The 104,092-nt window shown below is 46.9% G+C and overlaps 1 protein-coding gene and 1 pseudogene across 1 annotated transcript; one reads left to right on the top strand and one right to left on the bottom strand.

The window, feature by feature from the left end:
* Positions 1-9,521: 9,521 nt before the first annotated feature.
* On the top strand, positions 9,522-73,750 carry LONP1 (lon peptidase 1, mitochondrial). The gene is made up of 18 exons (XM_069977882.1): positions 9,522-10,026; positions 22,317-22,405; positions 23,226-23,345; positions 30,964-31,180; positions 31,758-31,819; positions 31,910-32,039; positions 32,959-33,042; positions 39,357-39,577; positions 53,999-54,137; positions 56,153-56,331; positions 57,702-57,789; positions 63,063-63,185; positions 65,061-65,177; positions 65,297-65,437; positions 66,393-66,558; positions 69,568-69,776; positions 70,818-70,982; positions 73,267-73,750. The coding sequence occupies exons 1-18, from the start codon at positions 9,571-9,573 to the stop codon at positions 73,411-73,413; spliced, it is 2,853 nt and encodes a 950-aa protein (XP_069833983.1). The 5' UTR covers positions 9,522-9,570; the 3' UTR covers positions 73,414-73,750.
* Positions 73,751-87,229: 13,479 nt separating this feature from the next.
* LOC138797987 (U2 spliceosomal RNA) lies at positions 87,230-87,374 on the bottom strand (annotated as a pseudogene).
* Positions 87,375-104,092: the final 16,718 nt, after the last annotated feature.

Genomic DNA, 104,092 nt, shown 5'->3' with positions numbered 1-104,092 from the left:
TTCATTTTCTTCAGCCTTTCATCCACAATCCAATGGACAAACGGAGAGGGTGAATCAGTCACTGGAGCAATTCTTAAGATGTTTTGTTGCAGGTTCACAGGAGAAATGGAGAGAATACTTACCATTGGCTGAATTTGCCCTAAACAATAATGAAAGTCAGTCTCTTAAAATGTCGCCGTTCTTTTGTAATTTTGGGTTTAATCCTCGTTGTTCTTCTGTACATGCGTCCGAATCCATTAATCCATCCGCCGAAAGAATCTACAGAAAACTGTGCACAGTTTGGGCCCAGGCTCTGCAGAACCTGGTTAAAGCCCAAGAAAATTGTAAAAAACAATCTAATAAAAGACGCATATCTGGCCCTGAGTACAGGGTAGGTGACAAGGTGTGGCTCTCTACTAGAAATTTGAAATTAAAGACACCATCTGGTAAACTGTCTCCTAAATACATTGGTCCTTATCCTATAGTAGAGATCATAAATCCAGTATCATTTAAGGTGCTGTTGCCTAGGAGTCTAAGAATTCACGATGTTTTTCATAAGTCTCTGTTGAAAAAATATGTTAATCCTGTGTTACCGTCTGCTCCTCCCGCTCCGTTGGTTATTCAGGGTGAACTAGAATATGAGGTAGAGAGAATTCTGGATTCTCGTCGGGTTCAGAATTCTTTGCAATATTTAGTTCACTGGAAGGGATTTGGGCCAGAGGAGCGCACTTGGGTAGCTAGTAGGGATATGCATGCGTCACGTCTAGTTAGACAATTTCATCTGCATAATCCATCTAAGCCTGGTCCCTTAGGTAGAGGTCCGGAGGCCCATCCTGAAGGGGGGGGTAATGTCAGTAACTTACCTGACCGCGCTCCAGCGTCGTCTGGCCCGGCTGGAGCGCAGCGCCGCCCTCCTCGGCAGGGCCGGGTGACGTCACGGAGACCCGACGGCGTCCCTAGTAACCATGGGAGCCGCGGGTCTCGCATCAGTGAGCGCCGCCCGGCCGAGCAGCTGAGTGCTGTTGGACTCAGGCTGAGTGACGGATCTCTCTGCCACTCAGCCTGCAGTGCACCAGCTGCTATGTGTCTGGATTCAGGAGGCCGGACCAATCAGCCTTTGGTCCGGACTCCTGATCCAGTATAAAGTGTTGTCAGTACCAGCCTCTAATCGCTCACTATTAGTTGTTTCTGATCCCAGCTCCCCAGTTCCTTGTATTCTGCCCTATCCTTCCTCTATTGTCTTGCCTGGATTTTGACCTTTTGCCTGTCCCCTGAGGCCCCCTTCACACGTCCGTGTCAGTTTTTACTGTCAGGAAATCCTGATCAGGAGACCTTAAATGTCATCAGGATAGTATCAGGATTTCCTGACAGTAATCCGTTTTTACCTTCAGGAAACCATCAGGAAACCATCAGGAAAAACCTTCAGGATTTCCTGATGGAAGAAGTGAAAATAGGACATGATGGGAGATGTAGTTCTGCAAACTGGATGTCCACAGCTTGCGGAAGTACAACTCCCATCATGCCCGTCTGACAGGTCATGATGGGAGTTGTACTTTTGCAGCCTGTGGCCATCCAGGTTGCAGAAGTACAACTCCCATCATGACCTGTCAGCAGGGCATGATGGGGGTTATACTTCTGCAAGCTGTGACCATCCAGTTTGCAGAACTACATCTCCCATCATGACCTGTCAGATGGGCATGATGGGAGTTGTACTTCTGCAGCCTGTGGCCATCTAGGTTGCAGAAGTATAACCCCCAACATGCCCTGCTGACAGGACATGGTGGGAGTTTTACGTCTTTGGGGGGGGGGGAGGAGAGCGAGAGCAGTGATCTCACCTGTCCTGGTCTTCTGCTGGGCTGCTGGGTGAGTGATCGGGCGAGCGAGCAGGCGGGCGGCCGAGATTCGGGGGCCGCCGATGCTGGCGGTTGGGGGCGGTCCGGGGGGGGGGGGGGGGGGGGTCGGGGGGGTCGTCAACCTGAAGTCCGGGGGGGGGGGGGGTGTCCGTCGGTTGCCGCCAAGCGAGGGGGCCGGGCGGGGGCCGCCAACCCGAGGGCAGGTGCGGCGGCAGCAGCAGGACCCGGTGCACTCCAGGACGCGCGGCACCAGGGAGCAGGAGGACGGAAGAGTCGGGTGCAGGGTGAGTTGTGGGGGAGAGGGGTATAGGCGGTGGGGGGTGAGAAGGCAGTCCGGAATCACGGCCACTTTCCTGATGTACATCAGGAAAGTGCCCGTGATTCCGGCGCTCCCATAGACTTCTATGGGGGCGTCCGGGCCGGAATTCCGGACAAAAATAGGACATGTCCTATTTTTTCCGGATAATTTTTCCGGAACGGACACCCTTCCGGAGAAATCCGGAAGGGTGCCCGTGCCTAATTAAAGTGTATGGGTCCGGAAAACCGTCCGGATTTCCTGATAGGAAATCCGGGTGGTTTTTCCGGACGTGTGAAGGGGGCCTGACTCTCCGTTCGGTTCCGATTTTGTACTGCGTTGCTCGTTTGGTTTTTGACTCGGCTAGTTTACTCCCCGCATTGTGTTTGTCTGTCTGTCTGCGTTTTATGTTTTGCACGTATACAGCATAGGGATTGTCTTCGTGGTTGTCCGCGACCGCCTAGGGTCGACCGAGGCAAGTAGGCAGGTGACAGTGGGTGGGGTAAGATTCAGGGCCCACTGTCGAGTGTCTTGTCTTCACCTGCTATTCCTGACACAAAATAGCTTTGTTGGCCAGAATGGGGAACTCCTTGGCAACAGATAACCAAAAACTGTCCAAAGGAAGATCAGCAAACTTTAGCTTTAAACCGCGATCTTGCTTCAGTTCAATGAGTTCCTCTTGCTCCTTTAAAGTCATGTCCTTTCCAGCAACGGATAATGAGCTGTATGGGTCCCTAACCCAGTCAAGGCATTCTGTGAAGTCTGAAGAGAAATAAAACGATAACTTCTCCTCAAGAGTTTTCAAATGTCTGCCAATCACCTCGCACATTGCAGCAGTGTTTTCACCATGCTGATTCTCGGTGAGCGGGAACATCTGAAGGTTGCTACCCTGTACATGTTGCTGTCAGAGCCGAACCTCTAAACGGAATCCGTTCATTTTATCAGTGCTTGTAAGCAGGTTTTCATTTCGGCCTTGCATCCGTGTGTTTAGTTCATTCAGATGTTGAAATATATCAGCCAGGTATGCCAGCTTTGCACACCACTCATCACTTGCAAGCAGCTTTGAATAATCGGACCTCTCGTTTGTCAGAAATATTTTAAGTTCCTCTCGCAACTCATACACACGGGCCAGCACTTTGCCGCGTGACAGCCACCTGACCTCCGTGTGGAGCAATAAGATTTTATGTTCCGCTCCCATTTCTGTACACAAAGACGCAAATAAGCGACATCTCAAAGGTCGCGTCTTTACAAAGTTCACTATGCGCACAACTTCATCCAACACAGGAGCTAGATCTGCTGGTAAGGTCTTTGCAACGAGGGCCTCACGGTGCTAGAAACAGTGGGTAACAAGAACATCTGGGTTTCTTTCTTTAACCCTACTTACAAAGCTTTTGATGCGCCCGACCATGGCTGCGGCTCCATTAGTACAGACACCTGTGCAGTTTTCCCATGTAAGCCCACTTTTATCAAGATATTCTGATGTGACCTAGAATATTACCTCTCCTGTTGATTTTCTGGCAGTACCTTGCAAAATAGGAAGTTTTCTCTAATGGCTTCTCCATCCACAAAACGCACATTGGCCAACAGCTGACAATGTCCACTGATATCCGTTGACTCATCAAGTTGCAAGGCAAATTTCTTACTAATGCGCACTTTTTCCAAAACAACTGTTTCAATGTCCGCAGACATGTCATCAATCCGTCTGGCAATTGTGTTATCAGAGAGAGGCACTTTAGCTATCTCTTTGGCTGCGTCAGGGCCAAGCATCTTATTTACAATAGCTTTACAAGCTGGCAGTATTAATGTTTCTGCCACAGTGTGGGACTTTTTTGATTTAGCTATGAGTTCAGCAACAAGGTAGCTAGCTTTGAGGGCTTTCTCATTTACCTTTGTGCCTTTTCTCAAAAAAGTTGCCGCTTTCTCATTGTTTGTACGTAAGCGTACAAAATACTCCATCGGCTTGTTTTGAACGGAAGGGTGTTTCGTTTGGGGATGGCGTTTAAGCTTGCTTGGCACCATGGCGCTATTGGATAGCTTCTCACCACACACCAAGCACAGTGGTGTTGGTGCTGTCACATCCCCAGTGAAAGTAAATCCAAATGAAAGATAGCTTTCACTGTATTGCCTTGAGCTCACCATCTTGTCTTTTTTCTTTTGTTGACCTCTCATACTAGGGCCTTCATCTGGGTTAGAATTGTGTCCAGGGTCCTGTTCGGCATTTGCCTTTTCCATTCTCAAATATTTCTCCATCACTGCTGAGATAGTGTGCGCAGCCACACACTAAAATAGAAGAGTATTACATTATCCCCTGCTTCTCTCCCACATACTTCTCCTCCCCTGCTTCTCTCCCCCATACTTATTCTCCCATACTTCTCCCCCCCTGCTTCTCTCCCCTATACTTATCCTCCCATACTTCTACCCCACTGTGCTTCTCTCCACCATACTTCTCCCCCCTACTTCTCTCCACCATACTTCTCTCCCCCTGCTTCTCTCCACCAAACTTCTCTCCCCCCCTGCTTCTCTCCGCTGTTTCTCTCCCGCATCCCCATGTTTCTCTCCCCCTGCTTCTCCCCCATCCCCATGTTTCTCATCCCCCTGCTTCTACCCCATCCCCAGGTTTCTCTCCCCCCTGCTTCTCCTCCATCCCCAGGTTTCTCTCCCCCTGCTTCTCCCCCATCCCCAGGTTTCTCTCCCCCTGCTTCTCCCCCATCCCCAGGTTTCTCTCCCCTCTGCTTCTCCCCATCCCCATGTTTCTCTCCCTCCTGCTTCTCCCCCATCCCCATGTTTCTCATCCCCCTGCTTCTCCCCCATCCCCAGGTTTCTCATCCCCTGCTTCTCCCCCATCCCCAGGTTTCTCTCCCCCTGCTTCTCCCCCATCCCCATGTTTCTCATCCCCCTGCTTCTCCCCCATCCCCATGTTTCTCATCCCCCTGCTTCTCCCCCATCCCCAGGTTTCTCTCCCCCTGCTTCTCCCCATCCCCAGGTTTCTCTCCCCCTGCTTCTCCCCATCCCCAGGTTTCTCATCCCCCTGCTTCTCCCCCATCCCCAGGTTTCTCTCCCCCTGCTTCTCCCCCATCCCCAGGTTTCTCTCCCCCCTGCTTCTCCCCCATCCCCAGGTTTCTCTCCCCCTGCTTCTCCCCATCCCCAGGTTTCTCTCCCCCTGCTTCTCCCCCATCCCCAGGTTTCTCTCCCCCTGCTTCTCCCCCATCCCCAGGTTTCTCTCCCCCTGCTTCTCCCCCATCCCCAGGTTTCTCATCCCCCTGCTTCTCCCCCATCCCCAGGTTTCTCATCCCCCTGCTTCTCCCCCATCCCCAGGTTTCTCATCCCCCTGCTTCTCCCCCATCCCCAGGTTTCTCTCCCCTGCTTCTCCCCCATCCCCATGTTTCTCTCCCCCTGCTTCTCCCCCATCCCCAGGTTTCTCTCCCCCTGCTTCTCCCCCATCCCCAGGTTTCTCATCCCCCTGCTTCTCCCCCATCCCCAGGTTTCTCTCCCCCTGCTTCTCCCCATCCCCAGGTTTCTCATCCCCCCTGCTTCTCCCCCATCCCCAGGTTTCTCATCCCCCTGCTTCTCCCCCATCCCCATGTTTCTCTCCCCCCTGCTTCTCCCCATCCCCAGGTTTCTCTCCCCCCTGCTTCTCCCCCATCCCCAGGTTTCTCTCCCCCCTGCTTCTCCTCCATCCCCAGGTTTCATCCCCATCCCTGCTCACCTTCCCTGAGATGCTCGCCGCGGGTGCCGTCCCCCTCACCTACTACCGGACGCGCTCCTCCAATCAGGGGAAACTGGGAGCGTGGTGCGCTGCGGCGGGCCGTGATGCACGCATCCAATCAACATGTGCGCTACGGCCCGCCGCAGCGCACCACACTCCCAGTCTCCCCTGATTGGAGGAGCGCGTCCGGTAGTAGGTGAGGGGGACGGCACCCGCGGAGAGCATCTCAGGGAAGGTGAGCAGGGATGGGATGAGAGGGGAGAGAAACCTGGGGATGAGAGGGCCAGTAGGTGAGGGGGACGGCGCCCGCAGCACACCCGACCATGTGTCACGGCACACTAGTGTGCCGCGGCACACTGGTTGAAAAACACTGCCTTAGAGGACCGGTCAATTTAAATTTTAGCATTTTCGTTTTTCCCTCCTTGTGCTTAAAAGGCCATAGCACTTGCATTTTTTCATCTAGAGACCCACATGAGCCCCTATTTTTTGCGCCACTAATTGTACTTTGCAATGACAAGCTGAATTTTTTCATAAAGTACACTGCAAAACCAGATAAAAATTCAATGTGTGGTGAAATTGAAAAAAACGCATTTCTTTTAATTGGGGGACTTCGTCTTTACGCTGTTCGCCCTGGGGTAAAAATGACTTGTTATATATGTTCCTCAAGTCGTTACGATTACAACGATATATAACATGTATAACTTTCATTGTATCTGATGGCCTGTAAAAAATTCAAACCATTGTTAACAAATATATGTTCCTTAAAATCGCTCCATTCCCAGGCTTATAACACTTTTATCCTTTAGTCTATGAAGCTGTGTGAGGTGTCATTTTTTGCGCCATGATGTGTTCTTTCTATCGGTACCTTAAATGCACATATGCGACTTTCTGATCGCTTTTTATTACAATTTTTCTGGATTTGATGCGACCAAAAATGCGCAATTTTGCTCTTTGGGATTTTTTTGCGCTTACGCCATTTACCGTGCAAGATCAGGGATGTGATAAATTAATATTTTGGGCGATTACGCATGCGGCGATACCAAACATGTTTATTTATTTATTTTTATTTATAACATGGGAAAAGGGGGGTGATTCTGACTTTTATTAGGGGAGGGAGCTTTTTATTAATAACAACGCCATTACGGCGCTGAGCCCGGACAGGGTAAGATGTGTGGATCGCTCCTCTAGGACAATGTCCCGGAGGAGCGATCCACCCCACTAGACACCAGGGAACGGCTGCATCAAGTAATCGGATGCAGCTGTCAATTTTGACAGCTGCTTCCGATTACTTTATTAGCGGGCACGGCGATCAGACCGTGCCCGCTAATAGCCGCGGTCCCGGGTGCCGTTCGTAGCCGCGCGGCCCCGCTCTGAACACATGGAGGCGGCCCTGGACGTACGGGTACGTCCAGGGTTGCCTAAGGGTTAAAGGGACCCAAGTCGCTTTTAAAGGGATGAGACCCAAGCCCCTTTAAAGGGACCCAAGTCGCCCTTATAGGGACCCAAGTCGCTCTTAAAGGGACCCAAGTAGCTCTTAAAGGGACCCAAGTCGCTCTTACAGAGACCAAAGTCGCTCTTAAAGGGACCCAAGTCGCTCTTAAAGGGTCATGTGGGTTTCTAGGTGAAAAAATGCAACTGCTATGGCCTTTTAAGCATAAGGAGTAAAAAACGCAATAATTGAAATTGGCCCGGCCCTCTAAGGGTTAAAGGGACGGGACCCAAGCCGCTCTTGAAGGGACCCAGGTCGCTCTTAAAGGCACCCAAGTCGCTCTTAAAGGGACCCAAGTCGCTCTTAAAGGGACCCAAGTCGCTCTTAAAGGGACGGGACCCAAGTCGCTCTTTAAGGGGCGGGACACAAGTCGCTCTTAAAGGGACCAAATCGCTCTTAAAAGGACCCAAGTCGCTCTTAAAGGGACCCAAGTCGCTCTTAAAGGGACGGGACCCCTGTCGCTCCTAAAGGGACAGAACCCAAGTCGCTCCTAAAGGGACAGGACCTAAGTCGCTCTTAACCCTTAGAGGACCGGGCCAATTTCAATTTTTGTGTTTTCTTTTTTCCCTTCTTGTGCTTAAAAGGCCATTTTTTCATAAAGGTTGAATCTTTTTATAAAGTACACTGTGAAACCAGAAAAAAATCCAATGTGTGGTAAAAATTTTTTTTTTTTTAAAAAAAAGCATTTCTTTTATTTGGTGTTTTTGTCGTTTTTACGCTGTTTGCCCTGGGGTAAAACTGACTTGTTATATATGTTCCTCAAGTCGTTACGATTACAACAATATATAACATGTATAACTTTCATTGTATCTGATGGCCTGTAAAAAATTCAAACCATTGATAACAAATATATGTTCCTTAAAATCGCTCTATTCTTAGGCTTATAGCGCTTTTATCCTTTGGTCTATGGGGCTGTGTGAGGTGTCATTTTTTGCGACATAATGTGTTCTTTCTATCGGTACCTTGACTGCACATATCCGACTTTTTATTACAATTTTCCTGGATTTGATGCGATCAAAAATGCTCAATTTTGCACTTTGGGATTTTTTTGCGCTTGCGCCGTTTACCGTGCAAGATCAGGAATGTGATAAATTACTAGTTTGGGCAATTACGCATGCGGCGATACCAAACATGTTTATTTATTTTTATTTAGAACATGGGAAAAGGGGGGGGATTTAGACTCATTAGGGGAGGGGGCTTTGTACTAATAAAAAATTTTTTTTTTACACTTATACTAGAAGCCCCCCTGGGGTTAGTGTTATTCCCCCTGGGGGACTTCTAGTACTCTGATCTCTCATACAGATCTATGCTGCATAGATCGATGAGATAGGCACTTTGATTGCTTCCGGCTGCTGCAGCCGGAAGCAATCCAGTGCAGATCCGGGATTAGCGCCATTACGGCGCTGAGCCCCGCTAGAGCAGGATGTGTGGATCGCTCCTCCAGGACAACGTCCCAGAGGAGCGACCCACCCCACTAGACACCAGGGAACGGCTGCGTCAAGTAATCGGATGCAGCTGTCAACTTTGACAGCTGCATCCAATTACTTTATTAGCTGGCACAGCGATCGGACCGTGCCCGCTAATAGCCGCTTCCCCAGGCTACAAGCGGCACCCGGGACCGCGGCGGTTCAGAGCGCGGCCACCTCGCGGCCCCGCTCTTAACACATGGAGGCGGCCCTGGACATACGGGTACATCCAGGGTCGCCTAACGGTTAAGTCACTCTTAAAGGGACGAGACCCAAGTTGCTCTTAAAGGGATGGTACCCAGGGTTAAAGTTTCTCTTAAAAGGAAGTCACTGGTAAAGGGGCGCTCTTTTCAAGCACTATGTATTTCCCTGGAAATGCAAATCTAGTTTCCTTTTATGATTATTATAAATTTCATGTAAGAATAAGGGCTAAAAAAGAAAAAGAAAAATCCTGTGAATAAGAAACTGCTGAATAAGAAACCAACTTTATCCCTGAATAAATAACAACTAGACACATATTTATTCGTATCCCTTCCCTATTCACACTGTGGGGCAGCAGCCATGACACATGAGGGGCCGGAAATACTTGGTCAAGGTCACAGTTCTCGGACAGAGCCGTCACATACCGTCACCTCTGCCAGTACCCATCATGGCCGCCAGGCTTCCCCAGGACTTTTCCAGAAGCTTCAGGATTGGTTGAGGGATTTGACGTCATTAGTGTGTGTGCCGGAAGCAGCGTGCTGCTCAGTGGATGAACAGTGAGGCTCAAGAGAGTGGAAGACATGGCAGCTTTCGTGCGGCTGTGGACCGGTAGTCGGTGGCTTGGCCGGTACCGGGCGGCGGGGCTCGGTGCAGCCCGTAAGGGGGAGCAGTGTGCAGGCGGAGAACAGCGGCGAGTCCTCAGACATTACACGGACATTGCATCATACAGGACCCTCCGCTGCCTCCATGCCGCCGTCCCCGCTTCGCATATGCCGCCCGCCGCCTTCTGCCGCTCGGCACACAGCTTCGGGAATCGCGGCAGCGGCGCCTTTTCTGGAGATGACGGGGCACAGAGCAGCGCAGGCGGCGAGGATGAAGGGGGTAACAGCGGAGAGGAGGGGGCTGGGGCAGAAGCCTATGGAGCCCCCATCGTCACAGCTCTTACCCCACTGGTGGTCCCTGAAGTCTTCCCCAATGTGCCCGTCATCCCGGTGTCCAGGAACCCCGTGTTCCCTAGATTTGTGAAGATCATAGAGGTGAGAGGTGGTAAGATCACCATAGAGGCCAGAGGCTGTGATAGATCGCCAGAGAGGCGGGAGGCTGTGATAGATCGCCAGAGAGGCGGGAGGCTGTGATAGATCGCCAGAGAGGCGGGAGGCTGTGATAGATCACCAGAGAGGCGAGAGGCTGTGATAGATCACCAGAGAGGCGAGAGGCTGTGATAGATCACCAGAGAGGCGAGAGGCTGTGATAGATCACCAGAGAGGCGAGAGGCTGTGATAGATCACCAGAGAGGCGAGAGGCTGTGATAGATCGCCAGAGAGGCGGGAGGCTGTGATAGATCGCCAGAGGGGCGGGAGGCTGTGATAGATCGCCAGAGGGGCGGGAGGCTGTGATAGATCGCCAGAGGGGCGAGAGGCTGTGATAGATCGCCAGAGAGGCGGGAGGCTGTGATAGATCGCCAGAGAGGCGGGAGGCTGTGATAGATCGCCAGAGAGGCGGGAGGCTGTGATAGATCGCCAGAGAGGCGGGAGGCTGTGATAGATCGCCAGAGAGGCGGGAGGCTGTGATAGATCGCCAGAGAGGCGGGAGGCTGTGATAGATCGCCAGAGAGGCGGGAGGCTGTGATAGATCGCCAGAGGGGCGGGAGGCTGTGATAGATCGCCAGAGGGGCGGGAGGCTGTGATAGATCGCCAGAGGGGCGGGAGGCTGTGATAGATCGCCAGAGGGGCGGGAGGCTGTGATAGATCGCCAGAGGGGCGGGAGGCTGTGATAGATCGCCAGAGGGGCGGGAGGCTGTGATAGATCGCCAGAGGGGCGGGAGGCTGTGATAGATCGCCAGAGGGGCGGGAGGCTGTGATAGATCGCCAGAGGGGCGGGAGGCTGTGATAGATCGCCAGAGGGGCGGGAGGCTGTGATAGATCGCCAGAGGGGCGGGAGGCTGTGATAGATCGCCAGAGGGGCGGGAGGCTGTGATAGATCGCCAGAGGGGCGGGAGGCTGTGATAGATCGCCAGAGGGGCGGGAGGCTGTGATAGATCGCCAGAGGGGCGGGAGGCTGTGATAGATCGCCAGAGGGGCGGGAGGCTGTGATAGATCGCCAGAGGGGCGGGAGGCTGTGATAGATCGCCAGAGGGGCGGGAGGCTGTGATAGATCGCCAGAGGGGCGGGAGGCTGTGATAGATCGCCAGAGGGGCGGGAGGCTGTGATAGATCGCCAGAGGGGCGGGAGGCTGTGATAGATCGCCAGAGGGGCGGGAGGCTGTGATAGATCGCCAGAGGGGCGGGAGGCTGTGATAGATCGCCAGAGGGGCGGGAGGCTGTGATAGATCGCCAGAGGGGCGGGAGGCTGTGATAGATCGCCAGAGGGGCGGGAGGCTGTGATAGATCGCCAGAGGGGCGGGAGGCTGTGATAGATCGCCAGAGGGGCGGGAGGCTGTGATAGATCGCCAGAGGGGCGGGAGGCTGTGATAGATCGCCAGAGGGGCGGGAGGCTGTGATAGATCGCCAGAGGGGCGGGAGGCTGTGATAGATCGCCAGAGGGGCGGGAGGCTGTGATAGATCGCCAGAGGGGCGGGAGGCTGTGATAGATCGCCAGAGGGGCGGGAGGCTGTGATAGATCGCCAGAGGGGCGGGAGGCTGTGATAGATCGCCAGAGGGGCGGGAGGCTGTGATAGATCGCCAGAGGGGCGGGAGGCTGTGATAGATCGCCAGAGGGGCGGGAGGCTGTGATAGATCGCCAGAGGGGCGGGAGGCTGTGATAGATCGCCAGAGGGGCGGGAGGCTGTGATAGATCGCCAGAGGGGCGGGAGGCTGTGATAGATCGCCAGAGGGGCGGGAGGCTGTGATAGATCGCCAGAGGGGCGGGAGGCTGTGATAGATCGCCAGAGGGGCGGGAGGCTGTGATAGATCGCCAGAGGGGCGGGAGGCTGTGATAGATCGCCAGAGGGGCGGGAGGCTGTGATAGATCGCCAGAGGGGCGGGAGGCTGTGATAGATCGCCAGAGGGGCGGGAGGCTGTGATAGATCGCCAGAGGGGCGGGAGGCTGTGATAGATCGCCAGAGGGGCGGGAGGCTGTGATAGATCGCCAGAGGGGCGGGAGGCTGTGATAGATCGCCAGAGGGGCGGGAGGCTGTGATAGATCGCCAGAGGGGCGGGAGGCTGTGATAGATCGCCAGAGAGGCGGTGAGATTACCATAGAAATGAAGTGTGTGGACTTGTCTTCTACCTATCTGAAGTAAAGTCTGGAGTTCGGGACAGATGTCACAACCCTACAAACTGAGCTGCCGGGCTGGATCGTTCAAGGATACTAAAAGCGTTCGTGAGGCAGTCATCCTGTGTATACTTACCATCTGCGCTTCTTATGATCTGGTGTCCCACTCTCCAGTCCTTGAGCCGACTGTCAATCATTTTGAAGCAGGCAGAGCCTGAAGATGCAGCAGCTGTAAGACTGGAGAGCTTTGGCAGATCACAAGCAGTGTGGATGGTAAGTATACACGACTGCTGTGTGATGTAAAAACGAACAGCACAGAGATACAAATATCTTAGACCCCCTGAAATATAAATAAATATATATATATATATCCCAACCCCCCCCCCCCCCCAATATATATAGCTATCACAGACTTCCCCAAAATATATATATATATATATATATATATATATATATATATATGTTATAGCAGTTGAGTGTAAGTGCAGGCACATTATAACAGGAATGGAAAGGATGGGAAACCCAGGGCCTGACAGAGACTGCAGGGGGCATGAAGGAAAGAACAGCATATGTGGGCACATAACTGCAGCACATAACGGCAGAGAGGGGTTACAGCTATGGAGAGATTACCTACACAGCCCTGTCCCCAAATGCAAGCCCCAGCCTGAAGTGTATCTACCATGATTTGAAAGGTGAGGGAGACTTCCTGGGTTGAAGTACAGTGCTGAAGACCCCGCTATGCAGACCCTGCCTTACCCCACTCCCCCTTCCATCCAGTACAGGGAGCTCTTAAACCAAGTCACAATTTTGAAAAACTATGAGCTCTTCTTGCAAAATGCTCTCAATCCAAGTTACTCTTAAACCAAGGTACTGTGTGTGTGTATATATATATATATATCTCCCCAAACCCTTTATATGCATATCTGTGCTGTCAGTACCTTTATCTTTATTGGGCACACATAACGCTGTTTACACAGAAAGATGCAAATTTGCGAAACCTGCTCTAAAGACCCGATCAGTTGATAATCAGACACTTTCCCCGTACTCGGCTGATCACTGTCACTTTTAGACGGGCTGCAGGAGCATTTTTAGCTACACATCTTGCCTTTAAACCACCTGGTGTAGAAGGCTCTTTACTCTGCTGAGGGGATGACCCCACTGAACCCCCCCCCCTCCCCCCCCCCAAAAAAAAATATAAAAAAAAAAAAATATATATATATATATATATATATATATATATATATATAATTAAAGGTAAAGTAGAAGTGAGAATCATGTAACCCACTGATATGTCCCTATAGAGCACGGGGGGGAGCTTAGGATGAAGCATGTAACCTGATATGTCCCTATAGAGCACGGAGGGGGGGGGGCTTAGGATGAAGCATGTTATAGCTGATAGCTGTCAAACTCGGGCCCTCCAGCTGTTGCTTAACTACAAATCCCATCATGCCTGGGCAGCCGAAGCTTTAGCTTTGGCTGAGGATGAAGCATGTAACCTGCTGATATGTCCCTATAGTGTATGATTTGGGGAGGGGGTCGCGGATGCAGAGGATGAAGCATGTAACCTGCTGATATGTCCCTATAGGGCACAGGGGCGCTGAGGATGATCCATGTAACCTGATATGTCCCTATAGGGCACAGGGGCGCTGAGGATGATCCATGTAACCTGCTGATATGTCCCTATAGGGCACAGGGGCGCTGAGGATGATTCATGTAACCTGCTGATATGTCCCTATAGGGCACAGGGGCGCTGAGGATGATTCATGTAACCTGCTGATATGTCCCTATAGAACGTGGGGGGCTGAGGATGAAGCATGTATCCTTCTGATATGTGCCTATAGAGCATGATGATGCATGTAGCCCGCTGATGTGTCTATAGAGCACAGCGAGCTTAGGATAAAGCATGAAACCTGCTTATGGGTACAAACACACACACCGTATACGCAGCAGATACGTAACAAATACGCAGCAGATTTGATGCTGTGTTCAGTTATTTAGATCTAATCTACTGCGTATTTGCTGCGTATCGCAGCAGTAAATACGCTGCGTATACGGTGTGTGGGTTTATACCCTATATGTCTTATAGAGCTCAAGTTGCTGAGAAGGAGTTTCCATTAGAAGTTTAAACATTATGCTAACTAGGCATTTTAGTGCACTTAGTGCTGGTCTATAGATAAATGGGAAGCCAATGGGGGTATCTGGAATTCTGGAGAGCTTTCTGGATGCACATTCATAAGCTGTCCGGATTCATTGCTTGCTAGCCTTGGCCAGCGTCTAAACCCCAGCAAGCGCCTCTGGGTGCTGATTTTGGCCCTTTAACTGTACACGCTGTTAATCAGGAGTGCATACAGTTAAATGCGGTGCTGTGATTGATACAGCCGGGGGTACTGGCTCCCGACCTAGTCATTCACTCTAGTTGCAACAGGCAGCAATTATACCTCTGGCCACAAGAGATCTCTCTCTTCTCCCACAGTATTGCTGCATCACTTGTGCACACATAAAGCCTCTAGACAGAAGGAGAAGCCAGAGGGGGAGCACTGCTACAGAAGGTGAGTATGTTATTTTTCCTCCTCTATTTCTTCGGGCCAGAAACACTGAGTTTACATTTTGTCACCATGACAGAACCACCTGAGAGATTGCCCTTTGACCCTGAATAGGAACAGGAACATGGAGGTTAAAAAGTCCACCTCAATGTTTTCCTGGGTTAAAGGGGTAGTGCGGCGCTAAAAAATTATTCACAGAATAACACACATTACAAAGTTATACAACTTTGTAATGTATGTTATGTCTGTAAATCGCCCCCCTTCCCCGTGTCCCACCACCCCCGCCCGTGTACCCGGAAGTGTGTGGTGCATTATACATTACCTGATCCGTGTCGAGCCCGTCCGCCATCTTGTGCCAAACGTCATCTTCGGACGGACGGCCGAATTGCTGCCGCCGTCCCCCCTCCGCCGCGTCGTAACTGTGCTCAGCCGCGATTGGCTGAGCACAGTTATGCTCAGCCAATCGCGGCTGATGACGTCCGAAGATGATGTTTGGCACAAGGTGGCGGACGGGCCCGACACGGATCAGGTAATGTATAATGCACCACACACTTCGGGTACACAGGCGGGGTTGGTGGGACACGGGGAAGGGGGCAATTCACAGACATAACATACATTACAAAGTTGTATAACTTTGTAATGTGTGTTATTCTGTGAATAATTTTTTAGCGCCGCACTACCCCTTAAAGGATCAAAACACACAGCATGCTGCAGCTATAGAGCACACATGCGCACACACACACACAAAGCCTGCTTCAGCCATAGAACACACACACACACAGCCTGCTGCAGCCATAGAACACACACACACAGCCTGCTGCAGCCATAGGGCGCACACACAGCCTGCTGCAGCCATAGAGCATGCGTACACACAAACAGCCTGCTGCAGCCATAGAGCACACACACGCAGCCTGCTGCAGCCATAGAGCACACACACACAAACAGCCTGCTGCATCCATAGAGCACACACACACAGCCTGCTGCAGCCATAGAGCACACACACACAGCCTGCTGCAGCCATAGAGCACACACACACAGCCTGCTGCAGCCATAGAGCACACACACAGCCTGCTGCAGCCATAGAGCACACACACACACAGCCTGCTGCATCCATAGAGCACACACACACAGCCTGCTGCAGCCATAGAGCACACACACAGCCTGCTGCAGCCATAGAGCACACACACACACACAGCCTGCTGCAGCCATAGAGCGCACACACACACAGCCTGCTGCAGCCATAGAGCGCACACACACACAGCCTGCTGCAGCCATAGAGCGCACACACACACACACACACACACACACAGCCTGCTGCTGCCATAGAGCACACACACACACCCCGCCTGCTGCAGCCATAGAGCACACACACACAGCCTGCTGCAGCCATAGAGCCCACACACACAGCCCGCTGCAGCCATACAGCACACACACACAAACAGCCTGCTGCAGCCATAGAGCACACACACACACAGCCTGCTGCAGCCATAGAGCGCACACACACACAGCCTGCTGCAGCCATAGAGCACACACAGAGCCTGCTGCAGCCATAGAGCACACACAGCCTGCTGCAGCCATAGAGCACACACACACACACCGCCTGCTGCAGCCATAGAGCACACACACCGCCTGCTGCAGCCATAGAGCACACACACCGCCTGCTGCAGCCATAGAGCACACACACCGCCTGCTGCAGCCATAGAGCACACACACACACACACACACACACACAAAGCCTGCTGCAGCCATAGAGCACACACACACACACACACACACACACACACACAAAGCCTGCTGCAGCCATAGAGCACACACACACAGCCTGCTGCAGCCATAGAGCACACACACACACAGCCTGCTGCAGCCATAGAGCACACACACACACAGCCTGCTGCAGCCATAGAGCACACACAAACACACAGCCTGCTGCAGCCATAGAGCACACACACAGAGCCTGCTGCAGCCATAGAGCACACACACACACAGCCTGCTGCAGCCATAGAGCGCACACACACACACAGCCTGCTGCAGCCATAGAGCACACACACACAGCCTGCTGCAGCCATAGAGCGCACACACAGAGCCTGCTGCAGCCATAGAGCACACACACACAGCCTGCTGCAGCCATAGAGCGCACACACACACACACACAGCCTGCTGCAGCCATAGAGCACACACACACAGCCTGCTGCAGCCATAGAGCACACACACACAGCCTGCTGCAGCCATAGAGCACACACACACAGCCTGCTGCAGCCATAGAGCACACACACACAGCCTGCTGCAGCCATAGAGCACACACACACAGCCTGCTGCAGCCGTAGAGCACACACACACAGCCTGCTGCAGCCGTAGAGCACACACACACAGCCTGCTGCAGCCGTAGAGCACACACACACAGCCTGCTGCAGCCGTAGAGCACACACACACAGCCTGCTGCAGCCGTAGAGCACACACACACAGCCTGCTGCAGCCATAGAGCACACACACACAGCCTGCTGCAGCCATAGAGCACACACACACAGCCTGCTGCAGCCATAGAGCACACACACAGCCTGCTGCAGCCATAGAGCACACACACAGCCTGCTGCAGCCATAGAGCACACACACAGCCTGCTGCAGCCATAGAGCACACACACACACACACAGCCTGCTGCAGCCATAGAGCGCACACACACACAGCCTGCTGCAGCCATAGAGCGCACACACACACACACAGCCTGCTGCAGCCATAGAGCACACACACACACACACCCCGCCTGCTGCAGCCATAGAGCACACACACACAGCCTGCTGCAGCCATAGAGCCCACACACAGCCCGCTGCAGCCATACAGCACACACACACAAACAGCCTGCTGCAGCCATACAGCGCACACACACAGCCTGCTGCAGCCATAGAGCAAACACAGCCTGCTGCAGCCATAGAGCACACACACACAGCCTGCTGCAGCCATAGAGCACACACACACAGCCTGCTGCAGCCATAGAGCACACACACAGCCTGCTGCAGCCATAGAGCACACACACAGCCTGCTGCAGCCATAGAGCACACACACAGCCTGCTGCAGCCATAGAGCACACACACACACACACAGCCTGCTGCAGCCATAGAGCGCACACACACACAGCCTGCTGCAGCCATAGAGCGCACACACACACACACAGCCTGCTGCAGCCATAGAGCACACACACACACACACCCCGCCTGCTGCAGCCATAGAGCACACACACACAGCCTGCTGCAGCCATAGAGCCCACACACAGCCCGCTGCAGCCATACAGCACACACACACAAACAGCCTGCTGCAGCCATACAGCGCACACACACAGCCTGCTGCAGCCATAGAGCAAACACAGCCTGCTGCAGCCATAGAGCACACACACACACCGCCTGCTGCAGCCATAGAGCACACACACCGCCTGCTGCAGCCATAGAGCACACACACCGCCTGCTGCAGCCATAGAGCACACACACCGCCTGCTGCAGCCATAGAGCACACACACAGCCTGCTGCAGCCATAGAGCACACACACACACACACACACACAAAGCCTGCTGCAGCCATAGAGCACACACACACAGCCTGCTGCAGCCATAGAGCACACACACACAGCCTGCTGCAGCCATAGAGCACACACACACACAGCCTGCTGCAGCCATAGAGCACACACACACACACACAGCCTTCTGCAGCCATAGAGCACACACACACACACACACAGCCTGCTGCAGCCATAGAGCACACACACACACACAGCCTGCTGCAGCCATAGAGCGCACACACACACAGCCTGCTGCAGCCATAGAGCGCACACACACACAGCCTGCTGCAGCCATAGAGCACACACAAACAGCCTGCTGCAGCCATAGAGCACACACACACACACACAGCCTGCTGCAGCCATAGAGCACACACACACACACACCCTGCTGCAGCCATAGAGCACACACACACACACACACAGCCTGCTGCAGCAAAAGAGCACACACAGAGCCTGCTGCAGCCATAGAGCACACACACAGAGCCTGCTGCAGCCATAGAGCACACACACACAGCCTGCTGCAGCCATAGAGCGCACACACACACACACACACACACACACAGCCTGCTGCAGCCATAGAGCACACACACACAGCCTGCTGCAGCCATAGAGCGCACACACACACACACAGCCTGCTGCAGCCATAGAGCACACACACACAGCCTGCTGCAGCCATAGAGCACACACACACAGCCTGCTGCAGCGAAAGAGCACACACACACACAGCCTGCTGCAGCGAAAGAGCACACGCACACACACAGCCTGCTGCAGCCATAGAGCACACGCACACACACAGCCTGCTGCAGCCATAGAGCGCGCGCACACACACACACACACACACACAGCCTGCTGCAACCATAGAGCGCACACACACACACACACACACACACACACACACACACACACACAGCCTGCTGCAACCATAGAGCACACACACAGCCTGCTGCAACCATAGAGCACACACACACACAGCCTGCTGCAGCCATAGAGCACACACACACACACAGCCTGCTGCAGCCATAGTGCACACACACACACACACACACACAGCCTGCTGCAGCCATAGAGCACACACACACACAGCCTGCTGCAGCCATAGTGCACACACACACACACAGCCTGCTGCAGCCATAGTGCACACACACACAGCCTGCTGCAGCCATAGAGCACACACACAGCCTGCTGCATCCATAGAGCACACACACACACAGCCTGCTGCATCCATAGAGCACACACACGCAGCCTGCTGCAGCCATAGAGCACACACACACAGCCTGCTGCAGCCATAGAGCACACACACGCAGCCTGCTGCAGCCATAGAGCACACACACGCAGCCTGCTGCAGCCATAGAGCACACACACGCAGCCTGCTGCAGCCATAGAGCACACACACGCAGCCTGCTGCAGCCATAGAGCACACACACGCAGCCTGCTGCAGCCATAGAGCACAGACACGCAGCCTGCTGCAGCCATAGAGCACACACACACACAGCCTGCTGCAGCCATAGAGCACACACACACACAGCCTGCTGCAGCCATAGAGCACACACACACACACAGCCTGCTGCAGCCATAGAGCACACACACACACACAGCCTGCTGCAGCCATAGAGCACACACACACACAGCCTGCTGCAGCCATAGAGCACACACACACACACAGCCTGCTGCAGCCATAGTGCACACACTCACACAGCCTGCTGCAGCCATAGAGCACACACACACACAGCCTGCTGCAGCCATAGTGCACACACTCACACAGCTTGCTGCAGCCATAGAGCACACACACACACAGCCTGCTGCAGCCATAGAGCACACACACACACAGCCTGCTGCAGCCATAGAGCACACACACACACACACAGCCTGCTGCAGCCATAGAGCACACACACACAGCCTGCTGCAGCCATAGAGCACACACACACACACACACAGCCTGCTGCAGCCATAGAGCACACACACAGCCTGCTGCAGCCATAGAGCACACACACACAGCCTGCTGCAGCCATAGAGCACACACACACACAGCCTGCTGCAGCCATAGAGCGCGCGCACACACACACACACACACAGCCTGCTGCAGCCATAGAGCACACACACACACACACACACACAGCCTGCTGCAGCCATAGAGCACACACACACAGCCTGTTGCAGCCATAGAGCACACACACACAGCCTGCTGCAGCCATAGAGCACACACACACAGCCTGCTGCAGCCATAGAGCACACACACACAGCCTGCTGCAGCCATAGAGCACACACACACAGCCTGCTGCAACCATAGAGCGCGCGCACACACACACAGCCTGCTGCAGCCATAGAGCACACACACACACACACAGCCTGCTGCAGCCATAGAGCACACACAGAGCCTGCTGCAGCCATAGAGCACACACACACACACACACAGCCTGCTGCAGCCATAGAGCACGCACACACACACAACCTCTCCCTTTATTTTTACTAGTAGTTTAGTGACAAACTGAAAAGGGGTAATTTGGTGGGGGCTTTTTGGGTTGTTTGTGGGGGTGTTTTGATGTGGCCCATGTTGGATGTGGGGGACATGAACATGTTACATTATTGTGTAAACAATGTTAGGCCATGTCCACACATCCACTGGTGAAAAGGAGAGAGCCGAACTCTGATTACAGAAAATGTCATCTGTCACTTAATTTGTTGAGTGAACCTCCTGATGGGGTGTTTGGTGCAATCACCTAGGGGAGTTTGATCTGCCTTGCGACTGAACTTGCTGTAAATTTAGGATGTGACACTGACACCGTTAAGGGGCAAATGTGTATTACCCATGAGGTAACTGTTTTTTACTCAAAACTTAGTGTTGTAACATTCCTCAGTTATTCCTCCTGTAAATGTGTAAATACAGGTTCTACTTTACATTTTTCCATTGTTTACCTTTATTTCACTTCTCTTAAAGTCTGATTTGCTTATTTAAGGGTACCTTCACACCTACCGGATCCACAGCGGATCTCACTTCTGCGGATTCAAAGAGAGAACCGCTGCGGATCGACATCCCGCTGTGAATATGTGCTTTAACTCCCTGGTGCCCGCAGCCCCGCCGTCGCATCCCCCATCCCCGGCGGCGGCACATCCCCCCCCCCCCCTATCCCGGCATATATTCGTTTTAGAAGTTGTTATATGTGGGCTGGTGGGGTTAGTATGCCAGGACTGCTTTTAAGCCTCAGTCTGACCCTGCAGTATATAGTTGCCTCATACAAGCAATATTAAATACGTGCAATATATATGGAAATGTGCAATATTGGAACTGTCAGAGAAATATATCCGAATATCTATGAACTTTGGTGTTATGATGGGGGCTGTGAAGATACATAAGAAGCTTCATTTTGTTTTTGTTTCTTTGATTTGTGTTTTAAGTTACTCAATAAAAGTTATATTTTAAGGTTCTCATAGCCTGTCAGTGAAAATAAATATGTATGTATGTGTATGTACAGTGGTGCCTTGGATTACGAGCATAATTTGTTCCGGGATCGTGCTTGTAATCCAAATCCACTCTTTAGCCAAAGCAAATTTTCCCATAAGAATTTATTGAAATGCAGATAAATGGTTCCACACACCAAAAAATTATGATTTTTTTTCTTATTGTAAATAAAATGTAAAACAAATGAAACAAACATTTAGAAATCAGCAATCAGCATGTGGATTATAGTGTATAGTAAGTGCAAAAACCTGAAAAAACAGCAGCAGTTTGTAGATACGGGAAGGAACTGCAGATCCCCATAATGCAGTAGAGTAGTACAACAGGCTACCAAGTTACCAAGTTACAATTTTGCAAAGAGCTCTCAATCCAAGTTACTCTTAGGGTAGCTTCACACGTACCGACTCTGCTAGATCCTGGCAGATCACTTTCACTACATACACACAGCAGTACAGGTACACTTAAAACCCGATGTACCACTGTGTGTGTGTGTGTGTGTGTGTATATATATAATGTGTGTGTGTGTGTTCAGTTGATTTTAGACTTAAACAGTTTTTTACATTTTCACATGTAGGTGAAGAATCCAAACTTGGTGGCGCTTCTCAGACGTAAAGTGAGGCTCGCTCAACCCTATGCTGGAGTTTTTCTAAAGAAAGATGACAAGTAAATATTTCTTCTCTACTCCTGTAAAAACAAAATAGAGGAGAACAGGACGAAGGTGCACATTTTTGTGCAGTAGTCTGTGCCTTTTGGGTAAGAGGCATGGTCTCATTCAGCACCTTATTTATCTATGCTAGCAGGTGTGAATTATGGTGAAAATGTACACGTGCTAAGTGTAGATATCTGTGCCTACCATACGGCAGATTTACTATAAAGTTAATTACCTGGATTACCCCTTTTAAATACCCTTTTATGTATCTGTTTCCTCTGTTTAATTTAAAAACATCCTGTTAATCATCGGTTGACAGTGTGATTTGTACCCCGCCACCCCCGTGACATTGGTGCTGAGATTGGCACCTAGCAAAAAGGGGGGGGGGGGTGACAGTATCACTTTAAGTAAAAATGCAAGAATAATGGACATTTTTTGTTCATCCATAGGAGTTGTCTGGGCAGAGGTGTTTTCTAATATCTCCAGGCTGCCGTGGAAAATAAATCTGCCGACATTTTTTGCTCCCCTGCAGCCTACGATATCACGGCACCCTGGTCTCCTCTGGGAGCATCACCAGACCCCTAGCCGATCAGCCTGCAGCAGTGTCCTTTTTCAGCTTGTGATTGGCTGAGTGGTCTTGTGCCAATCCCAACACCAGGAAGTGAGACAGGGAAGGCTAGTACAGGGTTTCTTCTCTTTTGGGCAAGAATTCTTCTGTCTGTGATTTTTTTTTTTTTTTTTTTTTTTTTTTTGTTTTGTGTCTGTGATAGTTTTTTTGTTTTATTTTCTAGTTTAACCATCTAAACACCTTTTTATTTCTTTTCGATGTATTAGTAATGAGTCTGATTCTGTTGGAAGTCTGGACGAAATCTACCACACAGGAACCTTTGTTCAGATTCATGAAATGCAGGACATGGATGACAAGCTGCGAATGATTGTCATGGGGCACAGAAGGCATGTATAGCATCATTACAATTCCTAATGCACCATTCTTGCTTAGCTAATCACAATTCCTGCCACAGGATATCACAGCTTTATGGTGCGTTTACACAGAGATTTATCTGACAGATTTTTGAAGCCAAAGCCAGGAACAGACTATAAACAGGGTGCAGGTCATAAAGGAAAGACTGAAATTCCCTGTCTTTTCAAGTCCATTCCTGACTTTGGCTTTCAAAATGGTCAGATAAATCTGCCTGTGTAAATGCACCATAAGTTTGGCTCTTGTAGTCAAATTGTTTCGCCATTACATAATCACGTGTAGCTTGTTAGTGATAAACCAGTAGTGGCATGGGAACAAAGCAGAATCAATAAGAGGAGTTTAAACTAGGTTTTTAGGAGGGGTGTCTTCTGCATTTTGAGTATACATTCTATAAAACCTCTTTAACCCATTGACAACACAGGATGAGCATGCTTATATAATGCAAGCTCAGTACGTGAGCCCACCCTATACGCTACACTACTTTATGATTCCCTCCCTAAGGCAATGGCAAGTAAATGGTGCTGGTAAACCTGCAGACTTAATGCACAGATGGCCGATGCAACAGGACGGAGGTAAGTGACTTACCCCCGCCCTTCAGTACGAGTGATTGGGACCCGTGCAGCATGGCTGCGGGGGTCCCAATCAGTCCATGACAGGTGTTTAGCAATCGCTGCATTTAAGGAAGTCAGCGAAAAGATAAAGTTGCGACGTTTAAGGGGTTAATGACAGGCAGCTGTGGGATCGCAGCTGCCTGTCATTATCTTTGGCCCAAGACATGCTGATGTGTGCGGGACCGCTCACACTGCAGCCACTTACTGTCAGGAACGTTTATATAAGCTCCTGCTGCACGGGGAATCTGCAGCAGAAACGTATATAAACGTATTGTGGACGTGAAGAGGGTACAATTGCTATATTACCTTTCTTATAACTAAGGCTGTGGAGTCAGTAAACCACAACTGTGACTTCAACTCCGACTCCTGATTTTTATCAGGGCCAACTCTAACTCCTTCATAAATGGCCAGACACCAAGTGATTTATTTGTCCAGCCAATGTAAAGTAGCTCAGTAAATCTGTAAACTAGATCTGGCTATTGTCCTACATGATCCTGGGGCGATTTCTGAATGAATTAGGCAAAGATATAAAGCACATTCTTCTCCGTGTCTCCAGCCTCCATGTCCTGAACAACCGAAACCGAATCTTTCCAAACACAGGAAAGATGCTAACAATGCCAGATACCTGTGATATTGAGGTTTGACATAGTGATATAGAGGGCTCAGCAATAGTGATATAAAGTTCAGCGATAGCTCTCTGTCAACGTCCCCACTCCTGAATCATCATGGCCCCACAGATACTACCTTCTCAGCAAGTCAGTGACTGCAGCTGTGCCCAGCCTCTCTCACAGATTGGCTGAGCAGGCATTTCTGTGTTGGGTAATGACATCACAGGATTGGGAGCGTGTTGCACGTTGCATTGTGGGGGCATGGGGATGGGTAGATAGGACGACTTTATTATGATCTCACCACCCTCCTGAATTTTCCACTGTTGCCTAAAATACCCCTTTAATTTCTGCATCTCTAAGGGTCCGTTTACACGTAGATTTGAAGCCAAAGCCAGAAACAGACTATAGATCAGGTCATAAAGGAAAGCCTAAGATTTTTCCACTTTAAAATCCAATCCTGGTCTTCGCTTCAAATCTTTGGCAGATAACCTGTCAGATAATCTTTCTGTGTAAATAGACCCTTACACACACGCAGCCATAGCATGCATGCACACACTCACACAGCCTGCTGCAGTCATAGCATACACACACCCACAGGCTGCTTCAGCCACAGAGCACGCGCACACCCACAGGCTGCTTCAGCCACAGAGCACGCGCACAGCCACAGAGCACGCGCACAGCCACAGAGCACGCGCACAGCCACAGAGCACGCGCACAGCCACAGAGCACGCGCACAGCCACAGAGCACGCGCACAGCCACAGAGCACGCGCACAGCCACAGAGCACGCGCACAGCCACAGAGCACGCGCACAGCCACAGAGCACGCGCACAGCCACAGAGCACGCGCACAGCCACAGGCTGCCTCAGCCACAGAGCACGCGCACGCCCACACCCACAGGCTGCCTCAGCCACAGAGCACGCGCACGCCCACACCCACAGGCTGCCTCAGCCACAGAGCACGCGCACGCCCACACCCACAGGCTGCCTCAGCCACAGAGCACGCGCACGCCCACACCCACAGGCTGCCTCAGCCACAGAGCACGCGCACGCCCACACCCACAGGCTCAGAGCACGCGCACACCCACAGCCACAGAGCACGCGCACACCCACACCCACAGGCTGCCTCAGCCACAGAGCACGCGCACACCCACACCCACAGGCTGCCTCAGCCACAGAGCACGCGCACACCCACACCCACACCCACAGGCTGCCTCAGCCACAGAGCACGCGCACACCCAAACCCACAGGCTGCCTCAGCCACAGAGCACGCGCACACCCACACCCACACCCACAGGCTGCCTCAGCCACAGAGCACGCGCACACCCACACCCACAGGCTGCCTCAGCCACAGAGCACGCGCACACCCACACCCACAGGCTGCCTCAGCCACAGAGCACACCCACACCCACACCCACAGGCTGCCTCAGCCACAGAGCACGCGCACACCCACAGGCTGCCTCAGCCACAGAGCACGCGTACACCCACACCCACAGGCTGCCTCAGCCACAGAGCACGCGTACACCCACACCCACAGGCTGCCTCAGCCACAGAGCACGCGTACACCCACACCCACACCCACAGGCTGCCTCAGCCACAGAGCACGCGCACACCCACACCCACAGGCTGCCTCAGCCACAGAGCACGCGCACACCCACACCCACAGGCTGCCTCAGCCACAGAGCACACCCACACCAACAGGCTGCCTCAGCCACAGAGCACGCGCACACCCACACCCACAGGCTGCCTCAGCCACAGAGCACGCGCACACCCACACCCACAGGCTGCCTCAGCCACAGAGCACGCGCACACCCACAACCACAGGCTCAGAGCACACCCACACCCACAGGCTGCCTCAGCCACAGAGCACGCGCACACCCACACCCACAGGCTGCCTCAGCCACAGAGCACGCGCACACCCACACCCACAGGCTGCCTCAGCCACAGAGCACGCGCACACCCACACCCACAGGCTGCCTCAGCCACAGAGCACGCGCACACCCACACCCACAGGCTGCCTCAGCCACAGAGCACGCGCACACCCACAGCCACAGAGCACGCGCACACCCACACCCACAGGCTGCCTCAGCCACAGAGCACGCGCACACCCACACCCACAGGCTGCCTCAGCCACAGAGCACGCGCACACCCACACCCACAGGCTGCCTCAGCCACAGAGCACGCGCACACCCACACCCACAGGCTGCCTCAGCCACAGAGCACGCGCACACCCACACCCACAGGCTGCCTCAGCCACAGAGCACGCGCACACCCACAGGCTGCCTCAGCCACAGAGCACGCGCACACCCACACCCACAGGCTGCCTCAGCCACAGAGCACGCGCACACCCACACCCACAGGCTGCCTCAGCCACAGAGCACGCGCACACCCACAGGCTGCCTCAGCCACAGAGCACACCCACACCCACAGGCTGCCTCAGCCACAGAGCACACCCACACCCACAGGCTGCCTCAGCCACAGAGCACGCGCACACCCACACCCACAGGCTGCCTCAGCCACAGAGCACGCGCACACTCACACCCACAGGCTGCCTCAGCCACAGAGCACACGCACGCGCATACCCACACCCACAGGCTGCCTCAGCCACAGAGCACGCGCACACCCACAGGCTGCCTCAGCCACAGAGCACGAGCACGCGCACACCCACGCCCACAGGCTGCCTCAGCCACAGAGCACGCGCACACCCACGCCCACAGGCTGCCTCAGCCACAGAGCACGCGCACACCCACGCCCACAGGCTGCCTCAGCCACAGAGCACGCGCACAGCCCACACCCACAGGCTGCCTCAGCCACAGAGCACGCGCACACCCACACCCACAGGCTGCCTCAGCCACAGAGCACGCGCACACCCACAGGCTGCCTCAGCCACAGAGCACGCGCACACCCACACCCACAGGCTGCCTCAGCCACAGAGCACACCCACAGGCTGCCTCAGCCACAGAGCACGCGCACACCCACACCCACAGGCTGCCTCAGCCACAGAGCACGCGCACACCCACAGGCTGCCTCAGCCACAGAGCACGCGCACACCCACAGGCTGCCTCAGCCACAGAGCACGCGCACACCCACACCCACAGGCTGCCTCAACCACAGAGCACGCGCACACCCACACCCACAGGCTGCCTCAGCCACAGAGCACGCGCACACCCACACCCACAGGCTGCCTCAGCCACAGAGCACGCGCACACCCACACCCACAGGCTGCCTCAGCCACAGAGCACGCGCACACCCACACCCACAGGCTGCCTCAGCCACAGAGCACGCGCACACCCACACCCACAGGCTGCCTCAGCCACAGAGCACGCGCACCACCCACACCCACAGGCTGCCTCAAGCCACAGAGCACGCGCACACCCACACCCACAGGCTGCCTCAGCCACAGAGCACGCGCACACCCACACCCACAGGCTGCCTCAGCCACAGAGCACGCGCACACCCACACCCACAGGCTGCCTCAGCCACAGAGCACGCGCACACCCACACCCACAGGCTGCCTCAGCCACAGAGCACGCGCACACCCACACCCACAGGCTGCCTCAGCCACAGAGCACGCGCACGACCCACAGGCCTGCCTCAGCCACAGAGCACACCCACACCCACAGGCTGCCTCAGCCACAGAGCACACCCACACCCACAAGGCTGCCTCAGCCACAGAAGCACACCCACACCCACAGGCTGCCTCAGCCACAAGAGCAACGCGCAACACCCACACCCACAGGCTGCCTCAGCCACAGAGCACGCGCACACTCACACCCACAGGCTGCCTCAGCCACAGAGGCAACACGCACGCGCATACCCACACCCACAGGCTGCCTCAGCCACAGAGCACGCGCACACCCACAGGCTGCCTCAGCCACAGAGCACTAGCACGCGCACACCCACGCCCACAGGCTGCCTCAGCCACAGAGCACGCGCACACCCACTCCCACAGGCTGCCTCAGCCACAGAGCACGCGCACACCCACACCCACAGGCTGCCTCAGCCACAGAGCACGCGCACACCCACACCCACAGGCTGCCTCAGCCACAGAGCACGCGCACACCCACGCCCACAGGCTGCCTCAGCCACAGAGCACGCGCACACCCACACCCACAGGCTGCCTCAGCCACAGAGCACGCGCACACCCACACCCACAGGCTGCCTCAGCCACAGAGCACGCGCACAGCCCACACCCACAGGCTGCCTCAGCCACAGAGCACGCGCACAGCCCACACCCACAGGCTGCCTCAGCCACAGAGCACGCGCACACCCACACCCACAGGCTGCCTCAGCCACAGAGCACGCGCACACCCACAGGCTGCCTCAGCCACAGAGCACGCGCACCCCACACCCACAGGCTGCCTCAGCCACAGAGCACACCCACAGGCTGCCTCAGCCACAGAGCACGCGCACACCCACACCCACAGGCTGCCTCAGCCACAGAGCACGCGCACACCCACAGGCTGCCTCAGCCACAGAGCACGCGCACACCCACAGGCTGCCTCAGCCACAGAGCACGCGCACACCCACACCCACAGGCTGCCTCAACCACAGAGCACACGCACACCCACACCCACAGGCTGCCTCAGCCACAGAGCACGCGCACACCCACACCCACAGGCTGCCTCAGCCACAGAGCACGCGCACACCCACACCACAGGCTGCCTCAGCCACAGAGCACGCGCACACCCACACCCACAGGCTGCCTCAGCCACAGAGCACGCGCACACCCACACCCACAGGCTGCCTCAGCCACAGAGCACGCGCACACCCACAGGCTGCCTCAGCCACAGAGCACGCGCACACCCACACCCACAGGCTGCCTCAGCCACAGAGCACGCGCACACCCACACCCACAGGCTGCCTCAGCCACAGAGCACGCGCACACCCACACCCACAGGCTGCCTCAGCCACAGAGCACGCGCACACCCACACCCACAGGCTGCCTCAGCCACAGAGCACGCGCACACCCACACCCACAGGCTGCCTCAGCCACAGAGCACGCGCACACCCACACCCACAGGCTGCCTCAGCCACAGAGCACGCGCACACCCACACCCACAGGCTGCCTCTGGTTTCCCGGCACACTTTAGGCAAACATTACATCTGCCATAGCAAAGTACAATTAGTTGCGCAAAAAATAAGGGCTCATTTGGGTCTCTAGGTGGAAAAATGCAGGCGCTATGGCCTTATATACACGAGGAGGGAAAAACGAAAACGCAAAAATGAAAACTGGCTGTGTCCCCTAAGGGTTAATAGAAAACTTTTTGTTTACCACATATATGCATATATGGGATCGGCATCATTGCAATGCTGAGGACCGTCCGGGTCAGAAAATGGGATCCCCTCTCCGTGATTGCATTACGGGGGGGGGGGATTCCCCCCACTAGACACAAGGGATGGGCTATAGAAGGCATCTAAATGCAGCTGTCAGCCTGTGCCCCCCCCCCCCCCACACACACACAGACACACACACAAACATGAAATTCTAAAACTGGCTTTTTTCTGTTTCACTGCACACACTTTTATTTTCTTTTTACACAAATTTAATGGAAAAATAGTCATAGCAAAGTACTATTGGTACCGACAAAAATAAGAGCTCATGTTGGTCTGTAGGTAAAAAAGTGCAAGTGCTATGGTCTGTTAAACATGAGGAGAAAAAGAAAATTAAGTGCGAAAATGAAAATTGCCTGAGGGAAGGGGTTAATGTGTAAATTAGCAGCCATGATGTGTGCCCTAGCAGCTCACTATGCCAGGCTTGTTTCTGTAATGCTAACGTGAGGAATTGTCTTTTCTCACACCTTGTGTTGTGTATGTTAACTGTATCTGTCAGGAAGGGTCATTTTTGTCTCCTTTTGGGTGGATTACGTTTATTTGCTGGATGGAGACACTCAGATTTGCGTGCTGTTCTATACAGTAATAAAGATGCACATATACACAGAAAGTGTACAGACAATCTGTGTAGAGTTTACTTGGGGTTGTCCTGGCAGGGGACTGTATTAATATCTGCCAGTTGAGGGGGTGACTAAAAGAAATAAACCAAACTTCCCTCCCTGGCTCCTGCACCAGCATCGCTATTTTACTGTTCCGTCCATGCTGTGTAGCCGCTTCCAGGTCAAGATGTTACAGGCCTGTCCATCAGGGTCCCACCTTAGTCACTGATTTGCAGGGGTGGCCTGCAATGACATGGCTTCAGAACACGCAGCCCCGAGACACCAGACATTAAACCGTGTATATGTCCAAAAGAAGAAACTTTGTGGCACTCACCACTTTGTTAAATCCTTCTTTATCATATGATGTTTGTTAGAGAAAATGGTAGATGAAATGAAACATGGCCATAAAGAGCTTATTTTGCTGTTGTACCATCTGTCATAAAGGATCCATATCAATAAGCAACTGGATGTTGAGGCTGATGAATCCAAAGTGGAAGAGAAAGAAGGCAAAAAAAGGAGGAGGAACTCAGCAAGTCGACATCTTAATGGAAAAGAGAAAAGTGAGCAAGTTGTGTTTGATCCTAAAGTGTCACCGGAAGTCCTGATGGTGGAAGTGGACAATGTGGCTCATGAAGACTTTCAGGTCACTGAAGAAGTTAAAGTAAGGGCACAAGTATATACGGATACATTGCATCTGCTTACATGAATATACATGGATACATTGCCTCTGCTTAAATGAGTAAACACTGGTACATCTCTTCTGCTCACGGTGTATTGCAGGTTTCTTTGGTTTCTCTTTCTATCTTTTTTTTTTTTTAACACAAATGTATCAGTTAAATTTTTTTACAAAAACATGTTCTTTTTCTAATACATTGTTATAGACTGGACAGCCTGGGGTGTGTTCTCAGCATTTACAGATGAGAGTGGACTCTCTTCACTTGTATGGGAGAGTTTTCTAGGGATGCCCTGTGCAGTTTCTATTGCTTATGAAGTGGGGGAGGCTGATCTTTGACCATCTATTGTAAATGAGCTGGTCTGGTCTTATCTCCACACTGTACAGTACATAATAGCAAGTGTCTGCTTATTAGGCTTAGTGGCCAGAATGAAAACTGCAATATTTCAGGATAATTTAAAAATATAGGTAGTAAAATGGAAAATCACAAAAAAAATCTTAAATCTGTTTATATTAAACACTTTATGTAACTAAATAGTTTATGACACATTCCTTTTCAATTTAGGCTCTGACCGCTGAAATAGTGAAGACCATACGGGATATCATTGCTCTGAATCCTCTCTACCGGTATGTGTGCGTTCACTCTTGGGGGTGAGTGTGGTTGGGGGGGTAAACTTTTATCTGCTCGTGAGCTTACATTTTTCTTATTTGTAAAAGGGAATCAGTAATGCAGATGATGCAGGCTGGACAGAGAGTGGTGGACAATCCCATCTATCTGAGCGACATGGGTGCTGCGCTGACCGGGGCTGATTCCCAGGAGCTTCAGGATGTGCTAGAAGAAACTAATGTAAATGACGAAATTTCCCAACCAATGTTGTGGGCTCTTGATGGCAATAAATGTATTATGAAGCTTAGTAATCTTCGTGCAATGTGTACGAATGCTCACAGCTTAGGAAACAAGATCTGTGAGATGATGGCCATTATGTCTAGGGATGATTTTGACCTAGTTGCTGTAGCAGAGACTTGGTTCAAAGATTCTAATGATTGGGAAATGGCTATACTGGGATATAGTCCCAGTATATAGGGTTCTGGCTAAGACCAGGAAGCTGCGGTACCCGTCCACCAAGGCTGGAGTAGGTGAGGTAAGAGCGTGTTATTACTTTTACCCTCCCCCCTCCCCAGCACTTTTTAAAAAAAATAGCTTTGCCCGGACTTCTCTTTAAATTCCATTTAAAGGAGAAGTCAGGCAAAAGATTTTGTAAAAAGTATTGTATTGCCCCCCAAAAGTTATACAAATCACCAATATACACTTATTACATGAAATGCTTATAAATTGCTTATTTCCCTGCATTTACTACTGCGTTAAGGCTTCACTTCCTGGATAAAATTGTGATGTCACGACCCGACTCCCAGAGCTGTGCGGGCTATGGCTGCTGGAGAGGATGATGGCAGGGGGACACTGAGCACTGGAGGGACACTGAGCGTCCCTCTGCCATCATCCTCTGCAGCAGCGACAGCCCGCACAGCTCTGGGAGTCGGGTCGTGACATGACCATTTTATCCAGGAAGTGAAGCCTTGATGCAGTAGTAAGTGCAGGCAAAAAAGCACTTTATAAGCATTTCATGTAATAAGTGTATATTGGTGATTTGTATAACTTTTGGGGGGCAATATAACTCTTTTTAATAAAAAATTTTGCCGGACTTCTCCTTTAAGTAAAACAGATGACATTGTGCACGTATAAATAAGAGACTCTACTAATTTTACAGATTCCAAAACGTCTTTACAAATCTTTGTCGCTATTGAAGAAAGAATATGAGCTCAGCAAGCTGCAGCAACGTCTGGGACGAGAGGTAATGCAGGAAAACACTGGTATTTGTTCTTTTTCGTCTTCTATATTGCAATCCCTTTTCTTCTTCAGCTAATTTTATACAATTAAGCAATTAATTCAGCCCAAATCACTTTGACTTTGTTCAAACTGCGTTTCGACAGTGTCCGGGCAGAGGTAGCAGGAGGAGGCTGTCTGTCTGAGCGGGGGGAGGCAGGGGATAGCATGACGTTCCTGGAACTACCTGCTTTACATGACGTTCCGGGAACATCATTTTGCGGCAAGGGGTTAAAGAACTGGTACAGAGTTTGCTCTTAAAGGGCCAATACCTTATTCCTTCTTAAAGGGTCAGTTTAGTTTTTTTTTTTTTCTCTTAAAGGGGTATTCCCCCCAAAATTATTTTTGCATTAATATGCTGTAGCTTTCCATCTTTCCAATATACAGTTATTACGGATTCTGCACAGTTTTGCTGTTATCCAGCTGCATTCACCCCCACGGATTACATAGAATCACCAGACCTCAGTCCAACCCGACACGCTCCCTGCTCCTGGCCCCGACCCTCCGAGACGGCATCACGTGTCCTCAGTCTCAGCACAGTGAAGTGACTGAGAACACTGATGGGGTGGCTGCTGTTACAGAGGGAGACAGTGATCAGCGCAGCTGTCACTGTCTCCCTCTCTAACAGCAGCCACCCGGTCACCCCCAGCCCAGAGCCTCCCGGCGCACCGTCCAGCACTCACCGGCAGCACACAGCCACCCGCAACCAATCGCCCCCCATCACCCATGGCATCCCGCACTCATCTGCGGCACCAACACCCCCCCCCCCCCCCCCCCCCCCCCCCCCCCCCCCCCCCCCCCCCCCGTGGCAAGCTCCGCCCCCCCACAATCGCCCTGCTACACCTACCCCCCAACTCAGCTCTGCTACACCGCCCCCCCAACTCAGCTCGGCTACACCGCCCCCACCCCCAACTCAGCTCTGCTACACCGCCATCTCAGCACCAGTACACCGTCATTGCCAACTCAGCTCATCTACACCGTCACCGCCAACTCAGCTCTGCTACATCTTGACCGCCAACTCAGCTCTGCTACACTGTCATCCCCAACTCAGCTCAGCTACACCGTCACTTCCAACTCAGCTTTGCTACACCGCCATCTCAGCTCTGCTACACTGTCATCATCTCCTTCATTGTCTCAGCTCTGCTACTTCACCATCATCAGGCAGAAGCATTGCATGATGGGAAATGTAGTTTCCTATCTTGGATATAGATCGGCTTTTAGAAAAACTTGTAACTCGGGAATGGCAGCAGCTAGAAAGACAGGAGACAGCTCAAAATACTCAGGGGGACTTGGTGAGTAAGGCCAGCTAGGTTTGGGAGCATTTCATTTTTTTAGCTCTTGGGGGGAATACCCCTTTAAAGGGCTGGCACCAAAGTCGCTCTTAAAGGGCCGATACCAAATTCTCTGTTAAAGGGCCGGTACTGATCTTGCGCTTAAGGCGCCAGCACCAAAGTTGCTCTGAAAGGGCCGGTACCCAAGAACATGCTTAATACACCCTTAATGGAACCATGAGGGAAAAAAGTTGTTTTGTTAAAAAGTTAGTTTCTCTGTAAAGAGGCGATCTTGAAGTCCCTGTTAAAGGGGCACTCTTTTTAAGCACTTTGTATTTTCTCCTGGAAATGCACATCTAGTCATACATTTCAATTAGTAAAAGGGAGTCTTACCACATGTCAGAGGTTTGTATCGGTCAGGGTCCTGGTGCAGAGACCTCAGCTGATCTCTAGAATAAGAGGGGAAAAGGGCAAGCCCCTTCATCTGAGCTCTCATTGGTAAAGTAACAGTGGACGGAATTATAATGGAGCCTATGGAACTGGCATCACATCCATCAGAAGTTCCATAGACTCCATTATAATTCTGTCTACTGATGACACTGGTCAAACACAAAAAAATCATCAGCAAAAGTAATATGTCTTTTTTTTTATGGAGTTTGATGTGCTGATTCACAATAGAGCAAAACTGAGCATATTTTTGGAGAGGATTTTCACTGCATTGCCTCAGAGGGAAAAAAACAGCTCAGCCAATGAGGTGTAACTGAGTGAGGGTCTCCACACAGGGAGAACCTGAAAGTAGTCAATATAACACAGAAACTGTCTTTCTGCAAACAAACATATGATTAATTACCCTGAACTTGAATCTGCGATTAGACCAGTTCCACTTGATGGTGCTGGAGAAGACGTGAAGACCTAGTGTCATGATGAGTATGTACCTGATGGAGCAGCCTGAACGCTTTACTCAGCATGAAGTAACCCCTTGCCTTTTCAGCCTGTTTTGGCCTTAATGCCCAGGGCCTATTTTTCAAATCTGACCTGCCTCTCTTTATGTAGTGATAACTCTGCAGTGCTTTTAATTTTCACGATTATTCTGAGATTGTTTTTTTGTGACATATTCCTCTTTATGTTTGTGGTATACTTTGGTTGATACACTCAGTAGTTTTCTGTAAAAAAGAAAAAACATTTGCGCAAAAATTAAAAAAATTAACTTTTCTTTATATTCAAAATTCTTTTTTCCGAAGAAAGATAGTCATGCCACATGAACTAATTATTACCACAACATGTCTACTTTATTAACTTCGAAATTTTGCAGCGATTTTTTTTTTTTTTTTTTTTTTTTTTTTTTTTTTTTTTTCATATTTTCATGAAAATTTCAATTCTGATTTTATTAGGAACCAGTTCAGTTCTGAAGTGGATTTGTGGGGCCACATGAATCCCTCCACTGTAAAAGAAAACTGCACCCCTCAAAGTATTCAAAGTAACATTTCATAAGTTTATTAACCCTTTCCCGCACGAGGACGGAACTGTACGTCCTCGCGCGGGTGCCTCATGTAGCCCGGGGCCGCGGCTATTAGCGAGCACGGTCCGATCGCCGTGCCCGCTAATAAGGTAATCAAAGATGACAGCTGCATCCAATTACCGGATCCAGCGTTTCCCTGGTGTCTAGTGGCGGAGCGATCTCTGTTACTGAAGCTGGCCGGGGACCGCTCCAAGATAGCGCCTTCCCCGGCTCGGCACTAGTTTGTTTTCGGTTGCAGCAGCCGAAAACAAATGAGTGCCGATCTCATTGATCTTTGCTGTATAACTATACAGCAAAGATCTCAATGAGAGATCAAAGTGTATATACTAGAAGTCCCCCAGGGGGGCTTATAGTATATGTGTAAAAAAAAAAAAAAAAGTATTGTTGTCAATAAAAAACCCTCTCCCCTAATAAAAGTCAGAATCACCCCCCTTTTCCCAGGTTATAAATAAAAATAAATAAATAAACATTGCTATCGCTGTGTGCGTAATCGCCCGAACTATTAATCACATTCCTGGTCTTCATTGGGGGACACAGCACCCACCCATTCTTTCATTTCCAGTTCTGGTGGTCCTGCAGTTTCAGGTTATTTTTCTGATGTTGGACAGTTTTGTTGTTGTTTCTGCTTCTCCTACTGCTTTTTCACAAACTGAATTAGCTTGGTGCCAGTGGGCGGGTATAGCCTGCTGGGAGGAGCAGACTTCTGTTTTGTTTTTTCTTAGTGTCAGCCTCCTTGTGGCAGCAGCCTATAACCCATGGTGTCTGTGTCCCCCAATGAAGACTACGAGAAAAGGATTTTACGGTAACAAAATCCCCTTTTTTTGTACGCAGTTTACTATACGTCACATATGACGTTATCGTTATTCGTCAGGTCGGTGCGATTACAGTGATATCCATTTTATGTAGCTTTTGTTATAGTTTATGGCATTTATACTATAAAAACTGTTTGCGTCTTGCATATTGTAAGAGCAGTAATATTTTAATTCTCTTGCCAATTCAGTTATGTGAGGGTTTTTTTTAGCATAAGCTGACGTTTTTAGTGGTACACCTTTTGGGTACATGTAACATTTTGATAGCTTTTATCCATATTTTTTAGGGGTGGGATTAACAAAAAATTGTCATTAGTGTTTGTTTGTTTTTTGCAGCGTTTATCGGGCAGGATGATTAATGTAACTGGTTAATAGACAGGGTCATTACAGACAGGGCAATACAAAATATATGTATCTCATTTATAGGGGATCCTTTATAAAGGGGGATGGGGAATGTGTATATTTATTTATATTTATTGCTGTAAACCTGACAGCTCATTCATATGATCAGGTCCCTGCCTCTGTGCAGGGGCCTGATCGTTATACCCATAGCAGCCCAGACGCATTAAGTAGCATCTGGGTTGCTATGGTGGGGGGTGTAGGGGGGTCGGAGGGAGCGGATCTCCCTCTGGCTGCCCCACAGACACTGCAGTCGCCTGGACCGTTAACTGCCGGGCAACGTCATTTTGTGGCAAGGGGTTAAAGCAACTCTGTACCCACGATCTGAACCCCCCCCAAACCACTTGTACCTTCAGATAGCTGCTTTTAATCCAAGATCTGCCCTGGGGTCTGTTCAGCAGGTGATGCATTTAATGTCCTAAAAAACAACTTTTAAACTGGCAGCCCCGTGCCCAATGGCTGTGGCCTAGATTGTGTATGCATTAGGCTGGCACAACCTTTCTGTCCCTCCTCCCCACCCTCCTCATCATTAGGAATGCTCCAGGCAGATTGCCTCCTATTCATCAGCTGTGTGAATACCGAACATGGGCTGGATCGTTAAGGCACTAGTGCAATGTTCAGACAGGAGAAAATGTTCTAGGGGCATTCCTAATGATGAAGAGGGTGGGGAGGAGGGACGGAGGGGTGGTGCAAAGTTAGGGCACAGATACTCTAAGCTCTGGCTTTTGGGCACGGGGCTGCAAGTTTTTTTTTTAGGACAATAACTGCATCACCTGCCGAACGGACCCCAGGACTGATTTTGGATTAAAAGCAACTATCTGAAGGTACAAGCGGTTTGGGGGGGTCAGATTGTGGGTACAGAGTCGCTTTGAATCATTTGATCAGAGACCTTTCATTGTTAAAAAGTTAAGCTGAACATCTTGCATCTAGGTTGAAACAGAAGAATCTTCTTCATGATGATCAAAGTACTGTATGTTAATACCGAAACACAAGTAACACTTAAACACAAGTTTTCACAGTTGATGGCCCAATAGTGTACTGTAACAATGTTAGTAGCCTCTTTGGAGAACTGAATCAAGAGTATTTTGTTGTAGATTGGCGATTGTTTATTGACTCATTCCAGAGAAGTTTTAAAGCAGTTTTCCTTCACAACCGAAATATGAAACAATCAATCCCTATTGCTCACTCATGTCATCTAAAGGAAAGTTATGAAAGTCTGTCAGTGTTTTTGGATGCTATACAATATAAGCATCATCGATGGAATATCTTTGATTTTGATTGAAAGTGAATGGTTTGCTAATGGTAATGCAGTTGCTTTTTGTGTTTATGGGACAGTAGAGCATTTTGTTCGTCGTGATTGGGGACAGAGAAACATCTGCTAAGCGCTTCTGCCCTTTCATTCTAGTGATCGGCAAGCACCTCAGCACCCAGACCCCCACTGATACAAACTTCTGATATGTCATTATATGTCTCTGATATGTTTTCATGACCAGGAATCGCTTTTATTTTTTCACCTGCAGGGCTGAAAATTTTTTGCGCCATAATCTCTAGTTTTTAGCAGCGTCATATTTTGTGTAGATTGGAATTTGCCCTTTACTATTATTTTTTTCTAATGCAGCAAAAAATCTGCAATTCTGCTGCTTTTGACCTCTTGTTATTTAACTGTTCACCATGCGGGAACAATATTCTTTTATTTTAATAGATCGGATATCTGCGCGTGCAATGATAGCAAATATGTTTGTTTATTTTTACATGTTTCATTTGTATAATGAGAAAGGGGGATAATTTAAACTAATTTTTTTTTACATTTATTTAGATTACTAATACTGATCAATGCTACACTATTATATAGCATTGATCAGTGCTATCTGCCATCATTACATAGCGCCTGCCTGAGGCCATTACATAGCATTGATCAGTGTGGTCTGTGATCTTCCTATAGTCTGCCTGAGGCTATTAAATAGCACTTTTCAGTGTTATCTGCCATCTTCCCATAGAAAGAGAAGTATGGACAGTGTTCCACAGCACTTAAAAAGTTAATGACGTGGAGCTGCACGATTGCTGCTGGCTGTAATTAACTGTGAGGGCCCGGACCTTATATTTCAGAGAATTCCAGATAAATGAGGGGCCCTGACACATCTTTGAAGTACACGACTGTAATTCCTGAGAGAAATCTGAACTGTAATATTAGCAAATCTATCCATCTGTATGGATGAGACCTAGTGTGACTAAGGCCTAATGTGATACTGACCTCTGTACTTTCTGGTTCTCATGTGGTTTACAGGTAGAAGAAAAGATAAAACAAACGCACAGAAAGTACTTACTGCAAGAGCAGCTAAAGATCATAAAGAAGGAGTTAGGCCTGGAGAAAGAGGATAAGGACGCCATTGAAGAAAAGTTCCGGGAGCGTTTGAATGACCTTGTGGTCCCTAAGCATGTTATGGAAGTCATTGATGAAGAGCTCGGCAAACTGGGGCTACTCGACAACCATTCCTCTGAGTTCAAGTAAGACGCTGGTTCTGAAGGTTTTTATTGCTGGTCTTTTATTTTATCATGTATAAATTAGTCAGCTTTATTCATCCAGGTATTTCAGCCAGGTAAGATTATAAACTGCAAAATGGTCTAATTTTATGTGAATACTATTTTTCTGCATTTTATTGGGATTTAAACCCCTTAAAGGGACTGTCGCTTCCAACCTACAGTCATCTACTGATTTCAAAACTGTCATTTTTAGACCCTTACATTTCGCAGCTGTCAGCCCACAAACTGGGACACGTAGAGAGGACTCCTTAGCTCAAGAATAAAATGGAGAGGACTATATAAAGGGTTATTCCCATATCAGCTAATATAGCTATATACCTGTAGGACTGGTCAAGATAAATACCTTCAATTATTAAAGGGGTACTCCAGCGGGGGGCACTTTTTCGCTGGGATCGGGGAGGAGGTGGCTGAGGGAAAAGAAGTCCACTCACCTCCCCGGTTCCAGTGGCGGGTCCATCGCGGCGCTCTGGTTCCCGGACGCTTCCTGGTGTCTGGCTCAGCCAGTCAGTGAAGGAGGCGAGATCCGTTTCAAGTCCGCTCAGATCCCGCCTCTGTCACTGACTGGCTGAGCGGACTTGAAACGGATCTCGCCTCCTTCACTGACTGGCTGAGCGGACAAGAGACGTCACGTCGCTGGAACCGGGGAGGTGAGTGGACTTCTTTTCTTTCAGCCACCTCCTCCCCGGTCCCAGTGACTAAGTGCCCCCTCGCTGGAGTACCCCTTTAACTTCTTCTGATATGCTGCTCCGTTGTCTAGGTTACCAACCACCACTCTGCTCTAAAAGTAATGTTTAGACAGAATATATATCTATCTATCTACATTATATCTATATATACCATATTTTCTATTTTGCACACAAAAAAATCTTGCTAAAGAGTAGTTTAGTCTCATATTCAGGAGACAGAATGGCCGGACACCGTCAGGCCACTCTGACTGTTTCCCTGATGGTTGGGCACAGTGCTCATTCAGTGTTGTATCTGACTGCTGATTGATCTTTGTAGTGACTGATAACTGCACTGTCCTCTTCCTTCTCCTGCCGGACACTGATCAATGAGATCAGCACCGGGCAGGAGAGGAATTTGGAGGTGTTGTTCATAATATCCAGATTCCTACATGTAACAGCCCTGGGAAACACGAAACAGCTAAACATGGGTTCCCATAGACTTTTTTAACAACTGACAGCTGTCAGTTATGTCTTCCATCCTCCCCATACACAGTAATGTTAGCCACGGCTCAGTGTTCCTGTATTCTCTATGGGGAGGGGTAAGCCAAGCTAAGAGCGCTCTTGCTGCGGCTTATCTGTCCCAAAACAAGAGAGTCCTTTTCCATCACACCCAACCCCTATCACCACCAACATCTCCTAGAAAGCCCCATACAGACTGACAACAAGCAGCTAATTTGGCCAAAATAAGTATAATAATAAGTAATATAATAAGTGTAAGGAGACCTTTAGACACCTTATTTTGTGGGCTTATACCGTGTTTCCCCAAAAAATAAGACAGTCCCTTATATTAATTTTTGTTCCCAAAGAGTCACTCTGTCTTATTTTAGGGGGGTGTCTTATTTCTCCAGGGGTGAGGGAGACTGAGGGGTGAGCAGCATGGTACAATCACAGGGAGGGAGGGGTGAATGGTGGCAAGTAGTGGTGGATGGGCTTACTTTCAGGGGTGCCTTGTGTCTTCGGGGGGTGGTTGGGGTGTCTTATTAAAGGAGGATGCCTTATTTTCATGGTTACAACTACATAGAAAGTTCAGTGTCAGTGTTTTTGACTCCTTTTACTCTTTTTTTTAACTGTATGGGCAAACCAAAAAATATTTGTGGGTGAAATTGAAAATAAAACAAAAGCAATCTGACATGCCCTTCTTTACATATCTTGTGATTTTACTGTCTTTAAAACAGTAATACATTTTTACAAAATAAAAATTCTGACCTCCTATATACCGTTCCCCTGAGTTTGAAACTCCCAGCATTACAAAAAGGTACAAAGCTGCAGATATGGTGCCAGGGACTTGTTTACATCAGCCGTCTTAGAAGGAAGGGAGAAGGGAGGGGTGATGGAGAGAACAGCCTAGTTTTTTTTTGTGTCTTCAGCAGAAAGCAGTAGCTCAGACCTTGGGGAAGGAGAATGAATAGATAATAAGTATGGAAGGAATTGTTAATCTCACCATGGGCAGCAACGTATTAAAAGTCATGTTTGACTGGAATGTCCCTTTAAAGGACAACTCCCGCGGGACCCCCCCCCCCCCCCCAAAAAAAAAAAAAACACAGACACACACAGGCACCATACTCACCATCCCTCCGGTGACGATCGCCACTCCATTCGCCCGCCGTCCAGCGATGTCTCTGATTTCCGGGTCCTGGGGATGGAAAAGGCTTCCAGTGCGCTTGCGCACCGGCAGCCTTTTCATTGGCTGGAGCGCATCACATGGCTTCCAGCAACCTCAGCCAATCAGGGCTGACGAAGCTGGAAGCCATGTGATGCGCTCCAGCCAATGAAAAGGCTGCTGGTGCGCATGTGCACCAGCAGCCTTTTCCGTCCCATTAACTCTCTATGAAGACGCCGAGGAGGAAGAAGACCCGGACCGCCCCCCGGCTCTGACGTCGTCGTCACCAGATGCCGCCTGGGAGAAGAGGACCATGACGATCGTAATAGGTAATGTATATATTCTTTAACTTCCGGGCGGGGGGGTCGGGGGTCCGAAAGTGGGGGAAGGGGGCCAGACCGGGTATTTAACCACATTACAAAGTTATATAACTTTGTAATGTGTGTTAAATAAGCTAAAAAAAAATTTCGTGGGAGTTGTCCTTTAAGTTTCCCTAGGGGACTTCTTTAACGCCTAGATGACCCTGGACATACCAGTACGCCCAGGCCTTAAACAGCCACCGGGTAAAAAAAAAAAAAAAAATATATATATATATATATATATATATATATATATATATATATATATATATATATATATATATAAATATATATATATATATATATATATATATATATATATATATATATATATATATATATATATATATATATATAAATTTGTGTGTAAAGATTAGAGATGAGCAAACCGGGTTCGAGTCGATCCGAACCTGAATGTTCGGCATTTGATTAGCTGGGGCTGCTGAACTTGGATAAAGCTCTAAGGTTGTCTGGAAAACATGGATACAGCCAATGACTATATCCATGTTCTCCACATAGCCTTAGGGCTTTATCCAAGTTCAGCAGCCACCGCTAATCAAATGCCGAAAGTTCGGGTTCGGATGGACTCGAGCATGCTCGAGGTTCGCTCATCTCTAGTAAAGATGTCTACTGTTCCTCGCAGCTGGCCATCTTTACAAATCGGCAGCGTTGGAATCCCCCACCCCATGCAGCCACAATGGCTGTGATTGCAGAAATGCATGTGAATTCCGGGTCATGTGACGCTGGTGACTGACACGGCCAATTACTGTTGTGCCTGGGGGAGGCGGCCGTGATGTCTGTGATTGCCCACTAGCCACTGTCCAGTCACTTTCAAAGTGGTTGTTCTAAAATATTGATCCCTCCATGCTTGCCTCATTCCTGTCAGGAAAGGCGAGCAGAGAGGACCTACAACGCTGTACGTTGGTGGCAAAGCATCTGCTCCTGCTAGCAGTGCTCTCAGTGCTGCTTGCAGTCCCCCTGCATCTTCCTCCCATGTCTTCTTTCCTCTGTTCTCCCCTCTGCTGTCTCTCTGCCCTCCCCCTCTCATCTGTGTATAGGGTCATCTAGCGAGCAGTGCCCTGTGTGCCTGGCTGATGCCCTGTGCCAGCCTCTTCTTCATCGTTGATGGCATAGTGTACAGGGTGAACTAACCTGCAGTGCCCTGTGCGCTGCATGGCTGATCCCCTGTGAGGTCTGCAGCTGCTCTTGCTGCTTCCCTCTACTTGCTTGTGCTGATCAGAGAGTAATCACTGATCAGTGACTAATCACTGATCAACTACAAGTGGGTGCAGTTTTTGTTTGTTTTTTGTTTCTTTTTGTTAAAAAAATTGTGCGTCACCTGGTGTGCAAGGTAGCTTGGTGCCTATTACAGGGTGTATACGGCCAGCTGCAGCATTTTGCTGTCTGGCTGATTCCCCTTGTCAACTTACTTTTGGTCCCCTTCTGTGGCAATTATTATTTTTTTTTTTTTATTAAAAAGGTTTCTCTATATTTTTGTGTGTTTGCCTAGGTACTTTGACACATCAAAGGGTTTATAAAGCCCTGTGTGCTTTTTGTGGCAGTTTTTTTTGTAATTTTGAGGATCCCTGTCCGTGTCCTTGATGTGTGACTGCGTCCTTCTTGTGCACAACCCTCCCTGCTTGCTTATTTTGTATCCACCGAGATGTCCTGCTTTCCTGAGTACTGATCACCACCCATCCTCTGAGGTGCCCTGCTTTCCTGGGTGCTGATCGCTATTCATGCACTGAGGTTTCCTGCTTTCCTGGGTGCTGATCAGCCCACACTGATCAGCATCTAATTTTGGAATGCAGGTTCTCTTTCTTTTTTTTTTTTTTTTCTTTCCTTACTAACTTTTTCCTTTTTTTGTGTGTGTGCCTAGGTACCTTGGCATATATATTACAGGGTATATACAGACAGCAGGGCTGTATTGTTTGGCTGACTCTGTGTGCCAACCTAACTGTTTTCTGACACCACTGAGCGATAATCAGTGACACACACCACTGATCGGCAAGTGCTATTTTTTGCTGGCACTTTTTTACTTTTAGTCCCTAGATACCTTGGCATATATAACAGGGTGTATATGCCCAGCAGTGCTTTGTCTGAGTGATTCCCCCTGTGTGCCAACATAGCTTATGTGCTCTGTGAAAAGTGAAGAAAAAAAAAACCTCACCTACACTACACTACATAATAAAATTTGATTTACATAACACACTTACTCCCATTTTTAAAAAAACAATGGCCCATAGAGGGTTTTTTTTTTTTTTGTTGAAGAGGCATATGCTGTTCTTGCCTCTGACACCAAAACAGCCAGTGAGGGAGAATAGAAAGATCCCATGTTCCTCCACTACTTCCTGAAATACCTTCAGTTCCAGGGGGTAGTCATCAAGGCCCTAATTTTTGGTAGTGGAGAAGGAGCAGGGCCTAGTACTTTTGCAAGTGAAGGTCCCTGTATTGTGTCAGGGCAGCATTTTCCTGGTGAAGTCCCTCACACTGACAAGAAGAGATCCCAGAAAAAAAGCAGGATATGCTATAAAAGGGGGTTTAGGAAGTACACGTGTTATCAGTGCGATACCTGTCCTGATAAACCAGGCCTTTGGATTAAAGGCTGCTTTAAGGCGTACCATAAGCCGATAGAGTACTAATTCCCAAATTTCCTCATTTCCAAATTTGGTTACTGTTGTTTTGGGGACAGACATGTAGGGGTGCCCCCCCCCTCCCATAGGGGACATACACAGCATAATAAGTGGGGGGCAGACTTTCCATGTCTGCATCACATACCGCCATGGAAAGTCATACTGGTCTGACAGTTGACCAGTGTTAAAATTGGAATCTCTGCTTTTCACCCACTGCAGCACACTCAGTCCAGCATTTCCCTTTCCATTTTCCTGGGAACCTCTGCAACTTTTGGCCAAGGCTGTGCATATTTCCTTTTTTTTCTCTCTATTTAACCGTGAATGTTTTCCATTTTCCTTTTCTGAGCACATTGTTCCACCTATGTGCCTGTCACCAGTGGGGTTCATATGCTCCCAACATCTCTTGTTACATTCCTAGAGGGTTGTAGTTTCCATAATGGGGTCAATTGTAGAGGATTTCCATTGTCCTGGTAGCATGTCCAAATGTAACATGGTAACATGACTTCTGTCATCACTTCCTGCCTCAAAAGGGCCCTCTGTTCTTTTTGTCTTGTGTCCACATGTGGGTTGTTACTATTATTAATATTATTATTCCCTCTTGGGAGAAATTGCTCTACAGATTTTTTTTTTTCTTGCTTTTAACCTTTTGTGAAAATGAGATTCCAGGCTAGACCAACCTTTTTAGTAAAAAGAATTTAGTAAGTAAAAAATTTCTATATTCCACCTATGTGTCTGTCTCTAGTGGGGTCCCTATGCTCACCACTATACCCCTTACTACATTCCTTGAGCGGTGTATTTTCCATAAATGGATCACTTTAGGGCACTGTTTTGGCAGCACGGGGGCTTTGTATAATCAGCATTGGTTGTCATCCATTCTGGCCAAATCCAGCTACCAAAATCCAAATAGCACTCCTTCCCTTTGAAAGCTAGCTATGCGCCCGCTTGGGACTTTATTATTATTATAATAATAATGTTTATTTGTATAGCGCCAACAGATTCTGCAGCACTTTTTTAAAAATATATATGTACAATACAGGTTATATTTATATATTCCGTATTTTACGGCGTATAAGACGACCCCCGACTTTTGCAGTTAAAATAAAGAGTTTGGGTTATACTCACCGTATAAGACTACCCTCTTCCAACACACACCAAATTAAAATTAATAAAAAAACATCAGGCAGCAGCGAGATCTGAGATGCAGAGAAGGAGGTGCAGTAATAGGATACAAGGGCGGCCAGACAGGTGAAAGAGGTGTGTTTTTCTGGCCACAGCGCCACTCTACCATATTTCTTTTTTTCCATACCCCGGACGCCTGCAGCTTGCTCTGCCCTTTATATGGTTGCTGCAGATTTTCCAGTCTGGTTCAGTTTTTTAGCACCCGCCCTATAAGACGACAACTGGCATATAAGACAACCCATGACCTTTGAGAAGATCATGGGCTATCCTAGATCTTGGGATTTCCTAGGCTAAAAGGTAGTCTTATACGCAGGAAAATACAGTACATTATAAAATAAATAGTGGGGGGGGGTAATGGGAGGGGGGGGAGGGATTGGTATGTGGTCAGAAGGATATAAGTGATAATGCGGAGACAATGTTAACTGTCATTTATGATAATGTACATGAATTGTGAGTTTTGTTAAATATTAATACCCTGTCGAAATCAGGAAATGTTATGTATCCTTTTATCCCCTTTTTTAATGTAAATTATAAAAAAGAATTTAAAAAAGGAAAAAATACAATAAATAGATTAAAATAAAAACATTAACATGTGGGGTATATCCATATTAGGGAACAAGTTGCTTTACAGATTTTTTTTTTTTTTTTTTTTTTTTAAACCCTGAAAGGGGTCAGGGCGGGACACCATTGTTTATGCATACATGGACCATCTGAAATTTTAGGACCAAGAGTGGTTTGATTATAGCACTGTTGGTTTGCACTGCAAATCACTCCATAAAATTTAGCTTGGTCCACTGGGTCATTTTGGGTTTGGTCACGAAGGGGTTAAAGTGAGTGTACCTGTCGTTATAACTTTCAAAATCTACATCAAAAGTAAATGTGAAATAAAGCAAGTTGGCCAGACTTCACTTATTTAGTCTTTACATATAGTTTTTATTCTTTTGCTGGTAAAAAAAAAAAGAAAAAAAAGCTTCAGGAGACTGGACCTGGATTTTTTAACTAAAAAGAAACTCTGGCCAGTTTTCCATGATAACTTTTTTTTTTTTTAAAGTTAACTAACTTTATTTGAAAAATAACATATCTATCATACAATTGTTATTTTTTTCCCCTTTGCCCACCCTTCCCTTCCGCTCACCCCTTCATCCCCCCCTTAACAACTATTTTTATCTTTGAGCTGAGATCTTCACCTCGTAGGTCTATCCCTGAGTATCTCACTCAACAGCTCCATACTACTCTCCGTCTATATATTCAAAATCTGTAAAGGAGAAAAAAAATAAAATAAAATTATAAATATATATATATATATATATATATACATACATATACACACACGCATATACACACATACACACACAAACACACACACACACACACACACACCGTGCTTTCCGGCGTATAAGGCGACTGGGCATATAAGAGGACCCCTAGCTTTTAATCAGATTGTCAGGGGTTTGCCTTATACACCGGAAAATGTTAACCCCTGCCTGACTGCAGCCCTGCTGTAGTCAGGCAGGGGTTAACTGCAGCTAAATTAATGAAAAAAACTGTCAACTCACCCGGGCCCGTTCCAGCCCCCCGCTCTTCTTCTCCGCTCCCGTTCCCGTCACAGCCAGTGTGACGTACACTCAGGGCCGGGACAAGGAGTTTTGGTGCCCTAGGCAGAGAAGACAAATGGCGCCCCCCCCAGAATAGACTGTACGCTATGCGGGGACAGCCAGGAGGCTATACTGTATGTGGGGGTCATGTATACTGTACCCCCTGACTGTAACAGGACCGTGTATACTGTGCCCCCTGACTGTAACAGGACCGTGTATACTGTACCCCCTGACTGTAACAGGACCATGTATACTGTACCCCCTGACTGTAACAGGACCATGTATACTGTACCCCCTGACTGTAACAGGACCATGTATACTGTACCCTCTGACTGTAACAGGACCGTGTATACTGTACCCCCTGACTGTAACAGGACCGTGTATACTGTACCCCCTGACTGTAACAGGACCGTGTATACTGTACCCCCTGACTGTAACAGGACCGTGTATACTGTACCCCCTGACTGTAACAGGACCATGTATACTGTACCCCCTGACTGTAACAGGACCGTGTATACTGTACCCCCTGACTGTAACAGGACCGTGTATACTGTACCCCCTGACTGTAACAGGACCGTGTATACTGTACCCCCTGACTGTAACAGGACCATGTATACTGTACCCCCTGACTGTAACAGGACCATGTATACTGTACCCCCTGACTGTAACAGGACCATGTATACTGTACCCCCTGACTGTAACAGGACCGTGTATACTGTACCCCCTGACTGTAACAGGACCGTGTATACTGTACCCCCTGACTGTAACAGGACCGTGTATACTGTACCCCCTGACTGTAACAGGACCGTGTATACTGTACCCCCTGACTGTAACAGGACCGTGTATACTGTACCCCCTGACTGTAACACACCATGCCACCTGAATGTAGTAGTGTCACACATGGCATCCTGAGAATTTAGGTGTCACACACCAGGCCCCTCGGGTATAATGATGGTGCACATTGTGCTATAGGTATAACAGGAATATACAGCGTTACAGACTTCAGGAACAGAGAAAATGATGCAGCACAGGAGCCTCCCCTATACCATGACAGCACAGTCACAGCGCCATATACACATCATATACTGATCCTGCCACATACACCTCCCCTCTACCATGACAGCACAGTCACAGCGCCATATACACATCATATACTGATCCCGCCACATACACCTCCCCTATACCATGACAGCACAGTCACAGCGCCATATACACATCATATACTGATCCCGCCACATACACCTCCCCTATACCATGACAGCACAGTCACAGCGCCATATACACATCATATACTGATCCCGCCACATACACCTCCCCTATACCATGACCGCACAGTCACAGCGCCATATACACATCATATACTGATCCCGCCACATACACCTCCCCTATACCATGACAGCACAGTCACAGCGCCATATACACATCATATACTGATCCCGCCACATACACCTCCCCTATACCATGACAGTACAGTCACAGCGCCATATACACATCATATACTGATCCTGCCACATACACCTCCCCTATACCATGACAGCACAGTCACAGCGCCATATACACATCATATACTGATCCTACCACATACACCTCCCCTATACCATGACAGCACAGTCACAGCGCCATATACACATCATATACTGATCCTACCACATACACCTCCCCTATACCATGACAGCACAGTCACAGCGCCATATACACATCATATACTGATCCTACCACATACACCTCCCCTATACCATGACAGCACAGTCACAGCGCCATATACACATCATATACTGATCCTGCCACATACACCTCCCCTATACCATGACCGCACAGTCACAGCGCCATATACACATCATATACTGATCCCGCCACATACACCTCCCCTATACCATGACAGCACAGTCACAGCGCCATATACACATCATATACTGATCCCGCCACATACACCTCCCCTATACCATGACAGTACAGTCACAGCACCATATACACATCATATACTGATCCTGCCACATACACCTCCCCTATACCATGACAGCACAGTCACAGCGCCATATACACATCATATACTGATCCTGCCACATACACCTCCCCTATACCATGACAGCACAGTCACAGCGCCATATACACATCATATACTGATCCTGCCACATACACCTCCCCTATACCATGACAGCACAGTCACAGCGCCATATACACATCATATACTGATCCTACCACATACACCTCCCTATACCATGACAGCACAGCGCCATATACACATCATATACTGATCCTGCCACATACACCTCCCCTATACCATGACAGCACAGTCACATATACACATCATATACTGATCCCGCCACATACACCTCCCCTATACCATGACAGCACAGCTCCTTATACACATCATATACTGATCCTGCCACATACACCTCCCCTATACCATGACAGCACAGTCACAGCGCCATATACACATCATATACTGATCCTGCCACATACACCTCCCCTATACCATGACAGCACAGCGCCATATACACATCATATACTGATCCTGCCACATACACCTCCCCTATACCATGACAGCACAGTCACAGCGCCATATACACATCATATACTGATCCTGCCACATACACCTCCCCTATACCATGACAGCACAGTCACAGCGCCATATACACATCATATACTGATCCTACCACATACACCTCCCCTATACCATGACAGCACAGTCACAGCGCCATATACACATCATATACTGATCCTGCCACATACACCTCCCCTATACCATGACAGCACAGTCACAGCGCCATATACACATCATATACTGATCCTGCCACATACACCTCCCCTATACCATGACAGCACAGCGCCATATACACATCATATACTGATCCTGCCACATACACCTCCACTATACCATGACAGCACAGTCACATATACACATCATATACTGATCCTGCCACATACACCTCCCCTATACCATGACAGAACAGCGCCATATACACATATACTGATCCTGCCACATACACCTCCCCTATACCATGACAGCACAGTCACAGCGCCATATACACATCATATACTGATCCTGCCACATACACCTCCCCTATACCATGACAGCACAGTCACAGCGCCATATACACATCATATACTGATCCTACCACATACACCTCCCCTATACCATGACAGCACAGTCACAGCGCCATATACACATCATATACTGATCCTGCCACATACACCTCCCCTATACCATGACAGCACAGTCACAGCGCCATATACACATCATATACTGATCCTGCCACATACACCTCCCCTATACCATGACAGCACAGTCACAGCGCCATATACACATCATATACTGATCCTGCCTGACCCAGTACAAGGACCCAATACAATAAGGATATAAAGCACCAGTGTCAGGGGGATTAGCCTGTACATAATAAACACATGTGTTCACCAACCTGTGGGTCCCAAGCTGTGGCAGGACTACAACTCCCATCATGCTGTGACTGTTGTAGTTTTGGAGAAGCTGGTGACCCACAGGTTGGGGAACAATATGGGAAGTGCTGTGTATAGAGGAGCAGTGCAGGGATATGGGGCAGTGTTATATGGGGCAGCCCTGTGACCTAGGTGACCTCCCTCTCCCAGCACTCCCAGCCTCCCTACACCTACAGGATGATGAGAGTCAGTCAGTGAACTCACCAGACAGCAGCCCCAGCAGTCGGCACGGCCTCCAGCAGTCAGATAGTGAGGAGGTCACATGGTGAGGAGGGGGCGGAGCCTCTAGTCCGAGTGAAAGGTCCTTGCAGGCCATCTTCAGGGCAGAGCAATGATCCTGCTCGGGGTGAGGGGATATTCACACTGCCTGCCCAGGAGGGGAGAGAGTGGGAGGACATGAGGATGCTGAAGGTGAGCAGGGAGGGGTAGCACTCTGAGGCCACCAGGAGTCCAGGAACCTGTAGTAATTTTATTTTTTTTTTGGAGATTTAAATTGCGCCCCCTGTAACTCACCACTAGATGGCGCCCTAGGCCATCGCCTACCCTGGCCTACCCTTTGTCCCGGCCCTGCGTACACTGGCTGCGGCAGGGATGCCTGAAGCTCTCCTGAGCAGCTGAGCGTCTCCCGATTAGACGCTCGGCTGCTCGGGAGAGCTTCGGGCACCCCCGGTGCAGCCAGTGTACGTCACACTGGCTGTGCCGGGAGCGGAGAAGACGACGTGCAGTGGCCGGGAACGGGCCCAGGTGAGTTAACGTTTTTTTTTTTTTTTAAATGGTTGCCCCAATGCGATGGGGATGTGGGCCATTTTTGAGCTCCCCCACCGTATGGGGCGACCATACCCGGCGTATAAGACGACCCCCGACTTCTGACAAGATTTTTCGGGGTAAAAAGTCGTCTTATACGCCGGAAAATACGGTATTTTTTTTTTTTTTCCCACTTCTTCCTCTCCTGCCCTATACCTTGGGCCTAAGGCATTCAGGCAGCTAATCTATTTTCCCCATCCTCCTTTAAAAATTTCCATATCCTTCCCATACATAAACCAGATCTATCCCTAAACCAAAATAGGCTAAAAAAAAAAGCTATCTAGCTATCGTCAATGCGAAAAACAGAAGAATGGAAAGAACAAGGGAGAGAGAAAAAGAAAGAAGAAAATATAAATAAAAAAAATTAAACAAATAAAAAATGTTTAAATAAATACATAATAAAATGTCCATTCATTCCACCTATATTCCTCCTTACATACCAACTCATGAGCCTGCGGAGGGAAAGGAAAGAGAGAGAGTAAATAATAATAATAAACTATTAAATAATTAAACAAGTAAGCAAATAAAAAAAATAATAAATACATTTTATGCATCACCACAGCTTTCCCCCGACTCGCCAAGTGGTAACCCTTGGTTCTCAAGTTGGTCTCCTGCTTAACTACTTTTCTCAGTCACCTTTTGGGTATATGACCTACCAGGAAGGCTGGGATTTGCGGGGGTGCTGGTGCCTCCAACATACATTATATCTCCATACAATACAGAAAAAAAGAAAAGGAAAGAAAGGGAAAAAAAACATGATAACTTAAAAATATTTATATTGCAAACTTTTTTTTTTATATCACATCACCTGTTAAGATTTTGAAAGTTATAACAACAGTGACAGTGCAGTTGTCTGATTGCTTATACTGATCAATGCTATTGCATACTATTGATCAGTGAGATCGGTTAGTCTGTTTGAGGCAGATCACCAAGTGGCCAGCATTACCTTTAGCAAGGATCTGGATGCCATGAAATCTGATCGTTGTGTTGCTCTTATTACTAAAAACAATATTTCATTATAGGTCCATTGCATTTTAGGGGTTAATGGCAGACATCAGCATAATCACTGTCAGCCATCAATGACTAATGTTGGCTGGTGATAGCACGTATTCGCTGTCTATGAAGTAAGCTCAGATCCTCAGCTTGCTTCATAATATTATTAAAAAGCATGCCATACTTATATGGCGCCATTCCACAGCCCAGGCAGCCACGCTCTGCATGTTTGATGCTATTCCACAGAGTCTAAGGTACCTTGCTTGTCACAAAAGCACTCGTGACCAATAGAGACAGGCACCAAGCAGTTAAGGCCCTATTACATGGGTCAATCAAGGCCCTATTACATGGGTCAATCAAGAGAAGCAAGTGAGATCAGCACTCGCTTGCTTCTCTTTCCCCTCTCGCTGCTGGCCCTATTACACCGCTGACATCGAGCAGGTAAGGGTACCTTTACACAGATTTATCTGACAGATTATTGAAGTCAAAGCCAGAAACAGACTATAAACAGAACAGGTCATTAAGGCAAGACTAAATTTTCTCCTCTGTTAAAATCAGTTCCTGGCTTTGGCTTAAAAAATCTGTCAGATAAATCTCTGTGTAAGGCCCCCCCCCCCAAGAGCGAGATGGCGGCAGGAGGGGCTCCCCAGATCTTTAGATCATGCAGGGAGCCCATAGGAGATAGCAGCGGTCTGCATCCTGAAGGGGTGACAAAACCCCTCCCTTTTGTAACGCGGCTCCGCTGATTCTAATGGAGCTCGTCACAGAGGAGAGGACAGAATGTCACCCTGGAGGCATGCGGGCCCGCCTCCAGAGCTTCAGGCCCGGCCGGGGACGGGGAATAGACTGGCGCTGTGCACTGGAACCAGGCCACTGTTCAAAAAAAGGACCGCGGCACAGGGGCATCCCTGCGCTGGCGCCAGTCTATTGATGTAAAGATCTTAAGACGATAGACCTGATAGTGTGTCAGGATGACATCTAATTAGTGATAGATTTTTGCTGCTCTCATAACTCACCATGGCTTTTTTTATTTTCCTGAAGTGTAACAAGAAATTACTTGGATTGGCTAACGTCCATCCCCTGGGGAAAGTACAGCCAAGAGAATTTGGATCTGCGGAGGGCTGAGGAGGTTTTAGAAGAAGATCACTATGGCATGGAAGATGTCAAGAAGAGGATTCTTGTAAGTTTCTTTTTCAATTTATAGGTCTTCAAAAATCTGAATTGAAGAACAGTTCTCTATATTTTGGACTCTAGTTCATTTACATTCTCAATAAATTAGAATATTGTCAAAAAGTTATTTTTTCAGTAATTCAGTTCAAAAAGTGAAACCCCCTATATTATATAGTCATTACACACACACATTATATATTATGTAGAGTCCTTACTTACAATATATAATTTATACCCTGTATATATAAGGTCACAGCCATCTTACATTGATGTAGTGGGTGCCAGCTGTCCCTCCTGGGTTCAGGGGAGTATGATTAGCCAATCGCAAAAAATGACTGAAGTCCTCCAGATGACGTGAAAAAATGAAGTAAAAAGTTTATTTTAAACCATCACACAAAAAAACAGCAATATTTCAGTCCTTCATTTCTCAAGCCAGTGAATACATCAATACAAAGAAGTGGTGTGTGCGTGTATATGTTCTACACACACATGCTGGAAGTGCTCAATTATGTAATAACATATGCAAATACAAAAAGAAAACATGTAATTACATGTATATCTATCTAATTACATGTATGTACTATCTTCTACATGTATATAATATATAGTAGTAAAGCGCATCACAATATTAATAAAGAAATTCAAATGTACAATGATTCATACTTGGAGCAGCTGTGGTTCATTCACCAGAAACTGACTTCAGCATCTATAGGCATGACAATAAAAGAAGCATGGCTGGCGTGGAACGCACGCCAAGCCGAAATTCAAATGCAATGGCGCATGTGTAGACATCACCCAATCATGCGTGTCAAAATGCTGAATGACAAGAGATTCACTCTTCATGAAACAAGGAATGCACACAAAAAAAATTGGATCACACTGAGGGGAAAAAAATTAAGAGGTAGCAAATCAATCAATAAACACCTAAGAAAAAAATATGAAAAGTATGAAGTAAAATTGCACTAATCCCCAATGCTATTGCCCCAGGAAAAATCCTCATAGAGAGGGATGTGCAAAAATGCAAACATGTGAGTGCAGGCTGCACACAAATCAAGGCAAGTGCAAAACCCAAAAGATACATAATGACATACTTAAAGCGACTGTACCCACAATCTAACCCCCCCCCCCCCACACACACACACACACACACACCCACACACCACTTGTACCTTCGGATAGCTGCTCTTAATGCAAGATCTGTCCTGGGGTCTGTTCGTCAGGTGATGTAGTTATTGTCCTAAAAAACAACTTTTAAACTTGCAGCCCTCTGTCAAATTGACGTGGCGTAGAGTATCCATGCCCTAGGATTGCGACACCCCTCCGTTCCTCCTCCCCGCCCTCTTCATCATTAGGAATGCCCATAGAGCAATTTCTCCTATTCATCACCTGTGTGAACAGTGCACATGCGCTGGATGGTTAAGGCACCTGTGCACTATTCAGACAGGTGATGAATAGGAAAAATCCTGCCCGTGGGCGCTCCTAATGATGAGGAGGGAGGGGTGTTGCAATCCAAGGGCATACACACTCCAGGCCACGCCAATTTGCAACAGAACTGCAAGTTTTTTAGGCCAATAACTGCATCACCTGCCGAGCGAACCCTAGGACAGATCTTGGATTAAAAGCAGCATGTTTGTATAGAGGAAGGCAGAAACACTTGAGAGTCAATATTCTTTGTTTTTGGAGGCATTGACATACTTTGTGAATATACAGTATGGAAGATTTGCTACAGACTGGAATCACAGACCTTCCGGCATCATGTATCATTGTCATGCTGGGAGATCTAGCCTAGTCGATAAACTACATAGCATCCAGCTTGCACCCCTCCTAGGACACATTCTCTACCATTCTAAAATTACCCACAGTGGAAATAACTGCGGCTGATCTCCTGTTGTCAGATTCTTATTCTGACCATTGTGAGAGAAGCTTTCTGAGCATCACCAAGATTGCATGTGTACATATATACAGGAATGCAATGTAATTGTATGTTTGCTTTATACCTAATGCGCCTATTATCTTGTCTTTTAGGAATTCATAGCTGTAAGTCAGCTTCGCGGAAGTACACAGGGAAAGATCCTTTGCTTTTTTGGTCCACCAGGAGTAGGAAAAACAAGTATTGCACGCTCTATCGCTCGTGCTCTGAACAGGGAGTATTTCAGATTCAGTGTTGGTGGGATGACTGATGTGGCTGAAATTAAGGGGCACAGGTGAATTTTCAAGTCTTTCTGCATATTTATTTATTTATTTTTTTAACATTAGGAGTTGTTTTTGGACGTAAACCTTTTTCCTTATGGCTGCGGGCACAGCAATGTTCCTACTCAACTTGTGATAAGCAGGGACTCATGCTTCTTACCATATGTAAATGATGTCCCTGGGGTTCCCCTGCAGAATCCTATAACCTGCATTTAGCACCACGGCTTTATCACTACTCCATGATGGGCTTGTTGTATTATCCCCTCTGCCCCGCATCAAACTCTTTCTGTCTCTTTTCACAACTATGAAGGAGTTGTCCAGAATTAGAAACAAGAAACAGCACCGCCAAATGTATGTGATCTCTCACTATTACTGACACACAGGTCACTGTCACATAGCAGGATTTGGTCAGTTTTTGAAAGATAAAATACACACTAGCGCAAAGGGCCATGAGTCCAAAGGGCCCTGAATCACCCCTGGTAAACCAACTAGTTTCTGAGGACGCCCCGTTTGGGGGTGAAACTAGTTGTGGTGGCGGTGTGTTAGGTTTTAATCAGCTACTCCCACACTCCTTAGGTTGAGTAGTCTGCAGCTATCCAGTTACAATACACAGTACCACTGTTAGGTGGACTGAAAATACTATAATATCAGTGTACTGTGGGAGAGTGTTTTTAACGAGATCACGGTGTCTATATATTTTAAACATATATTAGTACATTAAAAGTTACGTTTTACTTGGTTTACCAGGGGTGATTCAGGGCCCTTTGGGCTCATGGCCCTTTGCGCTAGTGTGTATTTTGTTTAAATGTACCCTGGACCCCCTAGGTTATTTTTGGCACCTTTTTTGTTTGTTTTTTGAAAGATAGTGATGTAATTCAACTTTCTGCAAGATTGTATTCAGTAGTTAAAGTTTCCAGGAAAACTAACAGCTCTGGTGCGGGAGCAAAATGTTGCCTGCACACAATGTCCAATAACTGCCCAATGTCGCTGTAACATTGGTTTTCAGCCAACTATTAGTTACTGCCCCCAACATGCTACTTTCCCCCCCTCTCGTCTGCGGAATTTACCTGTACGGATGGGCAAGTAAGGGGGAAGTGGAGTGGCCGGAGAACAGAAATGGTAGGACCTCTCGTTAGGTTCCCCTTAATAAGAGGGGAACCTAAAGAGAGGTCTGCTCTTTAGGTATCCCCTTTAATAAAAGTTCCCTCCTCTAGTAAAAGTATAAATTACCCCAGCAGGCTTGCATCAGAGGAATGCTAGGGAATAGTAATGTATAATTACCAATGCTGACTTGCCATTTTTTAAGCTATGATGACGTTAGTTTGAGATTTTTCACAGGGGACCTCCTCTCTCCATACTGTAAAACCTCTTTACTACATTACAGGAGAACGTATGTCGGGGCTATGCCAGGAAAAATCATCCAGTGTCTAAAAAAGACAAAAACAGAGAATCCTCTAATTCTTATTGATGAGGTTTGTAATTCCTTCTGTTTTACTGAATGTTACTGTAGGCAGTGGTTAAATATCTGTGTGTTAGTGTAGGCAGTAGTGACATATCTGTTCAGTGTTGGACTGGAGTACCTTGGACCCACCTGAAAATATGATGCTAGGGGCCCACCCTACATACACCAGATATAACCAGCACCAAACCTTTCACATTACTATAGTGACTTTGCCAGAGCTGTGTGTGTGACCCGTAATGCTCACTCACTGCTAGTAACTTGTCATTTACTAAATGCAAACAACATAGCGTCCCACTTAAGTTTCTTGAAAGGAGAAGTTCCATGAAACTGACTGCTTAGGCAGGCAGGTTGTGGGGACAAAATAAAAAAAGTATACTTACCAGTTCCCATGCCACCATAGCGTCTGTAGCGCTTTTTTTATGATATCTGACAGACGCCGACCTCCTGCATATCCTCCATCTGCAATGTCATGGATTGCCTGCTCAGCCAATCAGTGACTGGGGGCGGGACCCTGCTGCAGCGTGAGCCAATTATGTGATAATTGCAGCTGGAGGAGCCAGGGCCGTGACGTACACAAAACCTGGACGAAAATGACTTCCAGAGAGTGTTGCTATGGGTGCACTGGGACTGGTAAGTAGACTTTCTTTATTATCTTCCCACACCCGCCTGCCTGTCATTTGTTAGTTTCACAAAACTTCTCCTTTAGGCTATGTTCACACGTTGTACAAACAATGGCCGTTTTGCCATGAGCAGCCATTGTTTAACACTACTTATCATAATCATTAATTCCATCCGTAGGTAGCATTAAACAACGTCTGTACAAAGGGCGGCTGTTCCGCCGTGAACAGTATGTGAACATAGCCTTAAAGGGAATCTGTCTGCTGAAAGGGTATGTGCACACTAAGAAATTCTCACGGCTAACTCCGTCTTCCACCCATACTGACACAGCAGCGTGGTTCCCAACATCATAATTAACCATGATGCTGGGAGCTCCCAGGTCCAGTCTGCAGAACTCCATCCGTGTACGGATGGAATTCTACAGACATGTGAATGTCCCCTGAAGACCAAATATCAGCACAGAGGGAGCATGGAGCGCAGTTTGTATAACATAAACATAGAAAACTATGTGTTATACATACAGCCCAACTGTGCTCCATGCTACCTCCATGCTGATATTTGGTCTTTAGGGGTCATTAACACATCCATAGAATTCTAACCATAGATGGGCGATGTTCCTCGGACTGGACCTGGGAGCTCCCAGCATCATGATTAACCCCTTACTGTCCCATGTTGTACCTCGTATGTCATGGCGGCGCGAGGGGAGTTCAGAGAGGGATCCCGCCGGGACCCCGATCTGAACGGCCCCGCTCCTGGCTGCTATCTGCAGCCGGGGAGCACCTTTATTAGCTGCCGTGGGTCCCGTTGCTGTGTCTGCTAATTAAGCATTTAGATGCAGCTGTCAAACTTGACAGCTGCATTTAAGTGCTCTGCTCCCAGTGTTCTAGTGGGACACTGTCTGGGCCAGTGTCGCACTGACGCTGATCCCAGCTCGGCAATACATTGCTCTGGTCTGCAGCAGGCCAGAGCAATGTATCAGTGATCTCATTGCATTGATGTCTGAGAGTAAAAAATTTTTTATATTATTAAAAAATACCCTCCCCTAATAAAAGTCCAAATCACCCCCTTTTCCCATTTTATAAATAAATAAACATATTAGGTATCGCCGCGTGCGTAATTGCCTGAACTATTAAATTATCATATTCCTGATCTTGCATGGTAAATGGCATAAGCACAAAAATAATTGCATGGTAAATGGCATCAAATCTAGAAAAAATGTAATAAGTGATCAAAAAGTCACATATACGCAAACAAGGTACCGTTGAGATAATGGCGCAAACATGACACATCACACAGCCCCATAGACCAAAAAATAAAAGCGTTATAAGGATGGGAATAGAGCAATTTTAAACATTTAGTGTTTTTTTTTTTTTTTTAAAGCTTTTAATTTTTTAAAAGCCGTCAAAAAAAAAAAAAAAAAAAGTTATACAAGTTACATATTGTTGTAATCGTACTGATGTGAGGAACATAGATGACATGTCAGTTTTACCATAGGGCGAACAGTGTAAACTTGATACTCCTTGAAATTAAAACAAATTCCTTTTTTTTTTCAATTTGTCAGCGCAAATGATTTTTTCCCGGTTTCGCAGGATATATTATGGTAAAATAGTCTGTCATTGCAAAATACAATTGGTGTTGCAAAAAAAAAAAAAAGGGCTCATATGGGTCTCTAGGTGAAAAAATGCAAGCCCTATGGCCTTTTAAACATAAAGTGGAAAAAGCAAAAACGCAAATTTTTAAACTGCTTACGAGCTCCTGACATAATTATTAATCATGATGCTGGGAGCTTCCAGGTCCAGTCTGCAGAACACTATCTGTGTATGGAATTCTACAGACGTGTGAATGACCCCTACTATCACCGTACAATGTGAGCATCCTAAGGATTCTCTGCTACTGAATATGGACACGCAGTAACTAGTACAAGCGCAATGAAGGGAGACACCTAGTGGCCATATGTGTAACATTTATTTAAACATAGAAAACATTTTTTTTTTTTTTTAAATCAAGTATTTTGCAAAACAAATTTTGTCAACCTCTTTAACCCCTAGGCGTCCCTGGACGTACGGTTATGTCATGGATGTCTGTCACCAGGCGACCTTGGACGTAACTGTACGTCCTGGGTCTCTAAGGAGCTATGAAGAGCGCTCTGGAGCGGAGCGCACTTCATAGCAGGTGAAGGCCGGCTGCACTTAGCAGCCGGACCCTCACCGTTAATGACAGGCTGCACTGATCGTGCTGCAGCCTGTCATTAACCCCTTAAACGCTGTGATCGCTGCATTTTAGTATAAGTGACAGGAGCAGCTCCTGTCACATACACCAATCGGGACCCCCGCAGTGTGACTCAGCCACAGGCAGGCTCATTGAGCAGAGCGACGATAACAGTGATCCAACAGTGTTGTCCAGCAAAAATCTTTTTCTTTCAAATCAACTAAAATCAGAAAGTTATATAGACTTGTAATTTACTTCTATTAAAAAATCTCGTCTTCCAGTACTTATTAGCTACAATATGTCATGCGGGAAATGTTTTATTTTTAGTCTGACAGTGCTCTCTGCTGAAATCACTGGCGGAGACTGGAACTCTGTCTCGGGTTTCTATGAATCCCCATAGAAAACCTCTCCTGCTCTGGACAGTTCCAGTCTCGGCCAGAGATGTCAGCAGAGAGCACTGTGTCAGGCTGAAAATAAAACAACATTTCCTGCATGACATGCATCAGCTAATAAGTATGGGAAGACTTGAGATTTTTTAATGGAAGTAATTTACAAATCTATATAACTTTCTGCCACCAGTTGATTTGAAAGGAAAGGATGTTCGCTGGACAACCCCTTTAAAATCATCACCCTATCCCATTTTATAAGTACAACATCTAAAAATAAATAAATGAACATATATACCGTAGCGTGCGTAATTGCCCGATCTGTTCAAATATATTAATCGTCATCCCGCAGGGCGTAAAAGAAAAGAATGGGAAAAAGAGCCACAATTGCTTTTTTTTTTTTGTTACATTATATATATATATATATATATATATATATATATATATATATATATATATATATATATATATATATATAATTATAAAAATGATCAAAACATCAGATCTACACAAATATGGTATTAATAAAAACTAGAGAACATGGTGTAAAAAAGTACATTCCATACAGCCCCATAGGTGAAAAACCAAGAGTCATAATAGGACCATTTTATTAATAATTGCAAAAAAAAAAGAAAAAAAATTATATTTATATGCATTAGAAAATCTGTGTAAACCTACATATGGTTGTGTTTGGACTGACCTATAGAATAATAGTATCATGTCGCTTTAACCATACAGTGCATTACGTAGACACAGGAACCCCCCAAAAGTTACCATATTGCATCCTTTTTTATGATTTCACCTATTTATATTTTCATAAATAATATTTTTGGGTTCCATCATACATGTTATGGGATAATAAAAGACGCCATTACAAAGTACAACTATTCCTTAAAAAAACAAGGCCTTACATGGCCTTGTAGATAGAAAAATGAAAGTGCTTAGAGCTCTTAGAAGGGGAGGAAGAAAAAACGAAAATTCAAAATGAAATTCATTTTGGGCTTGGTCCTCAAAGGGTTAGAGGTTGGCACACACCTTCCTCTTTTTTTTCTTTGATATATATATATATATATATATATATATATATATATATATATATATATAATTTTTTTTTTTTTTCATTAAATCACACACCTTCAATAACTGTCGGCATAACAATTGTTCAAACAGCAGTTATCTCTCCTGTCCTGACCAGACATTTATGTATTATCTATAAGGAAGGGTAAAGGCCCTATTCCACCAACAGATCTGACGGCAGATTATCTGCTAAAGATTTGAAGCCAAACCCAAGAACAGACTATAATCAGAGAGCAGGTCATAAAGGAAAGACTGGATTTCTCCTCTTTTCAAATCCACTCCTGGGTTTGGCTTCAAATCTTTGGCAGATAATTTGTCGTCAGATCTGTTGGTGGAATAGGGCCTTAAGCCACAGCCAGACGGCTTATCTCTCTGAGAACACGGGTTGGGCTCTGCCCTTTCATCTCCACTCTCACTGGTAAAGTAGCGGTGGACGGAATTATAATGGAGTCTATGGAAATTATGACAATCACATTCTACAGGAAAGTCCATAGGCTTCATTATTATTCTGTCCACTTTTACTTTACTAATGAGAGCGGAGATGAAAGGGCAGCACCCAGCACTGATAAAAAACCTCTGCCATGTGGCTATAACATGTCAGAAGTTTGTTCAAATGATAGGTTCACTTTAAGATCATCAAATAGAATGGAGTCTTGGCTTGCTCCAGATGGCAAATGTTGATGCTCCATACCTGCAGAAATCTTTGACTATGGAAGGACAACTTACCCTGGGTATAACTGTACAATACGCTCCACTGTTGGTTGTGTCTTGTACATATATGATCAAACGTCCATTAATCTCATACGAGATTTTGAGTGGCTATTTACCATATGTCATATGAGGCGCACTTTATTTGGATTGACATTCACTTGAAGAACACTGTGAGACACTTCATATACAGCTAAACATATAGGGATACCAAGCCATGTCAGAGATTGGGGCACGGGCATAGGTTGTCTCCATCTATTAGAATATGCTATATTGTGTTTGTTAGGTGGACAAGCTTGGACGTGGATATCAGGGGGATCCATCATCTGCTCTCTTGGAACTCCTAGATCCAGAACAGAATTCTAACTTCCTTGACCATTATTTGGATGTTCCTGTGGACTTATCCAAGGTGACATTTCTGCATTATCTATAGTTAATGTTTAGCATCTCTATTGCAAAAGACAAGAAGACATGTGGAATTAGTGACAAAGGCGCCAAACAGCCTTCAGTTTAAGTGTGAACAGAACCTAAGGGACTGTTTACATGCGGATTAGTCGCCCTCAGACCAAATCGATTTTATATATCTGGGATGTGTAATTATAATAAATAAATATATATATATATAATATATATGATATAGTATATGTGTGTGTATATGTATGTGTGTGTGTGTGTGTGTGTGTGTATATATATATATATATATATATATATATATATATATATATATATATATATATATATATATATATATATAATCTAGTTTGTGTGTGTGTACATGACTCTGGGATATGTTTATATTGGGTCAGTTGTATCTAGAGGATGGAATAAAGATGAGGCACTCAGCACTTTATGTAAATGATTTATTTTATAGCCTAATATCATAGCAGGTAACAAGGACGTGGACGAGTGAATGGATGACAGCCTGTTCCGCACGCTGACGTGCATGCTTCCTATCGGTCCTGATGTCATCTTATATATTTTAAGGACATATCAATTACATAGAACAATACAGTTGAAAACAGATTTTTAAGCAGCAGTGACACTATGATGTTAACTCTTAATGGAAACCATATTAAGTCTAAATGACCATTCCGATTTACGAGTCCAAGAGCCTCAGTCCTCATTATTAGTTCAGCTTCCCTTTTAATAGATCAGTCTGTCCCTCCACTGGGGAATTCTTCACCTGCAACAGACCCATAAAACACAATGAAGATATTGCTTCCATGGACAGAAGGCATATGTGCTATTACACTTGGACATCCCTTGCCTTATATGTTCTGAAAAACGCTGACACATTGGACAAATAGTTTTGCCAATATACAAAAAAAAAATATCAACTACTTCACAGTAACGCGTATACTTAAGTTGTATGGCATTTAATGATATCATGTATCTCCTAAGTGACCTCCCCCAGGCGTACTTTTTTTCACACAATTTAAGTATTTACAATAATTGCAATGTCCCCACTTGGCACATAACATCCTGATGTAACCACCTTTTTTATTATTTTGCTGTGATCCAAAACAACCCCTGATCACTTCATCTCATATTTTTGCACCTTTAAATGAAAGCTGATCAGAGTCACTTTTACACAGGTCGATTATCGGCCGCGGGAGCATTTTTAGCAGCACACCCTGCCGATAATCCGCCTGGTGTAAAAGGCTCTTTATTGCATCACTGCATCAGAATTCTTTAGGTGGGTTTACACCTGCATTTCTCATTCATGAATGGATCCTCCAATAATAAATTAATGTAAAAGCACAAACTACAAAATGATCAGTTCTTTTTAAATGTCCATTTGCAGTTTGGCTTACACTGACACTTCTCCATCTGTTTTCTTTTGCATATCTGTTTATTTTACTTCCTGGTTTCTTCTGCACATGCTCAGAAAAAAAAAATGATGATCACGAGTAACTTGTGAACGGAAATAGCTTCCATTCAGATTAGTCATAAGTGACTATTATGTAAACAAAAAAACAGATGTGCACTTTCCATTAGTGTTCTGTTCCTGTTTTTTGTGCACAAAAATTTTTGTCCGTCCAAAAAAACGCAACATTGATGGATTTGATGAAAATGGAGGACAATAAAAACCCATTGAAATGAATGTGCAGTATGACTGATCAGCTAGGTTCTGTTAACCAAATGTGAAAAGGGATAAAAGATTGTGACAGAGGGTGTGAACCAGGCTTTAGAGGAGGTTTTATCACTCTGTAAGGAATCTTTACCTCTATCTATGCATTGTATAGTTTGTTTCTGATCTCTCTATTACATTCATCTCTTGCAGGTTCTCTTTATCTGCACAGCCAACGTCACAGAAACCATTCCAGAACCGCTCCGGGATCGCATGGAGATGATCAATATCTCTGGTTATGTGGCCCAGGAGAAACTCGCTATAGCTGAGGTGAAGTATGATCTGTATCCTTCACAATAAGACATTTATAGATCTATAATATTGCAGAGTTCACACAATATATAAATATGGAATTTCTTATTTGTGAATCTTGTATCTATTGTTTGCAGAGATACCTGGTACCGCAGGCTCTGACCATGTGTGGACTGGATGAAGGGAAGACTCGGATCACATCGGAGGCGCTCACCGTTCTCATTAAACAGTATTGTCGGGAGAGCGGAGTGCGAAACCTGCAGAAGCAAGTGGAGAAGGTGATGGTTATTTTACGTGTTATTTATATCTTTGGATGCAGTGAGTCTATCTGATTTCTGCACCGCACATGCATCCCCGTGTACAGCAGCTGCTCATCCAGAGTTCCAACCTATAGATGTATATTTGACCGTATAGCAACGTATTACTGTCTGGTCAGAACAGGGCAGTGTTACTTACATTCTGGATACTCATATCTAAAAACAAGAGAAGAGAGGAAAAAACATCAGGAAGTAAATACCCTATTACACTGAACTGTGATGAGTCTTACTTGGCCACTTACCAATTATTCAGGCTAATAATGGTTTAGTGTATTAGCGCGTTGAATGTCACAATGTGTGCAATGACGGTTTGCAGCATGTTGTCCTCACAGGTCTGCACTCGCTTCCCCTTGATTATTATGCCATGTAATACACCCTCAAAGGGCACTCTTCCTTGTTGCACCAGTGACTGCTGCAGCAGCATGCGTTTGTAAGCTTGAAGGTCCAGGTTACAAGTGCATGTGCTAGCTGTGGTAAAGAACACCCACAGAGTGCTGAAAGGTTGTGGGAACGCAACACTCCATTCAGAGCATGGACTTCCAGCATTATGATTGGAGTCTGATAAGCAGCAATGGGCCTCACTTCATAGGCTGGGTTCTCTGCACCTGACACATGGTCATACGCAGGTATACACTGCAGTGATATTGGCTGCAATACAGTATGTGTAAATAGATCTGCAGCAGATATAAATGTAACGTCGATGAGCGCAGATCCTGTACATGTGAATGCGCTCTTAAAGTGAATTGGTCACCTTTAAAATGTGTAGTCAACTGCCGATGTGCTCCCCTACTGCCCTCTCAGCACCTTCTTTTTCAGATTTATTGACAGCAGCAAAAATGTGAAGTAAGACTTGCTTGTTTTCTAGGTGGTAGATTCACTTTAAACATAAATAACCTGTCTGCTTTTTCTGCCTAAGGTTCTGCGTAAGTCTGCTTACAAGATTGTAAATGGAGAAGCTCAGTATGTAGAAGTAAATCCATCCAACCTCCAAGACTTTGTGGGAAAACCAATCTTCACTGTGGACAGAATGTATGATGTCACTCCACCTGGGGTGGTGATGGGCCTAGCCTGGACCGCCATGGGTAGGTACAGCAGTTTATTTGTTTCTGGGAAGCTATATCTACCCGTCCCCCTGCAGCGAAGCATCACCAGCCCCCTGGCAACTGCTGCGTAACCTATATAAAAAACCTATATATCATTTACCCCAACCCGCGCTATAGGTGGCAAAATAAAAGCATTCTGCTCTTAGAAAGTTAAGAAGGAGAACACTGCTTCACTGTGAACTGTTCATCAAAGACCTTAGTTTCTTTAACCCCTTCATAACCAAAGGTCATTGATACGGAGCACAATAGTTTCTTCAACCCCTTCATAACCAGTCACCTCTGAAAACCATTGGTTACCAGGACGGTTCTGTCCCTGTTCTTGGTGGTCAGAGTGCACCATCTGCCTATTACCTCCTTAAAACTCCACTAATCATTATACAGGTTAGAAGATGCTGACTAAGAATCTGTCTGCATCCGTTCCCCGCTGTATCCCCCTCATAGTTCTAGTCCTCTCCAGGTCGATGTTCGGTCGATCGTTCATGTCGGCTGATTGTTGCGTTGTTTGTTTTCCGCGGAATAGGAGCAGCGGCAGCAGACTGCTGCTGTATGCTATGGGATGTCTGGACGATCTAGCGATCACCTGGGCAAATAGCGCTTATTTGCTTCTCTAAGTTTGCCCATGTAATAGGGCCTTTAGTCGTCCTTTCTACTCATCAGCAGGGAATGCAAATGAGTAAAAAGATAAAAATTACAGTGGCCAAATTTTCTATTTTCTGAAAGTGTTGCATGGGACTTAACTCCAAATTTATTATGCATTTTAGACACTCTTACACCTTGTACCAGGTCCTTGACCTAAGTTGCACCAAAAAATGTACCTAAATCTAATAGATTAATAAAAATGAATTTTTAGCCAAACAGCCTAATAACCCTGGCACATTTACAGAGTGTCTAGTCTAATGCTGCGTTTACATGGAACGATTATCGTGCAAATTCGCACGATAATGATTGAATGATCGAAGAAATCGTTCATTTTGATCTTTCAACAACTTCTCAAATCGTCATTGATCGTTCGCAAAAAATTCGCAGATCGTTCCATGTGAACAGTCGTTCGCCGATTTTAACCAATGTGGAGATAGTCTTAAGCGATCGCAAAACGAATTTTACGTACGATATATATCGTACCGTCTAAACGCTGATCGTTATGAAAAAAAAAGTTACTTCGACATAGTTAATCGTAGGATCAGGCAAATTATCGTTCCGTGTAAACGTAGCATAAGTTTGATTGGTGGGCACCACCTGATGTCATTCATGAAGATGTCAGTTTGCTGCTACAGGTGCTTTATAATAGCCATGAAAACCACAAAAGAGAAGTAAAGCACCACAGTTGAGCTCACCTTATAGAATAAAATCGCTTTATTGAGAAACGGCTATAGGTTAAAAACACATCCAAAAAGTTTTATATTGCACATGTATAAGTGCAAAGTAAGCTAGGTACATCTATCACCCAGACCTGCCTAATATACCAATTCAGACCATAATCGCCACATATATTGGTCAAAAAAACCTCATTACATATCAGATGAACTGGGTAGATAGGTAGCTGACTATAACTTGACCTGTTCTGTGCGCCTCCTATGGCAGAGAAAGATAAATGCCCAACATGTTGCGCAACATAATCGCCCTGGCAATAAATGACACAGACTGCCTGATTCATTGTCTATTCTGTACTCAGAAACATGGTGGCCCAACAGAAGATGAGTGGAGCAGTGGCTGCACAGCCCACACCATTCATTACGGGGATAGTTATGTTCCTGTTCCCACCGCTTGGACCCCCAAGATCTGCTTGTTATCCCCTATCCTGTTTAACTGACATCATGGAGAAAACTGAACTAATCATCTTTTCCCCATCTTTCTCCACCCTTCCATCTAATATCACAATTAATGGCTGCATTCTGTACCCAGTCCCCCAAGTCCTCCGCTTTGAGGTCACCTTTGAATCTACCCTTTCTTTTAAACCACACACTCAGATCCTAACCACCTCTTGCCACCTTCACCTCTAAAACATTTTCAGAATCCGCTCTTTTCTCAACCCTGACGCAACAAAACTGCTGCCACATGCCTCTCGTATCTTGCTTTGAGTGAAATCCTCCTCTCCGGCCTTCTATATTACATCATTGCGCCTCTTCAGTCTATTCTTAACTCTGCTACACGACTAATTTACCTTTCCCTTCACTCTGCCTCTCTCCTTTTGCTAATCCCTTAACTGGCTCCCCATTGCCCAACGTATTCATTTTAAAAAGTTGACCATGACATACAAGGCCTTCTATAACCTGTCCCCTCTGTATATCTGACCAGATATCTCGCTAACTCCCTTACGCAACCTTTGATCCTCCAACGACCTCCTTTTGTGCTCCTTCCTTGTTAGTACCTCACTCATACTTTGTAACTCACTGGTCCGAGACACATAGCTCTCATCCACCATCAAGACCTTCAAAAATAACCTGAAAACCCCTCTCTAAAACTAAGCTATAACCTATAATAATTCTGTACCCACTCTGACTGGCTGCCCTTTACCCTCTTTCTCTCTCCCCATACCTTATAGATTGTAAGTCCTCATAGGCAGGGTCCTCTCCTCCTCCCATTTACCAGTCTGCCATTTATCTTATTTATGTAAAGTGGTTTTGATCTTGTAATATTCCTGTTTGTTAACCCCTATGGCTTGTAGAGCACTCTGGAATCAAGGGTGCTTTAAAAATAAATATTGTGTATATGTAATAGTGGTATTATAGGTCAGTTTTCTTTTCATGTTGTTGACTTTTATATTAAAGGGGATATCCAGGATTTAAAAAAAGCATGGCTACTTTCTTGCGAAAACAGTGCCACTCCTGTGCCCAGGTTTTGTGTGGTATTAGAATTCACCTCCAAGCATTCAGTGGAACTGAACTGCAACACCCCTACACCCAACCAGGGGACAGGGGAGGTGATGCTTCTGAAAGAAAGCAGCCATGTTTCCCACACCTGGTTAACCCCTTTAACTTACTATTGCAGGTGGTTCCACCCTTTTCATTGAGACATCCCTCCGCCGTCCCCTCGACAAAGAAAATAAAGATGGCTCCTTGGAAATAACAGGCCAGCTCGGAGATGTCATGAAAGAGAGTGCTAAAATAGCTTACACATTTGCCCGTGCTTTCCTGATGAAGAAACATCCTGATAATGGATTCCTTGTGACTTCACATATTCACTTGCATGTGCCAGAGGTGAGTGTTACATCATACTCCATTGTAAATATTGTCCTAATACCTGCTTAAAGGAGTTGTCACATGAAGCAAAGTTGGTAAAATCAGCTGTGTACCAAATGCATATATGTAAAGGAGAGGTAATAACTTACATCGTACGTACTGTTCTTATACACCATGGGTCTCCAAACTGCGTCCCTCCACCTGTTGCAATACTACATTTCCCATTATGCCTGGACAGCCAAATCCAAAGCTTTAGCTGTCCAGGCATGATGGGAATTGCGGTTTTGCAACAGCTGGAGGGACAGAGTTTGGAGACCCATGTTCTACACCATAGAAACAGTGTTCCTCCCTGAACTGTGACCCTTCTGTTGCCATGCAACAGTGCAGACACTTTCCAGGTAAAGGTAAACTGCCAGTACTAAAGAGACATATCATTTGGCTGCGATTGAGTTGAGCATGAGTGACCCCACCTAGTGGGTGCCTAAAGGCAGGTTATATGACCAAGGGCAACAGGGTACTCACATGGGGATTAGCATCTCCCAGGTGAAAGGAAAGGGTGTCCTCTGAGCCCTCTTTCATCAGGTGGGAGGAAAGGGTGTCCTCCGGGCTCCCATTCATCAAGTGAAAAAGGAAAGAGTATCCACGGGCCCCCATTCAATTCATGTTGGTTGGAGATGCTGTTTATTTGCTATATAGGATAGTTCAGAAGACTCTGCCACATAGATGCATCCAGTACAAAAAAGAATGCTCTGCAGTATACACTTTTTCATTAGTCTATTAGTCCACAGTTTTTCTTTTAGACACTTTTGATACACCATCATCATCCATACCACTATCATCCACACCATCACCCCACCACCACCATTGTCTTTGGAATTTTCTTTTTTGGTGCTTTTAAACGTATTTACATTTTTTTTAGTTCCGTATAAATAAATGTAATTTTTTTGTGTGTGAAATGTGCCCATTGTATGTAAAAGGACATCATGTGATTTGCGTTTTTGCTTACACATGTGAACTTGTATAACTGACTAATAGTGGTATAATGTTTGTTGTGTTCAGGGTGCTACACCAAAGGACGGTCCTAGTGCAGGCTGCACCATTGTCACTGCGTTACTTTCTCTTGCTCTGGGATGCCCAGCTCGGCAGAATGTGGCAATGACAGGAGAGGTGTCACTGACGGGGAAAATCCTGCCCGTAGGAGGCATCAAAGAAAAAACTATAGCTGTAAGTAAGCAGACACCAATCAGGTCTCTACGCAGAATTCCCATCACTGCCATTGTATTGCGTGGAAATGAAGCACAACATGCAAGCAATGGAGTCAGTGGTTATAAACTGTGGCTGTCCCCACTGTGTGCGGATCTGTGGTCAACAGGTAACGTATGTCCTATGGCTGTCAGGAGTTGTAGACAATGGGAGGAATAGAGCAAAAATATCAGAAAAAGAAAGCAACTTCTGGAAATGAATGTACCGTATTTTTCTGTGTATAAGACTACTTTTTAACCCCGAAAAATCTTCTCAGAAGTCGGGGGTCGTCTTATACGCCGGGTATGGTCGCCCCATACGGTGGGGGGGCTCAAAAATGGCCGCATCCCCACCGTATGGGGCGACCACTGTAAAAAAAAAATAATAATAAAAACAGTTAACTCACCCGTGCGTCTTTTGTCCCATTCCTGATGTACACTGACTGCGCCGGGGATCCATAAAGCTCAGAGACGCTCGGCTGCTGGGAGAGCTTCGGAAGAATGACAGAGGCTTCGGGTACTTCCGAAGCCTCTCATTCTTCCGAAGCTCTCCCGGCAGCCAAGCGTCTCCGATGAGACACTCTGCTGCTCGGGAGGTCTTTGGGGATCCCGGCGCAGTCAGTGTATGTCACAATGCTTGCGCCGGGAACAGGGCAGAAAACGTACGGAGGCCGGGAACGGGCCCCAGGTGAGTTAACGGTTTGTTTTTGTTTTTTTCGTTTAGCTGCAGTTAACCCCTGCCTCACTGTAGCAGGGCTGCGGTCAGGCAGGGGTTAACATTTTCCGGCTTATAAAGAGAACCCCTGATAATCTTCTTAAAAGTCAGGGGTCGTCTTATACGCCGGTATTCGTAAATATATTTAACTTGCCGAGTCCTACAAATGTAACTATGTTAATTGAGCTGGGAATATCCTTTTAAGATGAAGGAAAGCTCTTTCTGTGCAGTAGTGGGAGCAGGGATACAAATATATATCATACAGGTCTGGTGCTTGTTTACACGCTGGCCTTTGCTTGGTTATTGCAGTATAGTGGACAAGTTCTCTGCAGGTAGGAGGGAATACTATATTAAGGTTTTAATTGTGAATGTGCAGAAAGAAGCTGAAAAGTTGAGAGAATATATGGAATATTGGGTGCAGTTTTGGAGGGAGTAGAATAAGTAAATAAAACTTAGTGACACTGAGACCCCCTTTGTGCATTCTGACATCTCTACACAAGTTTAAAGGGTACATTTTAGCGGGTTTCATACCTTATTTTATATCATATGTCATGGTGCTTGTTCAAGTTAAAAGTGATCTTTTATGAACTGCAGATTGTGTTAAGTGGGCGGGGCATCGCGATATTAGCCCCACTTAGCCCTGCCCACAACCGTTGGCCCCGCCCCCTCACCAGCCATTGGAACCGGCTGGCCTAAAGGTCTAGGCCCCCAATGGCCGCTAAGGGGCGGGGCCGACGTTGGCGTTGTGGGCGGGGCTAAGTGGTGCTAATGCAGTGAGGCCCCGGCCACTTAGCACAATCTGCGGTTCATAAAAGACACTTTTTACTTGAACAAGCACCATGACGTATGATATAAAATAAGGTGTGAAAACCGCTAAATTTACCCATTACACCTGTGTAGGGAAGTCAGAATGCACAAAAGGGGGTGACAGTGTCACTTTAAATAATGGCTGCATGCATGGGGTGGGGCAGAACACCTTAGATGCAGCTGTCTCTATGGTTGACTGCATCTTTATAGTGAGTTTTTAGAGATTTATGGAGAGATTTATCTGACAGATTTTTGATGCCAAAGCCTGGAATCGATTTAAAAAGAGGAGAAATCTCAGTCTTTCCTTTATGACCTGTTCTCTGTTTATAGGTTGTTCTTGGCTTTTGCTTCAAAAATCTGTCAGATAATCTGTGTGTGTAAACACACCATAAGTGGTTAAATTGCTAGCATAGGAGTTATCCTTCATTCCTGCATTTGCAGGCTGAACAAAGCTGAGTAATCCAGACCCACTCCTGCTGATGATCATGTATATCAGTGCTCTTAAGAAGCCAACCTCAGCTCACCCTTTTGACCTTCCAAAGATAAATTTGTGCACAGCTGCTTTCTTTTACAAACAGTGCCACCCCTGTCCTCAGGTTGTATTGCAACTCTGCTCTATTCACTTCAATAGTGTTTTGGGGAGAAAGCAGCTATGTTTTTACAATCCTAGACATCCCCTTTAATTAACTTACTCTTTTCCAATTCTGCTGTCAACACCTCACATATTTGTTCTCTTTAATTCCAGGCTAAAAGAGCAGGAGTTACATGTATTATCCTTCCTTCAGAAAACAAAAAGGATTACTACGACCTGGCCAAATTCATCACCGAAGGACTAGAAGTGCATTTTGTCGAGCACTATGATACCATATATGATATTGTGTTTCCTGCATGATGATTCCTGTTTGTTCCTGTGAATTTTTCATTTCAGTGTCATCCACTGGAATAACTTTAAGGTTGAGGTCACGCACAACTTTTTAGGAAAACGCTGCAGTTTTTTTTTTGAGTCAAAAAGAAGAGGAAATATAAAGGAATTACTTCTACATCCTGCTGGATTTACTTCTGAAAATTGCATCAAAAACTGCAGGTTTTCCCACCCAAAAAAAATCACTGTGTGTGACCCCTCCTTATATTGCTGCTACGCAGTCTTATATCACTTATGCCAGAATTTATTATTTTGACCTTAAATGACATTTATTTAGTGATGTAATTATTAAAATGCTTTTACTGTATTTAACGAGTGTTTGTGTTTTTCTACCATTTCTGAGCCTGGGTACGCCACGTCAGCCTATCAGCATGCAGTAAATAGAGCTGAAGTCCCTTAGCAAATGAATGATGATGCCGGGTGGTCTGGGGTCCAGTCTGCAGAAAACTTTCTGTGCATGTGGCTGTATACAGTCCCAAATTTAATACAATAAAATCTATTATTAACCAAAATGTACACTTTTTAAAGGAGGATGTTATACTAGATAAAATATTAGCATCAGGTATTAATGTTGTCTCCCGTAGGGCTCGCACACTAAGAAATGAGCTGGCGCCATGTTTACCTATAACTAAAATATCTAAAAGTTGTTGGCTAAATATTAAAGGTCTTTTTAAATGTGGTGGCAAAACATGCTCATATGTAAAACAATATAAAACCTTTACTAATGCTCAACAAACACAGGAGTATTATATTCGCACATTTTTGAACTGTAACAGCCAAAATTAGGGTACCTCATTACATGTACACTCTTTAACAAGTATTGTGTGTGTGGCACAAGTAGAAAATTGAAGATCAGAATTAATGAACATTTGTATGACATCCAACATGCTACTACCAGAGGTCTATCAGGACCTTTCAGGCATTTCGTGGATGAACGTCAAGGTTCAACTGAATTTTTTCAAGTCATTGCCATAGAAAAGATTTTTAATTCCACTAGGAGGGGGGGGGATATCCAACATAGTATGAGAAATTGGGAAGCATATTGGACGTTTAAATTAAATACTTATGCCCCGTCAGGTCTGAATCTATGGAAGGAATTGTTGTTACATTACTAATGAATTAGTTTTCATTCAACATATTTAGGCTGGGTTCACACTACGTATATGTCAGTCAGTATTGTGGTCCTCATATTGCAACCAAAACCAGGAGTGGATTGAAAACACAGAAAGGATCTGTTCACACAATGTTGAAATTGAGTGGATGGCCGCCATTTAATGGCAAATATTTGCTGTTATTTTAAAACAACGGCTGTTGTATTGAAATAATGGCAGTTATTTACTGTTATATGGCGGCCATCCACTCAATTTCAACATTGTGTGGACAGAGCCTTTCTGTGTTTTTAATCCACTCCTGGTTTTGGTTGCAATATGAGGACCACAATACTATGTGTATCATATCTACCATATTCGTGTACTACAACCTGATGTTAATCTCTGTATTTCATATTCATAGACTCCTTGAGAAAGGTGCATTCACCGAAACGTCGGGATATGTCTGTGTTCCCCAATGTTACGCAATAAATGATGCACAAAAGCACTTGCAATTAAATACTCAAGACTATATTGTCCTTATTTCCATTATTTGGAACCGGTGGATTTTTATCTATACTAGATTTACTTCTTCTCCACCTCCACACACTACTGAGTGATACTCCTTCCTTCTACAAATTAAAAAAAAAAAAGTCAGAGCCCAGCTTCAGTTTTTACCGAATTCCATGGAAGTTTCCTTCAGGAATAAATCTGTGTTACTCTGGGCAGGGAGGCTAGATCAAGCAACCTCTCCAGGTAGCCATCCTGCTTCTTACAGTTGGACCTATATATATCCTGGAAGTACTCCCTGAAGGCCTCCAGGATACCCTCCGGGGAATTTACGACAGGACCATCAGGTAACCATAGAGCATGAACTTCCCCTCTGATTTCTGATAATCCCCATGATAGCTCTTCCTGCCCACAAAACCCATTTGAGACCGTGCTTTCTTTAATAGATATTTATCCAGCTTTCCCTTTCCTTTAACTAAATTTTGTTGTGCAACCGATGTCGGATCCCCTCTAAATTTCTCATCCAGTGATTAAACTTTTTTCTTAAGCTCTGTTTCTATTTTTCTAAACTGTGCCTTTTTTCCCTGAATTATGCTGAAGTATTTCCCTCTATGGCTTTAAAAGCATCCCAAACTGTGTTTAGAGGAGGGCTACCAACATTAACCCTCAAAATTTCATCCAATTCATTATCTAATATAGGTGATTCATCTATTAAATATAACCCGTGTGCATTGAGCTTAGTAGTGCAATTAGAGCTGCGTCTCTGCGTATCTAGATTCACCAACAATGGGCCTTGGTCTGATAAGCAGCGAGGCAGATAGTTTATATCGTGAACCCATTTAATCATTTCAGTGTTAACCAAGGCCATGTCAATTCTGGATTGCGTGTTGCTGGATTTATTCCAGCAAGAGAAGCCCCTAGCCTCCGGATTTCCAACCTGCCATATGTCGGTCAGACCCAGCTCCTGGAAAAGTGAAGGGAGGGGGGACCGACCGACACCCCAGACAGGAAGAGAAGTTCTAAAACGATCAGCACGTTCACAGACAACTGCATTAAAGTCACCAGAGATCAAAAGCGGACACCCATTATATTTGTTGCCGAACAGATACACCAATTCAAGAACCTCTGATCTAAACGGGGGAGGGACATATATGAAGGCCAAGATACACTGTAGCGCTTCAACCTGGCAATGAAGACACACAAATCTCCCCTCCTTATCTATCACCTGATCCAGCAACACCGATTTAATCCTCTTGTGGACCAGTATCGAAACCCCCCCCCCCCCAGCATAGTTGGAGAAGTTCGCATGATAATGTGTGCCCCAGCATGGCCTATGAACTTTAGCCACCGTTTCTTTGACCAAATGTGTTTCTAGTAGACCAACAATAAAAGGTTGATAGTTCTTAATCACATTCATAATCGCCAATCTTTTACATTTCTCCCCTAATATTCCAGGTCAGTATGCGAAGCATGGGCCTTTGCTAAGAGGAAGAGGAGGGATGAAAAGAAACCCCCCCACCACCCCACCCCTTCCAAATCAACCCGTGTATAAACCCAGGTCTCCTCTACCTCAGCAGTAATCCTAGCTACCTCTAGAAACGGTATACTCTATCATAGTCCCTTGTGATCAAGCCATGTGGTGACCTCTGTCGGAGATGAGAAGAACCAAGCCCTATCTTCATACTGTATTCTCAACTTAGCAAGGAAGATGAGCGAGTGCTTAACATTCTTTTGTTGCAACCTCTTTTTAACTTGGAGAAACTCCGCTCTTTTGCATCTCAAATGCGTAATTCAGAAAAAAAACAGTTACCATTGAACTTGATCTCTCCCATCTCTCTCTTCCTCAACACCATCTGTTTATCTTGAAAGGAGAGGAACTTGAGAAGGAGCATACGTGAGTAACCTCCAAGCGGCAGAGGCTTGGCAGGAACCCATTTTGGACTCTATACTGAGCCCAGCCACTCCTGCACAAATTCCACAACTCCTCTGCCTTCTACTCCTTCGGGAAGACCAACCAGTCTGACATTGTTCCTCCTTGAGCGATCCTCGAGGTCAACCACTTTTCTCTGCAATCCGACATTGTCCTTCACCAGACTCGACACCTCCTCTTGGAACTTGACCATGCTATCTTCTAGACACCAATCCTGTTCTCAGCTTCACTGAACCTTTTCCTGATGTTATTCAGATCCTGCCTTAATAGACTTATATTAGACCCAATGACACCAACTTGCTCTGCCAAGAGCAAAACGAGATGCTTGGGGCCCCTATCACATTGGAGGAGTTGGAGGGTGTTTTGGCGGATGCCCCTTGTGGTTCTTCCCCGGGTCAGGATGGTATTCCATTCGAAATCTACAAGAGACATAAGAAGGTTCTGCTTCTGACGCTCCTTTAGGTACTGGGGGGCTCGGTCTCCGGGGGGTCACTCCCCAGGTCTATGGGTATGAGGCATAAATCATCTTTATTTTAAAAGATGGTAAGGACCCCCAGGAGAGAGAATACTACAGGCCAATTTCTCTATTAAATGCGGACGTGAAGCTCTTAGCCGGGGTGTTGGCCGCCAAGCTAAATAAAGTAGTGGGAGGCCTGATTTCGGAGGACCAGACCGGGTTTATCCCGGGTCGCCTAATAAAAACCAACTGTAGGAGATTATTTGAGAATATGCAGCTACCGGGCGGGGAGGGCTTCCACTCCATCCTGTCATTGGATGCGGTAAAGGCCTTTGACAGGGTGGAGTGGGGATACCTCTGGGCAGTGATGGAGAGATTCGGACTGGGGAAGGCTTATATAGAGTTGAAGCTGTTGTATGGTGACGCAAGGGCCTAGGGATAAATTGGAAAAAATCAGTATTAATGCAGTTGGCTGTTGGGGGGGATTTGTCCTTCCCACAGCTACAGATTCTGGGGAAGGGTGACTCTTTAAGGTATTTGGGGATTCGGGTCTCTCGGAACATTGCAGCCTTCAGTGATCTCAACCTTACTCCACTGATAAAGGTGACTGAGGAACAGGTGAAGGTATGGCATAATCTGCCCCTCTCTAGAGCAGACCGGTTGGCATTGCTGAAGGTGGTCTGCCTTCCTAAAGGGATAACCTAGAGGGATAACCTCTTTTTTTTCTCGACTGGGGGAGGGGGCAATGGACGCCCAACTAGGTATTTTTCAGATTCTTGACACTGGGATATTAGAGTGCAGAGCAAGAGCGGAATGGCCTATGGTGGACGCCCTGGTTAGAACTTGTCGGAGATAAGGTGCTTGGGCCTGAGGGTTTTTTTTTTTCTCCCCCCTTTGTGACCACTGTAGTATGGTGGAGGTTAAGAAACTGGGGGCACTTCACAGAATCTTTGGCCATTACCTGAGGTTGATAACTAATATGGTGGTTATGGGGAAGATAAAAACATGGGACCAGGCTAAGCCTGGGTATGGCTTTGGAGACTCCCGATGGTTTGACTATCTGCGACTCTTCAGGGCACTGGGGATGGACCTAAGAAGGACAGAGTATAGACTCAAGGCTAATCTAACGCTGGATAAGCTGAGGGGGCTAGGTAACAGGTCTGGAGGGGTCTCGATACTGTACTGATGTTTCCTTCTAGAAAGAAAGTTGGATTTTGGGAGTTGGAGGGCCTGGGAAAGGGAGATTGGGGCGGGTGTGAACTGGGCAGTAGTCTATCGCAACATCAAAAAAGGTGCGCCCTCAGCGAACCATCAGTTGATTCAATTTAACATTGTTCACAGATTATATTACACCCCTTCTTCCTTTGCAAAATTAAAAAGAGGGCTAATTATCTCTGTCCTAGATGTCAAAAGAAGGCAGGGGATTTTGTGCATATGCTTTGGTCATGTGAAAAACTGGGTCAATTTTGCACTGGGGTCTCTCAAAGAATAAATGAAGCCATAGGTTTGACCCTAGAAGAGGACCTCTGTCTGTATGTTTTGGGGGACACCTCTGGATTACCCACTGGAACATCTGGGAAACAGAGAAAGTGTTTGTTGAAAATGCTGTTCTGTGCGAAACTGTTGATTATGAGAAAATGGATGAGGTAAAACGAAAGTGAGCAGTAAGGGGGTGAGCTCTTCTTTTTATATTATTATATTGAGTATTCCCCCCCCACACACACCTTTTTTTTTTTTTTTTTTTCTTATTTTGCTCTCCATGCATGGCTTGGGAGGGGGGCGATGGCCTTCTGGTTTAAATAAGTTTTGCGTGGTATGAACAAACTTGTCCTCTTAGTGTGGGGAGCAGGGTGGGTGGGTTGGTGTATACTTTGTATTAATGTGGTCTTTACTGCTTGGACAATTTTATAATAATGTAAAGTTTTTGTAAACAAAATAAGTCTATAAATGAAAAAAAAAGGAATAAATCTGTGAATGTGTTGGTATCAGATTCTGAGAACCATATACTACTGGAGGGAAAATGTGGAGTGCTTCTCTCTGAGGGAGGAAATAAGGACTCTAGGAAATACTTTAGCCTGGAGGTTATGGAAGAACTAATTAGAGCAATCCGTGCCATTTTTATTGTTAATGAGAATGAAAATCCCAAATCTTTTTAAGATGACATTTGTAGTGGTGAATGGGAAAACCTTAGGGTTTTTTGTTTTTTAACAGAAAATTGTGATTGGTTCAGCTTGAGGGCCATCTTTAGAACAGGATATTTTAAGTTCCGTTCCCCTTTCTGGCTGATGCTTCTACAAAGGTATCAAACCTGTCTGCCTGTACCTTGGTCCTACCCAATTCTACTCAGAGGGTCTTCTTCCTAAAGTCCTGGTCAGGGGATATATCCTCAAAAAGTGTGCTACTTTTATGTTTTTTGGTTGATTTATGTTCATGCCAGACCTAGACAAAATCTTAGAAAAAGCTTATAAAAAGAAGGGGTTCCTGGATAATATGTCCTTGTGCAGAAGTTTGTCCTTTCATCTTCAGAGGCAGTCAGACCAGCCTCATAAAGGAGGGAACGGTAAAACAGGGAGGGGGTCATACAAGAAGGGAGGGTAAGGACTACATTTTCTGTCCAATCCCAAAGTCCTCTTCCAAGCAATGATGCCAGGCATGTGGCGGTAGACCCTGTATGGGAATCTCTACTGCCGAATACATGGATTGTTCAGGTGATTTCAGAAGGTTAACTTTCAACTCCCCTACCTCTACTTACAAATCCATCTCCATGTTATGAGTCTGCACTTAGCAGCCCTTTGACCTGTTCCAAAAGCTAAGACAGGTCTTAGCCATTACTTAAAGGGAATCTGTCAGCTCCCAGGCCCTACCTAAGGTGGTGACAGTGTGCTGTAGCTGGCAGTCCCAGAGCATGGTGACTTTTTTGATAATTTTCTGTGCAGTAGATTATCGCACGTCTCCTACTGTACTGAAAAGGCAAAAAGGAGTTGTTTGTGCCATACTCTAGCACACCTCTCCACTCCTTCCGCCTCCCTCTTCATGAATAATCAATGCTGCCCGGCCTCCTGCTCGCTCAGCTGTCAGCCAGTGTCTCTGATTCCAGATCAGTCCTCTGCAGTCATGGCCAAAAGTTTTGAGAATTACACAAATATTATATTTTCACATGATCTGCTGCCCTCTGGTTTTTATGTGTGTTTGTCAGATGTTTTTATCACATACAGAAATATAATTGCAATCATATTATGAGTAACAAAAGCTTATATTGACAGTTAGAATGAGTTAATGCAGCAAGTCAATATTTGCAGTGTTGAACCTTCTTCTTCAGGACCTCTGCAATTCTCCCAGGCATGCTCTCAATCAACTTCTGGAGCAAATCCTGACTGATAGCAGTCCAGTCTTGCACAATTAATGCTTGCATTTTGTCAGAATTTGTTGGTTTTTGTTTGTCCACCAGTCTCTTGATGATTGACCACAAGTTCTCAATGGGATTAAGATCTGGGGAGTTTCCAGGCCATGGACACAAAATCTCTGTTTTGTTCCCTGAGCCATTTAGTTATCACCTTTGCTTTATGGCAAGGTGCTCCATCATGCTGGAAAAGGCATTGTCGATCGCCAAACTGCTCTTGGACGTTTGGGAGAAGTTGCTCTTGGAGGACATTCTGGTACCATTCCTTATTCATGGCTGTGTTTTTAGGCAAGACTGTGAGAGAGCCGATTCCCTTGGCTGAGAAGCAACCCCACACATGAATGGTTTCAGGATGCTTTACAGTTGGCATGCGAAAAGACTGGTGGTAGCGCTCAGCTCGTCTTCTCCGAATAAGCTGTTTTCCAGATGTCCCAAACAATCGGAAAGGGGATTCATCAGAGAAAATGACTTTACCCCAGTCCTCAGCAGTCCATTCCCTGCACCTTTTGCAGAATATCAGTCTGTCCCTGATGACCGGGCTTTGCTCCCAGAGTCTCCACCTCACAGTGCGTGCAGATGCACTCACACCTGCCTGCGGCCATTCCTGAGCAAGCTCTGCACTGCTGGTAGCCCAATCCCACAAGTGAAATTCTTTTAAGAAATGGTCCTGGCGCTTGCTGGTCTTTCTTGGGCGCCGTGGAGCCTTTTTGGCAACAATGGAACCTCTCTCCTTAAAGTTCTTAATGATGCGATAGATTGTTGACTGAGGTGCAATCTTTCTAGCTGCGATACTCTTCCGTTAGGCCATTTTTGTGCAGTGCAATGAAGACTGCACGTGTTTCTTTAGAGAGAACCATGGTTAACAGAAGAGAAACAATGATGCGAAGCACCAGCCTCCTTTTAAAGTGTCCATGGTGTCATTCTAAAGGCCCTATTCCACTGAACTTTTTTGAACGATTATCGTTCATAAAATCGTTCAAACGACCGCTCGTTAACGATATTCGTTCTGTGGAATGGCTGTAAACGACAGCGAAATCGTCGTTGAGTCGTTCACTATTTTTTTTCAACATGTCGAAAAAAAATCGTTGGTCTTTCAACAATAATTCGCTAATCTTTTTGTTGAATAAAAAATCTTTCAGTCGTTCTTGAAATGTCTACCTACATTTCCCCACGTTTTAAACAACCATGTAACTATGTAACGACCGCAAAAAAATCGTTACACTACAGATATCGTTCACGTTCCCACACGTATTATGTGTTATCGTTCGCTTAAAAAAATAGTTAAGTGCTGGTTAACGAGCGGTCTTTGGAGCGAGTCTATGAACGATAATCGTTCCGTGAAATAGGGCTATTACTTAATCATGACAGATTGATCTCCAGCCCTGTCCTTATCAAAACCCACACCTGTGTTAATGGAGCAATCACTGAAACGATGTTAGCTGGTCCTTTTAAGGCAGGGCTGCAATGATGTTGAAATGTGTTTTGGGGGATAAAGTTCATTTTCTAGGCAAATATAGACTTTGCAAGTAATTGCTGTTAAGCTGATCACTCTTTATAATATTCTCGAGTATATGAAAATTGTCATTTTAAAAACTGAAGCAGTAGCAGTAGTAAATTCATATTTGTATCATTCTCAAAACTTTTGGCCATGACTGCCAGCAGTTTGGTGTCTGGTTCAAATCCCCTGATGGACATGAAATAGAGCTCTTCTTTTTGTTTTTTCTTCTCATTATATTATTATTATTATTATTATTATGTTCACACAGTATTTTTCCCCAGTATTTTGGTCAGCATTTTGCAATGATAGCCTTTCTGTGATTTAAATGCACTACAAGTTATGTTCACATGCTGTTGAAATTGAGTGGATGGCAGCCTCTTAATGGCAAATAATTACTGGTATTTTACGTTTCAAAGTGTTTTTGAAAAAAAATTTCTGAAAAGCCTTTCAATAAAACAACAAATCGTTTCAAATACAAAAACAATGCCAGAGCACAAATATGTCATGTACAGAGATGGTTCAAGTACAGGAATTAACAGATAGCTACTGACAACGTCTCTACAGAAGGTGTGCAATGGGAGGCTACCACAACAGAATGCTGGGGCAGCGCGCACGACGGTGGCAATGTGAGACAGTGGAAGTCCATGATGTCTAGAGTACATGCAGTGGCAGAACAGTAATCATAAAACAAAACAGGAAATAATAAAATCAAGAACAGGCATGGCATCAGCACAAACCGGATAGTGGCATCTTCACATATGTCAGCTGACACAAAGAAAGGAGTAGGCAGCGCTTGGTCAGTAGTGTGATGTATGGGTGAAAGTTAGGCAACTCTGTGGCTCTGCAGGTGTGAAGAGGGGTATATAATCAACTTTCCCAGAGTGTAAATCAATCAGTGGTGGGTGACCCGTAGATGCTATTTGTCCAGGCTGACCATTGTGCTAAAAAGGAGACCATAGTGCCTCTTATCGTATGCAATATATTGTTCCAGCGCATGAACTTGTCGCACTTCAGCGATCGCATCCATAGCTAACAGAGGAATTCTCGATTTCCATTGTCTGGTGATCGCAAGGCATGCTATGGTCAGTATCTTACAAGCGGTTTGTGTTTTGTGGGTATATGGGCCAGCTGAAGGACAGCAGAGCTTGGGTAGGGGAGAGAAGGATGGGTTGGCCCACCAACATTGTAAGAGTCAGAAATTTGACGCCAAAAGAGGCGGTGCAAGGGCACTCCCATAATATGTGACATAGGGAAGCAATTTGGCCACAATGTCTCCAGCAATGAGGATCAGAGGTTGGATACATAAGGCTTAATCTTTGGAGAGTAAAATACCAATGGAGTCTGCATTTAACCACATTCTCCCTCTGAGGGATACTAATGACGGACTTGGGTGACCTTCTGTAAGCTTGCTGCAATTCATGAGCTGAGAATGTACAAAGCTTTATCCTATTTAAAGGGGAACTCCGGATAAGAAAAACTTGTTTTCTATTAAAAGTACATTAAAAGTTAAATATATGTGTCTATATAATGTATTACCGTATCTGTACCTGCCACACTGGTAGCTGATAAAAATCCAGGAAGTGAAAAAAATGGCCCCTGTGCAAATCTACATTGTCTCCTGCTCCCACTGCTCTCCCCCCTTAGGAGACAAATCTTCCATGCCTCTGTCTCACATTGTGTATGTTTGCTGATATCAGGCTGATGATGCAGACAGGGGCAGGGTGATGTCCCAGGAGGCTTGGCTGGATCCCTCAATCCCCTGGGTGATTCACCATCTCTGACCGGCCAGAAGCAGGTGCTGCACTGATTTCTCTAATTGTGCAGAAGTGTGCAGTGAAATTAGGGCTGTGTTCTAACATGTTGGAGTGTCATTGCAGTACTGCAGCATATTCACAAAAATGATGCAGTAACAAAAGTAAATGATGCTAAACGTCAGAGGGGATCAGAGCCTTATTGTGGGGCTCAACTTCAAAGATAACAGATGCTTGATTATAATATGTGCGTGGAAATGAAAGGAAAAAAAATCTGTATATTATTCCAATATCAGCGTTACAGGTAGAGAATACAGCATGCTGTGTGGTGTTACAGGTAGAGAATACAGCGCTGTGTGGTGTTACAGGTAGAGAATACAGCGTGCTGTGTGGGTGGGACAACAATGAAATGATAAAGTACTGCAAATAATTCAGTAACACAATGAAACTGCAATATGTGAACACAGCCTAGATGTTCTGCAATGGATTTTGGCAGGGAATGTGCAGGGTGGAGAACTGTGATGAGCAGCTGAGGGAAAGCATTGCATTCTGGAACCTGTAGTACTGTGTACAACTGATAAACCAGGAAGTGCAGAAACACAAAACAGAACAAAACCCCCCAAACAAATGGATTTTTGGTAGTTTCAAAAATGGAATAGAAAGGTAAGTAATGCTTTATGCTTCTGCATAAGTTTCATTTTTTAACCTCTACCTGGAGTTTCCCTTTAAGAGCATAGGCATCTTTGGTGAAGACATTAAGGCCACCAACAAGTTCGTATAGAGGCTTAAGGCCTTTCGTTCGTTGCCCTAAAAGGATAGCCATTTGGGGGATACTGGTATTTTAAAACAACGACCAATGTAGCCTTTCTATTATTTCAATCCCCTCCTGGTTTTGGTTGCAAAATACTGACCAAAATACTAAACAAAAATACTGTGTGTGAACATAGCCTTAAAAATGATACAAAAATGAGTCTCTAGACAGGTGAGTTACCCCCTAGACCACAGCTCCTACACATTTGGGCTGAGAGATTCAACTATATCTTAAGTGTTTCTTTCAGACATAACCTGCCTACAGAGGACTCATCTGCAATCAGAGATACTAGCTGACAGTTGAGAGAGCAGGAGGCAAGGCAGCATTAATTATTCATAAAGAGGAGGAAGGAGAGGACTGGCCAGTGTGGCACGAGCAACTCCTCTTTGCCTCTTCAGTACAGTAGGAGACGTAAGATTGTACATAATACACTGCAGGGAAAATCACCAAAAGGCACCATGCTCACTAGGGGACTGCCAGCTACAGCACACTGTCAGCATCTCAGGTAAGGCCCGGGAGCTGACAGATTTCTTTTAACACAAAAAGCAGTAAGTTCCATACAATCATCAAAATAAAACCTCTGAACAAGGTAGTCACCTAGTGGAAGTTCATAATGGAGACAATTATGTGAGCTGTTTAAATCTATTGCTTCCTTATTTTAAAAGCTAAAGTGTACCTGTCTGTTATAACTTTCAAAATCTAAATCAACAGTATATGTGAAATAAAACATGTTTGCAATATACACTGCTCAAAAAAACAAAAAGAACACTGAACACATCCCAGATCTGAATGAATAAAATATTCTCATTGAATACTTTGTTCTGTACAAAGTTGATTGTGCTAACAACAAAATCGCACAAAAAACCTCAACGGAAGTCAAATTCATTAACCAATGGAGGCCTGGATTTGGAGTCGCACAAAAAATTCAAGTGGAAAAAAACACTACAGGCTGATCCAATTTTGATGTAATGTCCTGTGTGTGTGTGTGTGTGTGTGTGTATGTGTCCTTCATGTGCCTGTATGACCTCCCTACAATGCCTGGGCATGCTACTGATGAGGTGGCGGATGGTCTCCTGAGGAATCTCCCCCCAGATCTATACTAAAGCATCCGACAACTTCTGGACAGTCTTTGGTGCAATGTGATGTTGGTGGATAGAGCGAGACATGATGTCCCAGATGTGCTCAATTGATTTCAGGTCTGGGAAACAGGCGGGCCAGTCCATAGCTTCAATGCTTTCATCTTGTAGAAACTGCGGACACACTCCAGCCACATGAGGTCTAGCATTGTCCTGCATTATGAGGAACCCAGGGTCAACCGCACCAGCATATGGTCTCACAAGGGGTCTGAGGATCTCATCTCTGTACCTAATGGCAGTCAGGCTACCTCTGGCAAGCACACGGAGGGCTGTGTGCCCCTCCAAAGAAATGTCACCCCACACCATTACTAACCCACTGCCAAAACCGGTCATGCTGAAGGATGTTGCAGGCAGCAGAATGCTCTCCACGAAATCTGAAGACTCACATCTGTCACATGTACTCAGTGTGGACTTGCTTTCATCTGTGAAGCGCACAGGGCGCCAGTGGTGAATTTGCCAATCCTGGTGTTTTCTGGCAAATGCCAAGCATCCTGCACAGCGTTGGGCTGTGAGTACAAACCCTATCTGTGGAAGTCAGGCCCCCATACCATCCTCAAGGAATCCATTCCGTATCGTTTGTGCAGACACATGCACATTTTTGAAGTCATTTTGCAGGGCTCAGTCAGTCTGTTTTTCTGTCTGTCTATCTAGCTATCTATAGATAGATCCACCAATTATTAACTAAATATTCTAAAAAAAAAAAAAACTATACAGTATATAAAGTTCTTAAAATGTTAGTAGTATGCAGAGGCATAGATAGCCCCCCCCCCCCCAAAAAAAAACCAAACAAACAAAAACAAATTAAACGGTTTGAACAGTACCTACCTGCATTTTCCTTGCTACCTACCTATCTAGTTGGCTGCCTGGCTGGAACTACAGTGTCTGCCAGCCATCCTGGCAGTTATATGTGACATCACAGCCTTGATGACATCATCACTGAATACTTTTCTGTGTATGCTAGATGTAAACAACTTTTGCTCCATTCGCACATGGTAAATGCATAGCCTTATTCTGCACTGATCTGGCAAGGTACTTACAACACGCAGGGTGGTATAAAAAGTCTGCTATGCACCCTGTGGTGGTCTATTTTTTGGAAACGCACTTGGGGTGCAGCTGTGCACCCTGTGGCGGTCTATTTTTTGGAATCGCACTTGGAGTGCAGCTGTGCACCCTGTGGGGAGGGGTCCATTTTTTGGAAACTCAATGAGGAGTGCACTGAACCTGGACGCACTGTAATACCAGGTCAATGCCTGGAGAGGAAAGAGCAAGGTCTTTTTCTGTCTCCCTGTTCTAAAAATCCATTTTATATATGTACACTTGATCTTAGCCAAAAGGCAATTAGGGAGCGGCCCCTGAGGGGACGCCACACAAGCCAAATCAGACAACACAAGTCCGATACGTCTGAGGCAGTGGCAGCTTTACCATGGACAACATACATGCATTTATGTCTCTTTTCCTCTCTCTCTCTCTCTCTCTCTCTCTCTCTCTCTCTCTCCGTGTCACTGTCTGTCTGTCTATCTGTCTATCTATAGATACATAGTTGCCAACAGTCCCATTTTGCCGGGACTATCCCAGATCTGACAAGGCAGTCCCGGCAAATTAGTGTCCTGGGTATGTCACAGAAAACCCCACCCCCGTAACGTCATGCAGCACTACCTCCAATGCAAACTATAAGCCGAAGTAAAGTAAAGCTGGCAGTATTGGCTGGAGGCTGTATATTCTGCCTCCAGCCACTAGATGCCGCTCTCTCCTCCCAGCAACAGGTCCTGGCAAGGACGCCACTCCTGCCTCTGGTCTAGAAGAGCCTAAAGGAAATGAAGATGGTCCTGTGCTGCAGGAAGCCAGGTAACGATGAAGAGCCCACATGAGGGGGATTATAGTGAAGGTAGTAAAGCTATATACTTTGGTGTGAGAGGCCAGGAGAATAGTACTCAGAGCTGAGACTGGTATACACAGCTTTGATTACCAGTTTCTCACACCAATGTATATAGATTTACCTCCTTCAGCATCATGACCTCATGTGGGCTCCTCATTATACCATCAGTCTCACACCACGCTGTATTATACTGGTGGTATAATGAGGGGCCCACATGCTGGGGGGGATAATGCTGAAGAAGATAAAGCTCCAGTCAGCCCCAGTCACCCTACAGTCTGCCCCAACTACCCCCAGTCTCTTCCCAGTCTGCTCCAGTCACCCCTAGTCTTTCCCAGCTACCCACAGTCAGCCCCATTCTGCACGTAACCCCCAGTCTGCCCCAGCTACCCACAGTCTGCACGTAACCCCTAGTCGGCCCCAGCTACCAAGTTTTCAAGGTTTTAAGGGGCCAACTGTTCCTGTACTACTGCACCCCTCATCTGTTTCTGTACTACTACACCCCTCATCTATTCCTCTACTACTACTACACCCCTCATCTATTCCTCTACTACTACTAGACCCCTCATCCTTTTGTGTTCTGACTGTAAAGTTCTAACTGGAAACTTCTGAAAAAAAAACCACTGGTAACAAGCCACACCCATAATAGGCCACACCCACAATAAGTCACACCCCTTGTTGTCAATGCTAAAGTTTTCCTGGAAAAAAATTTAATGTTGGCAACTATGTAGATAGCTACTAATTATTAACTATTCTAAAAAACTATAGTAAATTCATTTTGTCACACATTTGAGTATATTTTGTGGTACAAAATACACTGTGAACAAACGGCGCCTTACAGGGCATCAGCAGTATGGGAGCCATGCAAACCCTCTGTCTGTGGCAGTAGCAAAATTAGGGGGGCAGGGGGAGGCCACTCCCAGTCCACACAGCGATGGGGCACTGAACAATGCACTGGTAAACGACGCAAAACTCATATGTATTGGCTCCAGTATTGGCCGTTGAATTCCACCTGTCTCAGTGTCAAACGGAGTCTCTATGGGAGGGCTAGCGTGCCTCCACTCTCCACTCAAAGAATTGATATGTAAATAATTTGAATGGAGCCGCACAAGCTCCCCCCCCCCCCCCCCCCTTAGAGACCTCATTTGACACTGAAACAGGTGGGAATCCATGGTGGAGAGCTCTGCTACGGAATTCTGCCACATTTGTTCAGTGTGAACATACCCTTACTGAATTGGAGAGAGACGATGAGATGCAAGGAGATTTCAGTGATGTTTCCACATGATTTCCTTCACAAAGGGCACAGTAAGGCTCTGTCACCCAAGGGTCTACAAACGCCTGCAGCCTGTGTAGCAGGCAACATTAACCCCCACCCAGATTATGCACAGGTATAGTTTGGCCTAGGCAAGAGTATACTCTGGGGTATAAAATAGCCTAGATCAAACTATACCCTGGGGTATAAAATAGCCTAGGCCAAACTATACCCTTTCAAAACAGAATATACCCCGGGGTATAAAGTAGCCTAGGCAAGAATATACCCCTCCAGGCCAGAATATACCCTGGGGTATATTATAGACTAGGCCAGAGTATACAAAGCACTAATTTTAAGTGGTGGACTGACAACTAGAATAGTGTCAAAACAGATATTTATTAAGTGAAAAACATATATATATATATATATATATATATACACACCGTAAAATTCCTCAGTTATTGGGGTAAATAGCACAGGGAAATTACAGTAATAGGTGGATCAGGTCAGTAGTCTGTGTGCCTATTATGCCCTGCCTATCCATGGGATGACGGGTGGATACTGAATCTCAACTAATCCAACAATAACAGAACCACATGGCTATATATGAGTGCATTTTGACAGACTTGACTTACTTGGCAAGACATCGTCTTAGACCTTTTAACCCACACTAAGTACTAGACAAGTTGACCTGGTTCCACCTATAGTGTAGGGTTACCTCCACATGGTGAGGGGGACACCCTATCCCAGCGGCCCCTTATAGAATAGGCAGGGCATAATAATCACACAGACTACTGACCTGACCCGCCTATTACTGTAATTTCCCCATGCTATTTAGCCCAATAACTGAGGAATTTCACAGTGTATATATATGTTTTTCACAATAAATATCTGGTTTTACACTTTTCTAGTTGTCAGTCCACCACTTCGGTTTTTGTTCTTTGAAATTAGTACTTTGTTGATTCTCAATAATGGGAACATCATAATATTTCTAATCATTCATAGGGACTATAGCAATTTTTCTCTAGGCCAGAGTATACCCTTACTGATTAACACACCGAGCCGGTGAAGAATATTCAGGACAAAACTCAGCTAAGATCTCAGAAGAGTCGGAGCCCTAATCAACCAGTCGTCTAGGTTGGGCACAATCTTTGTGCACTGAAGACGCAGCACCACAATAATGGAGGACACGACCTTTGTAAAGACAAAGAGGGATGAAATTAGTCTGAAGGGTAAAACCTTGACCTGGAGGTGTCCTTATTTCCTCCTTTTATACTCACCGCAATTCTTAGAAATCTTCTGTGCGCTGGAAGGATAGGAGGTAGTCGTCTTGGAGATCTGATGATTCTCTGAACGGGCCAACAGAACTTAGAGGTCAGGGGAAGGGATTTCTCCTTTTTGTCGGAGATATTCACCATGAGCTCTTCCAGTTTGGGTTTAAATAATCTGCCAGGATGAAATTCCAGGGTACATAACTGGAAATTAGAAGTATTGTCGCCAATCTAAGGTCTCAGCCGAAGAACGCAATGGCCTGCAGTTGTGAGGGTCATGGTTCTGGAGGGCAACCTGGTTTCGTGTGAAACAGCATGACGAAAAAAAATCAATGGTCATATTTTAAATGACCCAAGGATCTTATTCATGTCCACATCTGCTTGCTGGTCCTCCTGAACCTTGGCCAACCATATACTAAGGCTCCTGGAGACCTCATAAGATGATATGCCAAGTGCCCCTGGGCAGATGCAGCAGAATAGACCATCATAATGACAGTCTAATTTCTCCTGTGCATAGGATCCTTAAGATTATAACCATCTTCCGCAGGTAAAACTGTACGCTTAGATAGTTTAACTATAGCGGTAACTACCCTACACTTAAAGAACATAGATGGTCCTGAATTTTTTACTTAGAAAAGCAGCTTCCTCGAGTCTTTTTCATTCGGCCAGCAACATGGCCATGGAAGTCTCACCCACTTGAAGTCTCACCAAGCTTGTTAATCCTCCTGTATATAGGGAAATATCCCTAAAAGGGGTACTCCGGCCTGGGGGTATTTTTACGCTAAGGCCGGGGAGGGGGTGGTTATAAACAGCGGAGGTCACTTACCTCCCCGGTTCCAGCGCCGGGTCCTGGATCACACTGCCCGGTACACCCATCCCGCTTCCTGGTGTCCCGCCTCGGCCGCTGTATGGCTGAGCTGCCTTGAGACGTCTCATGCGGCAGCTCACACCAGGAAGCGGCCGTGGGACGGGTGTACCGGGCGGCGCGATCCGGGACCCGACGCTGGAACCCGGGAGGTAAGTGACCTCCGCCGTCCATAACCACCCCCTCCCCGACCATAGCTTAAAAATACCCCCAGGCCGGAGTACCCCTTTAACAGTCTCTTTTTCCTCAGAGGAGCATGAAGAGTCCCAAGCAGAAGAAGATCCCACCTAGTCAATTATTTTAAAATCTGACCCCTTGGGAGATTACAACAATCCTACAATGTAGAAATACTCACAGGCTGGGAAATAGAAGGAGAGAGACTATGCTTGACTCTCTTTCTGTATCTGGAATACCCCATACATTGTGATGCCAATGGGACATATGGGAAATAGTTATTCAAAAATATTTCTGTGCATTCTGTGAAAAACAAATTGTCTATCGGGAAATATCTCTTAATGGTGCGTTCACACCTACAGGATCTGCAGCTGATTTTCTGCAGCAGATTTCATTTAAATAACTGAACACAGCATCAAATCTGCTGCAGATCTGCTGCAGATCCTGTAGGTGTGAACGCACCCTAACAGTCTCTTTTTCCTCAGAGGAGCATTAAAAGTCCCAGGCAGAAGAAGATCCTACCTCGTCAATTATTTAAAACTCTGAACCCTTGGGAGATAATAACAATCCTACAATGTAGAAATACTCACAGGCTGAGAAATAAAAGGAGAGAGAGACTACGCTTGACTCTCTCTCTCTCTCTCTCTCTCTATATATATATATATATATATATAGAGAGAGAGAGAGAGAGAGAAAAGCATTGAGACAAAAAACCTGAGGGTTGATAGAAGATATTCTCCTGTTGAATTCATATCCATCAGTTAGCAGGTTTACACTTTGGCCACAAACCAAATGCTTCCCTCTAATACTTTTCCTGCAAAAAGAAATTATATATATTAAAATATGTAGCAAGAAAATAAACCCTTGTGGTTTGCAGTCAGTACAAAAGCATATTCCATAACCTGCTGATGTTCTATAGAACAAACCTTAAGTATAATTCCATTACTGGGAAAGCATTAGGAATTTGTAAGGCTGTCATACTAAAAATCAGTCACTAGATGGCAGCAGAATAACATACCCTTAGGCTACAAACCCACTTGGCGGGTCTGCAGCAAGTCCCCTTGCTGCGTATTTGCAGCGAGACTTGCTGCAGATCCCGGCCCTATACTTTAAATGGCAGACAAACACGCAGCAGGGATGTACATCCCTGCTGCGAGTTTGTCTGCAGCCCACCCCATTAACCCCGCCGGAGCTGATACTTCACCTGATCCCGGCTCCGGCGGTTCCCGATGTCTTCAGCAAGCCGGAGCGGGGACCAGGTGAAGTATATGCTCCAGCCAGCCGCCCGCAGCCCCTTTAACACCTCCCGCAGCCCCGGCCGCCCGACCGCCCCCCCCCCCCCCGCCCGCAGCACCGATCGCACGCCCCCCCCCAATCGCCATCCCCCGCAGCACCGATCGCACGCCCCCCCCCCCCCCCCGCAGCACCGATCGCTCGCACACACCCCCAATCGCCACCCTGCAGCCCCGGCCGCCCCCCCTGATGGGGGCTGCAGGGGGGCGATCGAGCGGCCGGGGCTGCAGGGGGGCAATTGGGGGGGGCGTGCGAGCGATCGGTGCTGCGGGGGGGGCGTGCGTTCGGTGCTGCGGGGGGGGGGGGGGGCGATCGGGCGGACGAGGCTGCGGGAGGTGTTAAAGGGGCTGCGGGCGGCTGGCTGGAGCATATACTTCACCTGTTCCCCGCTCTGGCTTGTTGAAGACATCGAGAACCGCCGGAGACGGGATCAGGTGAAGTATCAGCTCCGGCGGGGTTAATGGGGTGGGCTGCAGACAAACTCGCAGCAGGGATGTACATGTACATCCCTGCTGCGTGTTTGTCTGCCATTAAAAGTATAGGGCCGGCATCTGCAGCGAGTCTCGCTGCAAATACGCAGCAAGGGGACTCGCTGCAGACCCGCCAAGTGGGTTTGTAGCCTTAAGGTACAAACACACACGGCTTATACGCTGCGTATTTACTGCTGCGATACGCAGCAGAATAGATCTAAATAACTGAACACAGTATCAAATCTGCTGCGTATCTGCTGTGTGTGTTTGTACCCTCAGGGTACAAACACACACACACTGTATACACAGCAGATCTGCAGCAGATTTGATGGTGCAGATTTGATGCTGTGTTTAGCTATTTACATCAAATCTGCTGCGTATCGCAGCAGAAAATACGATGCGTATACTATATATATATATATATATATATATATATATATATATATATATATATATCTTATGGGGCAGATTTGATGCTGTGTTCAGTTGTTTATATCAAATCTGCTGCAGATCCGCAGCATAAAATCTGCTGTAATACGGTGTGTGTGAAGCTACCCTTACTATGTAATGCAATAGGATCAGGAGAATCAAATACACTGGATGCAGCTGAATCTACACAGATTAGCACAATCTGAGGCTGGGTGAGGCAACACAGCAGCACCAAGAAAGAAACCAGAACCAGCAGCACAACGATACCAGACTCCACATACCGCAAGCCGGCAAAGTAAAGCGCCTCAGCGCTGAGATGCCAGACGTCTGCCGACATACTTCCGGTAAGGACTTGGCAACAGCAAGATGCCAGAGCCCTGTACAACAGGCACACATGGTCAGGTGCGGCCTGGAGCAGTGTAAGTAGAATAAGAGTATGTGCACACTAAGGAAAAAATGCGGAGGACTTGCGGCGGATCTTGACGCTCATCCCCGCGCGCTCCCGCTTCACTCTCCACCTGTGCCATAGACTCCATTCTATGGTCAGGCAGATTTCTCCATCCGCCTGAAGAATGAACCGTGAGTCCTCTGCGTGTTTTTCTCAGTGTGCACATACTCTTCGATAAGTAGCAAAACTGCTAGATAAGCACAGATCAGGAAAACTCGGAATACCTCTGGACCTAGTCCACAAAGTGACCCTAAAACAAGGAAAGAAAACCTATTATAAGAGAAAATATAAAATAAATGTAGGAGGGAGCAGGGTCCCCTCGGGCTATAGGAACCAATTTAAAAAACCCTGTAGTGTACCGTAGTAGCCTCCTTATATACTTCCTGTAGGAGAAAGTAACTTTGTGTTTTTCTGTGATTCGTTAAAATATTCCTTTGTCACAGGGGCAATAATACCCCATACATTGTGATGCCAATGGCAGGGGCGGACACAGACTGCACAGGGCCCCTGTGCAAAAAATGTGCTTGAGCCCCCCACAACCTATTTGTATCTCCATCCTCTTGCCTTAAAGGGGTAGTGCGGCGGTAAAAAAATATTCACAGAATAACACACATTACAAAGTTATACTTTGTAATGTATGTTATGTCTGTGAATGGCCCCCTTCCCCGTGTCCCACCCACCCCCACCCGTGTACCCGGAAGTGTAGTGCTTTATACATACCTGATCCGTGCCGACACGCGTCCGCCATCTTGTGCCAAACGCCATCTTCGGCGGTCCGGCCCGAACACCTTCGATCTTCCTGAGTGCCGGCCGCATCATCAGCTGCTCAGCCGCGATTGGCTGAGCATAACTGTGCTCGGCCAATCGCTCACCATCTATATAAAGTCCCCATCTATATTGCTCTGCACTGTAACAGTGCTCACTCTATGCCACCCTGTAGTGTTTAGGTCTACTGTGGACCCTCAAATAGTACTTAGGCCCCTCATATAGTGGATAGGCCACCTCTGTGCCCTCATATAGTAGATACACCACCTCTTTGCCCTCATATAGTAGATACACCACCTCTTTGCCCTCATATCGATAAGCCACCTCTGTGCCCTCTTTTAGTAGTAAGACCCCTCTGTCTTCCCCATATAGTAGTAAGACCCCTCTGTCTTCCCCATAAAGTAGCTAAAACTCTCTGTCCCCTGGTAGTACATCCCCCCCCCCCTCCCATGTAGCCATTGCCTCCTGTCCTGGTAGTATGTCCCCCTCCCATGTAGCCATTGCCTCCTGTCCTGGTAGTACGTTCCCCCTCCCATGTAGCCACTGTACCCTGGTAGTAAGCCCCCCCCTGGAGAACCCACATCCAGTCCTGTATACAATGTATCAGTATTGGGAACATACACTCACCGGCCACTTTATTAGGTACACCTGTCCAACTGCACGTTACCACTTAATTTCTAATCAGCCAATCACATGGCGGCAACTCAGTGCATTTAGGCATGTAGACATGGTCAAGACAATCTCCTGCAGTTCAAACCGAGCATCAGTATGGGGAAGAAAGGTGATTTGAGTGCCTTTGAACGTGGCATGGTTGTTGGTGCCAGAAGGGCTGGTCTGAGTATTTCAGAAACTGCTGATCTACTGGGATTTTCACGCACAACCATCTCTAGGGTTTACAGAAAATGGTACGAAAAAGAAAAAACATCCAGTGAGCAGCAGTTCTGTGGGCGGAAATGCCTTGTTGATTCCAGAGGTCAGAGGAGAATGGGCAGACTGGTTCGAGCTGATAGAAAGGCAACAGTGACTCAAATAGCCAACCGTTACAACCAAGGTAGGCAGAAGAGCATCTCTGAACGCACAGTACGTCGAACTTTGAGGCAGATGGGCTACAGCAGCAGAAGACCACACCGGGTGCCACTCCTTTCAGCTAAGAACAGGAAACTGAGGCTACAATTTGCACAAGCTCATCGAAATTGGACAGTAGAAGATTGGAAAAACGGTCTGATGAGTCTCGATTTCTGCTTGAACATGACAATGAGTTCACTGTACTCAAATGGCCTCCACAGTCACCAGATCTCAATCCAATAGAGCATCTTTGGGATGTGGTGGAACGGGAGATTCGCATCATGGATGTGCAGCCGACAAATCTGTAGCAACTGTGTGATGCCATCATGTCAATATGGACCAAAATCTCTGAGGAATGCTTCCAGCACCTTGTTGAATCTATGCCACAAAGAATTGAGGCAGTTCTGAAGGCAAAAGGGGGTCCAACCCGTTACTAGCATGGTGTACCTAATAAAGTGGCCGGTGAGTGTATATCTAGTCCTGTATACAGTGTATCAGTATAGGGAACATATATCCAGTCCGGTATACAGTGTATCAGTATAGAAAACCTATATCCAGTCCTGTATACAGTGTATCAGTATGGAGAATCTATTTCCAGCCCAGTATTCAGTGTATCAGTATAGAGGACCTATATCCAGTCCTGTATACAGTGTATCAGTATAGAGAACCTATATCCAGTCCTGTATACAGTGTATCACTATAGGGAACATATATCCAATCTTGTATACAGTGTATCAGTATAGAGAACCTATTTCCAGCCCTGTATAAAGTGTATCAGTACACTTACAGGATTTTACCCCCAGCCGGTCCTGGTATCTCCCGGAAGCCCCGCCTCTGATGATAAGCCCCGCCTCCCGATGCCACCCAGGGGAGGTATATTAACTCTGTCACTGCCTGTTAGAGGTCACCCAGCTTTCCAGCATCATCTATTGAAGTGAGTATAATGGAGGTCACCCAGCTTTCCCAGTATCTCATAGTCAGTATAATGGAGGTCACCCAGCTTTCCGAGTATCTCATAGTCAGTGTAATGGAGGTCACCCAGTTCTCCCAGTATCTCGTAATCAGTATGATGGAGGTCACCCAGCCTTCCCAGTATCTCGTAGTCAGTAGGATGGAGGTCCCCCAGCTTTGTCAGCATCCTGTAGTCAGTATGATGGAGGCCACTCCACAAAGTGGTTCTGGGTGTAAAAACTGGTAATAAAGTAATGTCAAAAAATCATTTAACCCTTTGAAAACACCAGTTACTTATTCAAATCAGGAAAAAATGCAGATATGCCCACTTTAATGCCAGTTTTTACACGCGGAACCATTTTGGTCCAGGCTGGACTCTTTTTGGTTTCATAGGAGGCCCCTCTCTGTGTATTATCAGTGTGATGCGGGGTCCCTCTCTGTGTAGTATCAGTGTGATGCGGGGCCCCCCTCTCTGTGTAGTATCAGTGTGATGCAGGGTCACTCTCTGTGTATTATCAGTGTGATGCAGGGTCCCTCTCTGTGTAGTATCAGTGTGATGCGGGGTCCCACTCTGTGTAGTATCAGTGTGATGCGGGGTCCCCTCTCAGTGTAGTATTAGTGTGATGTGGGGTCCCTCTCTGTGTAGTATCAGTGTGCTGCGGGGTCCCTCTCTGTGTAGTATCAGTGTGCTGCGGGGTCCCTCTCTGTGTAGTATCAGTGTGATGCGGGGCCCCTCTCTGTGTGCTGGCAGTATGAGATCAGGGCCCCCTCTCTGTGTGCTGGCAGTGTGATGCGGGGTCCCTCTCTGTGTGCTGGCAGTGTAATGCGGGGCCCCTCTCTGTGTGCTGGTAGTGTGAGATCAGGGGCCCCTCTCTGTGTAGTATCAGTGTGATGCTGTAGTATACCACAGCGTAATCCCTGTGGCTGGGCTGAGGATGGCACCTGTCCACAAGTGTTTTGTTATATATTCTAGGAATTAATATGTCTTATTATGTGTAGTATCAGTGTGATGTGGGTCCCTCTCTGTGTTCTGGCAGTGTGATACGGAGCCCCTCTCTGGGTGTTGGCAGTGTGATGCGGGGCCCCTCTTTGAGTGCTAGCAATGTGATGCGGGGCCCCTCTCTGTGAAGTATCAGTGTGATGCGGGGTCCCCCCTCTCTGTGTGCTGGCAGTGTGATGCGGGGCCCCTTTCTGTGTGCTGGAAGTGTGAGATCAGGGGCCCCTCTCTGTGTAGTATCAGTGTGATGTAGGGTCCCTCTCCGTGTGTTATCAGTGTGATGCGGGGTCCCTCTCTGTGTGCTGGCAGTATGAGATCAGGGGCCCCTCTCTGTGTGCTGGCAGTGTGATGCGGAGTCCCTCTCTGTGTGCTGGCAATGTGATGCGGGGTCCCTGTGTGCTGGCAGTGTGATGTGGGGTCCCTCTCTGTGTGCTGGCAGTGTGATGCGGGGTCCCTCTCTGTGTGCTGGCAGTGTAATGCGGGGCCCCTCTCTGTGTGCTGGCAGTGTGAGATCAGGGGCCCCTCTCTGTGTAGTATCAGTGTGATGTAGGGTCCTTCTCCGTGTGTTATCAGTGTGATGCGGGGTCCCTCTCTGTGTGCCGGCAGTATGAGATCAGGGGCCCCTCTCTGTGTGCTGGCAGTGTGATACGGAGCCCCTCTCTGGGTGTTGGCAGTGTGATGCGGGGCCCCTCTTTGAGTGCTAGCAATGTGATGCGGGGCCCCTCTCTGTGAAGTATCAGTGTGATGCGGGGTCCCCCCTCTCTGTGTGCTGGCAGTGTGATGCGGGGCCCCTCTCTGGGTGCTGGCAGTGTGATATGGAGCCCCTCTCTGTGTAGTATCAGTGTGATGCGGGGTTCCCCCTCTCTGTGTACTGGCAGTGTGATGCGGGGCCCCTCTCTGGGTGCTGGCAGTGTGATATGGAGCCCCTCTCTGTGAAGTATCAGTGTTATGCGGGGTCCCCCCTTTCTGTGTGCTGGCAGTGTGATGCGGGGCCCCTCTCTGGGTGCTGGCAGTGTGATATGGAGCCCCTCTCTGTGTGCTGGCAGTGTGATGCAGGATCCCTCTCTGTGTGCTGGCAGTGTGATGCGGGGTCCCTGTTTGCTGGCAGTGTGATGCGGGGTCCTTCTCTGTGTGCTGGCAGTGTGATGTTGGGCCCCTCTCTGTGTGCTGGCAGTGTGATGCGGGGTCCCTGCATGCTGGCAGTGTGATGCGGGGTCCTTCTCTGTGTGCTGGAAGTGTGATGCGGGTCCCTTTCTGTGTGCTGGAAGTGTGATGTGGGGCCCCTCTCTGTGTGCTGGCAGTGTGATACGGGGCCCCTCTCTGGGTGCTGGCAGTGTGATGCGGAGCCCCTCTCTGTGTGCTGGCAGTGTGATACGAGGCCCCTCTCTGTGTGCTAGCAGTGTGAGATCAGGGGCCCCTCTCTGTGTGCTGGCAGTGTGATGCGGGGCCCCTTTCTGTGTGCTGGCAGTGTGAGATCAGGGGCCCCTCTCTGTGTAGTATCGGTGTGATGTAGGGTCCCTCTCCGTGTGTTATCAGTGTGATGCGGGGTCCCTCTCTGTGTGCTGGCAGTGTGATGCGGAGTCCCTCTCTGTGTGCTGGCAATGTGATGCGGGGTCCCTGTGTGCTGGCAGTGTGATGCGGGGTCCCTCTCTGTGTGCTGGCAGTGTAATGCGGGGCCCCACTCTGTGTGCTGGCAGTGTGAGATCAGGGGCCCCTCTCTGTGTAGTATCAGTGTGATGTAGGGTCCCTCTCCGTGTTATCAGTGTGATGCGGGGTCCCTCTCTGTGTGCTGGCAGTGTGAGATCAGGGGCCCCTCTCTGTGTGCTGGCAGTGTGATGCGGGGTCCCTCTCTGTGTGCTGGCAGTGTAATGTGGGACCCCTCTCTGTGTGCTGGCAGTGTGAGATCAGGGGCCCCTCTCTGTGTAGTATCAGTGTGATGCTGTGGTATACCAGAGCGTAATCCCTGTGGCTGGGCTGAGGATGGCACCTGTCCACAAGTGTTTTGTTATATATTCTAGGAATTAATATGTCTTATATTGAACTGTTATCTGTATTTCTCTGTACCAGTGTAACTGTCAGGCAGAGAATGGCTTACATGCTTTTCACTGCACACCACACAAAACAGCCACACCTACTGTCCTTAGTGGGAACTGCTCTAGGTAGTGTGGTAAGCTTATGCTGCGTTTACACGGCACGATTATCGTTCGAATTTTCACAAAACGATCGCATTTGAGCGATAATCGTTCCGTGTAAACACTGCAAACGATCAAGCGATGAGTGAAAAATCGTTCACTTTGATTTGTGAACATGTTCACAAATCATCATTGGTTGCTCGCTAAAATTTTGCTGATCGCTTTGTGTAAACGGTCGTCGAAAGTCTGCCCGCCCGCAGACCGGCCCCTGCTCCTCCACAGCCCTGCCACGCATCCTACAGCCCCCTGCCGGGCTAAACGCCCCCCTGCCGGCCCGATCAGCACCCCCGCCGCCCCGAGCATACCTTACCTCCTCAGCGTAACAGCTCCTAAAGAGGACCTGTTTGAGATTCCCGGCTCCCCTCTTCAGCCAATCAATGCACTGAAGAGGGGAGCCGGAAATTTCGAACACCCGCTACGCCGAGCAGGTAAGGTATGCTCGAGGCTGGGGCTACGGGGGTGGCGATTGGGGCGGCGGGGGTGCTGATCGGCCGGCGGGGGGAGGCGATGGAGCCGGCGCAGGGGGCTGTAGGATGCGGGGCCGGGCTGCGGGCGGGCCTGGGGCAGGGCTGCGGGCGGGCGGCCGACTTAACCCTTAGACGACCCAGGGCGTATAGTTACGCCATGGAAGTCTGTCCCCAGACGACCTAGGGCGTAACTGTACGCCCTGGGTGTTTCTCCCGCTATGAAGCGCGCTCCGGAGCGGAGCGCGCTTCATAGCAGGTGGGGGCCGGCTGCAATCAGCAGGTGGGGGTCGGCTGCAATCAGCAGCCGGGACCTCACCGGTAATGACACGCTGCAGCGATCGCGCTGCCGCGTGTCATTAACTCCTTAAACGCCGCGATCGCGGCGCGACCGCGGCGTTTAAGTGTAAGTGACAGGGGGAGTCCCCTGTCACCTACCGATCGGGACCCCCGCAGTGTGACTGCGGGGGTCCCGATCGGTAAAACGGGCCGCCGGAGGTCTCTCACCTGCCTCCGTGCGGTCCGATCGGCGCTCTGGTCACTGAGCCTGCACAGGCAGGCTCAATGAGCAGAGCGCCGATAACACTGATCAATGCTAGGCCTATGGCATAGCATTCATCAGTGTAAAAATCCAAGTAGTGAATGTAAAAGTCCCCCAAAGGGACTTCAAATGTGTAAAAAAAAAAAAGTTAAAAACACTAACACACTACCCCAAAACCCCTCCCCCAATAAAAGTTGAAATCACCCCCCTTTCCCATTATATAAATAAAACATAAAAAAATAAATAAATAGATAAACATATAATATACCGTAGCGTGCGTAATTGTCCGATCTATTAAAATATAACAAGCGTCATTGCGAACGGTAAACGGCGTACACGAAAAGAGGGAAAAAAGTGCGCGGATTACCGATTTTATGTTACATTATATATATAAAAAAATTACTAAAAAGTGATCAAAACGTCCGATCTTCACAAATATGGTATTAATAAAAACTAGAGATCATGGCGGAAAAAATTACACCCCATACAGCCCCGTAGGTGAAAAAATAAAACCGTTATAAGCGTCACAATAGTCCCATTTTATTTATAATTAATTGCCAAAAAAAAGGATTTCATTTAAAAAAAATATATAACATTAGAGAATCTGCGTAAACCTGCATATGGTTGTGTTCGGGCTGACCTATAGAGTAATAGTATCATGTCGCTTTTACCATATAGTGCATTACGTAGACACAGGAACCCCCCAAACGTTACCATATTGCATTCTTTTTTGCGATTTCACCAATTTATATCTTCATAAATAATATATTTGGGATTCCGTCATACATGTTATGGTAAAATGAATGACGCCATTACAAAGTACAACTATTCCTGTAAAAAACAAGCACTTACATGGCTTGTAGATAGAAAACTGAGAGTGCTAGAGCTCTTAGAAGGGGAGGAGGGAAAAACGGAAACACTAAGATCAAAATTTGCGCGGTCCACTGGGTCATTTTGGGCCTGGTCCTCAAAGGGTTAAGCGATCTTAAAACGATCGCAAAAACGATTTTACAGACAAGTTATCGTCCCATGTAGCCTTTTTCAAGGGGGTGACCCCTTGAAAAAGGCTACGCCGAAACGTGCGTTGGGGTGGGGGCCGCCGGTGGACACTTTGACTTCTATTATTTATGGTAGGACACTTTAGTAGTTCTTTCACTAGTTGAGATCTATGAATTGTTTATTGCACTTTTTCTTGGCTTGTTTAATATATATTATCTACCCATAGCTCTCCTTGTACTGTATCTAGCACTTTAGTCTACCATTTATTTATTTATTCATTTACTTGTGTCCATCTGCAGCAGCCCCCTCATTGTATGTTTGTCGTTTTTAACATTTTGTCAGCCATGGTTCATTGTGTATTTATTCATTATTTTGTCATTTTTTTGCAATTTTAACAATAAAATTTATATGTTGTAATACGTTAGAGGTTCAGTTATTTCTCTATTGGTATCTATCAGTAAAGGAGTTATTGTTATACTGCCTCTCTCCTTGTCTCCCTGTTGTCCTGGTTATCTGCACCACACCACCATTAAGGGCCATTGTACCGGACAGCAGTATTTGGGGTTGGCCCCGGGGGGACTACAGGTCCACATCATTGACCACCTTACACACAGATGCAGCCCCCCTACAGGAACCTCTGCAGTAGCCCACAGAAGAGAGAGAAAGAACTCAGGGAAGCGCCAGAGGGTCCCCCTGTACCTGCAGAAGCCCTCGTGCCCACTTGTGACCGTGACAAGATCCAGCTATCCTGCAGGTATAGCACACCCTCACTCTGCAGCCCTCGGTGCGTCCCCTCACTTAGGAGCTCAGCGCCACACTCGGGAGAGACTACTACCACCATCATCCTCTCCTCATTCCCCTCAATCTCTTCCAAGTACCCCGGCTCGCTACAATGCACGGTCCCTCTCCGTGTGTTATCAGTGTGATGCGGGGTCCCTCTCTGTGTGCCGGTAGTGTGAGATAAGGGGCCCAAAGTTTGAGCCATTTTCAACTGCACTCTCTTCAGGGCACCTCAGTTACGGGTAAATTATGAATAATATAAATTTTCTGTAAAAAAAATGGCTAAAAAATCCTGTGAATAACAAACTAACTTAAGCATCATACAGATCAGTCACATTGTTATGGGGGGGTCTGATCTGGGGATCAACTGCTCACAGAGCCCATGGTGACAATGTAATCTCGGCCTCAATAAGGCAAGGCTTATAATCAATCGCATCCTTGGGGGTATTGGCTGGAGAATCTCTTCACATTGGGGGTACTTGACTTGAAAAGGTTGAGAAACACTGCTTTATACAGTGTATCGATATAGGGAACCTATATCCAGTCCTGTATACAGTGTGTCAGTATAGAGAACCTACAGTGTATATCCTGTCCTGTATACAGTTTATCAGTATAGAGAACCTATATCCAGTCCTGTATACAATGTGTCAGTATAGAAAACCTATATCCAGTCCTGTATACAGTGTATCAGTATAGAGAACCTAAATCCAGTCCTGTATACAATATATCAGTATAGAGAACCTAAATCCAGTCCTGTATACAATATATCAGTATAGAGAACCTAAATCCAGTCCTGTATACAATATATCAGTATAGAGAACCTATATCCAGTCCTGTATACCAGTGCTTCTCAAACTGTGAGGCGGGCCTCACCAGTGAGGCGCCCCCTAGTTGTTGGTGAGGCCCAGCTAAGGAGTCTGTTTTTTACAAAACTAACTATGGTCTGCAGAGTCCTCTAAAATCTCAATTTTAGCAACATTATTAATTGATTTTGTATTGCTTTATTAGTATATAGAGCTTGGGAGATGGATGAAAGGTAGCCCTAGCTTTATTTTCAGCTTTTAAATGGACTTTCACCACATATGGTGAGACCCAGGCACCCTCTTAGTCAGTCTGGTGAGGCCCAGGCATTGCCTTGGTCTGTTGGGTGAGGCTCCAGTAGAAATAGTTTGAGAAGCACTGCTGTATACAATGCATTGGTATAAAGAGCCTATATTCAGTCCTTTATACAGTGTATCA

The sequence above is a fragment of the Dendropsophus ebraccatus genome, chromosome 7 (genome assembly GCF_027789765.1).
Source record: "Dendropsophus ebraccatus isolate aDenEbr1 chromosome 7, aDenEbr1.pat, whole genome shotgun sequence".
Classification (NCBI taxonomy): domain Eukaryota; kingdom Metazoa; phylum Chordata; class Amphibia; order Anura; family Hylidae; genus Dendropsophus; species Dendropsophus ebraccatus.
The sequence above is the reverse complement of the archived record's forward strand: the minus strand, read 5'-3'. Positions and strand labels throughout refer to the sequence as shown.

Coding starts and splice junctions, on each gene's coding strand:
- LONP1 (XM_069977882.1), top strand. CDS start 9,571: ATGGCAGCTTTCGTGCGGCTGTGGACCGGTAGTCGGTGGCTTGGCCGG. Junction 32,040..32,958: donor ATGTGCTAGAAGAAACTAAT/GTAAATGACGAA, acceptor CTAATTTTACAG/ATTCCAAAACGTCTTTACAA. Junction 65,178..65,296: donor AGAAACTCGCTATAGCTGAG/GTGAAGTATGAT, acceptor TATTGTTTGCAG/AGATACCTGGTACCGCAGGC.